General features: G+C 38.9%; 1 protein-coding gene across 1 annotated transcript; it reads right to left on the minus strand.

The window, feature by feature from the left end:
* Positions 1-3,703: 3,703 nt before the first annotated feature.
* LOC140246023 (N-acyl-phosphatidylethanolamine-hydrolyzing phospholipase D-like) lies at positions 3,704-74,409 on the minus strand. The gene is made up of 5 exons (XM_072325471.1): positions 74,264-74,409; positions 35,982-36,777; positions 22,815-23,452; positions 10,631-10,745; positions 3,704-4,448 (listed from the first exon to the last, which is right to left on the minus strand). Exons 2-5 carry the CDS (start codon positions 36,753-36,755, stop codon positions 4,317-4,319), a joined length of 1,659 nt encoding a protein of 552 aa, XP_072181572.1. The 5' UTR covers positions 36,756-36,777; positions 74,264-74,409; the 3' UTR covers positions 3,704-4,316.
* Positions 74,410-123,045: the final 48,636 nt, after the last annotated feature.

Below are 123,045 nucleotides of genomic sequence, written 5' to 3' on the forward strand. Positions count from 1 at the left end.
TTGCACAGTATACTCAGACATAAAAAAACTGACCTTTTTTTGTAAATGAATGAAAGATCTGCTCTTACAATATTCACATATAACATCCATAACCTGAATCAATGTGAAACTCATGAAAGAAGAGGCGTTTAAAATATTTCATCTCTGTATTTTTATAGAAAGAAAGGCAACAAATTTTACCACCTTATTATCCTTCAGGCCACAATCACTGCTGTTACTATTTTTATTCTGATTTCATGTCTTATGATGCCAGTTAAGGGTACTGCAGACAGGGAAGTGCTCTATGTGAAGCATCATCAACATCAGATGTTCAGGTTTTTTCACATCTCAGTTAGATAGGAGCTTTCTTAAAGGACAAGTTCACCTTCATTAACATAAGGATTAAGAGAATGCAGCAATATTAGTAGAATACATCAGTGAAAGTTTGAGGAAAATTGGACAATCGATGCAAAAGTTATGAATTTTTAAAATTTTTGTGTTGGAACCGCTGGATGAGGAGACTACTGAGGCTCGTGATGTCATATGAGTACAACAGTATAAAGAAAATGTAAAGAAAATTCAACATATTTTCACTTTTTTCGCATAATAAAAGAGCGCTTGACCTGTCTCGTTCTAAAGGCAATGGGAATAATATTACCCATAACATATGTCAGTAACGAGTCAAGGGAATGTGTACTTTTTTCAAAAGATGAAATTTTGTGAAATTCTCTTTATATTTTCCTTATATTGTTGTATGCATGTGACATCATACACTGCAGTAGTCTTCTTATCCAGTAGTGACTGCACAAAAACTTCAAAAATTCTTAACTTTTGAACGGATTGTCCAATGTTCCTCAAACTTTCAATGATGTGTCCTACTAATATTGCTTCATTCTCTCAATCCTTATGTTAATGAAGGTGAACTTGTCCTTTAAATCATGGTAGAAATTAATTCATAGTTGTATGAGGACTTGAAATGATGAAAGGAAGAAATTCCAACATGAGTCATTCATTCAAGTACGGCCTACATGTACAATGTATTACAACTGATGTTCATCACGAAGTAGATTGATCTTCTAAACAGAAGAACAACAAACTCAGAAAGACATTCTTTCATATGAGAGATCATTGTATACAATGTATTATCTGGAAACCACTGAAATAAAGAAGAAAAGTTTGAGCCAATACAATTTCCTCTTCAGTTTGCTTGGATCATTAGCCAATACATCTTATATCTCAAACACTTATTGTCATACTGCTACTCAAAGTATCAAGAGTACATAAACAAGATCCCTATATATAAGCCATTCAATTGGCACAATGCCTCAACTTGCAGGTGGTACTTGAATTGAAGACATGGCTACCACACGTACTGCTGGTTCACGCCCACTTCGTTTGACCCTTCCTCCGTGACCTGGGGCCCAGCCATGGCACGTATCTCATCTGCCATAACGACATAATCCTAAATCAACTTGGGGGTGGGGGTGGGGGGGGGGGGGGAGGGGGTGAAAACAACAATAACAACAGCAACGATGCTGAAAACGTGGGTAACAGGGGTAGGTTAAATCAAGAGGTTTAGCTTTATGAAGTGAGTGCCCCTTATAATTTGGCTGATGAAAGGATTTGACCTCAACAATCAATTTTCGATGTATGACTCATTCAATCAGTGGCTGCATCTTGGAAAAAGATCTTAAGTGGACTTCACATATGAAGGACAGGTCAAATGAAGGTCATGCACTGATATGCTTTTCATGTACCAAGTCAACAGTGGGGTGATAAAGTTTTACAGACAGTAAGTAGAGTAGTTTGGTTTAAAAAGACAGAAAAGAAAAAGAATTCAACTTGTGACTGAATACTTAAATTTTAACTAAAAACATTCAAATCCATTCAAATACTTAAATGCTAACATATGTCTGAACAGAATGCAGAATGTATGATATGCAACCAAAACATGAGAAAAAAAGTCAATGAAAAAAAAAATATCTGTCAAAGAAGTCATTTGTGTGTGCATCTCAGACAACCATATGTCGTATCATAACACATCAAATTCTTTTAGCTTAGACAAAATATGAAAATCATTTCCTCTCTTTCAAAGCATCATGATACATTAATTTTGATATATGAACTGGTATATGTTCGAGTCATGCATACTGGAAATTATTACAAAATATGAAAAATGTAACAACTACAAACAAGGATGTTGAACCAAAGCAAAATAAACAAAATAAGTCTTTTGCTTGCTGCTATCAATTTACTGTTACTTCTCAAAGAAAGATGAGTGTACCATTGAAAAGATCACAACTCCAGTACTGGTAGACAAGAAACACCACATTTTCTCTTTAAAACTTCAATTTTTTTTTTATTTTATACAATCTAATCTAGCCACAACTGCACAACTGCCATTCCAAATTCATGCTACGGCGTCTAAGAGCTATGCCAGCTGAGCAGAATTTCATCACAATCCCAAACCCCAAGGTTCACAGATGACACAAAATGATGTGACCCAAACTTGTCTGCCAGCGATTTGCTGGAGGTAAAAAGTTCTTGGTTTCTAACAAGGTGGGATTGCCAAAGAACTCACAGCAGAACTCAAATCTACAGCACTACCTCCATCGATACGCCTAAAGTCATACTTACACTGCAGTTACACCCAAGACTATCACATTTTCTTGCTAAGTTTTAAAGAAAGACATTGACAAATGTTTGTCTAACTATCAAAAGCAGTTTGCTTTAGCAGCTTATCACAAGTGATCATAGAGACACGGAGTGAATTTAACGAGCCAGAAGCTCATCATCTCATTTTCATTTTGTTTTCACATGCACAAAAGATGGTTTGCATTTATTTGCATGCCAAGGCATGAATATTCATGAACAAATGTCATCAGTTTCTTGGCATTGTATGGTCAAAGACACGGATGATGATGAATTTACATAAAAAAACTTTGACCTCATAATATTAAGAGACAGAGTACCACATACCATGTCATGTTTGTTGATACTGACCTAAACAAGGACAGTGGGAGAAATGTCCATCAAAAATTGAAAGAAGAGCCTGAAAAGACAAGCAGGGTTCGAAATTGGCGATGGTCCGCTGGCCATTGGCCACCCAAAATCACGACGGACTAGCTAAAAATCATAAAATTCTGAAGTTATTAGTCCGTCTGGCTAGCCAAAATATTTCTTCAGTGTTAAAATTGATTCTAAGTAGTCCGCCTGGCTAGTTAAAAAAAAAAGTTAAGTGCGACCCCTGACAAGTTTGGTAGTATTCAGACCAGGCGTGTGACAGTGATACAGAAAACTGTACGGAATGAAAAGAAAATGGTGAGGCTGAACGGGTGGTATTGTGTATGTCTCTTCCCATCTAGAGATACCACTGCAATACTTCATTGCAAGCATAAGTATTCTGCAGGTGTCTTGAATATGATGATAGTACCATTCATTAATATCCTTTGTACACATCACTACATGTACTAATGAGCAGAAACCTAATAAAGGTATTTCCACTTTGTAGCAAAAAAAAAAAAAAAAAAGAATCTGTAATTTTCAAAAGCAAACAAAAATGGAAAAAAGTCTACAGACTGTAAAGAATAAAACTGATTGGGATTTCCCCAAAACATTTACTGAGCAGGGTTGTCACAGAAGTCTGATCCTACATGACTAGACAGTGACTCATATAGTCTTCCTGGAGTAAAGAGTCTTTGAACTATTATCTCCCCATATTCTGATATTGTTTGTTTGTCTTTTTCCTTCATGTTCAGGGAAACAATTTCTTTACTACAGCCAATGCATAAAGAAGAAGTTCATTGTGGCTGGGAATGCAGTTAAGAATGCACCTAGGGACATGAATAATACTTGCATTATCCCCTAACAGTGACTGTACTGATGGTCTTTTCTTTTTCCTCATTCAAACAAACTTTTGCCACATTGAGAGCTAAGATATCCACGTCACTATCCCACTGTCCACTGCTTCCAGGCTCTGATTGGCTGCCTGTGGTAGGCCCTCTGTGGCCAAGAAAGTGGAAAGTGTGTCGCCTGCTGTTGCATGAGTTTTCGTTTCATATCTTCTCACCAAAATTTTTCCCCATCCAATCCCACCCCTTTCCCCCTTTTCCTTTAGACATCCTTGCATGAATCACTAATTTCCTGCTAAGTTTTATCTCTCTGTTACCATCTCCTGCTCAGCTGATTCTTGTCGTAGAAAGACATACACAAAGAGAAATCAAGAAGACTGCATGAACCGATGTAGAATCACTGCATCTTCCTCCCATGCTCCACATAATTTTCTTGTCTGCATCACAACGTCACTCTGCCATTTTTTCTCTTTGCCTCGCCCATCTTCAGTCGATATCGATGTTCAGGTCCTCCAGGATGAGACGTGACTCTCCGTGCTTCATGACAAAGAAGTCCTCAAGAGGGAGCCCTTTATTCTCCATGGCTTTGTTCATCTCCTTGGGCGGGTCCAGGTAATACTGTATGAAAAAAAATAACAACAACAACAATCAGACATATAGCAGCAGAAACAATGACTGACAGGAAACCAGCTCAGCAATCACAGAAAAAAAAAATACAGAGAATTAAAATGAACAATGATTTTGTGGCATATCGGCCATGAGAATTTGCCGGAAACGTAATGTAGGTGAGGTCTGCCATCCTGCCTTAACCCTTGCAGTCCCATGTACACAATTTCATGCGGCCCTAATGGGATCAAGAACCTGTGTTGAGTATGCAGCCCTGGGATTTCAGCATTGACGGGACTCGTTGATGCGCAGTGAGTCACTGTACGGGAGGAAAGAGTCAGCAGCCATGGAAGTGTGTACACGTGCTGCATCACACATCGATGACAGCCGAACAAATGTTGACGCACACACTTCTTCTCGTATCAGCACAAACTAATCAAGGGGAAGGGTGGGAGAGCATGGTCTACTGCTAAAGGCCCTCTGGCTTTCTAGAGCTTAGGTTGGCAGAGTATGTACACTTGTCCCATACACAAAGTAACCCATTGAGGACTACTGGCTGATTTTGCTATTACACACATTCCCCATAGACACCTGCCAGAGTATATTTGGGACTTTAGTCTTCAGTGGGTTAAGAGGAGTTCATGAGACATAACTACTGGCATAGAATTTCAGATTGTTAGAGAGTTACAGAAAGAGAATATATCGATATATTTAGACATCAGTTAGTCAAACAAAATATGGACAGATGCAATCTTTCCTTTGAATGTAATTTCATCTCTCCACACATTGGGTTTCGTGTGACCAAATATGATTTGCAACAATATACTCTAAAACGAGGAATGTTTGATGCATTTTAATTTTATGAATTTCGCTAGAGCCAATATTTACAAAGTTCTTGTCCACACTATATGCACTGAATGCCAGTGGCAATTTGTGAAAATTTCAATTGAAGTTGTATACAATTTGTGTATGTCTGCTGTGTTTGTGTACTAGTGGAAACTTCATTTTCATAAGATCATTTTTATGCCTGGAAGGAATAGGCCTAATAGCTATCTTTATCATTCTCCAGAATTCGCAGTTCACATCATGGCAAAACAAATGAATGAGATGAAAATACATTGCAATGTCTGTCAAAGAGTGGGCTCATTAATAATAGATAGATCATAGATAGATAAATAGATAGATAGATAGATAGATAGATAGATAGATAGATGGATAGATAGATAGATAGACAGAGAAATAAACAGATAGACAAATAAATGAATAAATGAATAAATACATTAATTAATTAGTTAACAAATAAATACATAAACATATAAATAAATAGATAAATGAATAGATTAATAATTAAATAGATGAATAAATAGATGAATAGATAGATAAATAAGAAAAAATAAACAAATAACTATTATAAATAAATAAATATAAAAAAATGAGTTAAGAAGCCTCATTCAACTTTCTTGGTAATGATGGCAAGAATTGGTTTAGAGAAAACAGTTGAGAAGCAGAGGGGAGAATGGGTTGCTAGGAAACAAATCACATGGAGAATGAAACAAGATTAAAGTACAGAACGTGTATGAGAGGGATCTAGTACACTTCAAGCAGAAGATGTGATTGACAAGTGGGGCACCAACGTACTGACCAGCCTCATATTCTGAGGGACTCAAGGATTAGTGAGATTTATACTAATCATCAAAGGTTGGCCTTTCAAGGTCTGAGTCATCTGAAATAAAAAACAACAACTTGTGGACTTAAGATCGGCTTGTCAAATTGGGCACCTACTTTGTCCAACATCACATCCATCTTTTCTTCTGATAATATCATATTATGGTGATTTCACCTTTCAAGAAAAAGTGTCAGGTGGGTTACCAAACAAAAAAAGACACTTTTCATACAACAATCAACAAACTTTTTTAATCTAGATGTCAGTTGATATAGAATTAAAAAGAAACAAACAAACAACATTAGTTTCATTCACATGTTAGTCTCTCTCAATTTCTCTTGGTATGAAATATGTAGGAGCCATGGTACAAATTACTGTTCGGCTACTTTCCTATCTTTATAGGACTATTGTGCAACATTTTTTTTTTTTTTTTTTGTCACTGAGAGGAACAGTGGTTTGTTTTACAAGAGTGATTATTTATGACAGAAAACAAGCATCCCAAAAATAATTGGTTGACTGTGAGAAGGAAGGTGATAAGAGAGTCTTAGACTGTGTTTATCAACTTTCCCATGTTTAAAACATATTTCAATATATAACCCACTATCAAAATGTGTTTGCAAATGCCTTTCAAATAATGTTTCTCCAGCTGTTGCATTTATCAACTCTGTCATGAGTCAATTGGGAGGCCTTGCCACTGTGCAGCTCCATTGAGCAGTTTTATTTCAAGGAGCGGAGATGTGTACTGTAAAACACAATATTTTCGTGGCATGAAATTTTCACGAATTGGAGCCGACGGCCTTTTTCGCGGCATGAAATTTTCGCGAGTTGCCTCTAACATTCAATGCGTATAGTGTAGACAAGAAATTTAACGTGCATTTTAATTTCACAAATCTTGGCTCTCGCGAAATTTGCAAAACTAAAATGCATGCAAACATTCCTCATTTTACAGTAGTTGGTAGTGGTTGCCATGGGCATATGGCAGGTCTGAGGTATAAATGCATTTCAAAATGACTTTGTGTTTATCAACTCTACAGAAATGCATTTCTGGCTCAAACCACTTTTGCAATCACACCTTTTCACTATTTAAGAAATGCATTTCTAACTCCATAATTAAAACAACTTTGCATTTATCAAGTGCCCAAACTCCCTGAAAGTTGTTTAAAAACCTTTTATTCTGTGCCAGAAGTGAGTTGATAAACGCACCCATAGAAAACATTGAGGTTTGTACATGATCGAAGGCAAAGCTGTTTAGCCTCAGGGGCAAATGTCTGGGGTTTGGTTGTCTGAAACAACTTCACATCCATGGAGAGTGTAGGGACCTTGGGTTCTCCACCAGGTATCAGTTCAAACACATGTCGGTCTCATCAACAGTTTTGAGCCGATGTAATCCATATTTCCTGAAGAGGAGAGATGCCCGGCCTAACATTTTGAGGATCATGTTTGACATGTTTACCATCGAAAACATAACAACGTAAGGCTGGGCTGTGTAAATGTGTCTCTTCCAATTGGGCCCATGTTGGTGACATACATAGCAAAAAATGAGTCCCGCCCCTTCCACAAAATCTGCCACACCCCTCTCTTGGTTGAACAAGGTTTTCCAGCTCTAAAAAGACATAAGGACATGCATGCATGCTAAAATGACTCTTTGCCATGAGAAATGGGAGAAAAAAAAGTTCTGTAGCAGAGTCTTAATTACTTGACCAGCTCTAAAAAGACATAAGGACAAGCATGCTAAAATGACTTTTTGCTTTGAGAAATGGGAGAAAAAAAAAAAATCTGTAGCAGAGTCTAAGTTATATGACCAGGGGTGGTAAAGTGACTGAGTGAAAGACTTACTATGCTTACGAGACATCAAAGAAAAATCCTATAGAGTCATGCCGTACAGGAGTTTTGTTTTAGAAGAGTCAAATACTTTACAAGAGTTGTCATTGGCACAAAGTAAAGACTTAACTCTAAGATAGGTCCCTTTAATTGCTCCTTACTGCTGCCCACAGAAAGTGACCATATAGAACAATAAACATACAATCAAACCTGCCTTAGTGGTCACCTGCTTATAGTGGCCACTGAAAATCCCCTGCACGAAACTGCTGTATTACATAGACCCTTTATATAGTGGTCACCTGCTTAACATGGCAAATGGCCACTCATTTTGTATCCCGTGGTTAATATCTATAAACTGCATACAGTGGCCAAAAAAAATTAGCTGAACTGTTATATCAGCCATGAATATGTTAGCTTTTAGTTCATTGTGTGAATTCTACCGAGTCCAATCAAAAGAACAGAAGTAGACTGAAAGAAAATTTATAATGAAGTAAACTGTAAAAAAAAAAAAAAAAAGAATCCCCATATTATAACTGCTCATGCAAACTTATTTGCTTAAAAAAAAAAAAAAGAATTACATGGGGTGTTTTATGCTATTCTACAATGCAAATGTTGAAATTGAAAAAGGCCACCGACCTGTCTATAGTGGCCACTTTTGTTGTTTCCCTTGGGTGGTTGCTATAGGCAGATTTAACTGTATTCATACTATTTTCTTGTTTCGGGAGACTCGGGTTCGAATCCTGATGGAATCGCATTTTCTTTCCTTATTTTTCCATTATTTTCTTGTTTCTTAGAAATGATAATTGGATAAGTTTCTATCAGTTTGTAACCTGAAAGAAATCATACTGAAATTGTACATGATTTATTGACAGAAAATATAAATATGGCAGGAGACTTCTACTATCTAATATCCATGTTTTGTTCATTTAATCCAACTTATGAATTGGAAACAAAAGAGTAAAAAGTAATGTGAAAGTTGGATATTCATGTGTCTTGTAATATACAGCCAATGCATTACATGATAATTTTCATATCTGTACACAGGACATGATGCAGGTTTAGGTGAAGCATACATGACTGTCCTTCCTACAGTCCCTGATGCGAACAAGTTTATGATGAGCTATGGACCAAAGTTAAGCACTGCTGTTAGACGGCAATGGAGTTGCACATAAGAATCAGACGTTACATCGCAAGAGGGTGGGGAACAAGTTTGCGTTATGAATGGGCCTCATCTCCAGTGGAGCTAATTGAATGAATTAACCAACGTCTGAATCATACGACAATATCAAACATGAACAAAATCACGCGAACCTGTTGTACTGGATCATAAACCTGCTTTACACGACTGTCAAAAATGATGTGATGCAATACAGAGAAAAAGTTGCGACACGGGTATGACTGGCCGAACATTTTGTGCTGTATCATACCCTCACCACCCAGCCGGGGTGAGCTTGCAATATGCATTTATTGCCTTAATACACTTGGGTCAAATCTTTCAACTTATTAAGGGAATTAGGAAATTAAAGGGGGAGGGTGAGGCAAGGGACAGGAAGGGAAATGTTAAATGGTACCTCAAATTGCATAATTAATGCATGTCGGTCAATTTGTTTGTGTTTGTGTGTTCGTGTGTGTGTGTGTGTGTGTGTGTGTGTGTGTTGGGTGTATAGAATATGGCAATAATGGGAAGTTGCCCTTTCTTGAATCAGTGCCACTTTATTAAGCTAGATTTTGTTCCTGAATTCTTGCCACAAGTCATAATTGATACCAATGCAATGTACTTTGTATGAAATTCACAACGGTTTTACTCATAATTCTCACCTGAATTTCACAAAGGGTGGATAATATAATCAGTATCACTACTGTTATCAAAGTAATTCCACTAGTACTTGGTACCATTGCGATCACCATTATTATTGGTGACATCGTCATTGTTACCATCAGTGTTATTTTATCATCATTATCCTTGCTAAAAATTGCCCTTAACTAGGTAGAAGTTAGTTGGTTTAGTTGCTGCAATCATAAATTCACTCAGTGATATCCTCCCAGCAAACTGTCCACCAATCTGGTGTATCCCTCCAACACATCACATGGGCAAGCTGGGTGTGGTCAGGAAGGTGGCGGTCTTAAAAGCCCCCCACATTCTGTCTGATACCGGCATATACCTCATTTCCGAAGCGGAAGGTCCCCCAGTGGATTCCCAGAGCTCGGCGCGCCTGCACGTCCTCCCGGATCCGCACCGCCTCGTCGGGGTTGCAGTGGACCTGGGCCTTAAACCACCTGGCCACGGAGATATCGTTTCCATGGCGAGGGATGCAGGGGTTGGGGGAGGGGATGTGGAAACCAGGGAGAAATGAGAATTGAAGAGGGAACGGAGGAGGAAGAGAAACAAGGCACAATAGAGGAAGACAAATGTGTAAGATGGAAATAGGTGTGGCCAAAGAGAGGAAGCAAAGTGGACAGCCAAAAATTATTGTAAGGAAAAAAAAAGATGGAAAATACGATTGGATGGTTATCAGAATTAGAAATAAATGGAGAATGTGTTATAGAAACGCAACAGAGAATGCATAATGCAGATGAAAGAAGGAGCAAGAGTAGAGAAGCAATTCAAAGGAAGGAGGCAAGTTGAGGGTAAGAGGGGAGGGGGTGGGGAGGGGCAAAAAATGAAAGAGAGAGAGATATACAAAATGGATTTAATGGCTTGCATAATTACCTCATATGTTAGTGTGTAAGTACCCCAGTGGATTCCCAGGGATTTCCGTGCATTTACGTCTTGGTGGATTTGAACAGCTTCAGTGGGATCTACATGCTGGCCACGCATCACGTCCCTACACAGAGAGAGAGATTCACACAGATAGAGAGAGAGAGAGAGATAGAGTGAGAGAAAGTGCCATGATTTCTAAGGAAGGGAAATCATACGACGCAGACTTTTTGTTGTAAGATAGTTAACTTCTTTTACACAGTGTTTACTTCTTAAGACTGTGTAGATGGGAAATGAGTATGCAATATAATGAGTATCAATTTGTTCCGAGTTTGTAATTAAACAGGAAATGTCTTTTCTGTGTGTAACCTCTCCAGGTATGCTTGAGATAACAAGACAGTAAATCTCTTCTGCAAATGAGATATATCACAACATAGAAATATACAGTAGTGACACAACGAGCTGTTCTCCCATGTACTGTATGAAAATGTGTCCTGTGAAACCAGAAATTTGTGTGTGCAAGAAACTGTCACTAATTTTGCACGGAGCAAAGATTCACAAAAGTCAAATGCATGTAAAAGTTTTGTCTACACATTGCACTGAATGCCAGTCACCAATTCATGAAAATTTCATCCTGGAGAAAAGGCCATCAGCTCAAATTCACAAAGATTTCATGCTGCGAATGTTTCTGGTTTCCAGTATGTGACATCATTTTCTAAACTCTGCATTCATGGCTACACAAGTGAGAATAATGGTAACCGTCTTCTGTAGATGTGCACAAACATTCATACAACATCCCAAGTTCACAAACATCTACGAGTTAGGTAGAAACAGAAACCCCTTCAGAATGTGCATAGAAAGTAGTGACAAAACTACAAGCACAGATATTAACCATTTACATGAGAAGAGAGAGAGAGTGTTAGTTAATTCAATTAAGCATCGACAGAAACTACAGAAGAAAAGAGATCAAAATCAGGCTGAAATCCCCCCAAAATAAGCTCGGGGATCTCAATGTCAAAGGTATCATTCAAAAACTGAGATGACTTATTCATCTGTGATTCATATTCCTGTAGACATCCAGAGCAATTGGTTTTTTGCCAAGTCTACAAAGCCACCAAGTTGCAAGCCTGAATCAAGCATATCATTTAATTGGGAGATTAATGGCCTCTACCCAACAGTGCCAGTGTAGGCTTGATTCATAGACTCTTTTCCCACTCCTAAAAATGCATCTAGCTATCAACTCTGTAAATGAAAAATAAAAAGATCCTGGCTGTAGCATTTGCAAAATTTATACTACCATACTTGTTCCACAATGAAATTTTATACATTTTCAGCATGAGGAATGTGCTAAAGATAGAAATACGGATAAGATTGTGGCTAAACTGGAATGACATTCATTTGAAACCATGTCTAGAAAAAAGGAATGACGGATTAGTGTGTTCTGGAAGGTCAACAGTGTCAGTTACATCTGAGATGTCTCACAATGATCATACTTTTACACTTTCCCGACTCTAAGGTAATACATTGTAATTTAGCAATTAGCAAAAAGTGAAACAAAGACAAAAAGCTGACAGGTCCTTTGTTCTTGCGGTGCTTGTTGTTTGATGTGTGCATGTGTGTTTTTGTTTGGCTGTGTTACTGTTTATTCATTCACTTTATCATTTTGTATCCGTGTCATATCATAAAGAAGATACACACTGCTGTGATGATCATAGCAGAAACTAATCAAATTTGTGCTCGACCCCCTCCCCCGCCCCCCCCCCCCCTCAAAAAAAAAAAAAAAGAGAGTAAGAAGTGAAGACCAGTATGTGACTGGTAACGAGCATGAATGATTGCCACGGAGGATTATGAATAAAGCACGGGTGATTTCCTGCAAAAGGTGACTACCTCATTAATGGCTATGATCACAGGAGATTTACTCATTCATAAAACCAGCGATGGCATGCAAATCAAATCTTTGCACGAACACCCCTTTCACACGATCAGCCAGAGCACTTCAAGGCACCATTTCATAAAAAGTCGATATGATAGTAATTCTTGCTGGAATGGCAATTGTCATGGTAACGACAAGAATCCAGCTTCCTGATTGGCTGTTGCTATATATGGGAAGCTGCCACTCCAGCAAGAGTTGCTATCCCAACGTCTTTTATGAAATGGGGCCCAGGAGTGGCCCACAAACATTCTAAATCCCAGTATGAAATGGACCTAAAAACTACTGTCCTCAAATTTTTTTTGATGTCTACGTAAAAGCAAGCAGAATGTGGAGAACTCTATCCACTACAGGAGACTGGGGGTCATTCCATCATGTATTTTATCAATGATATTCACTGACACATTTGCTCTCAGCCAATCAGATGCAAGGATTTCAGTAGCTTAAAACAGTTGTCAGTGACTGACAAGTTTCATGTAATGCTGCCCAGGGGGGTGTTTCATCAACGTTTGTCGGCGCTGACAACTTGAATCACCATAGTAACAGTCAGTGACCAGAGCATCTCAGCCAATCAAAACCAAGGATTTTGCTGAAATTGGTCAGCGCCGACCGCTGACAAGCATTGATGAAAAACCCCCCTGATCTTGTATTGTAAGTCAATCACTTCCATGAGATAGAGGGGGGTAGGATTTGCTTCTTTGTTATGTTTTGTTTTGTTTTGTCCCTGCACGGGTCTGGGCATGCATGCCTCAGGTTTTTGAAGGGGCTTCAATTTAGACTGCTCCCAATATGTCCACTTTAGACAAGTAGAGCTGCAAAATTTGAACTCATAGGGAGTAATGCGACTAAAGCACCGTAGAACACATCTACTTGCAAATCAAAACTTAACGTAAAAAAAAAAACCCTCAAAATGTCAAGAACATTGAGTTATGCTCTGGTGGGAAGTACATAAGAATGAAGAAGGAAGGAAGGCAGAGGGACTACTGATCTAAACTGATGTGATTCCTCACTACTCTCAAAGGTACCTGTCTTCCTAGCCACTACACAGGTACCTTTTCTTTCCTTACACATTTTATCCACCCTGTTACTCCCCCCCCCCCCCCCACACACACACTTGCCAATAAAAAATGACAACCAACTTAATCAAACAAAATACAAAATCTAGCACTACAAAAGAGAGGGCAGCTCCATCAACATCACATACAATATTTGTCTGTGTCAATTAAAAGTAGGCAGCTCCATCAACATCACATACAATATTTGTCTGTGTCAATTAAAAGTTTGTCAGTCTGTTCACACTTGTGGGGGGGGGGTACAGTGGAGCAAGGGGCTGTGTGCATCAATTAGCAATTTTCTTATGGTTGTCTAACTACATGCGTCTCAGAAGAACGTGAGACCCTTGAGAAAAATGACTCACAAAAGACTGTTTAATGATGCCCCTGTAGCCTGCTTCAACCGGTATCACGATTATCTATTTGGGTGAGAACATTACCCCTATCATGGAACCGGAGCTCTGGTGAATACTTCTATGAAAATGGAAGGAATATGAAGGCCTAGAGACTGATCTAAATGGTATCCAAAATGTGATGGCAGTCTACAGGGGTTAATCAATTTCTTTGGCATGTGTAAAACTTCACTAATACCACCATGCGGGGTTAGTGGCATTTCTGATATAATAGCAGCTGGTAGTACAGTTTTCTTTGAAAATGTCGTTTTCTACAGTTTTGTTTGAAAATGTCATTTTCTTTTCTGAAAAAAAAGAGAGATCAGATACAGGTTTATATGCAGGGATGATAAAAAAGAGAGCAATTCCTTTTTTTCTTTTTCTTTTTTACTGTCATCAGAATTTAAAAAGAAAAGAGATATTTGGTATTTTGTGAGCACTGAAATTTGCATGACGATTTTTTATTTGCATGAATTTGGCAATTGGAGTTTTGATTGTGAAAATTACAGCGTGCCCCCCCCCCCCCCAAAAAAAAAAAAAAAAAATGGAAACAAAAATTTGCCCTACAGGCACTGTCTAAGGCAAGCACACTAGTGAGATTTGATCTAATGTTTTAACAAAACAGTTTGTTTAGAGATGTCACACTTCCTTCTGAATGTTTGTATTTTTGTTGTTGTTGTTGCAATACGATGATAATGAGAGGACCACGAAGTGTGCTATGCAGAACTCCCCAAAATGTCTGATCACCTGCCATTCTCCAAAATGTCTGTATGCGAAAAATATCAGCATTTCCAGTATGCAAATGAGTGAGAGAAATGGACACTAAGCCTCTTGTCAGGTGAATCAGAGATACCTGTCATCCACAAAATCAATTCCAGGCCTTGCACCCTCACAGAGGCCTCAGGTCTAAAACAAAGGCAAGCTGTTTCGATTCAAATGTCATGGAAGTAAATCCACTGGTGGTACGAAATCCCTTCCTCGACTGATGACGAAACCCTGGAAGAGGCTTTATGGGATCATCTCAGTGTTACAGCTGCTATAGCTCGAGGTTAGTGACGTTACTGCGTTTAAACAATGCGACAACAGTTTGCTAGTGTGCTCATTACATTTGAGACAGGCTTTTCCCTTTAATGGCCATTAATTGGTCCATTAATTTTAGCAATCCATGGATTATATAAGCCATGATGTACTTTGAATAAGTGTAAATGTGACACAACTGGCAATTGAAAACATAATCAGCACTGTGATCAGCATTGACGATCAGCCATCTTAAGTTGGATGACATAATTACTTTCTTTACAGCAGTTCCCATTAAAACCAGCATACGGCCATTTATTTTCTATGTACCCATTACGGTTTTGCAGCCAGTGCCAAAGTGCTAAACCTCCATTGTTGCTTGATGTATAATTAGAGACAGAAGACAAATAACCGTAGTCCTTTTGTGAAAATGATTTCAGTTAACAGGCAAACAAATGAAAAATGGGAAGTCGAGGGATTACCCTAAACAATGGAAGCATTCATGCTCACAACACAATCTGTCCATCGCTCACTGGGCATTGACAATGGTGGCATGCCTATTGTGAAGAAATGCGAACATGGCACTCTACTTTGACTTGTCCTCTTAACGGGAAAGTCCCTCCTGATATTACATTGCTTTGTGTAAAAAAAGAATATGCAGAAATCAGGGAAACTTAAAAAAAAATCAGATACATTCAGAAAATATGAAGTGTAATAGTTTAGGAAGTACTGTACAAAGACAAATTAGCAACTGTGTGTGATCCAGGTGGTTAATAGCATAAAAAAGGTGACTGATTGATTTTTCCTCCTGAGAATTCTTTTTTTTTTCAGACTTGTTCTTGGTATATGATAGGAACAGTGATTATGTTTTTGCTGTTCTCCTCAGCAAATAAGTTCTGCCTGTGCTCAAATATTTGAGAATAATCTAAATTATTGAAATTTTGTTTCTGTGTAAAAAAAAAACAAATGAAGAGCTGCTCAGCACCTAGATCACAAAGATTTGCAATTTGCTTTGCTCTCTAAACTTTTACAATTCATAACTTTTTTATGTATCTGATTTCAGTCCCAAATTTTCACTGATCTCTTCCTCTGATTTTTCTGTTTTCAAACAGAGTGACATAATACCATGGACTTTTCCTTTCACTCTTTAAGAACCATTCCCAAGATGTTTGCATATGATCCCAATGGCATTTTGAGATACCAGTCCTGTGAGGGTTAAACACATCATGACACTTTGTCATGAGGCAAGTGTTCACGGATTTGACAATGTAAAGGCTAACTGTAGCTTTCCACAACTTTCCTGGAAAGGAAACTAGTGGATGCATTAAAACCAAAACATGCACAGCAGGACGAGCTCAATGCATCATCCAATCAAATGACAGGTTGTGGAACAAAGGACGATGACAATGGACGGAATATGATCAGCCCCACAACATTTCCATGACTCGTCAGTGTGATCGATCCCCCACCAGGTATTGGGGTAGACCATACTGGAGGGGCCTTGTTGCACCCTGGAGTCGGCCGGCTCAGGGGTTCCTGCACACCCCATTTTCCATCTGTAAGCCTTTAATGCACTTAATAAGATTTCTTCTCTTCTTGAAACATCTGTAATATCCCTCATATTATGATTGGAAATGACACGAGGCCTCAATCTCTTTGCATTGAGGGATTTTGTTTTTGTTCTCCTGTTTAAAAAATGCATCATCTGTAGCTTGGAGCATGTAACCAGGGAGGTGTTCTCATTGATTCAAGACACCTGTCCTTTCATCTTTCTACCTTGACTATATCATCTATTAGTTATGACACAACACCCATACTACTGTAAAACAGGTGGTGGTCATTGTACAATTGTAGTCTTTGAAGAAGCATCCAACTATCTACCTGCTTGTTTGTACGGAATGGGGGGGGGGGAGGGTGGTGGCAAGGTGACTTGACTCTTTATCTGCCTTATAATAGGCCTACAGCATGAACTACACCCATCAAAGTCACTTTACTTATCACCGATATAATCAAATCCAACATCCATGAGATTCAAGTTGAAGACATGGACTTACTTTGAAAGTGATTGTGAATTTTCCTGGACATGTGATTTTGACAGGTGAAATGACATTATCTTGCTCACTGCAACCAGAAAGTCAAGTTTATTGGAGTTTTACTATTCTTCTTCTTATCAACAACAACAAAAAAAACCTTCTCTAATATGGTATACAAATTTTAGACTTTACAAATCAATTCAAAATACATGGCATACATTTTTTCACCGCTCTCTTAAATCCCTATGTACTATCCTTTATCAACTTGTATGCTAGATGGAAATGGTTGTTTTTATATACTTTAAAGAAATGTTTGATAATGGTACAATTCAAGTCTTGGTGCAATGAGACAAACCTACAGATAGAATGACACAATAACAATTTCTTTATCCACACAAGCAATGCCGTTGTAAAAAAGCATAAGAAATTGTCTTATTGGGTGCCTGTATGTGACTTCACGGAAAGTCATTGCTTTAATAATGAGAAAAATCAATCCACCCTTGAATCTTGTCTGCATTACTGATGACACTAGAGCTAACGTATGATTCACCTGTACCCCTCCCATACCAGGTATTTGGGTTAATCCCGGGCCAGTGCCACCAGAGGAGATATCTGGGCGAAGTGACTGTTAGGTGACGATGGCTCAGTTAATCCCTTAGATCCCTGACAAGCTAAGTGGGTGAGAATTAAGTAGACTTGTACAGTTTCATACCTGTCAAAAGTCCTCAAAGTTTTGGGGGTTCAAATCTTTTATTGGGAAGGGGTATGGTATTTAACCCGTTGAGGACGGGCTGATTTTGCTACAACACATATGTGACCCGCTACAACAAAAGGATCCTAAAGTCGCTGACTGGTGAGCCGAGAAAATCAAGTTTGAAGTCAGATCACCAAAATCTGTCAAAATGTTCGGATTTTTGTTTTAACATAATTTTGTAGTCTAAGGTATCTTCTATCATCTGCCGAAATTTCGAAGCTAAATGATCAAAGGAAAGGCCTGAAAGTAGCATTTTTCTGGGCCATGCTTGGCTCGCCCGTCAGCGACTTTAGGACCCTTTTGTTGTGGCGGGTCACATATTTCCCCCATAGACACCTGCCTCAGTAAATTCGAGACTAGTCTTCAACAGGTTAAGTGGAGAGAGCTTTTCAAAGCGACACTACTTAAGACTACTAAGACATTACAGTTGGTGGTATTGGCTCTATCTAGGACTGTAAGTCTAGTGCCCCATTTATACTGGGCATTTAGAGCCCATATCCCATTGAGGACGAGCTGATTTCGCTACAACACACAGTTCCAATTGACACCTGCCCGAGTATATTCTGTACCAGTCTTCAACGGGTTAAGGAGTGCCTCTGAGCCCTTCTGATCTCTGTATGAAAAGGCAATCGGGCCCTGGAGCACTCTAAAAGTTATGCCTCTCTCCGAGCCTAGGCTCAGGAGTGCTCCTGAAGTGCTCTAAACTCTGTATAAATGGTCACCGATGTTTAGAGCGCTCCGAAAGTGGAATGTGGTGTGCACTGTGCATACAGTTTGAATGTTTAGAAGAAGCTATGTTGTAAGTTAGAAGGTCATCATGACAACTATATCTCAGCCACTTTAAATGTGATCTCAGGAAGCGGTGATTCTCTGTATGAACAGACTCAGAGGGGCATTAGTCAGCTCCTGGGCCTGACTTTGTGTATAAATGGGGTATAGGATGCAATATACTAATGTAAGGCTTTGCCTAAGCTCACCATGCAATATGAAACATGAAGACATCGCGTTACTTGACACTGACATGAATCAAACTCATACTTGCCATACACTCACTCTACTGCGTAAGGGAAGCATGATACATACCATTTTGTTGTTAAAGTGAGATTCTTGTTTACATTAAGCCTGTCTCACAAATATTTTGAATCATGTTTTATTTCATGTAATCACTTAAGAACAGTTCAATGCGCAAATAACTGCCTCTGGTGATTTCCCTTAAGTATGCCACAGCTCAAATGTTTAAAAAAAAGGAGTGTTGGGCAAAATGAGTAACAAAAAACAAATTCAACAGGAGAATTTGCACAGATTACTTCTAGAATTGCCATACCACCCCCATAAATCAAGAAGAAAATCATGCCAATGTGAAATTCCTACACTTTGTAATCAGGTCAATCTTTAAAGATCCTTTGCGGGAAGTGAGTAATGGTGATACTGTATGTGGTGTCAATGAGTGAGGGTTTCAACACCACTTCCATTTTTTTTTTCCTGCAGAAAGTGTGATAAAAATCCCTCCTACTGATAACAGGACCAAAAAAGGCATGGGGACGAGATATTTCATCACACTTACATGCTGGCCACCAACCATATACATCAAAATCACTGAATGTTCTAAAATTGATGTGTTCCTTCTGGCCGTCAATCAGAAATTAAGCTTACATTCCCTCTCTTGTTAAAACCATAAAAAAAAAAAACGTAAAAATTAATTGGGATTTCTTTTTCTGTCCACGGGTAACAAGAATCATTCTGTAAAATAGAATTTGCTTTCTGCAGACAGCAATCAAATATCGTGAGAAAGTATTCTAAAGGATTAACACACATAACCTGAATTTATTTTCTGTGAAATAAGGCACTTATTCAAATATCATGAATAATAAAAAATTTACAGGCAGGCTAGCAGCTCTTTTCTCACAAACTATAGGCAGGGTCACATAGCTATAAATGGACCTAGGGGAAGCTTAACCCATTCAGGTCGAGTCCCGAGTACATTCGGGCAGGTGTCTATGGAAAATGCGTGTTGTAGCCAAATCAGTCCGTCTTCAGTGGGTTAATGTGGCACAAAAATATAGAAGACAATCATTAAACTCAGATTCTTACATGTCCATTAATGTGTTTTATGTAACTTTCCTATCATTACGATAGACCTTTTCATTCATGGAAACTTCAAGGGGTGTAACAGTTTTTTTCCAAGGATGAAATGATATTCAGGAGAATATTTGGAGTTCTTACTGCCCAACTCATGCTACTGTTGATGAAAGTAGAGCAGGGCTCCTAAAAAGGTGATGTCTGTTCCTACAGACCACATACATACTATGGTAAATTTGCCTTGGTTCACCCCATACAGGAGGTCTCTCAGAATCAGATAGAGTAGGTACAGGACCTCAGGAGTTCAGACGCGTTGAAGGCTTGGGAAGGAGAGGAAGAGACTAGCCTGTGTCACAGTCATTTGCGTGCCAACATCAATTTCCCTTCCCTCGTCACTCGGGGGATCGGTTTAAGAGGGGACATGGGGGGGGGGGGGTGAGGTAGAACATCTACTACATTATTCAGTGAAGAAGTATGCATCACAGTGAGATACATCAGTATTGAATCAGCTTTCTTTGTAGATTTTTATCGCTACAAACTCTGTCCCCGACACCTTAGGAAGAACAAATTGAATCAGATCTTATTCCCGGAAAGGTGACCTCCAATTCATCTACTCATTTTTCAAAATTTCAGCTGCGTCCTTGCATTGTTTCAAACTAAAATTTGATTCATTTGACTTAGGACTGTTTCGAAGAGCAGTGCAAGACAAAATGTTGAAGAAGACTGGAATCTGAAACTTTCGCTCTAATATATCAAAGGCAAGTTGTAAAAAGAAGAAATAAAATGTATATTAAAATATTGTACTGCCAGAGCAGAAATAGAATCGGATGCACATTTGAAGCCCTGTTGCCTCAACATCAATTCATTCTAAAAGTAAAGACTTATGTCGCCTCTTTCCATGTTCCATTGCCCAGAAAGTTGACAATTGGCAATGTAAGGATTGTATTTTTTTTTTGGGGGGGGGGGCACACGAATGGTAACAGCTCTGATACACAATGCATTGATTTATGCGCTTTATAACACAACTTTTCCTTTTTTTTTAGATCACAGTTAATCTGCCTCTCATGGATATGGGATTCTAGGTATACTTCAAAACCTTGATTCCAAGCACAAATCAGACATCCCCCCCAAAAAAGGTCAAATTTAGATAAAAGTTGCTCAATTCAAACTGGACGACCCATGACAGGGTCCCTAATTCAAACCTGCTTCACTCATTGGCAAATGACTCTCTATTCACACCAAAATATCTGAGCTTGAATGTTTGAATTAAAATCAGGTCACACCTGCTGCTGTCCCATATTTCATAATCCTGATCCCAGCTACGGAATGCATTAGATTCAAGTTCTAGCTAACAGATGATCTTGCCCAACCTTTTCCCGACACTAGCGGTATATGGCATACCCAGTAGATAGGCAAAAACACCTTGCCATGTGGTGGATAAAACGTGGAAGATGAGGATTACAGTGGGGAATAAGGTCAAAAGATCTTATCGAGATCACTCCTTCAGGTGTGTTTTGGCAGGCGTATGTCAAGCACCTCTCTTGGTCGATAAAGATCAGGTATTCCTCTGTGTTTGGTGTGTATACCCTGACCTGACTGTACTGTCAGTTTACTGCTTAAATGCAATATACCTCTGATGCCGTCTGTCACTGATGGATTTCATTTCATTGGTCATTAGACCTAAACACAATCACTGTCTATCAGCATGATATCAAAATCGTCACAGCAAAAAAAAAAAAAAAAAAAACAATAATAATGATGATAAAAATAAAAATAAAATGCTTCATCATCATTCTGACTGGCTCTTCTTGTGGCTTTTTTTTCTTCAACATTTGAAATGCTTGATCGTAATTCTTTTAAACACTCTTGGATTGTGCTCATGCTTTAAAGAAGCCATAAAAATCATGTGCTTTGGTTGACTGTGAATGTGAATGACACTGCAACTGTGCAAATGCTGGAACATTCTGGAAGATGATCCATGAGGTTAGTCAATGAAAATAAGCAAGTTTGATGGTTTGTCTTTTGTTGGCAGTCTCCGCTGCAAAGTTTCGGAAATATATGCACAGCTGAAAGCTTTACCCTTATCAGCTCCAAGCACAGTATGATTGACAGGCACATATTCACTCATGGTTATAAATGACAAATCTAGCATCTTTTCATCTACATACGTGTCAAGTTATACATTCACATTCACTTTTGGTTTCGTTTCCCCTTCATTGTACATTAATCAATCTCAAGTGGCCATTTTCTTGGTCTGTTTCCTTTCTTTGTTTCTTTTGCAAGTATGTGCTCTCATATATGAACATAAAAAGTGACTAGTTCAATGAGAGTGCTTGATGAATGTAACTGTTTATAGTCCTGATTGCCTGTGTGCTTTGTGAATGTCTTAATGTAGCACAGAATTTACACTGCAAGTTTGTTGAGTCATTTTAATGTGAGACACTATATATTTATATATCCTGCATGTCATTAAAATTTCTCATCCATCTGCTATCACTAAAACAAGAACATACAAAAGACTCCATTTAATTCTTTAATCTCTTATCTAGCAATGTATTATTTGCTGCCTACATAATAAGTAAACTACACTCTTTACTACTACTTGTCTGAGGTCAACTCAAAACTTATCAACTTAAGCCATATATTCCCATTGTTTGAAATGCAGAAAATAAATCAAATCAAATACAGATATATACAATTGATATTTTACTGTGATTTATATGTGACATCATCAGAATAATACTTGCTTCATACTTTCTAAGTAAATACCTTTGGACAGACACATATAAAAAGTGGCCTACATGTTAAATTGAAAACAGCAAATGATTCAGATATTGGTCTCACAAGGAAGTGCTTCCAAAAATGCATTTCTCAGGGATGAACAACATCTGTTTTATTCAAAACTTAAGGGGAAAATTTGACTCAGAATTTTAGCATACCTTGGTTCATATGCTCCAATGGGGATGGCAGCCAGATCAAAAGGCCCATACCGCCTCCCAATCTCCTCAAAGCCGCGACAGTACCCGGTGTCCCCGGCAAAAAAGAAGCTATGGTTGGGGCCCATGATGCACCACGATCCCCACAAGGTCTTAAACCTATCTGTGGGTGTGCGCTGCCCCCAGTGTTGGGTTGGGGTAAAGGCAAAGGTGACATCACTGTGTTCCGGGATACAGTTCTCCTGCCACCAGTCCATCTCAATGACGTTCTCGCATCCCATGTCCGTCATCCAGTCCAGGAGGCCCAGGGGCACAAACCATCTCAGCCCGGAACCAAAGCGTTCGTTGAGACTTGCCACTGACGGGGCATCAAGGTGATCAAAGTGGGAGTGGCTTATCACCACGGCGTCGATCTTGGGGAGGTCCTGGACGGTGCAGGGTGGAGGCCGGTAGCGCTTGGGACCGAACCAAGACACAGGGCCGCATCGGTCGCTGAAGACAGGGTCTGTAAGGACCGAGATGCCATCGAACTGAACAAGGGTGGTCGCGTGGCCGATCCACGTAACCCGAATCCCAGCGATGGGTGGGACTTTGATTTCATCTTGGTCTGGTTTCAGCACAGGCAACGTTTTGTCTAGGACCTGTGAGTGAGAGAATGATAAAACAGTCATTAAAAAGTTAATATCTGTATCTAAATCAATCACAGCGAAGATAGAATCAAGCAAAACTCACTACATCCTTTCTTAGGTGAAGCCGTTTAATGATTTATGAGATCTAACACATCAATGATTGAAATGTGAAAAGATTCATAAAGTAGCATGAGTGAGACAGTCAAGAGTTTATTTTATTTATTTTATCAGATGAGGTAATTTTCAATTTGCTAGTTTACAAAAGCAATAACATGATCACTATAATGTTTTGTTTAACAATAACGACAAATTCCAATTTGAATAAGTCTCTTACCTGTCCATTAGCATAAGCATGCCTTTCACCACACTTAAATTGATCTATTACCATCCAAACGATCACAAATTGTTTAAGCATATTAACAATCTGTCACTTGCATAATTATCCGCTTCCTTCACTTCATTATGTCAACCTCTCGTAATGAACACATCTTTCGTTAGAAGGTGACAACGGACGGCAGGAAATTCAATTAGTGGCAGATGACCCGTAGGAATTTTCCCTATGGTTGTTCTTTCCAGTCGCGTTATCTCTGCTACCTCATTGAGAGTTGACTGATACTGGTCCTGCCAATTTCTGCAGGAAAACGTCTGCTACAAAAACGTTCAGGCTCTTCTAACAAACTGCAGCAACGGTCAATTCTGTTCTTACACTCAGAGAAAATATGTATGTAAAGATGCCGCATCTTGCTGCTATGTTACCCTGATGATACCATACCAATTATTAACTGCAATAACCAAAGTAGGTGATTTTGATGGGGAAAAAAAACTTAACATTTTTAAACATCTTAATCAGGGATATAAATCTAATTACTTTGCTGTATTTAAGTAAAGACTTGTAATACTGGCAATTGTCTGAGTAAAATCATCTAACAAAATAAGAGGTTTTAAAGGCTAGCTGGTGTCATAAACATTGAAAGCTATAGACCAAGTAATAATGTAGAGACTGCCATTGAAAGCTAAACCAAGTAGTGTAGAAACTGCTCCTGTGAAAAATTGGAAAGAGCAAAGGAAAACACCTGTTGTTGTTTTATTTTGCCTCTCTACACTCATTTGCAATTAAAAAACATTTGAAATTCTCTTGAATGAAGGGATAATCTTCAACTTAAGCTTGAGGCACTCATGGTATATGGCCGTCACAGATGATTAAATTGATTCGGTCTGCTACGAGGTTAACAAACTCTGGAGACTCCCATCTGCTGGTGTTTCTACATTCACCTCATCCATGTAAAAAAAAAAAAAATGTACTTTTTTGAGGGTGTTCCATTCTCTCGGGGATTTTGAAATGTGGTTTGACTTTTTCAACCTCTCCCTCTCTTGCTCTCCCTCGCTTTTTCACTCGACTCTCTTTCCCTCGATCTTCCTCTTACTCTGAAGTCGGGGAGTACGACTGATCAAATGAATGAATCAGATCGAGAGATGGCAGAGCCCGCCCTACAGTCTCAGACATATGAATCACATCACTGGAGGTCGCAGGATGGCTAGCTCCATCCGGACATACCAACAGTCCTCCTCAGATTGGACGGCTTTGATAGCGATGCACTTTTCACCCACTCTTGAGTAGGGCACACATGAGAACTTCAAATGCTCTACGAAGCTAAATATGAACATGAGTGTCAATCAATAAATCTACTTGCTACCTGTAATGTTTACAGTCTTAAATGCTTAATGGTTAAAGTCCAAACTCAAGTGGTTGATAAGTTACTAGTTGTCATAATGATAAGGAATGTATCAAAGAGACATTGTAATAACTAATGTTAGGACTTGATCAACACTAAAGCACAATTTGTCATTGTGACAGTTACAAATGGCTATGGTTACATTGCTCTGTGTGCTTTTAGTATGACTTTTAGAAAATGGATGAAAATTCTATATCTGAACTCCAATGGATGTCTACTTTTTAAGAAGTCATAAAGACAGGAGACTTTTTATGTCAAATTCATCTCTGAATTTGTGTAAATTTCATATGAAGGTGTGTATGAATCAAGCACAACCTTCAAAAATAACTGTTCATACATGTACGTCGTTGTTACATCAAACTCAAATGCCAGCATGGAAAGTGCTGCCTGCTTCGCTATCCTTGGAGATGAATTTAGATAGCTGAGGCATCATTCACACAGAATTAATGTCAAACGAGATATGTTCCAGATAAATTGCATGCATGAGAATCACTCATCCTCTATTCTGAGCTAATTCATAACCTCTAAGACACATCTAATCAAATTTCCTCCCGTGGAGCAGATTGGTAGCAAAGCCGAACGGTTTGGCACAGGTGAATTTTCTCCATGCACTCTGAATCATTCCCCTGGCTCTTATGGATACGTACAAACATCAACATAACACAAACAAACACAAACACACACAAACAAGCACACATGCAAACACACACACACACACACACACACACACACACACACTTTGTTTCTGTCTGAACATACACATACTGACAGACATATAAGCTGTACACAACATACTCCCTACATTATAAAGGACATGACTAGGCAATTTGAAACAATTAAGTACTTGACAAGCATCGCATTAATCACTTTCAATGCTATAGAGAGAAAGGAACCCCACAGCCACAAGGACAGACGGAGATACGAGGGAAATATAGAGAGACTGCGGGATGGAAACATGACAGATAGTGCACATAATAGACAACATCAAAATATGTCTATATTGATCAGAGAATTTCAATCTATACTGTGCATCTATCTTGATTGAAATAGCATCTACCCTTGAAAATATGTGCTCAATGATATTCATCTTTTTTTTCCCTTTCCACACTTGCCTGTCATGGGGAGTAAATTAATGTCGTTTCTATTTGGTAATTGCAAAGTAGATAACCTTCAAAGGATAATTTTCACTAGCAAAAATAACATACTTTCAAAAATTGTGTTTGTATATTCTATACCTAAGCTTTACAAACTGCATGACTAATATTGATAGAGTAGGTAGTTTGGTTGCATCTATGTTTTCTTTTTCTTTTCTTGTCTAACAAGCACATCAACGTACAACTGGTACAAAACAAAGACCGAACAATAGAAGAACATTTGATGTGACAAACTGCACAACAATCCTTTCATTATGCTGTTTTGATGACATGTACTCACTCTTGTTCTGTAGAAAATAGCCACTGAATCAATTTTAACATTACAGTTCCCTCATGGCATGGAGCCTTGTTTATAACTTATATGATACTTCATACTTCTTCAAGGTCTTTGCTCTCATTTGGACCCAGAAGTTGTACATCTCTTCTAGGAACTGACTTATACCTCACACTCCCTCAAAGGCCTAGATCTTGTATTAACTCCTTCAGACTCATTAGCATTGTGGCTGTATACAAAGTCAACTGGATTACAGACAGGTAATCTTGAGAGAGTTAACAAGTTCATTGAACTTCGATCCATGGAGGCTCAAATTTCCACTTTGACCCTACCTGTTTCACTGTAATCTTAAGTCTCATGTTGAGTTGGGCAATACTGCCCCCTGGAGGTGCAGTCGATACAACTTCAAATCACTCTTTCCTAAATGCTTGTGTCTCACACTTTACTACTGATGCAAATGTCACAATGACCCATAAATCGAATCCCTATAGCCCTTATATCACTCTCACCTGTATCTTATATTTCCTTATGCACACTTGCGCTCAATTCTGACCTTAACCTCATACTTCCTTATATGTCCCACTCCCTTAACGTTGACCTGACACTGCAGCTCCCTATAGGCAATATTTCTTTTTCTGAACCATGCAGCACACTTTCCTACAGGTGGTAGCCTTCATAATTACCTATGCATGGGAGTTCCTTATATACCGTAGGGTTTAACTCTCAACCTCCACCTATAGTTGGAGCATTAGGGCCATAAGGTTTGTTAAATTCATGATCAAAGTGCCACAGTCATTGATCACTCATCTAGCTGATGCCTGGGCCCTGGTGCATAATAGTTCAGATTAAAAGTAAGTCAGAATATCAAACATAAGTTCCGCTGTACTCCATTGTGATTGGCTGATGCCCGACTTATTCTGCCTAATATTTGATTTTCTGACTTATGCCTTGATTGCATCTTTTTATGCAACAGGGCCCTGCTAATTTCTCTAGTGTGTATGTGTGTGTACGCATGTCGCAAAATTAAACACACACACACACACACACAGAAAAAATAAATCAGAAGCTAGGATGGAGTAGCATATGATATTCTTACAAGTAATCGGTGTAACATATATGTATATGCCAATTCTATTTCCATCGGTCTCTGATTGATGCCATCCAAATGAAGGTTTCTTCTCACATGGATGTCCTCACAGTTTCTTTTCAGTCCCTCTCATGTAACAGCTAGCATCACTAATGTCATGGTCAAAAGCATTCTCTGAGGTATCTTCCTTGCATTTCATTCATCCCTCTCTCTATCTTTTCTCTCTCTCTCACCAAGGGGGAAATCCAACCATTACGCAAAGTGACAACATACACGGGACTGCAAGAAGCATTATTCACAGGATACGGACACGACACGGCCCGACCATTCCCCTAACATCTCCAGCTGACACATTTCATTCTCAAATCCTTGACCCTCATCCTAGAGACAACTCTAGAGACAAGGAGTCGAGCGAGAGGCCTGGGGGATAGACCGAGGGAAGTTAGGGTTAGTCACTTGCTGGATGTCAAGACCCCCTGTGATAGATGCTGGTAGTATTGGATTGACGGAAGCCGAGCCAGGTGGTTAGTCAGAAAAGTATAAATATTGAAAAAGGCCTTCCTCATCTGTCCCCTTGACTCGATTTCACTGTCCCATATATATTATTTAGCCTTGATGCATCTATTCCTACACCAAAGGTCCAAGCTGGAAAGGAAGTGTTTGGCAGCTGTGTGACTGAGTGGTGAATACTTTTCCCATTTCCTCTGGACATGAATCATTCCTTTGAGTGCTTGATCCAAGCAATGTCATTGGCAGGAGGGAGGGACAATAAATGAAGAGAACTTGTAAAATTTGTATCTATTAGTTTAACTCATTTTCTGAAGCCAAGGCTATGTGTATAACTATGTTGAATGTGAAAAGTTGTAAGAACTCTTGCAAGCAGAGGTCAAAATATTTCCAGAATGTTGATTTCTCTCAGAGCTAAATGCTAAAAGAGGTAAAAAGATCGGAAATCTGAATCCCCTATCAATTTACATTGGGAACAGGATATCATGGAACTGGATCATTAAATGCTTCTGATCATACATAATGCATATTTAGTTCCAGCAATCAATTGCCTAAACCACCAGTTCCCAAGAGATTTGCTATCTTTGCAAGTGAAGTGACAGATAAATCACATGGCGGAAACTGCAAAATTTAAGAACCAGTATAAACTGCCACCAGTCATGCATACATCTATGTGCTAATTGAAGATATGATTTTCCACTCCCAGAAGGCTGATAAAGATATTTAAACTCTTTCCCTCCAGTATCCAACATCAAATTAAGTCTATCAGTACCTCCGACAATCTGTGTACACACAATGTCAGTGGCATTGTGGAATGATGGTTGTAAGAGAATTAAGATGAATTACTAATATACACTAACACCAGTCTTATGAGCTTGCATCACAGATTTGGTGCTCATATGATACACTGAACACAGGACAGGGTAAATGGGTATAAAAAGAAAGAAAAAAGAAACAGTCCAGTCAATTTCTGCACCTCTCTTGATCATGAATCATGAAGAAAAGGGTAATCATTACATGCTACTGTGTCCTACATAATAAAGCATGAACAAGTGCCAAGTTGTTTTTTTTTTTTGTTTTGTTTTTTTGTTTGGTTTGTTTGGTTTTTTTTTTTTTTAACCAGCAACAACTTTCTTCAGGTATGACCTCGAAATCATAATTGTTCAGTGCATCGGCATTCCAATTTCACATTTTGGTTTTAATGAGAATTTAAAACTGACTGCCATTATATGTGGAGACATATGGGAAATTTCATGCTTCATATGCCTATGGGGTGGCTTTTGTAGGTCTATGCAGCCCTAGACATGAATCAGTGGTCCCTTCCCCTGAATAACCCTTCTCTTCCATGAGGAATGATTACTGTACTGTGATTTCTTTCTTCTTTTTTTTTTTAAATCCCTGAAACCTTTGGATGAAGTCAGCATTGGAAACTTTACTTTTTTACTTGGCGCAACTCCTTAGTAAAAGAATTCATACTGAAAAATTGTAATTTGAATTGGAACAGAAATATTCCTACACCCAACAGACTTCAAATCTCACATAATCTAAAGGGATCCACATACAGCACCTAACTCTAGTTTGGTTAACCATTGCCTCATCAAATATCATTAGACTCCGTCAGAGCACTCACAAAAGTGCTGTATTCAAGCACCGGAAATGAAATCAATGAGTTTTGCTACAACCTTCACGGTGCCTCACGAAACATGAGGTTTGTATTCACTTTAATATGTTGGGGCACAAGAGGGTTTTTTTTTTTTCACTCTAAGCTGCCATAAAAAAGGAATATGCTGATGAATAAAGCACTTTGAACTGCGTAATTTCAGTGGTCAAAATATGAAATCCGACAGCTGGCCACAATTGACTGTGGAGATGGGACTTATCAAATTTGGAATGGATTTGCCGCTTCATTGGAGGGCAAATTCCATTTGCTGTAATTCATTGGTCATCTCCCTAGCATGATAAATTGCAGAGCTCTGAGATCTTTCATCTCATAGGGATTTGTAAATATACTCTGTATGAGATGGAATGAATTGTGATTTGTGGAATGCAATTTGCACAAATGGCATGCAAGCACAGAGTCAGCAGCATCTCGGCATATCCACAGGGTGTACCTTTGGGGCCTCAAATTTTCCCCATTCGCATTGGCCATTTGGGATTTCCTATCACTTCATTTTTATTTGACAATCACAGTAATATAGTCTGTAATGAGATGTGCAGTGATCACTCACTTTCTTCAACAAAAAAACACAAACCTGTGATTGCTGGGGAAAGTTACGAGCAAATCCATCCAGCTTTGGAGATTCATTATTTAGGTATTTTATTTCCAAGCAGTTGCTTTCAAACCTTTCTCTTTTGAACCTCACGTCTCTTGTAATAATGCAACAAGTGCTACTGTAAGGACTCAATACTTTATTGATAGTATTGTATGGGATATCTTCCATTTGCACAAAACCAGACACCAAAGCCATTTGAGCTGAACTCCTAAAATGGCCGTTCACTGCACAGGGAATGATGTCATATCTGCCTAAGATATCAAAGTCATCTAACAAAATACTCACGCAGTTTTGTATCACAACATGACTGCATGTACAGAAAAGGTGTTAGTAAGTTCACCTTTACAGATCATTAATGTGAGTTTGTCGATCAAAACCTGCATTTTAAAACAGTGAAAGACCAGGATAGCCAAAAGCTGTACATCACAAGGAACAACCACAAAAGACAGACCCTTTTCAAAACCCCTTTTGACAAACGATTTCAGAGTGTGGGAAAATCAAGCTGCCTAGTATGGTCTTACAATGCATACATCTGAATTACTGAGTTTCACATCAAGCAATTGAACCCTGCCTGTCACAAGTGAAATTGAAACCCTACACAGTTATAATAAAATTGTACTAATGTGAACAAAGCATTTCATCTCGGGTAAATTCCCCTCTAGTCCTTTAATAACATGGATACAAATATTTGCAAGGCTGGTATCGGCTTTTTGTGTAGTTAGTAAAAAGCAGGATGGATTGATGTTTTACAGAATTAGATTTACAGGGTGCTAATCCTTGCAAATTGCATGATCTTGCCATGGAGAAATATTTGACCAGGCTTTTGATGACATTGTCTCTCTGCAGCCATCATGTGAGAATGAGGACACATGTGACCTGCTACCCTCAAACTGCTCAAAGAAGAAATGAACTTTCCATTCCATTTCAATTTTCCCATTCTCACAGCTTTTTGACAGCACCTTGTTTGTACCCTTTGCTGAAAACTAAAAGGGCCAAATGAGCACAGAACAACAAACTTTGGTAACTTCTTCTAAAATTCAACAAATTTGGATAAATCTTGGTCCTCTTCTTCTAGCCCTTCCAAAAATGATTTATATGCAACTGCTTCCATTAAAGAACTTTGCTTCCCTAATTGTAAACTGCAGCTAAGCATCATCCTTTGCTGAGAACCTCTCATGAAAGTGGTTTCTGTGATGTGTGAGCAGATTGTTGAAAATATCATCCTTTCTAATAAAAGAAAGACAGAAGAATACAAAGCAAATTCAGCAAGGCAATACTGTAAAAGTGGATATTTTCGCGGGACTAATTTTTCGCGCTAGGCCGGGTCAGAAGAGTTTCGCGTGTTTTTAATTCCGCGGAATCAAGACATCACGCACAGGAACGTATGGCAAGCAAAAATATTCGCGTGTTTTTATTTTCGCGCTAGTTTCTGGTTGCGCGAAATGCGCGAAAATTTCAACACCGCGAAAATTTCCACTTTTACAGTAGTCTCATTGAAAGAATGTGATATACATGGTGCTGTTTAGATATTCATATTTCCCAAATAAAATGTTATGCCCTGCTTGCTCTAGATAGAAAAAAAAAAATACATGCCTGTGTAATATATGATTAAAGAGTGCACAATGCCCCTATTTGGTAGGATATGTAATTGCTACAGGAAAATGACCTATTAATGCATTTATCACATTTATCAACCCTACTGTGGATTTCACAGTGAAAGATTCCAAATTATCCCTTAATCCAGGATTGACTCAATCTTAGATATCATCAGACGAGTTCATGTGTGTCCCACCGTCATATCGGGTGATCAAATGTCACAGTCACGTACGACGTATTGAGTATGTCTGATGGCTTGGTATATGACAGCTTTCAAACCATAGTGCAGGACACCCCTCTGACTCAATTCCTAAAATATGAGGGGAAAGTGGCGGGATTATTTTAGTTTCAATTAAAAAACCATCAAATCTTAAGAGTTTCATCCTAAAACTCTAAACTAAAGCTCATCAATGACCCAGAGTATTATGTTAAATATGAAGCATCCAGACACTCCAGCTGGAAAGATTTGAATTCTCCGCTGTTCCAAATCACAGCACATTTCTTGACTGACACCTTAAAGCCCGACATCACAAGATCTGGGTTCATCCCCTAATCCAGTCAAAGACCCAATTCGCAGCTTTGGTCTACAAAAGGGGAAAGGAAAGAATCCTCTGGGGGGCTAAAAATACACGGGGCATTATCTCTGAAACATGGGCCTCCAGCGATCTGTCCAACCACGTGGTGCAATCAGACACCGAGACGAGGAAGGCTGCGAGACGTTCCTGGCCACAATCGTCCCGAGGAGATGGCAAAAGGGATGATAAACCATCAGCACGCCTCATCAGGGCTTTGTCTCCCAAAAGGGGCATACAAATTGTGTTCTTAGGGACTACAATACCCACCTAGGGGAATATAGGGTGAATTACCTCGGTTGTTGAGAAAGCATGTTAAATTCAGGAGCAATCATGTTTATCACTTGACGTCATGCTGAAAAGGGAATCCAGGGTGAAAACTGAAGATAAATATGGTAGACATCCAATATTGAAATGGTGAAATATTATTCCGAGTTGCAATCAAGGTACCTTTAGAAGGACTTGGGCCTCTTGATCAAATTGAAAGACAGAAACAAGACAGGAGGTGACAGCAAACAATGATATGAAAAGGATCAAATCAAACCATTTTTTGTAATTCTGAAAAGACAATGATTCTGCAATAGTCACTACATCAACAACACAAAGAAATGAACATGTTCCAGAAGTGGCAAATTACTTCACAGCTGCAATCATTTCAGAGAAGCTTGAATAGAACAAAATCCTTTCTTATCTTTATGGGTGAACAAACTGGAAAACAAAACAAAGTTGTGGCTCTACCCTAGCATCATGTCAGTAGTCATTAACACAGGCCAAACTTGATGGCTCAGCCAGTAAATATAGGTTTTCGATTCTCCCCATTTAGCAGTGCACACAATACCTTCGCCAACAGTTGGTCTGGACATTTGTTGTGGGTGTTGACAAGAGGCTGTCCGCCACGCCCACGGTGGGATATACAGGGACTACGGGGGAAGGGGGGAGTAGGAAGGGGGAGAGGGAGGTGAGGACAATGGGTGACATGGTACACTCTCTAGACTTGTCCATTGTCAGGGGGACATAGTGACCATCACACCCTTAGAGAAGTTCCGTAACGACACTCTCATATTAGCTTGAAAGCGCAGACAACAGATACTGCAAACCCTACACAATATCAGTCCATTGTACAAACTTGAAAAAACAACTACACCCAACTTTCCTTTAAATTTGCAGTGTAAATTTTCTACAATACCCACTTTATTGTCACCATCAACCTTCATTCTTGCTCTGCCAAGTTAAACAATTTACCAAGGGCTCTATGAATATTTGGTATTTGTTGCAACACAAAGGTTTGTATTCATGCAGTTCTACACATCTGACAGTTTATTCAAATCAAATGCAGGATATCGCTTACTTTATTCTAGACAGTTAATCCTATCATCATAACCACCAATTAAACAGCAATGACAAACTGCTTGCCCCTCTGGGGAAGTGATGATACAGGCTTTGTCTAACATTGGTTACAACATCATTCTGAGCAAATCTTAGCACACCTAAAACCTACCCAAGGGCATGTGACACAAATTTTCCCTTCCCGGTCTCTGTCTAGACATTGAAGGTAAGACCTCCCTCTTCCCCTACCACACATACAACCCCTGTCATGAATCAAATTATACTTGACTACCGGTAGGAACATGTCAATTTTCATATTTTTAAGTAACTTTTAATCCAAGGTTTTTACTTAAAGGTACCAAAAAAGATTGATGGATTTTGTTAATGATATGAGAAAAAGAGATTGTGTCTGATATGGACAGCTATGGATGAATTGATGTGGTTACAGTAAGTTAGCTGTACATTGCTACAGCTCATTATATCAAAACAAGCAATAACACAGAGTACTTCATATTCCTCTATTCTAAAGTTTTGTCTTCATTTAATTTTCATTTTGTGATAGGCAGTTCTTGCTCAAGTACAAATCGCTGTTCCTTTCCCAAATTCTTGCAAAATTTATGTGAGAGGTGTAGAAAGGACCTGCAAAAAGGCAATACAGGTTTGTCTAGACTGTGCACTTTTCTCAACGAGTACAGCGTGGGCGGGACGAGAGAGTGGGTATGGCTGGGGAGGTCAAAGGGTCAATCCAAGGGGCTAGTGAATCAGCAAGTGCAGCCCAGAAAACAGGCTAGCAGGGATGACAGGGGCAATTTCTGTGAGAAATGGCGGTCGATGAAGAGTGACACGCCAACGGTTGGTGAGCAGCGATTAGCACCGTGGAGGTGACATCATCCATTTCATCTTCCTTCTGTCCTCACCTCAAATTGCCTGCCTTCTTGTTTTCTTTTTTCACTTTGTGTGTGTGTGTGTGTAACAAACTAAGCATAGCATCAACTTTGCCTCCAGGATGTGCACCAGCTACTGGTCATGACTTTAAGACACTGTCTCCAGTAACACACTACACATTGCGCCAGAGTGTCGCTAATAGCCTTTGTGTGGCAGTAAAGTTTTCACAGAGTGCAGGAGTGATTCAGAGCGTAAGAAGACTAAAAAACAATGATTACGAGTATGCGTCATGACCAGAAGTGATAGGACTTTTGCACTGAATTTCATACATCTCTTCGGGGACAATTTCACAAAAGCTCAGCAACTCCCTTTTGATAGGCCCAACACATAATTGAACCAGTGGAAAGTCTTCTCATACCATTTTTGAGGTATACTTTTTTTTAAAATCATGAATGGATTCACTTTACACAGGGATTGTGGGAAGTTCACCTCCTCTGTCCATGTCATACTAGATTGATCAGCAAATATATAACTCTGGTGAATGGTTCTCCAGGAAATCATGAGGTGACGTGTCACTTCCTTTAGAAGCACCGCCAAGAAATCCCCACAACACTGGAACCAGGGAGAAGAATTTGTATGCGGTCAATGCCAGAGGATAAGCCTGCACCTCTGCATGGGAGGTCTTAACCCGTTGAGGACGAGTCCCGAGTATACTCAGGCAGGTGTCTATGGGAAATGCATGTTGTAGCAAAATCAGTCCGTCCTCAACGGGTTAAGATTCGTCCAGCTATAGGGACAGAATTTCTTACAAATGTAGCTTGAGATCTGATCTGTTGAATCAGTGAATGCCGTGGGTGTTATCATAATACAATATGGCTCACCCTAGACTAAATGATTATCACAAAGCTGAAGATGAATTAAGCTAAAATCAAAGCTGCTGTTTAACTGCAAGAGAAAAGTGTTATGTGCTTAAAGAAAAGAAGAAGAGAATATGGTGAACTGAGGAAAGAAAACATGGTAATTTTCATATCCTGACAAATCTTCACATCTCTTCAACTGTCCACTTACCATGAGTTACCTGAAAATGTGAGCATTTGTTGCTCAACTTCATTAATGTAAGATGGAAATACTAACCGATTTGGATGGGACATTGCTATTGTTCTTGGTACAGAACCACCATTTAAATATATTGCCTAGAGAGGGCATCCTCCATGTCTCCCAGGGATTCTCGTAGCGTCCATTCCTAAACTTAGAAGGGGTCACATCCTCCAGTTTACGAGGGTCCAATGAACCAAATTTGACACGATCGTTACAAATCACTTTAGTCCTGCTTGTGTTGATATCAAAGTCTGAACCGCTGTTGCTCTTGCTCGAGCGCGGTGAGGATCGCGAGTTTGACCGCGAGGGCGGTCTCCGCCTGACCTCGGGCAGTTCGGGTGGCTGATCCTTCTTGGGAAGGGATGGACTGTGCGGTTCTGAGAAAGTGACCACGTGTTTGACTGCAGCGTAGTCTGGGTTCACGGGGTCATCCTCGATGACCGCCACAGAATGAGTCTGATTGCTTTGGTTTGTGTTGGCCGTTGCCATGGCAGAGCGCTTCGATAGCCACGTCCTGTCGATGCTCTGGTAAGGTGGATCCGACAGATCTTCGTAGAAAGTGTTGTTGTTTTCGTAGATGAACTTTCTGGATGGGGATGACTGGGTCTTTGTGGCTGCGGTGGTGGTTTTTGATGGGGATGCCAGCGGGTCAGCATCAACCAGGTTCTCTTTGCTTCCCTGAGTAGTGACGCTCTCTGAGTCAATGAAGTCTAAACCGTCCATGGACTCTGGGAAGACTGTGGAGGGCCCGAGGTCCTCGAGGCAAGCCAAAGGGTCAGGATCAGGCTCCCGGTCCGAGGACGAGCTCATTGCAGACACTGTGTAAGCTGACCTATGAGGGAAAGCAGAAAGACAAAACATTCATTAGAGAAGTACCACAGTACAATAATTTGTGATGAGAAACTCATATTATGGTGATTATTAGTGCATCTTTGTCATGTTTGCACACCTATGACACAGTATCACACTTCATCTAACTTTGAATTACATCTACTCAAAAAAAAAAAGACATTAATGATCTCTTTACTGTTCAGCTAATTTTGAATTACATCTACTCCAAAAAAAGAAAAAGAAAAAAAGAAGTTCTTGATCTCTTTGCAAATCACAAGCAGTGTTACAGGATTTACCAATGGTCTAGCGGTTCCTGTACATTTCACAAATTCTCACCAAGTTTAAAGATAAACCAAAAACCAATTTAGAAGGAAGGAATAATATATCTCTCATATCAAATGAACCAAAAATATTACTATGACAAATAAATTGTCATTTCACTTGAAGAGATATTTTAATTGTTGAATAATTGTCAAAAATAAATGATTTTCAAATAAATCTCTACGTACAACCAAATGGGAGTATCATAAAGCTATAACATCTCTGGTGCCACCATTGATAGATCTTCCTATCTAACAAAACTGTATATCACTGTGGCGACTACTGATATTTTGCAAGAGCATGTTAAAGGTTAACATTCCAACTTTCTTTTAATCTAATCTCATAATCAAATCACATCTTTCCCATCCATATTTCTGATCTCAGTCTCTTTCTCAAGCCCATTTGAATATGGAGTAGAGTTACGGTTGAAGTCACCCCATGCTACGGCATTCATTGGGGGGAGCCAATGACTTACTGTCTCTTGACTTTCCACGAAAATGGACTCAGTGAACGAGGGAAATATGAGCTGACAAGCTGAAGTCGTCACTCATTGTCTCAATTAAAGCCACACCTTGGTATGACTGTCTTCTTTCTCCATCAGTAAAAAAAAAAAAGAAAAAAAAAAGAAGGAGCAAATTTTCCTAATTGGCTTCACTAACTTTAAATGATTCAACATTGGACTTAAACCTCTTGAGTGAATCAAAGATGACATTTTGGAGAAGATGTAAAATGAGATTTCAATAATTGGAAGACAACACAATGGGATTAGACCATTTTAACAATGAGGGAGGGGGAAATTCGGAGATTGTAGGGCAGGCGCCAAAATGCACCTTCCTTCTGAGCTTACGGTTGAGAGCTTGTGTGGATGCAGTGAATGGTAGGCCAAGTTTGAAAGTGACAGCTAATGAGTAGTCTAGACTCAAAGACTTGAGAAGCAGAGGCGGAAGAGATGGGGTGGAGAGAAAAAATGCATCATTACCATAATTGCTCACTCATGGAGCCTGATTCTAACTCACTCAGTCACTCCCAAGTCTCGCAACAGTTTTCTCTCCTTTTTTTTTCTCTCCCTGCCGTTCTCTATCTCTTTCTCTGTCTTAAGACTCATTAGGTGGTACAATTTACGACGGTATACGTCATCCTATCAGCTCTTCATCAGTCGATCTCATCATGACTCTTAAGAAACATTCTCTGAACTCAAGCAGGGATGGGTGACACCAGTCTTATCTGAAATGAGAATTCTTGCCTTAACAGTTTGGGGCAAACATGGGAGAAAGTCAGAAGTGGCACCCTCAGAATAGAATAAACCAAACAAACCACTGACAACTATAGGCAAGTTGTATAAAAAGAAATAGAAACTCTCATAAGTATGCCACTGTGTACGCAATGAACTGTCCTTTAATTGCAATGAAAAGATCAAAAGGAAACTCTCACAAAGACGTACTGCAATAGGTGGATACAGGGGTCGCACTTAACTTTTTCTTTTTTTTTAACTAGCCAGGCAGACTACTTAGAATCAATTTTGACACTGAAGCAATATTTTGGCTAGCCAGACGGACTAGTAACTTCAGAATTTTTCGATTTTTAGCTAGTACGACGTGATTTCGGGTGGCCAATGGCCACCGGACCATCGCCAATTTTGAACCCTGGGATAGAGTGCAGAATACAGAATAAACAATAGGTATGAGTTTAACACTTGAAAGAAGATAACTGGTGTGTATATTGTGTGGAAAGAAAAGACATGCATACATACATATTACATAGAGACACAGACAGACAGACATCTGTCATGAAACTTACAGCTAATAGTTTAATATATAATCTTTATATCAATATTTTTTTAAAGTCATTATGAAAAATTCAAAATTTTGGCCTCTCTGAAATGAACCTCTTGCTTACACTATAAAAAGTTGTAAGTCATACATCAGAAGAGACATCAATCACCAGTCTGATGACACACGTAAAGCTTGCCATAGGCTTTCATACAGCAGAATAGAGGGTACTGTGTGGTTAAATCTGTAAATACTACATTTTGATATAAAATGCACCATGTATTAGGCGGTCTGAGTGGATAAGAGTGAATATTTATACACTCTCATATGACCCTGTCCCCAAATTTAGACAGGAGATTCACCTCAGCTAATCTATGGCTGTACCCATTGGCTATTTATAGCCAATCCCATCGCTCACTGGCTCATTAATTTAAAAACCTTGTCGATCCAGTGTAACACGCACACACATTTGATGCTATATCCCAGGCATTTTGCCTGAAAAGGTATCGTTGTTGACCATGCCTTTCAAGTTAAAGAGTGCAACCCTACAAAACTTTCAAAATCATATTCCCCTTACACGGCAGAACACTGCTGCAATCAGAACAGAATTGAGAAATAATAGGATACTGAAATCCACAGCAAGGTTTTTTTCTTTCTCTAGATGTATTTTGAAGATGATTATCTAATTCTGATATGAAAGAAGTCATTGATTTCCTCTCTGAGGAATATCTAGAGCTGCCTTCACTGGGTATAAACCATGAAGAGAAGACACAACAGACAATCCAACCTTCTTTCACCAAGATGTGTCCTTCTTTATAAGGCACATCACTCAAGACAAATACATTAGACAGCAAGGGAGGTGGCAATGTTATACTTGAAAGTAGAAAAGTAGAATACAAAGACATGCAGCTTGTTACTGATAGAATATGAAGTTGGGTGTTAAGTTATTGTGTGGTTTGTTTGTTTGTTTGTTTGTTTGTTTGTTTGTTTGTTGTTGTTGTTTTTTTTTTTTGGGGGGGGGGGGGGGTAAAGTGATGCACCTCAAGTTTGGTTATCTACAGTAGCCCAGTTCCTAGGTCAGTTTTCCTGTGCAATGATAATGCACACTATTTGAAGGGGAAAAAAAAAAAAAAATCCAACACTGATTTACCATTTGATAGTCGCCATGACATTCATGCTGCTTACTTTTGGGTGGATCATGATACAGATAGCATCCCCCTGAGAGATGAACCATCCACTAACTTTTATCACTCGATCTGACGAGATGATGATGATGGTTTATAAGCAGATACTGAACGACATGAAAATCTTGTGCATCGAAACTGATACCGGAGATGGATTCCTTTAAAGAAAAAAAGGAAGAGGGGAGGGCACGGAAGGGAGGGGGAGGGAGAATTGTGGTTGCCGAGGAAATGTGGTTTCTTGGCAAAGGGTTCATCAACTCATCATGTTGCCATAAACCCCCCTATTTCCTATTTGATCTCTAGTAAGACTGGGACCTACTCACTAAATGCAAAATGGGCATTAAAGTATGCATTTAAACTTGTAGAAAAATGTTGGAGCAGTGATGCCATTTTAAAAAATGCTGGCCCCTACCTGTTCATTTAATTCTTTTATCTTGAAAAGTATAATGGTAAATTTGATTAGATTCCCAAGATGGCAGTTTATCATGTCATGGACTGGTGGCAATTTATTATCACTTATTGTGTAGTTGTGTCCTTTTCCTGGCAAAGATGAAAGTAAGTCACCAGAACAAATATCATGATGTCACTTTTTAAACAAGACAGACCAGATTATATTGAGGCCTCTGAATTTGGTGATTTCTGTATCTCATAGAAAATTTAGAGAGAGGAGTAAGATGTGTGCATGGGGGGGGGGGGGGGGGATTGGTAAGAGAAAGCTTCATAGTTGGGTTGACTGCATTTGATGAACTCCAAGACTACATTCAGGGTGTGTCCATCTGCAAGGCATATGTATGTGGGCTACATTCTGTGTGGTAAGCTACCCCAGTGACCCAATGCATCATTCTCAGAGGGCATATTAGTATTAGAGGAAGGGGGAAAATGCCGTATCACCTACGTATGTACACTACCGGCTTCCACACAGCCATCTCCTGGACTGGCTTTGATTAGCGGGCTTGGGGCCAGAGAGGAGCTCATTAAAGAAAGACAAATCTTTCATGTGGGAAGGAGGAAAGGGGGCCATGGAGTCCTTTTGATTGACACGCAGACTCTCCATGACTTGGAGGAAAAGGAGGGAAGAGGGAATACACTGCACAGGCAGGGCAACTCAGAGAAAGGGGAAAGTGTGACTCGACATCATCAAGACTGGCTGGCGGTGGAGAAGGCATGCATGGGGTGCTGACAAGCATGAATTGGCCCCGTCAATCAAGGGCACTAATGAGCCTGAAGGGAAAATTGCCCCTTCCTAACCCCCTTAACCCTCGATCCCCCCTCCCCCAAGACCCCATGAGAGGCATAGCATCCTGTATTGCCTAACATATCCGCATGTACATCCTAAAAATACAGTCCAACTAATGAAAATGCATAGATCTATCAACACCTAAAGTCATTAAAACTCCAACAACACAGCTTACCTGATACGGTAGCAGGCACTTTTATCATCTCTACAACATCATTGCCAATACTCAAATTCAGACTGACACTACAATCTAAACATTTGACTGCACATTGATGATAGTCAATTTCACTGCGTAACCCATGCACCCAAACAAGGGCTGGGTGTCAGACAGTAAACACATGATATCCATGGCATTTGTTTGTGGCATGCTGAAAATGTTTATCTTACTGAATTAACAGCGTGGATCTTTGATACCCAGAAAATACCTTGCTCATCTCTGGCCATTTCTACGAAGGCTTCGCATGTTTAAATGAGCTCATCCTTCCCAATCTCCTCTGGCATCCGACACGAATCCCTGATTACATCTCATTCGTCACTTCCCTTGGGGTAGAGAACGCTCCCCCGCAGGAAGCCGAGAAGTACCGAAGTGATCTCCACTCCAGATTGCAGACAATTGCTCTCATGAACATTCAAGCTGGCCAAGAATAACTCCCCAAAACCTCCAAGGTATTACTTTCTTCTATCACAAGACATCTTCTTCTACTCCTGAACGATTTGAACAGACCAGGTTATCAGCTCCTTCTCAGCGATAAACCGCAGCATGATTGGAAATGGGTTGCCACTTCTATATTCTGCTGATACTAAAGATTAACAACGAAAATTAAAAGGGGATACAAAACCAGCAAGACAAAAAATAAGACATTCACAGTTTAGGAAGAAAATGCAGATTGTACTTACATCATTTCATAAGCTACAATGTAATGTCAGTTGCTCTGAGAGTGCAAGAAAAAAACTAGGCAGCCGTATAAAGAAAGCAATAAATGTTTAAGTAAACGTTTGTGGTAATCGAACACTTTCCCTCAGAAACTTTGTCATTTCAAAGTTCTCCCACGCGACTAACATTACACATGATATCAAGTTGAACGGGAAGTTCTTTGACTGTTTACATGCCTAGACGCACATGGCTGTATCTTGTCAAGCTACATATTGTATTTCATTTGCACTTTGTTAAATCCAACCTAAACGTTTGTGACAGTGTATGTGACAAAAGTGCTTTCAGGTGTAACAAGTCACACTCTAAAGTGAAAGTCATGCTACCGGTACTAACTTACGAATGTACAACATAGTGAGATGCTTGTAAGTTGACAACTGGACTTCAGGACATCTGAGCCAAATGGCAAAGAAGGCTTGCCAGTTCATGTGCCAAACAGCAAACAAATCACAGAAAGTGTTAGTCAACCAAACTATCTAATGCTGCCTAACACTTTCTGTCTTAATGTGTACACCAGTCATCCCTGTCTTTGTGCACTAGCAAAAACATTCTCATTCCTTCTCTGTCATCCTTACCATTACATGCTTTCCAATAGTCCTAACTACAAAAAAAAAAAAAAAGACATTAGACTTGACACAAAGTGAATTTGGCCCTAGACAGGGGAAGTGACAGAAATGGCCACTCAATTTTTTTCTTCTATAGTGTCAAATCCATCAAGCTGAATTTCCTGCTCTTTTACTCGAAGACATCAGCAGCTGAGAATGGAGGAGGGACATTACACTTTCACTGCTTGGGGAAAAAGAACATGAACTTTTCATTTCATTGTTGTATTTGTTTTGTTCTTTATTAAAGCATCACCAGTCTAGCCAGATATTGAGTCCCTGCACTTTGACAACTGAAAAAGTCTAGAGCTCAATAGAGGATTTTGCTTCTCTTTAACCCGTTGAGGACGAGTCCCGAGTATACTTGGGCAGGTGTCTATGGGAAATGCGTGTTGTAGCAAAATCAAACCGTCCTCAACGGGTTAATATCAATACCCACTCCCCCCCCCCCCCCCATACACACACACACACACACACACACACACACACACACAAAAGAAAAGTATGAGCAAATTTTCACATTTCAAGAGCACTTATTCTTTCTAATTTGGTTGAAGAATCCTTCAAGAACACTATGAATACAAAACATGATAAAAACAAGCATACAAAAAGACTAAGCATCAGTGGTTTTGGTCCCTTACTTTACAAATGTACTGAAGGTCACATAACTTTGAATAGTACACAGATGGGCAACAAAGTACAATATCAAGAATTGAAATACATTGTAGCTGCCATGCAAAGCTAACTTCCATGAATCAAGAAGGATTCCAGCATAGGAGGTGTGGCAGTAGAACCTTCTTGATGTATAAACCACCACTGGTGACTCTCCGGACAGCAGGGAATAACATCTTAGTGAAGGGATTGGCAAACATCATGTCATAGAAACTGTGAGTAGCCATCCCAGAGTCAGTTAGTCATCAACCAGCTGTATCCTAGCAACGGTCAAGTCATGGCTGGATGCGGTGAGCAGCATCTCCCATTTCCAGCAACCTTTCTCCCAAGATTCAGGGCAGGAACTTTGGCTGAGCCTCCTTTAATGGGGGCAATAAAAAGGCAGCAACATCTTCAGGCACTTCCGAAAGCTTTATTTCTTTAGAGTAACTTCCGATGGACATAATGGCCGAGATTATTAATGGGCAATAGACAGACATAAAATTGAAACTACACCTAAAAGAGAGAGAGAGAGGAAAAAATCCCTCTCCTCTGTTCTGGTACTATTTATGGTCTTAATTTGAACAGAGATATTACAATTTATACAGATATTTACACAGTGCCATGGTAATATCTTCTCTCATGAGCCATTGGATCTCTAATATCACACCAACTATATTGTGATGTGGAATATAGCCAAGAAGCACTAGAACCCAGTCTACACAAATAGTTTGAATCAAATTTAATATTTGAATTTAGTCTATGGACAAAAAAAAAGTATGAAATAGGTGTACCATGCCATTATTGAATATCCCAGGGTGAAATCATTTCTCATACAACATATCTACACAGTTAAAATTTGCATAATCTACTGAGTAAAGTTAGATTGCCTTTGTAAATTTCTGCTAAAGACTCCACCGAGGTACTATTTTTTGTTTTTGTTTTCACTTCTTCAACAAAAAGCACAATCACAATTCTTCCAATGACAATACATCAGACACCTTCAATTGATGTTTGGCTGTGTCTAACTAAGTGAATCTCCCTGCAATGTCTGAATCTGTGTTTATGTACAATGCATTTCACCAGCCCCAAGTACTTCTCTACATTCATTATTGACGTATTTGTATATATCCCAGAAAGAGAATATCTTCCAGTTTCTTTTTTAAACGGTTGCTGAATGTCACAGCCAGAAGCAGTGGTGTACCTACTGTACGTTTTACTTCTGCAAGTTATCATACCTACGATAAACCCCATGGAGTGTGATATAGCAAGAAAATGAATTAAAGTATGCATAAAGTAAAAACAGCACAGCGATGCAAAAGAGATGAAGCAAATCACATCTGCATAGCAGAGAGGTCACCTACCAATCCTTAAGGATTCTGAAACTCCCCGAAATCCAAAACTTCCTGTTTCACTAGAAACCATCTCTTGGCACGGCCCAAGCTGCCCTAAAAGTAGCAACACAGTGGCAGGGTTCTACCACTCTTGTCCTCGCCTAATTCGGCCCCACACCTGACGTGTAATCCAGATTCGTATCGGGGGGAAACAGTTAAATTTGATAGAATCCGGTTATGCTCAGCCCAACTACAAGCAGAATTTGCAAACATGGTATCGATCACGTACTGCACAGAGTGATTTCAGAAAAAAAATGGAAAAAAAAACTTATATCCACAACACTCATTAAAGGTGTTAGTCGGGGTGACGTACTGAACTGTTTGGGCCCCTTTCAAGCGTCAAACCTCAAGCGTGTTGATTTTGTCTTTGCTACAGATGATGAGTGTGCACTTTTCTCTGTGTATTTCATCAAACATATAACTACAGTGTACACACTAGATGTAAACTCAGAAACTTCTAGTTCCTTCATAGACTCTGCACACAAAGAGCAATTAGTAAATCTATTGCTTTAAATAACAAAATCATCCCATTCATGTCCAATTGATTTTAGAACACTACACTGCCATGTCATTTGTTGCATAACATTACACCTCTCGTTCTTGAAGTTCAATATTACTGCTGATTCTGGACTACTTTTGATGACATAGCTTTCCATGATTTCAGACTCAACAAACATTTTCCCAATGATAGACCATTGCTGACCCCATCACAGCTACTCAATAGCTGCCAGCCAGTTGCCTTCACAACCGTAATGGAGGTTATGAGTATACATACTTTTGAAATGAGGCCGACTTTTAGTATGCTAATAATGCCATACTGCATGAGCATGTACAAGACTATTGTGTAATAATGCTGTACTGCATGAATGTGTAATACTGAAAATATAATAAAAAAATTGAAAAAAATTTGTACAAGATCATGCATGGAAAATATGAAAATAGCGTGTACATCGAGCACTGCTTCCTATCCCATGGCAACATCAACCTATATCAGAAAAGAACACTGATGACCTAGATATGATCCCAACCAGCCAGCCAATCAGAGAGATAACGGCTGCTTTCATCCTCCAGTCCTGATCACGTGTCGGCCTCAGAAGATCACAGTCACCCACGACTTCTACAGCCACACCGCATCTGCCTGTGACAAATGATCCTCCTCCACCCCCCCCCCCCCCATGATACAGGCAGACCCGCTGCTTCTTCCAGCGTTGCCCCAGCGACGGAGCAATGTATCCATCCAAGTTGGGCTCAAAAGCCAACAGTTCCGTAAAGTGTTTGAATAAATTAGGTCTGTGGACTACAGTACAGGAAAGTCTTACTGATAGCAGGATTTTGCATATTTGTATCCTTGATGAATCCAACTTAATGTTCCTTCTAACTCTAAATCTGTTACACACTTTTCTGTGCATAAAGTTACTTTAATATGCCACCCTGGCGGTTACCGGACTTAGCAACTGTTGAGATAGTGTTGACATATTTGTCAGAGCTATCTAATATGCAGCATTTCTAGTGATGCATGAACCACAATGGTACATGATGAATCAGTAGTTTGGTACAGCAGAGTAGTGTAACCTTAAACAGGAAAGCTCATGACAAATCTCATTGTATTAGCAGGATGGCATAATAATAATAAAAGAAAAAGATAGCACAAATTTCATAACTTCAACTGGTTCTCGAAAACCAGAGTATATTTGTATATACATGTACAGTGTATGTTATTCTCAGTGGAAATATAAAGGGTGTATAGCAAAGTGAGCTACGTCATAACTGTATTCATGAGAGTCCTGACATTTGAATAATGGTGGCTGAAAGAGTAATTTGACACTATTTGCTGCATATATTTGATAATCATCACTTTCATGCATGTCTACAAGAGAAACCAGAAACCCCTAGATCTCTTTGATTTGCCTACTGACAATTTTTATCAAGATATGGGGTTCCAATTGGTAAGCTCTACGGAAGACAACTCTCACAAATTTTCTGTTGAGAGGCCCCCGGGAGTGCAAGGATCTTAGTTTCTCGAGGGATTGGGTCACGTGATCAAATCTACGTCACGGAGAGTGTCTCCGCAAAGAGGCCAGCTTCACGCTAAACACATCAGCGGCCACACCTTGGCTTAATAGCGCTTGAGTCCCGCCTCACCTTTATTGCGAGTAATTCACAGCTCCTTCGCAGGCGCAAACGTCTCAGAGGCCCTCATAACAAAATCCCCCTGGGTGGATCGGGCGTGACCTTGTTCGCAAGAGCCGTTGTTTGACCACAATTATTGGGAAAACATAGCGACGGCAGGATTCCAAGCTTTCGAAGGAACCAGAAAGGATCATGTGCGTGGACACTATACGTTATAGATCTGACTGGCCTGAGTGGTAGGGATTTACTTTGTTTGGTTCTTTTGCATTTGAATATTTATATTTACATCTGTTTTAAACTGAAAATGTTTGAGAAAGGAATCCAGAATTATGAATGAATTCAAACTGCAAAAAGTCATTGAAATGACATCCGTGATTTCAAGTACAATGTACCTGATTTAATCGACAAAATTATAAATGAAGTCATAGGTCTAGGATTTGCTTTAGGAATATACATCCTCTTTATATTTGTGTATTGACATATTAGTCAGTATTTTCCCCCATATTGAAATATTTTGTATGACAGCAGGGATACAATCCAGTGAGCCTAACATGACTATACATCCAAAGTGGACTTAGTTGTGCGCATATGCAGCTACATCATACAATTGTCTGGATTACAGCCATCGCTGACAAAGAAGGGTAGCAAGGTATTCAAATAATCTTAGACTATGAACAATTAGATTCAGCAAATCCACTACTGTGCCTTCACTATCAATCACTATGTATCCCTCCCTAATTTTCCTATTGATTGGTCATTACATTGGAGTTCTATTCTGTGGTATTAAAAAAAAAAAGAAAAACAAAACAAAACAAAACAAAAACACAAAAAACAAACCGGTATGCATCACACATAGAATGTGTTTGTACAGGGCAATCTAGAACATCCAAAAATACATGTATATATCTTGTGACAACATATAATGCTCCCTTTGAAAGTTTGTGGGAGCTATCCTACAGACTTGGATACATGGGTGTGTCAAGGGTGTGACATACAAATTAAACTCTCTTTGGGCCTAAAATCTAACACGATGTCAATTGTGGATAAGGGGATGAAACTGAGGGTAATTGATTTTGACAGTTTTTAGCCTGGGTGGTCAGAAAAAAAAAAGTCCTGGAGAGGGATGTCTGTAGTATGAAACCTTGACACATGAGGGGCATTTCATGAAACATTTTGTCCAACAAATTTGTCCCACAAATTTGTCTGACAAATTTGCTCTCAGCCAATCGCATGCAAGGATATCAGTAGCTTATAACATCTTGTCAGAAAAAAATATTTGACTAAAATTTTTCATGAAATGCCCCCCCCCCCCTTTCCGGGGGCCCTGCTTTACTAACATGGGAACTACATCAAGCCAAACAATAAACCCAAAGTTGGGACAGATTCAGATCATATCTAATTGGGAAGGATATACCTTGACATTCAAAATGTATTCTAGAATGTGACAAGGTGGGCACAAGTCAATGTTACGAAATGGCTTTACATAGTGAGCTAGTTCCTACCTTCTAAGGACTGATTGATCCACACACTGGCCCTAAGATCAGTTGAATTGAATTTAGGACTAATTTTAGCCCTTTGTGAAACAGCCCCCCCCCCCCCCAGTTACCTCAGTAGTACAAAACGCATGTAGCAGTAAGAAATTTAAAATAAATTCTATCCATAAGTTCCAAACAAAACAGGATATCCAAAATTACACCTGAATTTGTGTATAATAACCTTATTGCAGGCAAAATTAATACACACATGTGTATGACAATGTGCATACTAAGAAGCTATTTTTTAAATAAGCAATTTTTTTTACCAAAATAAATGTAACCTTGTCATTTCATTTCTTTAAATGGGTTTATATTTATCAAGTTTTATGGCAACATGCAAGCTAAAATCTAGAAGGCCCTCTCTGGTGAGATAATCTGCAAAAAGAAGTTAATACCATATGAAAATATAAGATATATGCATTTTTGATTTATCAGAGTAGAGAACTGTCCTACTATATCATAGTAGAGAATTGTCCTACTATAACAAAAGAAGTAATCTTTCATTATTATACATATTCAAGAATTGGTGGGTCCTGTCACCTCAGAGGTATCAAATGCTAGGCGTGAACAAGCACACTACCTTTTGATCAATGAATTTTGTAATCCTGTCATACTTTTCTTGTCATGTAGATGAAGTGATGGAGCTGTAATCCTGAAGAGTCACAGTTACATGGTAGGATACCACTGTTGCTATGAATGGTGACCTGTACAAGACATCTACAGAGATACCACATGGTACTTGGGAGAACAATCTCCAATAGCTTCAGAGGGCAAGGATGACTTACTTGGTGCTGACATAACTCTCCTCCCATCTGCCGGGATGGCATCCAGGACCAAACTCCCCACAGGAGGTGATGATGGCCCCCCTCCCATGACACATACTGAACGCCATCCTCCAGGAATTAAAGCAGGCACATAGAAAGAAGGACCTCCTGGCTCCCTCCAGGTACAATGTAACTCCTCCTCGATCCCTACTGCCTTCTCCAAGCAGAGAACCCAGCCCACCTTTCCAGAGATATCACTCCGAGCTTCCAAATTTTGCACACCTAGGCATTGAGAGTCATACTATCACCAGCCCGAGGGAGAGAGAAGGAAAAAAAAAAAGGCACTTCTATGTACCAAGACGAACATCTGTTGACTCAATGGCTTGTTGCATTATTTATGACGACCAGATTACTCAATTTCTGCATAAAACGCCTCACACCTTCCACCGGTCAAGTGGGAACCAACCGACAGGAATGGCAGAAACAGAGAGAGAGAGGGAGAGATCGGGAGAAAGGTGTGAGTCACAGAGAGATGCTACATGGATCAATGATGCGGTTACTATGGTTACACACTGACAGCATATCATGCTGCTCCACGCGGACATTTTGCTCAGGTTATGAGTGCGGGAATTCTCCCCTCAGGTGATTTATACTGCCTCGACATGCCAGCAGCAGCAAACACAAAGCTACGCCGCAATTAATCATTGCATCTGGCATGGGTCTGCACACCAATAGTGCAGTTATGAAACATTTTCAGGGGACACAATATCACACAATGAATTAAACTGGAAACAACTAGTGCTCCAAAGAAGGAAATTACAGCTGTGCTGCAAATGCAAAAATCTCTATTAAGTGATATAGGGCTCATTAGAATCGATATAGGAAAAATACATCCTAACAGATTAGACATTACATCTCAAACACAAGGTATTGCATACACAACAATGATAACCACAATCCAAGCTATAGATATGAGTTCTATGAATGTTGTGTAGATGTGTATTGCATTTAAGCAGTTTTAAGCTTCAAAGATGCAACCAATCTCTAGTTCCTGAAAACCTAGTTTTCAATGATTGAAGATATCAAGAATTCTTATCATGGAATTCATATGGCGTTTGAGATTCCTTTGCTGACATGGAAAGATGTGAAATGTACCATATAAGGCAACCATCAACTTTCTATGCATCAAAATCCATGTAATTACTCAGTCATACTCTTTTGTGCATGCCGCATGCATGATTCCGAGCCGTGGTAAATTGCACTGCAATATTGTTTTCATCATCATAATGTAAACCCATCCCCCACATGTACTGATATTGGGTGAGTGCATTTTTCCAACATGAAGGTCGAGTTGAAGGCCGAAGGAATCAATGGCGGCTGAGCCAAGGGATTTTGGGCTTGAAGAAGTGGTAAGGATAGGTAACTATTCCCTGCATTTTTTTGATTCAGAGTAAATTGCACGATATCAGATTATCACCATGGAATTATACGGTGATGTCTGCACACAGTGAAACTGAATAGAAAAAAAAAAAGGAACACTGTCGGTCAAAGAATCATTAATGTCAGGGGGTAACCAAATCATAGATCTACCAACAGGAGGGTACATAAAACCGTGACACAGGCCCTGTCAGTACTTTTTCCACCACTTGCTCACCATGATGAGCCATGACAGGGATTAAATGTCTCTAATTCTCTAAAACCCTCTCCCACATTTTCACCCAAGGGCACTTTGTCCCCGGGTGATTGCGCTTTCACCCATACAGCAGGTTTTCTGTTCTGGGCAATCTATAATCTTACATTTCTCATCTTATTTTATATGTTTAAAGAGTTTCCCCTACTCCAGGTCTAACTTTTTAACATTAATATTTTGAATCCCCTGTGTGTGGCACAGAAGCTCCTACACCACTAGGCAACAGGCCGATAATGGACAGAATTAATCATATTTTCAATAATTTATCATTCCTGTCCAGTCTGAGGGTTTCTACAGAGTTGCTTACTTTGCCATGGATGTTAAATGAAAAAAAAAAAAAAACTAAAAAAAAAAAAAAAACTGCACTGATTCAATTTCTCTAATGCATCAGCACTGGCTTCTGACACTTAAAATTTGATGAAATGGGTGAAATTAGAGAATACCAGGAGACAAATAAGGTTTTCTTTGTCAGAAGCAAACACAAAAAGCTCGCCTTGATGCAGTAAAGTGGGGATGGGCACGTTTGGCTGCCCTATTTGTTGAGTATCCGCCGACAGCGAGCTGCAACCAATCAAAGTAGGAACGGCGAATACTCGTCGGGCGTCGGGCGCTCAGGTGAAGGGGAGACAATTCACCTGCTCGGAGACAGGGGGATGGGATGGGTGAGGAGGATGTAATTCAGACGGTGACTCACCTCAAGTTGCGGCATCAAGGAATTGACTCAAATGTTTCTCATCGTCCATTAACTCCATAAGAGCCATGCAAGATTCCAATGTACAATAGCAATGACATGAGGGTTAATGGGATTTCTCCCGCTCCTTCACTTCATCTTCCCCCTTCTGTCTCTCCCCACTGCCCCCCCCCCCTCCCCTCCATCCTTCTCTTTTTACAATTAATGGAAGACTGAAATGTGATGTTACAGGAATTGTGTCTAGATCTCACACTTGGCACAACAAAGGAGCGGAAGCCTGCCTTACTCATGCACTAAGATCAAGGCAGAAAAAAAAAAGAAGAAGCAGTGTTCGTGCGGCTGATACAATCTGTGGGAACTTATCTGATCGCGAAAATGACACATTTTTGTTGCGGTAAGATGGCAGTGGATGATAGTGATGACAGACAAAAGTAAACAGGAGGAAGATGCCTGGTAAAATAGGGGAGAAATGATATGGGGTAGTAGAGATAGTGCATATTACATTCAAATACATAGTGTGCTCACATGGCTTTACTGTGCCGAAAAATATCAGTGCACTCCCTTAATCTAAAGCTGACTTTTTAAGTTTGAAGTATAGGCGTCGAGTGATGACAGGGAGTTTAGAGTGAAAGTCGAAAAAAATTAAGACTGTAATGATGAATAGTACTATTTCAGGTGAATGATAATTGTTGATGGCACATAGGCAGCAAGAATTGAAAAAAATAAAACATAAAAAAAGAGATAATGAGGGAAGTACCACACATGCAGGAAATGAGGTTAAATTCCAAAAAGTAGGATGAAAGACATTACACAATTAGTTGCAGACTTCCATATTTAAATATGTGAACTTAAAAGGGTGGAGAAGTACAAGAAAAAGATTCCAAATATAGCTTCAGTCTCAGAAAAAAAGAAGCAGTATATTCAAATGCTGCAGTAATATTTTTGCAAACTGTGAGTAATATCGGACTGACTTAATACCTATTTAGTTCTAAAAACTATGTACTGTGAAACATGATTTTTTGTGGCATGAAATTCTTGCAAATAGAACTGATGGCCTTTTTCACAGCATGAGATTTTCGTGAAGTGCCTCTGCCATTCAAAGCATATAGAGTAGATAGGAACTTTCACATTTTCACATTCTAATTTCACGAATCTTGGCTCTTGTGGAATTCATAAAATGAAAATGCACACAAAACATTCCTTGTTCTCTTGCAACGTCCAATCGAAACAAGCTACTTAAAAACTGATTTAATCATAATCATCAATCAATATACACAAGATGTGTCTCTACAGAAGTCTATGGAAGAATCTAACATACAATTTAGGGCTCTGCCATTGGTTACAAGAGGACTTCGTATGGGGGGACAGAACATGAAGGATGATCCATCCTGATGGGTTAGAAATTGAGGGTATTATAAGTCTCAGGACAAAGTGGGGGGAGGGATCAGGGTCTCTCTGAAATAGCATTTCATACCTGAGGTCAGGAAATTTGATGTACTCTTGATAGCAGGAGCAATCATCTGTTCTATTAAATACCTTTAGTCAAAGCACTTGGGGAGTGCACATACCTTCAAAATTTAATTTTATGCAGTTACTGTCAAACGAGGAATGTTCGTGTGCATTTTAATTTCATGAATTTTGCGAGCGCCAAGATTCACAAAATTAAAATGCAGGCGAAAGTTCTTGTCTACACTATATGCAATGAATGCCAGTGGCAGTTCGCGAAAATTTCATGCAGCAAAAAAGGCCTTCGGCTCCAATTCACGAAAAATTAATGCCGCGAATATATCATGTTTTACAGTACCTTTTTCTTGCAGCATCATCACCAAGCCCATGGTACGCACTTATGCAGCGTTTGTGTCTCCTGTGCGCACTGTCCACTCAATCTTACAAAATACTGCTTCCCTCATCTACCATTTGTTCACACAAAAATGTTTTCTTTATTGGAAAACATTCCATCAATGTTCTGCTCCTGACATAACGCTACAACTGATCCATGATCACATGACCATAATACATCCAATTGCCGCCTGGCATTTGACTAGAAACCAATCAATTAAGTCCCTCTTCATCTCCCGCGAACTAAACACACGATGAACTTTGAATTGCCCTCACATCTTTTCCAAAACAGCATTTATCTACGTATGTTTGTGTAATGGTAAACCCCCAAGCAAGTCCTTAATATTTAACTACAAAGAAAGAGAAACAAAACTGAAGTCTTCATGAATCCCCTTTGCCTCTCAGGCAATAAGGCAGAGCTGTTTTATGGAAGGAGGCCAACATGATTACTCCTGACCTAGATTAATGTTTTCACGCAACCGTCATAATATCTGGTATGCAGACACTTGAACAAGATAGCAATCAATTCTCACATCTCAGATTTCTAAGCCCAAGAGGAAACTGCTACATACTTCATGCTGTTTGCATTTGAAAAATCATTCAAGCTTAGAGCTAATAAAAGACAACTTGAAGATAGATAGAAAGAAAAACTCTTTAACTACTTCGATGGGAATAACATTGTAAGTTGCTGCGAGAAATCAAGAGAATTACCCCCAGATTATTCACATCCATTCATGGGCGTACCATGAATGTGGGGCTGTGGAGGTAAACAGACCATACTGGCTTACAAGTTATGAAGGGACACTTCGAGAACTCCGAGTATACTTATAGCAGTGTAACATTGATTTAGTGCTTTGAATTGGACACAGAAATGCCTATTTTTCTGCCGTTCTAAGCAAACATACTTCAATCTTTTCAATTCTGAGAGCTTTGGAAACAGGTTATTGCCCTGCAAAGAGGTGACACCTGAGATTCACTGTTGGTAAGCAGGAATTGACACTCTCAAGTGTCTCAAGGCATGAATACACAAGTACTTTGTAAGCTGGGCCCTGCAACTGCAGAAGAAGAGCGAACCAAATGACAGGAGAAGTGACTGATAATTAATCTTTAGATGGTATGTCCTGTCTGGAAAGTGAAAGCAATATCACCTCTTCAAAATACTTTACAACAGGATTCCTCGCATTACAAGCATACATCAACATCAAGACAAAGAATAAAAACATACACAAACTTGACAGCCAATTGGCATGTTTATGTGGACATCAGAGATCCTGGAAACTAATAAACTAAAATACAATTCATCTCGATCACAACATTGTTGTTATTGCCTCCCCACAGCCACCATAGACCACGTATCACATGATCAGTTCCTGTCAGACATGAACATAGTTCTCTCTGCCTGAAGCCAGGGGACCGATGAGCCCCAAACTGTGAGGAAACAGTTTCCCCCACGCGACATTTCTCACCAGAACTGGGGGAACGAGAACCCGACCTTCTACGAAAACTAGCGATTAGCCATGTTATCCAAGGTGGCACAAGCAAGTCAAAGCTGACATTCGGGCATAAGAGGGACAAATTTGACCCGAGGAGATTAAGAGGACATACCTATGCTGAGACTTGCTGAAAAGACAGATTAGCTCTGGGGATGGATCTTACCCTGATTTATGTCATATATGCATTTCGACAGTAATTGCATGACAACGCTCTATGTGACTGCGAAATGGTACCCTGTTGTGTGTTTTGTAGTCATTACATCAATTTTTATGTTTTGTAGTCATTACATCAATTTTTATTCATGAACTGAGTAGGATATACTGAAAGAATTCACTGTTTTGATAAGAAATTTTGTTTGGGGAAAAATGATGGAGGCTTTAATACATTAGATATGTGAGAACACACACAAAAGTAAATTGTACAGATTTTTAAATAAGTCCATGGACGAACGTGACCATCTCTCGATTGTTCATACATTCATCTACCAAATCAGGCCTACAGTTGAACCTCTATTATCCGGCCTCCCTTTATCCGGATCTCTCTATTACTAGTATCCGGACGCAATCTCGCCGTGATTTTTTTTATCTTTTTTTAAGAATTACGGGAGGTAAGGGGGATTCCCAACTCCTTGAGAACTCCTACACAAACACACATGAATTACATATACTTGATACATTTCTTAATAATTATTTAGGTAAATCATCCCAAGAATTTATAAAAGAAAATGATTTCATTCTTGCAAACACGACCCTCTATTTTGGGGTCTGTTACTGAGTGTAACAATGAAAAGGTTGCAGTATACACATTACTACATGTGGTACTACAATGGGCTACATCAGTACATGTGTATGTATATGTACATGTATAAAGCATTGAGTCTCCCGTATCCGGCCAAATCCCTTATCCGGATGAGCCCCGGTCCCGACTTGTCCAGATACGAGAGGTTCAACTGTATGTGAATTTCAAAGTGATTGTACATCTTTCATAGATCTGGATCAGAATTTATAACTATACAAAATCACTTTAGGGAAGTCCACCCAATGGTATATAGTTCATATTAGATGCACTCCATCAAAGTTTCAAAGAAAATATACATAATAGTAGGTAAGCAAAGGTGGTGATATGTCTGGTTTGTTTCTGAAACTGAGGGACATCATCCCTTCTTGAAAGCAGAAATTTTCCCTCCCCTACCCACAGGACTTGGTTCAACAAGATTTTAGGTAAATGCCACTGTACTTCCATTCATGACAAAGCTTTTACAACATAACTGAATGTGTAAAATAAACAAACTTCTTTTGTAAATACTGTATGGTGAATACAATGACAACAAAAACCTTGTCAGCTCCTGGCATTGATTTAGGCTTTCCAAGCTTCGAAACCACAGAAATTGTGGGTTAATTCATACTCACAAACTTCATAGGAAAACAGTGCTGATTTCTTTGAACAGCATAACATGCAGTTGTACAAATATTGCAGCAAGTTACTTTTTTTCAGAGCTCAATATTGAAGTCAAAACCAATGAAATTCCATCTGGTAGAGAAGAAAAAAGTACTTGCATGAAACAACAACAACAACAACAAACAATTTTGAACATCATTCTGATTATTGTGGTCATCACTAAAAAGTGACCATCTACCCCCTAGATCCCCCCTTCAACCAACCAATTAGAGGAAATGGATAGCTAATGAGGTTATGTCACTTCTTTCCTCTGTGCGACCCACTACCAAATATCAGGAACAATTTGGCCCCTTCTAATTTGGCCCTTGTCCCAGTTCCTTCAAGTACGGCTCAAAATAGTTCTTGAATGAGAAAGTGCATGCCACGCACACAACATGCCCCTTCCCCTCCTCTTCCTGAGCCATTCTCACTGATGGAGAGTAAGAGTTTTTAGAAATCTGCCCACACGAAACCAAATCAAATGTACGTATTGTATCTGGAAAACAAAAATCATCCACTGAGTTTCCATGTCAGGCATTATTGGCGCTTCATTGTAAAGTTCGAGGTTATGAATCTCATTGCAAGGTGGTATTCAAGCAATATACTGCCTTATTTAACATACATGTATACCATCCAGTCACAGCAGAGGACCACTTCACCAAATTCTAGTTTGAATGTATAATCTGAAATGCTAAAAGAAAAGGTCTCAATACATTTAGCTCTATCAACTCAAGCAATATTCAGAATGTAAAATTACAAATTATCTCAAAGGATCATACATTTTTTTTTTTGGCATTCTTTTTTTTTTCTAAGAAGCTTTTCTTATATACATAAGTTTTTCCATCCAATGAAGAGATCAGTGAGCAAACAGTTCATCAAACCTTTTGCAGACAGCACAAAAGTGTTAGATAAATCAGAATGAAACTAAAAACAGGTCTATCATAGCATCAATTGATATATTTCAAAAGTATACCCAGAGCTCAATGCTTCTCATATCACAGCAATGTTGACTTCTGAGTGCTGTCATCCACTTTTCAATTACTTTCAATTATTGAGTTTCACCAATGAATCAGCTTTCAAATCTTCAAAATAATACCTAAGAGTCTGAAATTCTGTACTCTGTCACCTTTTATTTTCAGCCTTTGTCTCCCCCTCCTCGTTTTAGGTTGTTATTGTTTTTTGAATGCTGGAAATAGCTTCTTTTTCTTGTCATTCCAATTCAACTGGGTGAACACTTGTAAGGTAGAGCTAGCAAAATTGGGCCTCCCTGAGGTGGGAAAACCTACACAGTCCTGAAATGTCTCTCGATATAAATTGCCTCCTGCTGTAATGTCAGTGCACCGAACCAAAATGACTTTGGACCGTGAATAATTTGTTTAAATATTGACTTGACATTTCATGTTCCGCATTGCCAATCCGCAATGCCAAAGCTAGAGGAAAAGCCCAAATGGGGAAGCTCAAAGCTTGGCATGAAGACCAAAAGGATACACAGAAAATCACTGGGCTTTCAGTTTTCATTAAAAACTTTGTGCGGTTATGCCTAGCATGTAAAAGCAACACAGTATTTAGCTCCTGCAACACATCAAGACAAATGTTTCAGAAAAACAGAAAAAAATGCTTCCCCTTAAGATATCTTCATCAAAAGTGTGAAGTAATTTTGCTCAATAATTCTGTTGCTTTCCCAACCTTTGCACAATTTCCAAGTGCCATTTAAAGGAAGTTCAAAACTGAACAGAAATCACAACATTGCAATGGTGTACACACACTGCTTATTTCAATCTCAGAATTATAAGACTTTACTGAGTAATTTCATGTTCTGGTTATCATACTTTCAGAGGAGAGAGAAATAAGGACTTTCACCTTGTAACTTGTACAGAAATATAAAGCCTCTCAAATCCTTTGCTGTAAAACTGCCAGAAGAATACACAACGGCACATGGCAAATTCATAATTTCAGAAGTAGATGCTCATGAAATCTTAACAGAAAGTGACCTCGTGAAATTCTTCAATGACAAATATTAAACTGTTAAAGAAAAAAAAAAAAGAAATCCATGCAAGGATTTCTTCATGAATGTAGACATTCACTTCACAAAAATCTGTGAATCGAAATGCTCTGCTTTATTGAAATGTCACTTGGAAGCCATGATCATGAGAGAGATTAGAGGTTACAAAAACCAACAAAATTGCTTCAGATAAGATCATTAGAATCTAATCTGGATTGCTCTTCATATGGGATTAATGGTTTTTGCGTCTATCACATTTTGTCACGACCGTCGTGATTAGACCTCAATCATTGGCGAACCACATGAGGCCAGCCTGGCACAGAGTCGCCCTCGCCAAATGACGACGTGCTCACAGCTGCTCTGGGCCGTCTTCAAGATGTTAACAACATGGGCAATGCTTCCTTCAAATATTCCTGCTTAGCAGGGCTGAGACTGTCAAACGAGGCCATTCATATCTCGCGCAACACCCAAGAAATCTTTGACGAAATGCCAAGCACTCACTCAGAGAGGCAAAGCAATGTAAACAAATGTGACAACTAATACAACTTACTGCCAAAATAGACAGAAATCAAGATCACATTCAGGGCAAAGAGGGTAAGAGTGGAAAAAAGGAAGAAAGGACAGACAGAGAAAATGAATGAATGAATGAATGAATGAATAAATGAATGAATGAATGAATGAATGAATGAATGAATGAATGAATGAATGAATGAATGAATGAATGAATGAATAAATGAATGAATGAATGAATGAATGAATGAATGAATGAATTAATGAATGAATGAATAAATGAATGAATGAATGAATGACAGAATAAAATGTTGACTCAACTATGCCGTTGTAATGTACATTAACACGTGATCAAGCTCTCACAGCCAGCGGCCTGTAGGTAGGCCTACAGCATTCCAACCATTTATCTAGAAACTAGTATGGACTATACACTGTGCAAACACTAGTTTTTGTTAAAGGTAATGTAACACAGCTAATCATCAGCATTTTTATAGACTAAAATTTCAACAATCTCCTATGCCATCACTTAATGAGGTTCTAACCTGAACTCTAGGCTATAAACAAATTAAAGGGTTTTATGTTTTCTTGTCCTCAGCAAATGGTGTAATAAACAATTTTAATGACACAAGAGTTACAAAAACACAAATAGATCTGTAGGTATTTACAAAATGGAAGATTGCACATACAATGCAGCTTTTAAACAGAAGGATTTTCTACTGTCAGAGTTTATCTCATAGAGTAGCTTTTCCAGCAAACCACTGATTACCAAAATGCCATTGTTTTCTTTTCCGTTGAAAAGCTCACAAAGTACAGCATTAATGTCGAGCTACTAATGTTTAATCATACTCTATTGATACCAATGGTACAATGTACATCCACATTTCTCACACATTATAATCTATAATCAAAATTTGAAAATTCAACATTTGTTTTTCATGCAAATCACTAAGATCAAGCAAAGAGACAATTTTGCCCGATCGTTTCCTGATTTGTGCTGCTGAGTTTGTAACATTAAAACAAAGGGACAGAAATACTGACAGAAATAACTCCAAAAACAGACCAAGCAACAAAAATTCATGTAATTTGTTGACGGTACTTTCCTAGAAAACATAAGTCTCGTTGCTGCATTTATTCAAAAGAAAAATACAACTACAAATGCTATTTCTCTCTCCTAAAAATAAGCTATGACAAGAAAACAAAACCGAAGAACCCGCATACCTTTTGTAGACTGCAGCATCGCAGTAAAAGAACTGATGTGACATTGGAAGCATCTTGGATCAGTGAGCTTTCCAGTCATCAACAACAGATACAAGAGATGTTTCTCCAGATAGCCCAGATATCTACGAAGCTAACACTGGTTTATCACCAGATAGATCACAAATTCCACTCAGGATCCAAAGAAACAACACACACGAGATGGAGAGGAAGGGCTCCGCCTAGCAACGGTATATCCTCTGGAATTCACTGGATGATGCCTAGGCTGGCAGCCGAACACACATTAGGCTTCGACAAAGATTGCCCAGAGATTGAAGACAATCTATACCGTGTCCACTAGAATGGAGATGGCCCGCAGACTCGACGCGCCGATGTTGGTCCTATGTTAAGAGCACGGTTTAAACTTCTCAGAAAAGGAGAATTCGTTCAAGGAGAAGAGCTGATGAGTTACATCTGCGATGACAAGCCACCTATCCACTCATCTTTCCTGTTGTGAAAGAAATGGCACCAATCTTGTTCCCTAGAATTCTGTGGAAACTTCCAAGATCTCACTGCTTCTCCTCTGCTGTGCCTTCCTCTCTTTCTGGGTTGGACTGAAAGTGTGGACCCACGACAGGGCTTGCCGTCACAGCTTGCAGTGAAGTGCTAAAATCCCCCTGACTCAAACCCCCTTCCCCCTCCCCTCCCCCCCCCCTTCCCCTGCTGTCTGCATTGCTCTTCTCTGATTGGCTGAGCTAATGCACCACTTTGCTACTGTGTATTCATGGCCTCTGCAAAATCCAAGTATGATGATTGGTGCAATGGCTGCTAAGTGTCACACTTTTTAATGAATATTCATCAGCAGGATGCTTGCTGCATAGTCTAAACTTGCAGACCCAACTGAGATATCATAGTGTCATATTGATTTTAATATCTCATAAAGCATGCTCTGACTGCAAATGCACAAATATTTTTTTTTACTCAACAGTGATCTACTGCAAAATTACCTGTTATGCACAGACTTTCCATATTGTGATCAGATATATTAACCGAGCCGTGCAGCCTGCAGGAGAGCATCTACTGGCATGGATTATCACTTCTTTGAATATTTCCATTAAACATAATGAGGAAAGATACTCCTGATTGTCATCACACACTGCATCCACAACTCCAACTTGCACCAGATTGTGACGGGAAGGATGATATCCTATCATCTGAGCTAATCAGATTTTCCCCGCAATGCGTTGGAACCATCAAGCTGCAGCAAGCCAGCTGGGAAACTGGTTGAGGCATCAAGCTTCTGCACTTCGCAGGTGACGTGATGAGAAAACGACTTTCTCCCCTCCGTGCTAAAGTCGTCAAACCGAAGCCGAGGGGACCCTGAACCCCTCTTTTTTTCCCAAGACATCAATGAGAAAAGTGATGAATGAGTAAATAGTGAGATTGATACATTACACTAGTGCCATAGCACAGCGACAACCGCCATTATTTTCAATATTGGGTTAGATTACAGAGTATGCCTATGAATGTCAGCGTGGCTGGTATGAAGACCAACATTATTGCTATTCAATATTCCTCTCAGCCCTCAGGTTCTGTAAGGAAATTTCTCACATAACATTTGTCATGATGTGCTTTCTCTGTTGCACCCTTAATCAAGAGCAGCATTGCAGATTGGTAAGGTACCTTCAATAAAGGTATTGATTAGTAAGGTTCCTACATTAAAGGACAAATTTACCTTAATATATGTGAGGATTGAATTAATGCAGCAGTATTAGTAGAACACAGCAGTGAAAGTTTGAGGGAAATCAAACAGTCTGTTCAGTGCCGCCATCACTGGATGAGAAGACTACAGTTTATGATGTCACATGTGTAGAACAATATTTAAAGATAATATACAGATAATAATTTTTTTTTTTTTTTTTTTTTTTGGGGGGGGGGGGTGAAAGTATACATTCCCTCAACTTGTTACTGATGTATGTTAAGGGTAATGTTATTACCCATACCTTCTGAAAGAGGCAAGTCAAATGCTCTTTTATCATGTAAGAAAAAATGCTGAATTTTCTTGATGTTATTCTACACACCTTACTTTCTCAGAGAACAGAACTAATACACAGAGAATAGAGAGGAAGGGAGGCGAAGAAGAAATGTTATAAAACCCATCAGATGTAAAATCTGCTGACTAGTGATATTACAAGTTGAATATTACAGAACAAATCAACAAAATACCATGATATAAACTCAAAGACAGTTTACAGTTAATTCAGTGAAATAACGTCTGCACACAGATAGTCCTCCCCAGCAAGAATTTGCCATATTTACACACAATTTCTTTTAAGCATACAATATTTGTATCCAAATAAATGCTTCATTTCATAATTAATCAGCAGCAAAGCCCAGACACACTTGAGAAACTGATGCATATCCTCTTGACCTCCTCCCCCCCCCACCCCCCCCCCCCCAAAAAAAAAGGGGGGGGGGGGAAAAGAAAAAAAAAAAGCAAAGCCTGAGTCAGGAAAATGACCCAACTTTTCCAGGGGAATTTCCTCTGGTTATTTCTTCAACCATGGAAACAAAGCTCTACTGCCCTCAATTTATCAGAACAAAATGGGGGTAATCCTCCCATCCCCTTCCCCACCCTCTCCCCACCCCCATCCCCCCCCCCCCAAAAAAAGGAAAAATTAAACAGACAGGGCTTGGGGGAGGGATAGAGGGAGGGGAATCATGCAGTGGGGAAGCTGAGGAAATCTAAACAAATTCAATGAGAGAGAAACAAACATCTTTCAGAAGTGCTTGCGTCAAAAATCCCCTGGCTTAGGCTCTTCCTCTGGGAGAGGAACCCCAGAGATCAGGGACTCTGACAAAGATAGACACCCAGAGTTCACACCCTGAATTACGCACTCCCTCCAAAGAGAGAGCGGGGGTCAATGAGCACCTTAAAGGCGGCAATCCTCCACCGCAAGTCATCCTTACAAAGAAATTATGGGATCTTCATAGATTTAAAGGGGAATTCCAGACTAGTTAAAAGTTAGTCTGATAAGAAAGAGTAAAATATTGCAAGCAAAACAGTGAAAACTCAGTCAAAACAGAATGACAATTAAGGAAATTATGAAATTGTGACATTTCACCAGTTTGCACAACACAGTTTGTGAACGGTCAATATCAATATTCAAATGAGTGAGTTCACGATGTCTTTGCTTCACTACTTGCCATATAATTTGCATACAAAATATTACAATTTTTTTAACACAATTATGCTCCAGTCTCAAATCTTAATAAATCTGACTGATCATTATTTTGAAAGTATTCAGCCAGAAATAACATTATTTTACACTTAAATAGCAAACAAAAAATCACTACTTTTTATCTGATTTTGATCAAAATTTTGCTGTTGAGATCATAAAATTCTACTCTTTTTTTCTTACTTCTTTTAAAATGGTTGGGAATTCCCCTTCCACTCTGTGATTACAATTAGCATCCCTTCCATGAATAATTCCAATGCCATTTTGCAATGGTGGTCCTGACAGAGTTAGGAAACTGATCTCGTTTTACCAAAGTTTTCAATTCAGTATATATCATGATGTAACATTTACATGATAATACATTAGATTCTTTAACCCTGAGGTGACGGGAAGAAAGTATTTTTGAGAGATATTACAACAAATTATCTTTTTGATCTCATATCCTACAACTACATGAGTTGCTTGTGCTGAAAATATCAAACACATCCTGTTCCAACACAAAATTCCACCTTCCGAAATGATATCATGAAGGGGTTCATGAGGGTGCTTTACTGCCTCTAAAGATAGTACACTTTGGTACGTATATTTAAATAACAGCAAAGCAACAAAGAGAAAAGAAAGAGATGTTGCATATATTGCTTGTTGGTAGTGCAGAGAGTAGCCATTTTCTTGCTCCATAAAAAAAAAATATATATATATTGTATATAGATGACTTCATAGGGAATAGACTGCCTAAACTTGGATTCAAAGGGGGAAAATCCTTTGTGTGTGTGTGTGTACATACAGTATATGTTAGTGTATGATTTGCCAATAAAATGCCTTATCATCTTCAGTCCCGTAGGGCGGAATCCACACACAAGCGCAAAGATATTGCCATGGTATACAATACAGATTTCTATCAAAGTTGAAAGCTTCACAAATACACTTTGATGCTCTCAATAACACTCTGACTACTATTTGGATGCAGTCAAACCCATCCACTGCATTACATGTATGTCTCTTACTTTGAATGACAAAAAAAAAGAAAGAAAAAAGAGTTACTGCAACCTCTGCTACATCATAAGAACTCAGGAAAATGAGTTGAAACTTGCAGGGTATTACAAAGAAAAAAGTGACAACAATAACAACAACAACAACTTTCCCATAGTGGGTAAGAGCCCAATACTTCTAGGCGGGCAAGTGCCCTTTCATCGTATTCGCCTGAGAGCGAGTTTCAGTTTTTCATGGCAAGTGGGCCAGTATGTTTGTAGCACCATAAACCACATACGATATGCCCTTACTTGTTGCTATTACAAGATTTATGCTACCGACACTCACACTACACATCGAATTCAGGAATGATTTATAGGTGAAACGGTGATGTCTTCATGATGCAATTTGCAACAAACACACAAGACAGCTTGCCCTGAGCAAGTAAAACTCAGTCTAGCAATCAACACGAATGAGCACTCACATGTTAAAAGGCGGGGACCATTGCCAACATGCTCATCTGAGTAACAAGGAGAAAAATGCAATGATATTCCCTTCACGGTACCATCAATTCATGATGCAGTCAGTTTTGAAATAGCTCTCCAAACCAGTTTAATATGAAAGTCCCACTTCCGATGAGATTCCTTATCAACTTTATTCTTTCCTGAGGGGGGATTAATTACCGTTAGGATCCTGCCATTTTTGCTTCACAGTGGAGGTGTGGTTAGATTATGTTTTGGTTACTTCATAAGTATCTAACCATGGCGACAGTATTCCATGGTGAAACACTCAAAACATAAACCTACCTCAAAAAGTAAAACACCCATAACTAAAGAGCAACAATGAACTAAAAAGATGCAATTCAAACATAAATTCTGCAGACACACACTCAAAAAAACAGAATAAAAGGATTACATTTGCTCCTTAACATGAAGACCTACAGTGCGTCTCATGAAAAACATTGCCTGAGCAGTAAATCATTTGCAAATCCCACAGATCCGTGTGTCCAGCAAGCATGTGGGATGGTTCACAATAGAACATAAAAGATGGAAACTCCTCACCTGTCATCCTGCGAAAACATCATTAATTCATAACCGTTACGTTTGCGAATCGTTAACTTCGACGTCTACGTATTCCAGCAGGATAGAGAGAAGTAGAGTGAGAGAGCGTTAGATGGGGACTTGTATCCTTGGCAGAGCCTGTACAGAAATGGGTGCTGCGTAATGTGGGTTCAACTATACTCAACATGTATTGGTTGAGGATTTCCCAAAGGACAGGGGACAAATGGGAGCTAACCAGCACCTGGCTCGCCGCATCGATGACTAAAACAGTCCAAGTCTGTTTTCAGCCAAGCCACTCCGTAACACGTTAAGCCTCTTGTCAACTCCACAGCAAAAATTAGCCAAGCTGGCAGATGATGGCTGGCAGGTTACCAACACACAGAACCAAACTCTGCTCCATCCCAAACTTTCCACACGTCTTTAGTTCAGGCGCTGATTCCACACACACTGCTGACAAACTTGCAGTATGTCACTCTCAAAATATACTGACAAAAGATAGTACATAGCGTAAGAGTACAAAAAATAAGAGGAAGCAATATCTATGAAAATAGATCATTCACCAGTTTGTGACTTGTTTTTAAGATTAGATTTGGAAACCACATCTGATTCAGAAAGAAGTTAATGGCTCAAATAGATGAAAAAAAAACTAATTTGCACTACTTTCTATCTAGAAATCCCGCAATAAACTTACCCATAATGGGACTTTCGTAAAGCTCTTGTTCAAACTAGCTGATAGAAAAAGGACTTCCGCCTTCAGCCTCCCAACAGTTTACATTCTTGAACAGAGCCGTAATTGTACAACAGGACATACTCTCTGGAATTGCTTTACATTCCAGAAGAATTCTGACAATATACCTGCAACACTCTGCTACACAAATTCAAAGTACACATTGCGAAATGGAATGTGGTCTTAAGTCCAGAAATGCTAGGTCGCAAAGGATGCAAGCATTATTGAAACTTCATTGATCTTGAACTCTAGCACTGGGGCAAAAGCAATGGGGCACATTTGGGATAACAATACATCTGCTTCCAATGGGATATTTAGTCAGAGAACACTATAGGGTATGTGTTTCTCTGAACATGTTTTATCTTCAGGGTCAATACAAGGTCAACCTACAGTGTATTATCATATGCTGAGTCCAACAAAAGTATTCATTGCTCAAATGGGATACAATGTAATTGTCTCAAACAACATCAATAACATGTGCACAAGTTAGAGGCCATCATTTGGTTCCACAGCACCGGAATCATGTGACTGGAAATATACACAAAGTCTAATGGTTTTTGGGGAAAATATTTCTGCAGATACAGACATTTGTTAGACTCTCATTTTAACTAGCCATTTTTACTTTTTGCGTAATATCAAGGCTGACTGAGAAATTAAAAGATTGTTGTAATATTGATAGGAAAATGATATGCATATTGACGCATTTACAGTCAAAATCTGATACCTGGTAGTGAATCCCTCTCTAGAGAATCCCTTTTGTGGATGTAATTATTGTATAAAATAAAATATTGGGCATGACATAACCAAGCTCTTGAAGTATTTAAGCAAATGTGACTGGGAATATCAGTGAAGGGGTTTGACAAGTCTTGTTGCAACGGTGGTGACGTATCTCTGGCTGGTTTAATCTGTGTGAGTAATTACCTCCGCTAGATGCGGCAAAGAGGCGTTAAGACAGCCTACGGCACAAAGCAACATCACTTCCATGATGGACATGGTGTGACGACAGCAGGGGCACAAAAGAAGGGAGTCTATAAAATGGTTTGTCGTTTCCTCAGTCAAATAATCAAGCAGCCTCTATTCTTATACACTCATCTATTTATCTATTTTTTTGTTTATTTATTTACTTACCTATTTGTCATTCTCCTTAAAATTCCTTGTTTCATTTATTTAGACTTTTATTCATTATCACAGTTCAATTTGGAAAAAAGCAAAAAAAAACAACAACAACAACAAGAAGCATTCGGGGCAATTTTACAAGTATGCCAATCATTCAAAAAACAAAGAAGAAACAAAATAAAAGAAAAAATAAAGAATAATTACTAAAGAAGAATAATGAAATTACTTACGGAAGATACGCAACATGGCTTTAATATGGTACCTATACACGTGTATATACTACATTCAGTTTGAATTTGCTGATTGATTTTGTCTTTTCAATGCGTTCTGCTTTCTTTTCTTATCAATAAATGCTACTTCCCACTCGTGGTAGAGTATATCTTATGCAGCTCAAGAGCCAAGGACCATAGATATCACAACATACTACAAAAATGCTAAAGTATTAATAGACAATGAAAAAACAAACAAATGCAAGATATACGAATCAAGGGTTATTTGTTGTATAAGCATGTATCATATTTTATATGGGCACACACTATACATCACTGCTGAAAAATGATGGCAATTTTCTACATTAACAAGAAAAGAGTCAAGTGAGTACCGTAGTTAGAACAATAGAGTGCAATTATGTAGAAAGAGGGAGTATATTAAAGTGTCTTTCTATTTTTCATATGAAGAGTCACCACACATAACAAAATAGAAGAGACAAATAATAAAGGGTACAGCTACCCACACACATCTATCCTAAAGGTCAGAAGGAGGTTAGCCAGTGACATGCGCACATTGCATGACTCATTAACAAAAAGGAAGAGAGAAATTAGGGCCCTAAAATCATTGTGATGGAATTCCTTGCAATCACCAACACATCGCCAGTTTGTGCACACACGGCAGCACAGAGCGGTTGCCTTGGAGTTGTTCACACACAACTTTAATATACAAAGGAAACTTTCAATTTCGAAATAACAACAAAACTCTACCCCACTGTCATGTGTATAGTAACTGGTTATATCTCAGACTATGTTTTATCAATTTGCAACCATACTGAAGATGGATGCTTACAGATCATGCACTGTATGCCACAGTGCCGAAGTGCACAAACAGCAAATGTCAATCTGTCCCTTATCTTCGACAAAGTTCATTAAATTCTAAAAATAATCATGTTTCACACTTGACATGGCATGAATGTCTAAAGGAACAGTATGTACATACATGTGTAGTTCATTCACAAATAAGACTCCAAGAATGACGGTGACCATTGTTAAAGAAGAAAAAGTTAGTCCCATGGCATATTAAACAGAATCTCTGCTGTTCATAATTAGCACCAAAGAACAAATGTCCATATATGAATTTTTATTAGAAACCTTTGCAATACTGTATAAGCATGAATGAGGAGGTCATAGACATTTTTGTGAGATGTTGTTTTCATGAAATGACACCAAGTCTAGTGTAAGTGCACTATTACCCTAGCGCATGTACACATTTTCGCATGTTGTTAAATTATTGGTCTGACAGGAATTAAGAAAATTCAGAAAAATATGCAAAAAATAATTTGATATTTCACCGGATGAAATATTCTGTCTATTGCATGAATGAAAAACATTTTATTATTTAATCTTTATAATAATTAACAATAGATCCTTGTCATTTGAAATTTTATGAATTTAAAAACAGGAGAGAATGTGCGAGATGTGAGATCGAGAGAGTGTTGAGCACCATAATATGCTAGTGCGCTGCCAGTCAATATGTTTGATCGCATGCACACTGCAAACGCAAGCATTTTAGATTGTACGATTAAGAGTACCGGGCTCTTAGCACGCGTGCAAATGGAGCAAATCGCACGCATCTAAGCCTGCACCGTAAATGGAGCCCTAACTGCATGAATGATGACGTAATAGTAAAACGGGACAAATGATCAATATCAAACAACCAATGAATCAAATGACAAGGATCCATTTAGGTGTTATATAAAGTGTGATATGATAGTGTTTTGCATTGCTATGTTCCATCATATTTTCAATGTTCCATTGCTTTGCTTTAGGTGGCAAAAAGGTCACTGGAAGGTCATACAAGGAGAGATAACATCCAGGTAGAAATCTGAGTCAGAGTAGGCAACCCTCACTGAGTGTGAAGCAGGTTACGATATCTTTAAAATAATTCAATGCCATGGAAACTGGCAAAATACAATCCAGAAATCAGGCGCACACTCATCCTGTGTGATACATTAATTTTTCGTCATATTTCGTCGAGTACAAATTGTTGTTTTTTTTTAAATCTGAGGAGGGAAGAGTATAAAATTTTTATCAGGTACGTGGGCTTTTTTCACCTGCAAAAAGGTGTGCCTAGAATGTCACTCTTCCTCTGGAATGATGGGTCTGCATCCCGTGACTGACGTGCCCTGAATTCTGGGGAGGATGGAGAGGAGAAATGCCATCAGACATTAATCTAATTCAGTTCTAACTTTTCTCAAATCACACTACCCTACCTTCATCGCCGTCCACAGAGCTTCCCGCGGAAGCGTTCAACTATGCTATGAGTCATCGTGGACGGGGTCCACTTTAGATGCTGTAATGTGCACTTGGCTTCCACTGGGATTGGACTTTGCAAATCATACAATCTGCCATAATATAAAAACAAGCTTTTAATTATTGCTAATATAATAGCTGTATCATGTGAGGCTTATTGTATATTACTTTAGTTCATTTCATCATTGTTAGAGGGTACAAATCATCCTTGTATTTCTGTAGCAGCATCCTTTGATGCAATTGATGTGCTCTTTGTAAATGAAAACATATGATGTGTGATCCAGAATTGCGTTCCCATAGTGATTAATTGAAAGCCTGCTGTAAATTATCCAATTGCATCACAATGCAGCACACTACCCCTGCTGTCTGAATGGGAAATTTAGTTCCTCCATCATCAAAGCTTGCGGAACAGAATGCAAGCCATTCACTGGATTGGTCTGTAACTAATTTCCATTCTTGTTATCATTTGAGGTTCCCCTGGGAGTACTTTCACACACTTTTGCTTCATGCAAATCTAGTTCCTCATGTGCCAAGCCAGGATATAAATATATTCCATTTCTATTCTGTCCACATCCTATTGAGGAAATCTCTACTCTGTGGCAGATAAGTGCCCAAATACACTCACACATAAGAACTGCATATCGTTTTTTGCTAACAAATTACACTATAAACATTTAAACAAAACCTATAATTGTTTATCCCTTTTTCATTTTCTGCAACATTACCAGGACTTGCAGAATCCCTACACCTTGTGGGCAGACCTAAAAAGGATGGCTAGTGACTGATCATTGGGAATCAGTGGGAATGCTGGGGATGATTGTTCCAATCCTTGAGGGATTCATTTAAGAGTACATTATATATCTATTGTTGTGTGAAAATTATTTGCTTCAGAATGGTCTCACATTCAAGTAATGTGCAGTTTAATGTTTCCAGGTTAGCATGCCTGTACAGTGACGGGCGATTAAACTGCACATTACTTGAATATGAGACCATTCTGAAGCAAATAATTTTCACACAACAATATATATATAAGGTACTCTTAACCCTAACTAGGCCGGGCTATTCAGGTAGATGATAGAGCCGGGGGGGGGGGCCTCCCAGGCCCCCCCTCCGGATCTCGGCCGTCGACTGCGCGATCGCGACGAAAATTGGCACGCGCATTGCCTATGATGTAATCTAAAGTACCGTGAAGTTAATTTTTTCAAAAATTATCATTTACACTAAATTATGCTAATTTATGCATAATGATGCGTGAAATCAGACAATTTGGTATAAATCACTAAATAAAGCTCAAAACAGGCACATTTTTTGTGTAAATATTCTTTTCAGTGTCCTTAGCAAATGTAAGAGAAAAAAATTGCGCAATCAGAAAAAATTTCCTAAGTATTTTATTGTTTTCTGAATTTCTTATGTATTTCTTTGTTTTTTCGACTTTATGTTTTTCATTGTTTTTTCGATAAAATTTGTCCATGACACTGTTCCGAACAAGAAAATGCGTTATTAATTGATTTTAATCAATATAACCCCAAAATAATCATGCTTTTATGAAATTTGTCTGTAAACACAGTTTGCATTGAAATTGTACACAAATTCACGTTTTTGAGCAATTTTTGGTCTGACATGCACGTGCATATTTATGCGCAGCGTCGGAACCGCGCACCCAGGCATCGCAAATTTGGTGTCAAAAGATGCGGGAGACTCGAAAGAAAAAAGTCATGAAACGTCGCGGCGATAGCTTCTCGCGATAGCGATACATCGCGCGAAACGTCGAGGGGGGGGCCTCGGAGGCCCCCCCCCCGGCCTAGTTAGGGTTAAATGAATCCCACAGGGATTGGAACAATCATCCCCCAGCATTCCCACTGATTCCACTGATCAGTTACTAGCCATCCCCTTTAAGTCCTGCATGTGCTTTTCAGTTTCTACAATCTGTTTCGAAAACATTGTATGTAAAATGTATCTTGAACACATATTGCTTACATTGTAAAATGGATAAAAGACATGGATGTAAAAAATTATGGCAAGCAGGTGAAATGTTTTGCAGCATGGCACGTTTCACATCAGACTCCTATTTCAAAGCGTCATATTTTCTACACGACAGAACCAGATAGTGAAGACTTCAATTTTAATAAAACACTACAAATTGTCACTATCACATGAGGCTGGCTAAGCCTGTAAATATGTCGGGTGTTATCAGTCTGCACCCTCTAGAAAAAGGCAATACACTCTGTCTCTACTGTGAAGGAGAGAATGTGAGGGTTCCCTTGTGTCACAAACTATGCAAGCAAAAGATCCACTACTTGGCTTCTCACTACAGGCTGGGTAAAAACCAAGTGAAGTCGTCTGCTCCACAAGAGTGGGCAAAAATAGGGGAATGACATCAACCCCTATGCAGGGGGATGGGGCATTTCATGAAGCGTTTGTCTGACCAATTTGTCGGACAAATTTGCTCTCAACCAATCAGATGCAAGGATTTCAGTAGCATATGACAATTTGTCAGAAAAAATATCTAACAAAATGCTTTCATGAAATGTTCCCCAAGTTGGCCCCGAGAAGCCTAGTGCCAGAGAGGGAAGAGGAGGAGATGGAGGAAGAGAACAAAAGAGGAGGAGGAGGACGAGGACGAAGAGGAGGAGGAGGAGGAGGAGGAGGAGAAAGAGGAAAGAAAGTTTTCTGCTCCACACAAATGGGCAAAAGTGGGTGAATGACATCAAACCCTATGAAGGCTGCCTTACACATTTTGGACTGAGCAGCTAATACTTGTTTATGAGAGTTGAATCCAAGGACTGTTTCTTTGAGCATGAGTATTGAGACGGTTACAAAGGTATCAATCGCAACCTCAAAGGCTGTTATATGGGGGGGGGGGGGAGGAGAGGATTGTGCGAATGAAGTAAATCAAACCTGCCAGCAATCTGCTTCACAAATGGATTCTGATATTCCCCACAGCCATTCATTGATAAAGGGAAGCTCATTTAGTTGCATCTATAATCACGACAGAAAAAAAAAATGCACCGTCACGAACTCCGGGAGTAAATTTTCATATACAGTCGATTGCCAAATTGTAACAGACGACATTGACATCTCCCTGTACAAACAAAAAGGCCCAAAGCACCAGTAAAATTGTGATATTTCTTGAAACAATCACAGCTTCCACATATTGGAATTTATGGTGCGCAAATCTTACGAGCTGGAATAAAACAAAATTGAACATAAATCCACATGCAGCCTTTTTGATGCCGAAATGGAGATAACTCCCAATAGAAACGAACCTCGGAGAAAGAATATATTTCACAATGACGGAATTGTCAACGTGGGAGATGTCGGGAGTCATTCATTAAATCTACAATCTAGACGAGCAAATCTGATTTGGAACAGAGAAGGCTTCCATACAAAGCAGTCCAATATCGTGCAATCTTCTCTACAGAGCAAGAACAACGAATACCTCTTGCAGTAATATCTCCCCAGTTTACGTTGTATTCAAAGTCAACATGGAAAGTCAGCGTGGAAGGACAAAATCTAAATGGTATGCATACGCTATTGCCCTTTTTTTTTTTCTTACTCCAAGTACTTCTATACCACATGAAGGTGAGTGTCTACACAAAATTACCCCCAGCAGATTACATTTTATCATTAAAGCTACAGTCATACTACTTTATAGGTGCAGAGGTATTATCATCAAAGGTTCTCTGAAATACAAATGCATGTTGATTTGTGTTGATTGATCATACCCTCAACATCACTTTTGTGGTGACATGAATATCTAGAAACATTCCATATATTTTTAACCAATTTTTAAAACATTTTTCTTCAGATTACTTGGATACGCCCACAAAAAATCCTTCCAAACCAATATTCCTGCTGTGACCTCATCTGTCAATCATTGCTAGAGTACCGATATGTTCAACAAAATACATTGGAATGCACCTTCCCCTCCACTCAGCATAACTTGCATGTTTCTGTGATATTACTGTAACTAACAAAAGACATGGTAGCCACCTCAGCCATCTATGCACTGTCCTTCCAGTGGGCTCTGTTTACGTTAGAAACAAATACGAAATAATACAAAACTAAACAACACCAGAATAGAACTTACTAAACCACGTCAAAGAAGCAGTAAATCTGCAGGCATTCCCCCTGGACTCCATGGTAATTAACAAGAAAATGATCCCTTATTCCTATACAACTAGGGTTCACCTCGATAATTCCAGGTACCGAGGACTGTACGTGTCTCTGTCACTCGACAGAAAAGTATTGGAATGTAGCCATCCTAATACACACGACATGCTCACATTTCTTTCAGAACTGAAACTAGTCGTACCCAATGGTCCAACAGCCATAAAAATGCACCTCAATATCAAGCCCAAAGTATCAGTCTAGAGCTCAAAGGATGGAGGCAGTCCATAAATGCATGCACCTTACCTGCATAAATTTGTTTACATACAAAGTATAATACAGACAACATCCTGTCGTCTCACACCTACCCAAGACAGAGAGAGGATGACCAAAGCGGATTTCTTCCCTGGTCACACGGCCGGTCTGAGATGACCAAGGCACAGGTGGTGGGCCTTTGACCAAGGGCACTCCTAGGACACAACCCGGGGACTGTTGATTTTCTTCATTTCGATTCTTGGGACCAAACTTCTGTGATGTGAATGACAAACCAGAGGGAAAAACACAAGAAAAAGAAGCTGGTTACGGCTTGTGCTTGAATAATCTTTGACAGTGCATGAGCTGCCTATCATACCTCTGTGCATGTATATGTATACATTATACTGTGTAAGCTGTTATTTTCGTGAGGGTTTAATTTTCATGAATTTTGAGAATCACAATTGGATCACAAATTTAGTAACACACGAAAATGTCGCCTTGTGCTTGGGTAATAGTGCACCTATGATAGCGTCGGTGTCAGTTCGCGAAAACAACATCTCGTGAAAATGTCTGTGACCTCCTCATTCGCAAAAATATCTGTACACGAAAACAACAGCTTATACAGTATCTTAATTCAATGTGCACTATACAGTATGTCCCAAAAAAAATTACAACGCGGCCCTCCGCAATGATATCTTTGAAAATAGTGAATCAATCTAAATATAAATTCAGGGTATGAAACTATAACTCATTGCCCACATCTTACAGAAAACCCCATTCGATTTGCTCCAGTGGTCAAAGAGAAATACGGAATTTTGTAGAGGATGTCGGGAATCTCTTCTGTCCAAATTCTGTCTATTATTCACACACAACAGCATTGAATTGCTAAAATTGGAAGAATCAGACTCATGACATGCTTTACAGCAATCCACATTTCTCTGTGACCGCTTAACCAAATTGAATGGGGTTTTCTGCAAAATAGAGCTAAGATGTTATATCTTAAGACCCTGAAGTAGCACTTAGACAAGTTGATCATATTAGGTGTTATCAATTCGAAAATCTGATTGTAATTTTTTGGGCGACTTACTGCAGTATGTCCCCCCAAAAATGACAATCAGATTTTCGCATTGATAATGCCCAATATGATTAATTTTTTTAAATTGTACTTCAGAGTCTTAAAATATAACATTTTAGCTCTATTTTGCAGAAATTCCCAATCGATTTGGTTAAGCGGTCACAGAGAAATGTGGATTGTTGTAAAGCATGTCATGAATCGGATTCTTCCGAGTTTAGCATTTCGATGATCTTGTGTGTGAATAATAGACAGAACTTGGACAGAAGAGATTCCTGACATCCTCTACAAAATTCCGTATTTCTCTTTGACCACTGAAGCAAATCGAGTGGGGTTTTCTGTAAGATATGGGCAATGAGTTATAGTTTCATACCCTGAATTTGTATTTAGATTGATTCACTATTTTTAAAGATATCATTGCGGAGGGACCCGTTGTAATTTTTGTGTTGGGGACATACTGTACATCTACATTTGACACTTTCAGACAGCCATAAAAGCATTGCCTAGACTAAAGGGGGGGGGGGGGGGGCTGTGATACAATTTTTTGGGAACAAAATTCTTTCCTTACAGCAAAGGTGTTCTCTGTACCAGTACATTAACTCTCACTCCAGTGTCAATTTTTGAAAAAAAAAAATCATAACCCTCTAGCAAAAGCTTTCCCAAAGTAGTATATGATGTCTATAATAGCACCTATTTCACGGGATACAAAGTTCTTAACTGTGCAAGTGCGAGACTTGCGCATATTAACCCAATGACATCTAGTCCTAAGTATCCTCAGGCAGGCGTCTATGGGAGAAATGTGTGTTATAATAGCAAAATCAACTCATCCTCAGTGGGTTAATGAGCTTTGGCTGCTGTGGACTCGTTACAAACCAAGGTCTTGTCTGACTGCTCTCATATATAATTGTCTTGTGTCAGGGCAGTGTGTTTGAATGCATCTCAAACTTGACAGGTCATGTGCTCATATGTGACCCTGTATCACCAAAGCCGCAAAACGTCGCATGAGTTGATTTTCTGGTCTATGTTAGGCCTGACAATATCACTTGGGGCCAACTCGGTTGATCTGGGACATGGTTGTTTCTATCAGTTGCCCTCTCTCTATTTCGTTTAAAATTTAGGAGCATGAAATTAGGTATTAAATGCATTGTTTTTAATGCTTTCAGACCCGTTTTTTTTTCTATCTCATGATGGTGTTTTGTGTGTATGTGTCTCATGACACATACAAACAGAATCTTACACACAAAACTGCTCACTCAGCAGAATGACGTCTGAAGCACTTTTGTTTTCTGAATATATGTCCTTTGCACCCTCACATTGCACGTATGTACAACAGAGATCTCTTTTTCATATTTAAACCAATCCCTTCATGCCCATGTACTATGTACAACATAGATATTTCTTCACAACCCCTTAATACCCATACAGACGGAATGCTTTAATCAAACACAAGACAGAGACAAGTATAAATATGGAAACAGACATGAAATCAATGCCACATATTGAGAGATGCAGAAATAAATCATCATAAAATGTTGCTGGTCATTAAACATAAAACATATGAAAGTTCACATATCTGTCTGCAGTACAATAAAAAAAAAAGAGAAACAAAATCTATGACTGCACAATGTTTCATGGTGATTTCTGACACAAGCTGACCTTAAAACTCACACAGTGGTTTAAACATTTCATTTTTAATGACTGAAAGAAGTCACCACATGTATATAACTTCAAGCTTGGTAAAATTACATACGTTGATATACTTGTCACTGTACATTGATTTCTGTATTTAGAATACACCCCAAACACACTGGAACAGCTCTGATGATGTCACTGATCTGGTAGAGGAAGTTGTTCGTGATTATACTCTTGCAGAAGGAAACTGCTTTTTACATTTCATTGGAACTCCCTTGAAATGGTAACCGATATGGGCACTTATTTCCTTAACAAAATACCCCAAAACAACCACAATCCAACCTCTCTTGATGCCTTTCCCTTCACATTTCAAGCTATGCACACAACTGTACCTTGCTAGACATCTGTGGTCAATTCCGATTTGCAATGTCATCTTTGTGATTTGACCAAAGCAAAGCTAATGAGGCTTGAAACTAACAGAAAATTGATATGCTCAAAGTTCAATATAAAATTCTGCATCATTCTATTTTAAATTCTCTAAACACACAAGATTTAATTAATGTGCTCTTACTGCATTTCTGTATAAGGCATATGTATGAAAAAAATATGCAGGTCTATGAAAAAAAAAAAATAATACCACCCCTCAGAAACTTAAAGGTAGGGAATCCCATTTGCAAATACAGTGGTATGTTGAAGAGAGTATCATTTTAGAAACTCCCATAAAGTATTGAAAGTGGAAGGTAACATTTAGTACATTTTTATTGACCGTTAGATTTTGAATTGAATTTTTTTTCTGGGCTCACCGTAAATTCCAGTACATTACTAGGCTACCTTTGCAGACCCATGCACTGCATGTGTGTCCATCATGTATATTTTGTGAAGAAAGTTCATCAAAACTTACAAACATTTCTATATACATTCTTGCCACACACGCTATATGTTATTACATCAGCTCTTATATTTGTAGATTTGTGTTTATAGATAAAAAATACAGAAGACTGCAACAAAAATTCTGAAGTGTGGCTGACACACAGAACTACTGAGTAGTTGAGTTTTGTGCATTATTCAAATTGTGGATAACTGTTGACATCCAAATTTCTCAGCAGTGGCCTAAACAAGTCCCCTGAGGTTCATATTTAATGTTTTGCTGCATTTTGGGAGGTCTGTAAAAGGTATCCCCTACCTTTAACACACACATAAACATATTCTTACACATTATGTGTAAAAATAAATTATTTTAATTACTTTTAAGATTTCTTAAATTATTTTAAGAAATCAAATAAGTTAAGTTTAGATTAATCATGCACCATTTCTCACTTGCTCATATCTAGGTATAGATGATACCAGGTCATATAGGTCGTTGGCCAATATGTGAGGACTCTTATTGGTAGAGTCCAACTTTCAAAAGGGCAGACCACTATGAATAGTGCAGGTATATTGTTAAATCACTTCTTCAGAAAAACCAAGTTTAAACTTCTGTCACATCTTCTCTCATTCTCTGAAGTAAAATGATATACAAAAGCAGATTCATAAATGGAATAATAAACAATTCTGATTAGATGCAGCTACCTAAGACTAGACTTTTAAACAATATGATGTTTAATAAAATGTAAATCATCCCACTATCCAGCATTAAAGCTATTTGAGTTTAAATAGCTTTAATACATTGCCATGCAAGCACCATATCTCTCAGACTAGTTTGTTTCTAATACCTGATTTGTCCGAGAATGCTATTGACTTGTTGAAGCCTAAATGTCACTGGTAATACCACCTGCGATTAGTCTTCCTGAAATCCAAGACTCTGTTTAAATTCAATGTGTGAGAATGTCTGTGTTGGTGTGTATCCGGTGGATGAAGAACATCATCCATCATCCACCTTTCTCACATTCCAAAGTTCAACGATGCCTTCTTTCCCCCACACCTCCAGCAATCTCCCCATCTCTCCTGGGTCACGGCTCCTTGTCAGACTTTCCTCTGACGTGTAGGAGGAGGAAGCTGGGCTAGGAGGAGGAGGAGGAGGAGGAGGAGGAGGAGGGAGAGGTAGATTCCTCCATCACCATAGAGACGGAATTAGCCTCGTCCTTGATGAAGCGATGAATATTTGTTGCTCGTCAATCATCGCGGGCTGTTTCAACCCCGGCTTGCCTTTTGATGATATGGTCTGTCAGGGGTAGCCAGAGGGAGACACTCACGAGAAAAAAGGGGGGAGGTCCCATGTGTCGTGAGGGGAAGGGGATGGGATGTATCATGGTCCTCCCTCCCTACCCCATCCCTCGGGCCTTGCTGTTGTAAGGTGAGTCACTGCCAGGTGAAGCAGGAGATATGTCGGTGCCTGTTGTATGATTAGCACCATCACGGACCTTGGCCTTCCCATCTGCTGGCTATCCAGCCTGTCAGTCCAGGCTTGTCGGAGGCCTGGCATGTCTTTTCAGCCTGCTCGTCTGTCTGTCTGTTAAGTATCTGTCAATCTTTCAAAATCTATGTTTCCATTATCTCCTCCAACAGTAACATCTTCACATCATCTTCTCTATTCTTTAAAAGTCTCAACCATCTTCCCAGTGTTCCTCGATGCTATTGATGTCAGTCCATATCTTCATCAGATGAATGACGTTGATCAAAACACTAAAATCCCTTATGAACTTTGCCCACTTTGGTATCCATCACATATGTCCCTTTCCCTTCCTTTGGTCATCTTTCTGTCTCTTTTTCTGCCTCTGTTGCTCTTTCCCTATCTTTCCATTTATATATACCTTCTGTCTATCTGTCAATCTGTCTATTTCTACTCATCAACCAAAAAGCAGCTATTTCTCTACCTACATGGATCATCTGTCTATCAATCTATCAATCATATTATGTCTATCAATCTTTACCCATCTTGACTTTTGATTTGACTTACAGAGCTGCATAGGACAATGTGTCCCTTTGCTCTCCAATGAGTGATCCTTTTCCAGTTTGGTCTTCCCTGGGCTTTATGTTGAGCCTCTTTCGGGGGAATGCCCAAGTCACTTTCAATTCGGTCTCTCCAGCAGGTTGGAGAACGTCCTGGTGGTCTTTTTTGTTGTTGTTGTTGAAAAAGTCATTCTTGAAGGCTTGGAATGGGATCCTATATGAGGGCACACAAACTACAGTACATGCCCAAACCATTTCAGTCTCCTTTTGGTTACTTCATCACAGATGTGCTAGTAAGATGAAGCCTCTACCTAACTTCCTTATTCTTTATTCCTACCCATCAAGTAACAGACAACTCTTTTATTCTCATGCACTTAAGCAGATAGAAGAGACAGACATTACTTCCTGAAAATCAGTTTCTCTTCCCACCTACATCTAGATGCTAACTACTGCACTCTACTCTAGAGATTCTGTCCATATTTAACAGTACACTCTTAATCCTAGTTAATGTTCATCACAACATTCTTACTGTTGCATGTTTCTTTGTTACTGATCCATTCCAAATGCTTGCAAGCTACATGTTTGTGAACAAGATCCATGAATAAGGAAATCAATTTTCACATGAATATTTGATTACAAGTATACAGTAGAATTCGACTTATTTATAGTAAAGGTAATCCTGCAACAGAATAAAGTATGCTACAGACTACTTCATAGTCTGGTTAGGATGTGCTGTAACTCTGAGAATTCAGAATAACTGCAGCCACTATGGCAAACCCAAACAAACAAAAACCCCACCCTATCATCATAGCTGATTGGTAGCTGTCTGGCTGCTGCCATAGAAACTACAATCATCATAAACTGCAGTTGCTGCATTGTACTCTATGAAAATGGGGCCAGAGCATTACCAACTGTCAGCAAAAGACCTTGGCTGCCTCCATCATACCTTTGAACTCTTCCCCCCCCCCCTCCCTTCATGATCCCTTATTTCAAACATGCAATGTTTTTTATGTCACTACAATTCATGAAACATCTACTTTCAATGTAAGGTACTTGTATCGAGGGCATCATTGCATTACATCCAGGGTATGTACTGTAGCAAACAGACCTGGGCAGCAAGTACTCCTGTACCATGTATCTGTACCTTCATTTTCCATCGTGCTTGAAATTCTTTTCTTTCTTTTTGGAAGTACTTTCATGCTGAAGGCTTTGTCATACAATGCAGCCCTGGTCAACTTTTCAAGAATAGAAAGTGCAAGCTCCTTGAAAATGCACAGAAACCAAGAATCGAAATAAGTAAGGCATTGTGACACTGTCTAACAGGATTAAGTGGGGCAAAGTTGTCTGAGAAAAGACCTAAGACCCACATCTAGTAATCAGCTAGAAATCACAGGTAATCATCACTATTGTCTTGATTGATAATTACCCTGCATAACAATGCTTATATGTGCAAAGTGCAGTAACTAACAGAGATGGAAATGTTAATTGATACCATTGCAGAATATTTAGGAAGAGCAATGCCTCGTGAAAAAGAAAAAACCCTGCATGACTCGATTCTTAAGCCTTGTCAGTGTTTGAATGGGTGCAATGGTACATTGTCTATATTATATACTTTTACAGCATTGATTTTACATTTCCAATTATTACATTATATTCTCTTCATTGACCAAGAATGTATTGCATACAAATTTCTACAATTAAATGTCAAATTCTGCACATTTCACTCGCAATCTTGTAAACCTACAACATAAGATTTGATACAAAGAATTTCTAGACATTCATTGTTCTAGGTAAGCAGAATACATCTCAAACTCAGATTGACATGTGGGCAACAAGTGTGTATCACATGCACACAAGAACCCTCATTTCCCAGCGAACATCTGAAGAGGGGGAAAACCGACGCTCTCTTATGATGGATTGCTCTTGCAAATGCATCACCGCTGCAACGCTTCCCATCCCACATCGTCGCTCTGGCATCGAGTGGTATCCTTTCTCCTCCTCCAGTCTGTAACCAAGCACTTGAGAGTCCTCCACCTACCACATCACAAGAAGACGGAGACCCCCTCTTTTCGACAGAACTTCAGAATGGCTCACTCCAATCAACTACAGACCAGGCTTCACTGCGCACTTCAAACGAATGGCTTGATAAACCTGTGTATCTTTCCTCCATTCTTGCCACTAACTTTCGCTTGTTTTGGCTGACAAGGTCAACATTCTTTTTCTGACATTTTTATAAAGAAAAAAAACAACAACTACTGTCTTGACTATTTAGGCATGCCATACAATAAGGCTTCAATATGTTATTCAAAAAGCTCAAAACCAAGGAGCAGAATTTACCATATTATTATGTATATTGATCAAAGTTATTGTTGTATGACACCTTTGAGAAATGAAGGCACCTTTAAAACATCAAAAAACTTTATCAGCAAAAAAAGAACAAAAATCAGACAAAATACAGATGTTAAGATAATGGTATTATTAGCATGTCAATGCTCTTGTGTGGTCAGAGGGTGAATCTTCAGACATTGGAGACAAATATCTCACTCATGTAGCTGCAAGATTGTCTGAATCATTCGTTGCTTCAAAGGAAAAAATAAAGGAATCACAAGCTGTATCCTTTCACAAAGGATAGCCCACCTAAAAAAAAAAAAAAAAAAAAAGATACTCCATATCAACTTACGCTCTTATACAGGCTCATAGAACTTATGGGTTATGGGCAGGTTTAGGGTTAGAGTTTAGCTTAGAGTTAAGATGAGGTTCAGGATTAAGGGTTAGGGTTAGGGTTAGGATCAAGGTAATGGGGTAATTGTACTAGAACCATTTTATCTCATATAATGTGGAATGCAAACATTTGACACATCACAGTCACATGACCAAGAGAAGTCCACCACAGCTGTCGACACTTGAAACAAGGAAGCAGGTTGATCGTCTCATGAAGAAAGTAGAGCACCTGAGCTATACAGGTGGTAGAGAGGTTGGCTCTTGGACCTTTGCCAGGGTCTATGGGAAAGCCATTGCAGGTGTTGGTTGTGCAACACTTCTCTGATATTATGGGGGAGGGGTGTTTCACTAAGAATTTGATCAGTTAAAAGTTGATATCAACTTAAAATTATGGTATACCATTTGGTTTCCCTGTTCAGTTTTATCAGCCACTTACAATTGTTATTAAAATTGTTATCGGAATCATTTACATAGAAAATTCCTTTGTCACTTATTTCATCAGTTGCATGAAAAAGTCTCAAAATATTCATTTTCATTAGGAATTCAGAATACACACACAGCATATCTTTCCCTCTAAAAGTCACCACTGCTAGGTTATTGTGATGAAACAAAAACTTTGATATGGCAAACAAAAGATTGTCTTACCACTTTCCATGTCAAAAAGAAGAAATTAAAGAAACTTTGTGTGTAGGTCAATGATTGAGTAGTGATGCTATGACATCACAATTTGATCTAATTTGCATATTGCAGTATACATTATATATTTCGCAAGGTTTATATTTTCGCAAATTTCGCCAGTCAGGTGCTATTTGCAAATCTAACAACATGCAAATATATTTACTCTGAGCTTGACATGACGTCGAAGTGCACGTATGAATTCTCTTTTCATTTCATAACTGTACTCTACGCTCGTGAATTTAACTACTCTTGAAATTGTTGAGGAAGTCCCTACTCTCAAAAAATTAGACTTGCTATTACATGTATAGGCCTATAGTGTATACAGTAATGTACAGTATGAGGGTATATCATTTTATCACGAAAAGATGTGAAATGTGAAAATCAGTAAACATTCTTATTTCAAGTTTATGAACCTCATTCACGTAGTCATCTCATTTCAGTTTACGCTATTTATTATTTAAAGCAATCCTAAACATTCTGAAGAAACTTTTGCAATCCTTTGCAAATATTTGAACAATATTATTTCATGACATGTATATTTTGTACTATGTTTTGATTTTCGTTGATTGGAAATAAACTATGATTGAATTGAAATTGAATTGAATTGAAAAGAAACATCTTACAGAGATTGTATCCTCGGAAGACTACCTATCAGGAGAATTGGCCCAACTTGAAATATATTCAGAAACATCAGTAACGCTTTGGAAAATGCTCACACAATGGACTTTTTCGAGTGGCCCAATTCATAGAAGACTTAAAGCCTGAAGAGATCCTTGTCATTTGATTGGTTGTTTAACCCGGTGAAGTGGTCCCACCTCACATCCAACTGGACCCCATGGAAGACCAGCTTAACGTAGCTGAATATGGGTTATCCAGCCATCTTCTCAGATGGAAAATGAACAAACAAACAAAACAAACAAACATTGATCATTTGGCCAATTTCACTATGACGTCATCATCCGTGCCATTGTGGCCCCACTTACCGTGTAATATTGGATTCATGCAATTTGCTCCATTGCACGCTCATCGAGAGCCCGGCACACTACGGGTGTAAAATGCTTGCGTTTGCAGTGTGTGTATGTGACAGCGCACTAGCGTAAAACGCTCATTGAGCACTCTCTTGATGTCAGATTCTCTCGTTTCTGAATTAATAAAACATCAAATGACAAGGATCTATTTTAGGCGTTATATAAAACAAATATTAAACTTTTTTCATTCGTGCAATGGACAGAATATTTCATTCGGTGAATGATGAAATGTTTGATCCATTCAACTCAGCTGCGCCTTGTTGAATGGATCATTTCATCTTTCACCACATGAAATATTCTGTCCATTGCACTAATTCACAACATTCATTATTTGTATAATCAAGCATTTATGAACTTCTTTCGGGCAACTTCATGGTCTACACAAAGGATTCATACCATAATTTGTTTTGGTGTTTTGTGATTTTTTTTTTTTTTTAGTGTCCCAAGATGGGCAGCAAATGACAATCAATTCAATTCAATTCCATTCAAATTCAATTAAAGAACCATAATATCTGCCAATCAGTTCCCTTTAAGTAAGAATTTGAACACAGAAGCACAATCACCCGATGAATAATTTCACAGGAAAGGGGAAAAAAAAAGAAGAATCTATCGTCACACAACCCACCAATGGTTTGACAGGCACTGGTTCTAATCCACCTGTTGACACATTCCCAGACTAAGGGATTCACATGACACATGGTGTAACAAGAGGCTTACATATTACAAGTCCCCTCCTAAACATGAGTGTGAGGTAGAACAACTGCTGGGCTGGTCTGAGGGGTGGATGGGGGAGGGGGAGGGGAGGAGGGTGGTAGAAGGAGGTAGGGGGTGAGCAGCAAAGACCAGGGAGAAATGTAATGATGACAAACCTCTGCGGAGTAACTGTAGGTGAACCGCAACCACGGAACCGAGAAAAACATGATAGAAATAGATGACTGTGTTAGAGACGAGACATATTTTTATGTTTGGCACGTACATGAAAACAAAAACATTGAACAGGGAGAGATTGTCTTATCAAACATTTCTCAAGATTTGCCTTGGGATCAAAGACAGATAAAGACATACCAATGATAAATGGAATCATTCAGTCCTACGGACTTTCTCACGATCACAGATACATGAAATGTAAATCCATCCAGTCCTGTGAGGTGAACACGAGGCCAAGCACAATTAGTCATCCCTTACACATGTACATCGGAGTTTTGGGAGCGTCCAGTTGTGACTACCTCCAGGGCACATTTCAACATTCTTCTGAGCTGTGAAAAGCTGCCGAGGACGGGAGGGCAAGTGCTTTCACACTGCCAATCAAAGTGTCAGACTGTAAGCCAACAACAGCAGTGACATTAGTGACTTCTGACCTAACTTGTATGACAGTTTGAACCCCCCTGTCAACACCTCTCTCATTAGAACCAGTGTAAAGCTGTAGAAAAACCTTCTCAAAGCAAAGTGCAAAGCTTGGTCATTCTTTTGTGATCACAACTTAAGCTTAAAATAACACATCCACCTTAAGACAACAAAATTACTTTAAAGACCATCCACAGGTTGAAGATAAACTAAGACCCATGTTAAAATGAGTCATCCTTGTCCCACACCTGCACTTTCATGCGAGCTCTTTACATGAGTGTGGTCACTAGCACCTTTCCTGTCAAATTCTTTGACTTCATACCCTTGTGGGCTGCACAATAAGTGCAAGTGTTTGCTGGAGTGTGTGCAAACAACCAACTTAGCCCAGACTCAAACTCTCCTGTCGAAAATGGGAGATATCTTGCTCTGAGGACACTTTCTCAAAATCTCCCACTTTCGTGTTTGAGTTTGATTTTCTCCTGCATTGACTCTATGACTTTCCCCCTTATAGCTTTCTCCCACAGAATTTAAAGTTTTGTCATACGCTCAAGAATAATGCTAAGAAGGCATCGGAGAACATTTAACCCAGAATTTCCAGGGTCCTTAGGTGGGTCCTGGAGACCGACCACAAGGGACATCGCGCTTCAGGCTCACAATGTGCGCTACAGTGCATGAAATATTGTGTGCATGATCCAACAATTAGAGTCTCTGGTTTGTATAGGGAGTCCAGGCGGGAGAATGTCCTTGGGAATGGAGTCACTGTGTTGTCAGTTAGGAAGCTCATTCAGGATTATATATCTTACGGACATCCTCTGTTGATATATATTTACAAATACAGTATCCTTGTGAAGAAAAAAAAGTCTTACTACAAAGGTAAAACACTGCGCTGCCATGAAGTACAATCAAAATATCGTGGCTAGCTGCAGCCCATATGGTAATTTCAGACCAAACAATCAAGCCTGTGGCGTGCCTCACTGCATACATGTTTAATCATATTCTCTTTCATTACACAATTTAAGTCAAAATAACTTGTTTTTTAACCAACCAAAATCCAGCATTTACAATCTGTATCTCATTCTTATATTTGAGTACAATGTAAGAGTTATAACTATTGCAGAAGCCCTGCTATGAGAGTACTCTAGGCACTGCGTAACAGACATCATCTGATAACAAAATGTCTTCTCATCAATGTACACTGAGCAACTGATGTATCTGGGCCCTGCAAATCACCTCACACAGAATCGATTTGAAGTACGATAAACCTGGTGAAAGATGCATTCATCAATGTTGCGTACATTTCAGCTGAAAGACAGTGGGTTTAATAGCAGCAGCAGCTCTGTAATGTTAGTCATCACCAGCAGCTGACGAGTAATCTATACACAGGTGCCGTCAAGCTTCAACATGTTCTGTCGTCGTTCAAAGCAATCCGAGTCGCAAAAGCATGCAGGCACCTCCTTCCTCGAGAACCGTTAAATTCTGCATACTGGCATGAAAGGTGCATCTGTAGAACTAGTTTTGTATAATGAGAACTTGCTCCAGCAACAACGAATTAACACATTGAGGATGAGTCCCGAGTATACTCGGGTAAGTGTCTATGGGAAATTATGCGTGTTGTATCAAAATCAGCCCAACAGAATTTGAAGTGAATTCTTGAGGGATGGCATGGTGGACACAAGATTTCAAACGAAGACCAGTCATCACTCATTTAATCTTGAAGGATAATTTTTTTCCCCTGAAAGATTAAACAAAACCAACAAAATAAAACATGCAATTGGTGCTTCCTTACAATTTGGATTAATCCATTTATGATGGTAATATCATGGCAACAAAAACCATTGGATATTCATTCTGACATTCTACAGGTATGCCATAATTATTTACTAACAAGTGTACTAAGCACCTGTGCACATTATATATAAAATCAATAAACAAAAAGTCAACAGAGCAGTGTTTTCTAATACATGATCACTAGCTACTTTCTGATATAGCATTATTGATGAAGATACGGAAAGCTGTGATCTGTTTGATTCTGTCTTATAAGTCTCTCAAGTAAAACACTGTTAAGTGCATAAACGCCGAAACAATGAAGGCCACACAAACAATGAAGCCTAATTGATTCAACATGAAAGATTTTCTGTTTGCAAGAGGGTAGTAGGGTAGTGGATGCTGCAAAGCAAAGTTTTCACCCTTTCCTGGACATGTCTGGGTGCACACTGTGGTCCGGATGGGGGGCAAGAAACACGTCAGGATTACGGAAGCAAAACGACCCGATTAACAAGCCTGTAGAAATCACCTGACGGCACAGGTGCAATGTCCAGAAAATAAAAAAGAGAGAGAAGAAAATCAGGTAAGAATAGAGACGGCCTGCTCCCTGTCCGTGGGGGGAAATGAGCTCTGACAAAGGTTAGCAGCCATTGTACACCCTCTAGCAGTGCCTGCCCCCTCACTCACACCATGGAGCTACCGTTTGTAGCTCCATGCTCACACTAATTTTACTTCTTGATAGTAGGCCTACAGCTTGCTTGAAGAATACAACACACTGTATGTATGTCCACATAACAAGTCACAACTTCTGTAGCTTGAGTCAGTACATAGGGTAAATACATCAAATAGCTGAGTTGTACATATATGTCAATCTTCTCTTGCATAGTCCTTTGAAGGGAACTCGCTGTGAAATACCACTCCATATTCGCATTGACTTAAGTCTTAAAGTACTCAAATGCAAAGAAATTTATTAGAATCATGAAGAAAATGAAGAAGTTATGGAAAATGTTTTCACAAATCAGTGATATTTGCTGTAACTACACATGCACATTAAGATTGCCTCACAACTATCATGACTCCTGGGGTGTTGTAGACGCTATATGACTAAAGGCATACCTGTTCTTCAAAACATGATTAAAATTAGGGAGAAAGATTTGCGGTGATACCACCATGTGTATGCAGTCCTTAACCGCATCGTTGTTGGCAGAAGAGCCTAGAAAGAGGAGAATTGAAGAGGGAAGCGACATATGGGGGTTGTAAGGACAGCAAAAAGTGAAGAGTGGGAGACAGTAATGGGCTAGAAGTTGAAGTTGCACTAGTGGAGACGGTAGAGAAAGGAACAGAGAGAGTGGTAAGGAAGAATAGAGTGAGAATCAAGTAAGATGTTCGGACATCGTTAGAAGGGGAAAGATGAAATAGAAGGGAAGAGGAAGAGGGAGGAGTTGAATGTTGGAAAATCATGGAGATAGGAGAGAGAAGTGAAGCTTCATGAAACCAAGAGAAGAATGAAGTCGGCGAACAATGTGGACTATGGAAAGCGGAATCAATGGAGAAAGGACGAATAATCCCGCGAAGGAAAGGTAAGTCGAGGAGAGATGAGACTATGTTGAGAGAAGGGAGGGGGAGAGATGGGGGAGAGAAAACAAAGAAAAGAAGAAAAAAAATGAAATTCAAGAAGTAAAGGAGAGAGGGCTTGGGTGGATCCTAGAAATAAATGCTGCAGAGGAGAGAAAAAAAAAATGGAGAGGAAAATTGATGACAGTTAAATCCTGAAAGGTTCCTGTGGGAGAAATGCAAAATGAGAGATTAAAATAAGGTTAAAGTGTAGTCCGTTAGATTAAAATGAAATACAAATCAATGAGAAAATTGTGAGATGATGACTTCATTTCAGCTGCTTACACTTCAAACAGATAAATTATTACAATTTCAGGAAAACACATGGAATTCAGAAATCCCATAACTTTCTGTGTTGATATGTGTCTGCATGATTTTTTATTTAAAAAGTCTGTGATTCTATTTATTTTCAAGAGAGACATTGAGCTATCATGTAAATGCTTTTTTTATGGCATGACATAATTGGTAAGCTGGTCAATACATGCAGACTGCTGATTAAACGTACTGGGTCTGAGAGAGCAGTTGTTATGTGCAATGTTACTGCCTTCCGTTCATAAATTTAGTGGCACCGTGCATCACCTACATGTACATCAGCCAAAACTTAAAGATAATAAAAAGTTTTGGTACCTCAAAAGTGTCCTTGAATTTCCTTGTCTTAGTTTGTGTTTCAGGTTAAAGTACCTTTCATATAACTAACACTGTGAGACTTACTCGCCCCAAAGTGCTCTCATGTCTTAGTAATCATGCAATTAACTGCGATCAGCAGCCCCATACGCATAGCGACCAGCAGTCCCATACGCATAGCGTAATCGGGCTTCGCATTGTAGCATTCAGGATCATGACAGATTTAGTATCGCAGGGTAAATGTCAACTTAAAATCCCATAAATTCTTCAATTTGAAGACTTACCAATTAACTTGAAGTATTGAAAACAGGCTTCGGGCAACGTTTGGTTCTGCCTATAGTCCCTTTCTGTTCAAATTGATGACTGAATGTGACTCGGTCGACAGGACCTTACGAGAGCTACATACAGTACACTGAATACTACAGCCAGTGCATGCGAACACATCACATGCACACAAATTTCAAATCCATGAACGGATAAGATGTTTGTGTGCGCATGCGCTGGCCATGGTATCCAGTGTATGTAGCTCTCCCAAGGTCCTCTCGACCGAGTCACATTCAGTCATCAATTCGAACAGAAAGGGACTATTGGCAGAACCAAACGTTGTTCGAAGCCTGTTTTCAATACTTCAACTTAATTGGCAAGTCTTCAAATCGAAGAAATTTTTGGATTTTAAGTTGACATTTACCCGCGATACTAATTCTGTCATGATCCTGTATGCTACAATGCGAAGCCCCACTACGCTATGCGTATGGGGCTGCTGGTCGCAGTTAGCTATGCGTACAATGGGCTGCACGCTGCTGGTCGCAGTCAGTGGTTTCGTACAATATTTATCGACGCTGTACAGCGTCAGCTCTGGTACGAAACCATTATTGCATGATTACTAAGACATGAGAGCACTTTGGGGCGAGTAATTCTCACAGACAACGTACTTTAACCTGAAACACAAACCAAGACAAGGAAATTCAGGGAAGCTTTTGAGGTACCAAAACTTTTTATTATCTTTAACATTATGTACCCTATCCAAAATGCTGGCACAGTGGCACCAACATCTTTTCAACATAGAATTATGGCATACAGTGTGTGATTGATCGATTCAAAATCTATCATTTTAGAGACAGTATCTCTCTCCACAGGATATCAACCTAACAAAAAAAAGTGAAATGGACGAATAAAGGTGAGAATGATTGGTTTTGTCAGTAGCACGAAAAGTCATACAATTGAAACTCTACACAGCGGAAGAGCTAGATAATCAGAAAAAAAGGGTTAATCTTGTAAGCTACACTGAAAAGAAATAAACAAAGAAATAAACATATGTCTGGAAAGGAAATGGTGAACCCAGAATAGCAAATGCACTCTGAAATTAATGTTTGTTATAGAGCACGATAAAAGACACAATAAGGGTCTGTTTCAAACAGCCAAGACATGAGCTTGTTGGCCTAGATGACACATTATTTACCTGGATACCAGTTCATGATGAACACTGAGTTGTGGTTTGCTTGCAAAGTGGGCAGTACCAAAATGAACAGGTGGCTTACAGTGATCTGTGCAGGTATTTTAGAATCCTCCCAAAATGGAATACCACAGCCTCGTATTGCACCTGTCATCAAGTTATTTTTTTTTTCTGGCCTGATGTCTTAGAGATGTTGGACTCCACATCCTTGGAAAGAAAGAAAAAAAATCAAGATTGCTAATACTGTAAAAGCAGAAATTTCGGTGGAGTGGAAATTTTCACACATTTTGCGCAATATGAAACGAAGGCAAAATAAGAGTGCAAAACTGTTGCTTGCTATATTTAATATCATTCTACAATTCTGATCTCAAGGATCTCAAGGGGCATAACTTTTATGTTACTTGTAGTTTTCCTCACATTTGCTAGTCCTGTATAGTGTGAGTAGTGGTGCAGATCAGTTTACCTTTTACCGTAGTATGTGCTGCTAAAGACGTTATTAACCACATTGGCATCTGTGAGTTGCTTGAAGTGCTCGCTTAATCATCGTGGCCGTCCTCGAAATTCATCTCATTGCACCGAGCAGGAAGAATCACTAGAGCAAAAATGTCTGCTTTTACAGAAGTGGACACCTAGCCAGAAGCATGCAAACATGCAACTATAGACTGTGCTCCGAGTCCAGAAGAAGGCTGAATTCATGTGTAGCACAAAACACCACTTGCAGTGCTCAGAGATACTGTACATGAATAACATTCACTCGAAGACCTGACCTTGTCTGTCCTTTGTTGTTTGAGTGTTATAGAACGTGATCACTCATAAAAAGCGAAACAGGAAATGGTGTTATGAATTCAGAAACATCTTGGAAGAGACAATACAGAGCTTACTTCCAACATGCTACATCTGACAAGAGGATTGATCACGTGTAAAACCCAACTCAGAGGCTTCATAACATAAGATATCTGTTTGCCGCATGATTGATTAAAGATGTGTCCGAGTATCTGAATTTCATCCATCTTATGATACAGCGAAAATAAGGATTGTCGAAAACGATTTACATGTGGATTGACATTCTTTATTGGGGATTATTTATACAGTATGTGCTTTAACACCATCCCTTGACTTATATCACCAGGAAAACTTCATAAAGTATGGTCAATCACACTATCCTTATTTGCTATTAAAAATTAAGTTTAAAAACAAAATATTTGTTTGTTTTGGGAACTGCTCTGTGTACATGCACAGAGATAGGATGTTGGACCAAAGTATGCTACGTTTATCTCCACATTGAAAAACCATGACTGACTGTTCATTGACAATCATCTTGCTGACCTATTTTAGCATTAAATCTTATCTCACAGAAGTAGTGGAAATCAGAGGAACTTGTTTCATTATGATTTTCCTATTTACATTAGAGTACACTTTGTACTAAAAATTGACACAGTTCTGGTACTATGCATCTTCTGATCGACGTTATGGAAGACCTTTTAATAATGAGCTTGCCATGATGAAGCTTGCACACAGGCATTTTTAACCCTTAGTCCCATCAATAGTACCCTGTCCTGACTCACACAGCATCTTGTGGAAACATTGACGTTGTCACCATCATCCTGGGCCTAAATCAATGTCAACATCTCGCGAGAAGACCCCTAATCTAATTTTGAACCATCTTCAACATCGATCGACCGCTAGAAAGCGGCTTCTTCCTAGGCAAGGGGTAAAAATAACGTCCGACTTCCTCCCTCGCTTGGAATAAAAGATTAGCCCCATAGAGTGGAGCTAAGATCATTTTTTCTTTTCAGTCAAAGGGGTGTCAGCGATGACCTAGCTCTGATACCAGAGCTATTAAAAGTTCAGCTGGATGCCCTTTGAGGGCAAAAATCCCTCCAAGGCATGGTAGCAAGGAGGACTAAGGCACACAAGTTAGGAGAGGAGAGGTGGGATTTCAGAGTTTATTCTGTCAAACTTGATGATGATACTTCATGAAGTCTAAGATGCATACTAAAGTGTATGTCAACCTCAGGAGGAACTGGATCTCTGTTTGAATTACTTTAGGTCACATGAAATATCCAAGGCAGACATTCATGGATGCATGAACAGGGTTTAACACTAACTTTTTCTCTCGTGGCCCCATTTGGGCTACTAAAATATTTGAATCTGAAATTCTGGTGGCCCAACAAGGATATATAGTGGCCGGAAATACAAGCAAACGTAACAAACCATTCTGAATCTTAGTTGACCGATTAGGCAAATTTGGTGTCCCAACATCAAATTTTAGTGGCCCTTGGCACTGCTAATGTCGAGTCCCGATGAAGAATAAAAATTGTTTCTCCGTGCCATCGCTAACCACTAACAGTAAAAATCGCATCCCCTGCATTTGTTTGATTTGATAATACTTTATAAGCAAATAAGTACACCCTACATAAGAATGAGATGATAGTATCAACACAAACATATCAACAGTCTTGATTGACAAGAGGTGCATAAAAGAAATATTGACAAAGGTATGTTCCATATGATATGAGTAAGAGCATGTATTGACGTCGTTGAGTGTGTTGTGCAACTAGATTCTTTTTTTCCCCCTTTTTTTTTTTTGATTTGCTGTTCCTTGGTTGCAAAATAGGTTCCATGATCAACAAATCGGAAGCAAACTGTAACATACTTTAACTGTCTCCACTTTTAAATGATGAAACTTGATTGAGTATGGATATGTAATCGAAGAGGTAAATATAATCTAAAATGCACTATATATCACTATGGCTGCAACTTCACATGGACCACACTGCATCACACACACGAAAAAAAAATAATGACAAATTTAAGATGAATGAAAAAATCTGGCCTTCAAGTCAAGGTTCTCTTAACTTAACAAGTCCAATTTTATAGGATTTCACAAAATATGTTTGTCTGTGTGAATGTGTGTGCATGTCTAAGAAGGTTTCATTGCTAGATGATTTGCTACAGTTGTTGACCATACATGTATGTGCATAATATTATGTGAGTGTGTGGGTGTGTGCATGTGTATATGGCTTACCAAACTATTTTGAGAAAGCCTCATTGCTTCCATCTAGTGAGAAAACAAAGCAATGCCAGTGGGGTCTATTAGTGGACCTATGGGAAACAATTGATTTCCACTTGGTCTGGTAATTGGCCTAAACACCCTGAAATCTGGCTTTACCAGGAAATAAGCAGCGTCTACAGGGGGGGGGGGGGGGGGACTAAAAATGGGCGTATGTAGTGCACCTGGTTCTCAAATTAGTGCATTGGAAGATGGCATTGTCCCCACCGCCAGCCTTTCAAATTAGCTAACTCCCATTCAATGCCACAACTATTAGCCCCACTGTAATAACAATGATTGTCTCTTGTCAAACTGTGCAGCGGTTATCAGAACAGACACAAATTTCGAGGACCACTAATGACAAACAAGACAAGCGTGCTTTTAAAATATATATGTCATCTGATTTCAATGCATGTGAATGCATCACAACTTTGAATTCTCTTGATATTGTGTGTCATATATTCACCATCTTTGAGAATCTTTCTGAGTGACCATCCTTTCTGAAGATCCTGTGAAGGAGTTCATATACTTCAGAAAGTTTTTTCTCTCTCTCTCTCTCTTTTTAAGAACAACACATTCAGAGAAAAGCCTGATCCCTCTTAAGATAGTTTAAGAAAACACTAAAGGTTAAAAATGCAGTTTACTAAAGATTGCAATAATGATGATACCAGTACACTGTACATCAATTACATGCTACAAGAAGTAATGCAATTTCTCATGACATCATTGCGAAAAAAAAAAATGAAATTTAGTTCTTCTTATAACACTCTGCAGTTTACACTATAAACTTCATGAACTCATCCATTCCATGGTAGTTCTTTGTTATTTAGAGTTTTATTCTACTTCAGAGTTTTATTCTATTTTCCCAGTCAATTACTTCTAATCTAAAAGCTTTGAAAAAAAAAGAGTGATGTAAACTACTGTGTATCATCAGTGATGCAAACTAGGTACTGTGTATCATCACTACCTCTTATTCACACATTACAAGATTCAATTGTGTTTTGGATATGTTCCCAGAAAAATGATAGGGGTTTATCATCCATTTCCCAGGGCACCTGCTACTGGAAATTCATGGGGTAACCCCAAAAATAATTGGAATTTCCCTTGAAAAAAAAAAAAAGAAAAAGAAAAAAGAAGACATATGCCAGATATGATGCAGACCATATTACTACTAGCATCAGGAACAAACAAGGAAAATACATTATACTTTCAAATCATCATGCAAGTTTTGTTAATGCTGTACCCCTTTGACATTTATGAATACCGCAACAAACTGCATTTCTAGAGTACCAGTAGATGAATTACTCTTTCTACCAATGATAATTAAGATGGTCGTGCTGTGTCTGTCACATAGTGACAATCCTGGCACAGAAGTGGGAGACCTCTTTTTAATATTACATCAACTGAAATGAGCCAAAAGCACTCATGTGCATTACTGAACAAGGTTTGAACAGGTTTTAAGTTTATTCTTAAGGAAGAAATTATTGCACTGCCCAACACTGGGAAGATTTTGAAAATTATACACTGGTCATATATGCCTGTCAGCTTGGAATAAAATTTGACAGCATATCATCACTTTAATAATTTTTTACAAGGACAGAAATTGTCTCAGAGAGAACTTGAACAAGAATCATCTCATTCCTTGACCCCCCCCCCTTTCCTGTACTGTAAAAGTGGAAATTTTCGTGGTGTTGAAATTTTCGCGCATTTCGCACAACCAGAAACTTGCGCGAAAATAAAAGCACGCGAATATTTTTGCTTGCCATATGTTCCTGTGCGTGATGTCTCGATTCCGCGGATTTAAAAACATGCGAAACTCTTCTTACGCGGCCAAGCGCAAAAAATTAGTCGGGTGAAAATATCCACTTTTACAGTAGTTTGTGGGTCCATCAATCCAATCCAAGACCCGACACCTAGTTCAGCATTTTAGTAACGTTAGTAGGGTTCGCGTAGCTGTGACTATGATGGATCTCAAGACAGATGTCCAAAAATAGACCATCTACAAACAACCTGATCACTTTTTAGATAGCGTCAAGGCAGGACATTCAACCCCCTTCACCCCCCCCCCCAAAAAAAAAAAAAAAAATCTTTTCAGATTTCATCTTCTCTCTAGGTCTTTGCCCTTGCAGAGTCTGATTAATCCATCCAGTACTGAACCTTGAAATATGAAAAGAATAGCACGTACACTGTAGTCTCCGCTGTAATGGTCTGGCAAATGACCAAACAACTAACAATGTAACTCCCACAAGGTCCAGCTTCTAAAAATGACCTGACCGCATTAATTTAAAGTGCTTAAAAACAGGACTGTTCTCATTATGTTCCTTGGCAATGGTAGACAATGAGTGATGCTAACCTGCATTCTGTTAACTGTTCATTGGGGGGAAAAGTAATTATTAAAGCATTATACAGTCAAACCTGTCTATAGCGGCCACCCAAGGGAAACGAAAAAAGTGGCCGTTATAGACAGGTGGCCGCTATAGACAGGTTATCCAACTATATGTGTGCATTGCCTATGCATGTACATGTATCATCGCTGTATACATCGTATAGGTATAATATGTACTTAGTGTACATGTACATGCGTCCGTATGCACACGTGTGTTTCATGCATTGAACAATGCCGGTGTTCATGAATTGTTGCATTGTACATTATAGTAGCATGTTGTACAGTCGTGAAGAAAGCTTAACACTAGTGCATTATTATGACTGAATAAGTGACGATTGCAGCGGTGGCGATCACTGAAAGTTGCCCATGAATGTCTGGCACGGCCACAAGTCAGAAAAACACGCTGAATTACCGGCTCTGTGGCCGCTATAGACAGGTTAAAATCTATCGCGGGAAACAAAATTTGTGGCCGCTGGCCGCGTTAGACAGGTGGCCGCTATACACAGGGTCTTTAACAGGGCTTTTCTCTCGGGGGGATTTTTCAGTGGCCGCTATAGACAGGTGGCCGCTAAGGCAGGTTTGACTGTACTGTAAAACTAGAAATGTTCATGAATTTCTCGCAAGGCAAGATTTGCAAAATTAAGAAGCATGCAAAAGTTCTTGTCTGGATGCATTTCATGCCGGTGGCAATTCACAAAACAACGTCTTGCTTACAGTATTCATTTTAATCTCTTACTAGTAAGGCTTCTATCAGGGTTAAGCCACTGAAGATGGGCTGATTTTGCTACAACACGCATTTCCCATAAACACTTGCCCAAGTATACTCAGGACTCATCCTCAACAAGTTAAAGGGTGTGTACAGTTCTGGTCGAGGTGAGGATTTAGCTTTTAACGTTTTGCGAGATATTCAGAAACCACGATGTCAAAGAGCATGCAGTTCTAAGGGGCATCAAAAGTTTATTCGATGAAAATCGGTTTTGAAATGGCTGAGATATCCAAAAACAAGGTGAAACAAAGAGATCCTAATAAAGTTGTGGCATGTCGCCTTTTATTATTAGCACTTTTGGGGATATCTCAGCCATTTGAAAACCAATTTTCAGCAAATAAAATGTTGAATCCTTCTTAAAATTACATGTTCTTTCATATTTCATAAGAGGCTTTTCATTATCTCACTTAGGAATGTTCAAAACATAAATCCCCACCTCAACCAGTACTGTACAGTCCCTTTAATAACAAGCCTGGATGTTGTTCATCACACACAATTTCTTGCACAAAGCTCTACAAAATTGCCAGGTCATGCTATGCTGTGGCATTGCCTACTTCTATAGAAGAAAGATAATAGGACTTACTTTAGTAGGTCTACAATTTCTGACATTCATATTCCATTAGCATTTGCCTCACACATCCCCAGTTTTTACACAGAAAAAACATTTCCAGCATGGAAAGAACTTACTTTGCAATGGTGATATATTATCTTTCACTCCTTCCTGTGAATCCACTATCATGTCACAGGATGTTCTGTCCCTGTCTACTATCAGCGATCCTTCTAATTTAAACTTTTCTCTCACTGGCTTCCCCACTCCTTTGTGCACTCAAGCTATTTATAGTGATATGCAATGATGCAGGGTTCTCTAAATGGTTACTGTTGCCAAGGAGACCACTTTATATACTGAGGCCTGTATTCTACATTGTGAGGATCTAGCTTACGGGTTAATAAGACCTCAATTTAGTTCCAGGTTAATAAGTCTGCATGGTGGCAAACCGCCAAATCTCACATGCCACACTTTTTTCTTACTCTGATTAGTATTACCATATGAAGTGAAAGAACAGTGCAATCACTTCCTTATGATATTTGATGACAACTAATACAGTTCTGCAAATTGAATATTGATTTATTAGATTTTGTTGCGCAGGTATGGCCTTGGAGAAAAAGTTGACAAGTATAGTTACAATGTGGTACCCCATAAAGATGGGGGAAAAAAACATGTTGGACAAGAAGACAGCAAGAATTGATATGAAGGATTTCATCCCACAATGCATAATTTGGTCTAAACACACTCATTTATTTTGCTTGAATACAACAAAACCAATGAATTAGCATGCTTGATGTGGGCCTACGTCTAGGGAAATGGAATACGACCAGCCCTAACATGATGCATTCCTTGACAATGGAGCATCCCAGCCAGGGTTAGGGAAATCAAGCTCTATTTCTAAATACTAACTTTACACAAGACCATTTAATAAGGACAGAAATAACAGTCTATTTGGAGGAGTTTCATAGCACTTTTTTTTTTTAAACTTTGACGGTTCTCCTCCAAGAGATCACTCTCCATAAAAGAAAAGAAAGAATAATTCTAGGCTAGAATCACCTCTTGAACCTGAAGAGCAATGGTAGTAATGAAATGTAAAACATAGTTCATAAATACACAGGCCTATAATTAGGAGCTAATACATTGTAAGTAAATTACCGGTAATTTTAAAGTCTTTTACTACTACTACTAGGTTCTAACTTGTTAGAATAGAGTCTAGATCCTCGATCCTCTATGCTCATTGAACATTTTTTTCCCTTTTTCAGTCCTAGTGGAAGAAACTCCTTCCCAAGTTGCTTCTTCACAAGAAAGGCTGCAAGACATGGTAGTAAGACTAGCAAAAACAAGTCCAGTAAATTTACAGTAGACTGAAGGGGCAATCACCACACTGCTTGCAAAAAGGAGAGCATTACACAAGAAAATAAAAACATAAGAATAGGTAGGTGGGACTACAGCGGAAATGTTATATGTGGCGATCGCGAGCTAAATTTTACACGACACTTTGATATTCTGCTCATCTCACTGTCGGGTAAAAGCTGATCTCTTGAAAACCGACAGTTTCATTACAGAAAATTGTGACTGCAGCTGAGGCTCGGGGAAAAGATATAACATTTACTCTAAAGTATATGCGATTTCTCACCTCGCTTGATGGCCGTAGATTCCTCCACTTTAACGAAGCGTCGCGAGTGCTGGAGAGATGAAGGCGGCAACCCTTTGCCTTGTCAACAAAATAAATGTTACGCAATAAGTTTGGTATTCAACGTAGTCGCTGGGTGTACTGGTCGGAAGGTTCGAAAACCGCTTGATTTCCGACTTCAGCTCAGAATCTTCAACAAAAGGTACTACATAGTACTCCCATTAGGGTGCTTAAAAGGCCTTTCATTTTCGACTGGACATAACAGAAGAGCACGCTGAATCAATTATTGTGTTCGCATTTCCCTAAACTACTTGCAGTGCAGTTATCTCTTCTTCTTCTTCTTCTTCTTCTTCTTCTTCTTCTTCTTCTTCTTCTTCTTCTTCTTCTTCTGGATACTCCCCAATGTTCCGTCTGGAACCAAACGAGGAGGAAAGAGATTGAGATGGTTTCCAACCTTTTTCATGATTTTTTTTTTTTTTTTTTTTGATAATGAGAAGCATCTTATTAGATATGAAAGAGCATATAATTCTAAGATGAATTCAAAGTTTATTTGAAAAAAAAAAATGGTTGTGAAATGGCTGAGATATCCAATAAGCAAAGCAATCCTATAATAAAAGGTACCGGTACATGGGACCAAACTTTTATTAGGATCGCTTTGTTTTAGTTTGTTTTCCGATATCTCAGCCATTTCAAAATCACATTTTCATCAAATAAACTTTGAATTCCTCTTAGAATTGTGTGCTCTTTCACATTTCATAAAGTGGTTTCTAAGTATCTAAGTTAAAAGCTGAATCATTACCAAGCATATAGGCATATCATCCTTTTAACATCCTTTTCTGGGAGCGAGCATGATATCGCTATCTACGTCACACAATATTGTTATAATCAACGGGTAAAGATCATCACAAAAGGAGATACATTCTGTTTCATTTAGTCAGTGCACCTTTTAGAGTGAAAAAGTACATATAGGCCTACACACGCATAGAGATCAAGTTCTTCAGCTCTGATTGGGTTGAAAAAAAAAACAAGAAGAAGGAGGAGGAGGAGGAGGAGGAGGACAGGAAGAAGAAGAGAGGTTGGAAATATAAAGAAATTTACTCATTCATGAAAATCACCTTACACGGAGAGAATCTTACTATCTGATGAGAGTAGTAAAATAGGCCTAGATATTGATCGTGCAGGCAAATCACACACACAAACGTACTCACAAAGCAAAGACTGGAATCAACCAGGAGACAGCTAAAGAAAGAAATATACATTGTGTACACAGGACCAGCGTTAAGATAGATAGATAGATAGATAGATAGATAGATAGATAGATAGACAGACAGATAGATGGATAGATAGATAGATAGATAGACAGATAGATGGATAGATAGATAGATAGATAGACAGATAGATGGATAGAGAGTAGATAGACTCTCATAATTAGGCCTATATTCGTAGAGCTTCATGTATTCTGTTATAGACAGTTAATGAAACAACAGCAAGAAGAGCAGTGATTTTGAAGGAGCGCGCATGATAATCGCATGTTTTATTTGTTTTATTGTTTTTTCATTCAAGTTGTTTTCCTTGAATTATGACTACTGCATCTCAAAACGACAATGTTACATAGTCCTTGATGTAGGTTATCTATGACTGCTGAGAGCCGTTTGATTGTTCTTTTCCCAAGCTCTACACTGCCTATTGAATGTTCAAAAAATGGTTAGAAAACTTTGAATCGAGGTTGAAAATGACAAGAATCGATTTTCCTGTATCTTTCTTTTGCTCGTATCATACATAAAGAGGGTTATGCCTTGGCGTCGCACGTGCATATTTTATCAAAAAGTGATGCCTGCAATATTAAGCACTTGTCGCAAGAGGACGCCCTGCTAGCTTTGAGTGTGTGTTACAAGAGTTGTCTCCCAGGCCGTTGGACTCAAGGAGCAGAAGGTCCTTGCTCGAATTGACTCTCTTCCATGTATTCCTTGCCCTCCTTAGGATAGCTGGACAATATTTTATCATATTTACACCCTCTCGAAATATACCGCATACATCGTGCGCCAAGCATTTACCGTATTGGTCAAAAGTTTCGTCCAAGAGTATCATAGCCTACTCATTGAGTTTCGCACAGTATTAGACACAAAATGATTTTTTTTTAAGGATATGAAGCACAATTACACCAAAGTTTTGTCTTCTTTCACAAACTTTATTTTCAGTGACCCAATGTGATCGTCTGACAAGGCAGCGAGTACGTTACATAAAGCGTACGACACAAGTACAGAGAAAGATCGTGTTCAATGGCTAGGCAAGTGTTAGGGCATTTAATTCAAACGACTTGAGTAAAATTAAATGGAAAAGTAAGTTTTCAAAAATTTCATGAGAATACCCGCAAGCTGTCGCAAACTTAACAGTGACCTTGTAAAAGAAACCTCATTAAAACACAATTTAATTTCTCATACTTGTTTGATGACTGGTTTTCATCGGATTAGACGATCACTGCAAAGAGTGCAACGTGTGTAACATGCTTGTGTGTGGACATAAAGCTGGCCGCATGATTGATAGTGATAGTAATAATGCTAATGATGATGATAATGATAATGATGATTACAACAGTAATTACGATGACAATATTGCACTACTACTAATGACAGTCAAATAAACTAGATTTACATGTTATCATCCAAATCTTTCATCGTTCTCTTCTTGCTACATGTATCCTCAATGACCGCTTTGCCGCAAGAGGGCGTGATTACAAAACTGACAAAGCGCAAGAATGATCTATATACTATCTACATGATCTAGTTAGAAGTAATGTTACTCTGACTTGCACCCTGTCATCACCATGGCACACTGTCTCGCAACTGCGAAGCGAGTTGTCGAACGCCTTGTGATACTTAGTAATGCGCCCGCTCTTGATTTGTGGATGTCATTGGCAACAGCAAATCTATGCATGCTGTTACGACAATAGGTTAATCATCATGTTACTTGTACGTTCCTTTGTCTGCATGTGATCTCACAAAATATTCACAAAATGTTTCAGCTGGAAATAAGATACATGTAGCCTACATGTATCAGTCCTCGCCTACAAATAGCAGAAGGTCGCCCTGTCACTAACCTCCTCCACATTTTCTTTCTTTATTTTGGTTTCGGCTAGGAGATTTGACGAAATTATCAATAAGTACTGTAGTTATTATGTAATGATGCCCAGTTTCTTAACAGGTTGTCATAATGAGACTGCCAATCCATAAGTATTGATTCATTCATCAAGTTACGGTATTCAAGAAAATACAATTTAAAAGTTACTGTTCTGTACAAAAGGCAAGAGAATGTATTCGCTAGAGATATATTTGTGACGACGCAGCAAGGGTTTCCTCTCTCACACAATCCAAGATGCTGATATCAGTTGACATCGTGAGTCCCACTGAGAGATGAAAATTAGAAGAAAATCTGATGACAGTGGTTCTTGTTGTCCGAAAGTATGTCATGCAGAACGTAATACCATACAAAATCAAAGGGGCCCATCATTTCCATAGACCCATGATGTGAAACATCATCTTTGGTTACTTCAACGCACTACTACAACAGTCAACAGTGTTTATCTTTTATTTTCAGAGCGATTGACAGTAGAAAGGCATTTTCATTTCCAGCACTCTTACTTTCGTAAAAGTTTGTTTGGTGATGTCGATGATTTGGATGATAACTGCAAGGTCGTTGCGACGTCGTGGTGGTAGTGCGTTGTCGACGGTGATGACAAGGTAGTGGCCAGGTTGGGAATAACAGGCATCAAGGGGAAGTCGTAGTGGAGTCCAGAAAACATCCGACTGTGGCGATATGCCCACCCGTCGTAGTTTGCGTTGAATGCAAGCTTTCCCGTGGATGTGGAAGAGATGGTATCGTACGGTGCATACCTGAACGAGGGGAGACACCTGCTCCGATATGCCCCTGGATGATATCCGAGATAGGGGTACACATGGGATGGTAGGAACCCCGCCTCGAGATAGAGGAGTGGGTGCGGCGTAGAGCAGGTGGACGCAAGGGATGGATAAGGGTAACGGGGTAACGCACACCTTTCCCCTGGCGGTGGCGGAGGATGAGAAGCACCGTGTGCCAAGGAGTTAAACGGTTTCCCCCTTCGCTGTGGCCCAACTTTGGCCGTCGGAGGTGAAGCTGTTCGGGTCGCGGCTTCGATGCCCGAGCGTGGCGTTCGGCCATGATTTGCTGGCAGGGGTGGTGGTGATGGGTGAGGGGAATCAACGGTCGGCGATGAAACTTTTGTGGTCGACGGTGGTGCAGAGCTGATGGTCAGGCACAGGGCTTGCAGCAATGCGAGTGGACTCTCTTTGGCTGCGACATCATCATCATCAGGCATCTTTAACAAGAGCGAGAGAGAATCCAAGTGAACTTTTCGCATGATTTTGAAGACATAATTATTTGAATTGCATGTAGTGCTAGAATATCAAGATCATGTATATTAACAGGAGAACTAGCAGCAAAATGAAAATCTTTACAATAATTACATATGGTATACTACAGTAAGGATCCCAAAACTCTCATCCGCAAGAGAAAACAAAACAAAACAAAACGAAACAAAATCACAGGAAGTGTGAGGGATATCAAAGTTTTGATTTAAAAGAAAGCCACACTGTATTCCCAACGTACAGACAGTGTACAAACGTGTACCTGAATACTTTCATAACTATGTTTTAGTAACATATCAAACTACTCAAAACTGATAATGCATCATCTGGAAAGGAATTAGGTCGGATAACTTGATTGCTGGGACTTTAGTAGCACATAGAGCTCAATACATGTAGTTATCAAAAGAGAGTTGAATCGGACATGATTGATTACAATGAGTACATTATGTGTAGGCCTATACATCGTATGACATAAAATATATACAACTGGTCATGTAAGCATACAACCTCGAAGATGTGCACTTGAAATTAAAGTTACGATTTGCACTTACCTTCACATACTTGAGTGATAAATCTGTAGCCATCTTTGTCTTATTTCCCCAGATTTAAATCTCCAGTCGATGAGTTTGAAAACAATAAACAAGCACAGATCAGATACAAACTTGGGACAGGAGTTAGAACTCATGAGTTACACTCTCTTGGAAAGCAGCGACAGTAATGGATATGTCCACGATTTGTTTCTCAGACTAACATCTGCTACATATAGCTACATTGCTGTACACTTCAACTGTTGCAAACAAAGATACAACGCTCTAGCACTTTGCCCGGCCGGCAAAGTGAAAAGATGAAAGTTGTGTTTGATTTCTGCCGATGGAACTTTTGTTCTTACCGCGCTCTTTCAAACTTCTTGACCAATCATGCGTCCTGACCGCCCACTCGACAAAAGACGCTTTCGCACAAAAAGAGCGGCTCGCAGCTTCGTGATTGGTTGATGACGAGACAAAAGAACCAGTTAGTGCAACCGATTACAAGGAAATGAGAGGGTTTATTATAGTTTGTTTTCCCCGTTGTTCGAGAATGCGCAGAGACGTGCCATTTGTAAAGACGGGCAGGAAAAGGGGCAGACGAGGACAATAAAGTTTTACAGTTCATCTGCACGTCCGGGCTAGATCCCATGAACAATAACTAACAATACCATGCAGTCGAAGTATGGACTAAAAGCTAAGGAAGAATGAAGAAAAGGAGGTCCTTCCTAAGCAAGGTACATTATCTGACCCTTGAAAGTTAATGTGATGACATGACGCCGTCTCACTGGTTACTTCATGCTAACCATTCTGTTCAGGCCCTTTTAGCGTCATGATACTTCTACTACTATACCTCTGCTTCATCTCCTATACTATTTAAACTAACTTTCACTACTTCTTGTCCACTGTTTCTACTACATCTACTTCTAAGACCACTGTCACAACTTATACAACGACCATTACAGTCTTAATCTGCTGTTACTTTTAGACATTACTTTTATATATACATATATATATATATATATATTATATATATATATATATACACGTATATATATGTATGTATATATGTATATATATATATATATATGTGTGTGTGTGTGTGTGTGTGTGTGTGTGTGTGTGGGTGAGTGTGTGCGTTACTATAGGACATGTTGGGCAAACATGACAAATAGTACAGCATTGATCCAATACTCATAATAATCATATTATTCATCTTCAGTGCTTACCATATCATTACTGAGAAACATATAAATTTCAAAATGTACCCAGATACGTAGGCCCTAATTATTATATCTGACTGAAGAACACAATTGTACTACCATATCACCCTATACGAAATTCAGAGAATGCTCACTACTGCACAAATACTCTTAACATGTTTTTTTTTTTTTTGTGTGTGTGTGTGTTCTATGTCTCTCAACACTCTTTACCCTCTAACCAGACTGCTAACGGTCGATAATAAGTAAACTGATAAAGCTATTTGATTTGCGTAATGTTATATGCTTTTGCATTTTGTTTCACATGGGTGGAAACAAAATGATATTTGAATTGCGATAGAAATTTTCAGATATTTAATAGGGGGAACATTGCCATGTCTAGACTTGATAATATTGATATCTCTAAGCGGGGCGCCTGGTGGCTAGAATCTCTGATGAGACTAATAGATTCAGATAGGCACTTTCATTTTTATTCTTTTCACTCAGGTGGGCCCCACAATCGGTAGAAATCAAACTGTCGGAAAATATTAGCCGAAAGAATGGCTGTATTACCTTGTCATAATAATCATTATTATACAGTGACTGTAGAGCAATACGAGTCGGCCGACCGTACGTTATTTCATAAATCATGAGTAATAATGCATCTATCTTTCGCAGTGTTCACTTTCATCTATGTAGAGAAAATTGCCTGAATCCATCCCAACGATATTTTCTGAGCTTGGGGCCATGTTAGATTTCAATGTTCATTCAAAAATTTAATTTAATTCTCGCAAATACAGTTCATAAAAAAATAAGTAAAGCCCTGACTTACATTTATAAGTCAGGCTTTTGAACTGAGAGTTGTAATTATGAGGAGAAGTATTAATTACTTCGTTTTTTAATCTTTATTCATGCATCTGAATAGAAAATAAACAAACAAACAATAACAACAAGAACAAAATAAATATCCGGACCATAACAGCGGTATAGTTGCAGCATCCAAAATCCATTATCACAATTCATTTCCTTTATAATAGTCGATTGCGTATGACATTTCACAAATGTGTAGACTTTTCTCGTAAATTTTGCGAAACATTCATGACTTATTTTACATTACCATCATGAGGAAGGGAATAAATTCTGATGGGTTTAACTTAAAAATAAACAATCAGTGGTTGAACGGAGAGATTATTGATAATGACTGAGGGCGAAAGTTCGCTCCTACACAGTGCTCAGTGACTATGGGACATGTTGAGCTTTTCATATGCAACGAATGCCTCATTCAAGACAGTAGGATATACACCAAACGTGGTTGGGTGTAAAAAGTACAAAGAAAATGACTTGATTTTATAGTGATACCCTTATAATCCTGCATGCCTCGGTCAAATGTGTTATCTATGTTCAAATAGATGTTGCTTCCATCCAACCTCGCTTTAATTGCGTTCATTCATTGTAGCAGCATTTTTTTTTTCATTCTACGAAATGGCTCAGATGATTGCCTGATAATAACTTCATATGTGTATAGAAGCAATGACATTGGTTAACGGTTTTAGCGTCAGTGATGTAAACTACTATACGCCGAATATTTCGCGAGGTTGTTATTTTCGCGAATTTCGCGAGTCAGCTGCTATTCGAGAAATTAAAAACACGCGAAAATATTGACTCTAATGCCGATGTGAATGTGACATAATATATACGCGTATACATTTCTCCGTTCAGTACAGGACTCCACGATCGCGAATTTAATCACTCGCGAAATTGTCGGGAAGTCCCGATTCTCGAAAATTTAGAGTCGCGAAATATATGGCGTATACAGTACCACAACTGCTGCTGCTGCTACTCCAATAATACGACTCTCAATATATTCTTCAATTGTGATGAAGATGATTTTGATGATAATGATGATGTTAAAGGTAATAGTTAGACCAAAGGCTAATTATACTAAAGCTCTAATGGTATAATTTTCATGATATTGGCTATACGTGATAAGATATATTTATGATGGCGAAATAGAAACTTATGACTGATAAAAGAAATTTTTAAAAAAAGGAAAAACGAGAAACATCCGCGTCAGACGGGGATGGCGCCAATAGCACATGACCCAAGACTCCCCCGCGGGGGATTCACGCGTGATGCCTTCTCATCGATTCAGTACACCAGTCTGTGCATTGTGAACAAGTGGGATCGATGCGGGACATTAATTGCGGCATCAGACTATATCGGATGCAAAATGTTCCATATCGACGGCTGGTTACTTTGCTGGCAACAAAACGATCCTATCGCCCGCCGTCAGTCGGCAGCGAAACTCTATAGGTGGCCATTGACTAATATAGGTCCTGGATTAGGCGACAACGCCCCGGACACAAGTGAAGCGCAGTTTGTGTCTGTAGTTGTGATGGAGTGTGAAGGTTATATTTCATCGCTCCTCGCCTCGTCCTTGGCAAGGGAGAAAGATGAATTCATTTGGTCATCATAGAACTTTGCATCATAACACTTTAATGACTCGTTGGGATCGAGGTGTCCCCAAGATATGGCGTTTCCCACTTTGTGAAAGGCACGCTACCGGCTGAGATGGTTAGTAGGCCATTAGTGTTCTGATTGATTGCTAATGGTTTCCTCGGTAACTATTTAATAATGATAATAATAGCAGTAATAGTAGTAGTAGTAGTAGTAGTAGTAGTAGTAGTAGTAGTAGTAGTAGTAGTAGTAGTAGTATTAGTATTAGTAATAATAATGATAATAATAATAATAATAATAATAACAATGATGATGATGATGATGATGATGATAATAATAATACAAGTGTTGTAATAATAATAATAATAATAATAATAATAATAATAATAATAATAATAATAATAATAATAATAATAATAATAATAATTAAAATAATAGCGCATAACACATAATGTACCTTTATGCGCTCAAAAAATGGAAAGAGTATACAAAGACATACAATTCCAATTACCAATGATGGTACCGAGCTTCATGTTTGCTTACACTGCTAAAAAAAATTAAAACATGCGTTTTCAAAGCAGACTATCTATAATTGATATATATGAATGTGTGCGTCTGTGAGTATGTTCGTAAAGAAAAAAACAAACAAGAATAATAAATATGTAGAGAGAAAGCGCACGAGAGAGGGATTTAAATCTAATGCAAGGATGAATTTATAGCAAGCGCAAGTACTTTCGATACCACAGTTCCATCCATCACGCTATGCACCCCGTAAACTTTGCCTACCCCCCCCCCCCCAAAAAAAAAGGCAAGGCAAAACAAAACAAAACAAAACAAAACATCAGACATGTATGAAAAGTCACCTTGAAAACTGTATTGAATAGTAACATGTGCTTGCGAACTGATTATGGAATTATCGAATAATTGCAGCTACAGCATGCAAATGCAGTGCATCAATAAGCCAAGTTGAGGGTACCTTATGAACTCAATTATTTAGCAAATAAGCATGGGATAAAGTTCTTGATAAGAGCAATATCATCACTAGCAAAGTACAGTGACCCTCCAGTGGCTTTATGGGGAAACCTCACCACCAGATGTCCATAACGTGGATGGTATGATTGTTCAGTTTTAAATGTTACCTGACAGACATACTTATCCACAGATGGAAAGGGGGAGGGAGGGGAGAGAATCTCTAAGCCTTGTAGCTCCCTAGAGCAATATGAATAAACGAGCGGTATTTCAAACAGAAAACTCAGATTTTATTTTCTGAATTGTGTATCAAGCATATTGAATCCCACTCTAACCTCCAAACACACACACACACACACACACACAAATCACACACACAATGACGTACAAGCTTGTAAGAATGAAAGTATAGGTGATTATCTTCCATAATGAGATAATTATAGTGTCAAGGTGGGAACCCTGTTTAACCATCCCTATCTCTTTATAATTATTGTGAATATCCTCCAGGATATCGAAGACATAAAAACCTTAAGGTGTAAACGTCTCTCGCCCCCCCCCCCCCCTTGATGAATTTCCATAACCACAATAATGATTCTCCATTGAAGTTATATCAAACGGATGTATCAAGATTGCCTGGTCATACCTATCCCCTATAAGATATGTATCACGCTCCCCTGTACAGCACGTTGTCATAGTAGTCGTAGGTTGATAAAGTTGACTTCTCCCTCGCTTCCGCTCTCTGTGAATAAAAAAAAAAAGGATAAAATCGTCGGTTCGTTCAAGTGTGGGCAATATTTCATGGTTCGCGTCTTGCAGTCGCGTGCTCGTATACAAAGCTTCTTAGTCGAATGTATGCTTTCACCCTATCTTCACTATACTACTATTTTTTTTTCTTCCTCCTCAATGACTGCAACTAGCGCGGAAGATCTAACAATAAAAAGGAATAATGCTCTACCAGTTGCCATGGTTACGGAACCAATTTGTGCTAAAGCGCAGCACGATACCCAGTCATGCAGAGGATGTAGCAATATGAATCTCACTTGGCTAGACCATTCTGAGACACAGATAAAACAAAAGTAAAAGCAAAGGAATATCAGAGTCTTAATGAATACGACAATGGATTTCAATTGGATGTGCAGCTCGTCGTGTAACAGCAGTTGAGCTGAGATATTTTCATCTGAGATCTTACAAACATTTTTTTTACATGACTGCATGACTCACGAATGTGATATGTCTAGCTGAAAATTCTTCTTGGATGTCTTCTTCTCCTAAAGTGACACAAGTCCTCACCGTATAATTATTGCACTGTAAATAAGGTGGTACTGAGTTGCAGTGTTTAATTGCCGACAGATATTTAAGAGCCACGAACAGGTTTTGTGCACATACACTGAAGTGATTCAAACTTGTTTTTTGTGATGTCAGCTGTTTTTCTGTTTAACGTCAATGTCACACAATTAATTCCTTTAACTGAATTTTGATGCATTCCGTGTTGATGTGTGTAGAGTTATTACCTGTGTCATTTTTTTTTTCTCATGAGGTATCATCACCGATGTCCTTGTTCGGTGTTTGTCGCCATGGTGACAGCGAGAGTAGTTCTTACTTGCAGCTATCCCGCGTTAATTCTCATTATCAATATAATTATTTGCAACCGGGGCTACCCCATATAGTCCTGAATATAGTCACTATATATAGGCTGACATAGTTATAGCATCATCGTCATCATCATTGCTGTCATTATAACCATTGTTTGAATGATCCTCAAGATCAATGGCATCTTCAGTATGACTATCAGTATGAGGACTTTTTTGTCTGTTTTTCATCGTCCTCGTTATCATTCTCGTCATCATCATTGCCATCGTCATTATCATTGCTGTCGTCTTCACTCAGCTTCATTTTCATAATCATCATTATCAGTTTCATCACATTCCTCATCTTTCCATAACCACTGTCTCCATCCATTTCACCATCATGGTCACCATCATCATAATCGCCACACAAAGCGCTCAACAACAGCCATGGTTTGCTGTTACATATACATTCATGACATTTGTCAAACATTCCGCTTCCCTCACATGAACATGACTATCGTTGCTAAGGTATAGTGTGTGTGTGCGTGTGTGTGTGTGTGTGTGTGTGTGTGTGTGTGTGTGTGTGTGTGTGTGTGTGTGTGTGTGTGTGCGTGTGTGTGTGTGCGTGTGTGCGTGTGTGTGTGTGTGTGTGTGTGTGTGTGTGTGTGTGTGTGTGTGTGTGTGTTTTCGTGGTTTTAGTGCTTCGTTCCGACAACATTTACAACACCACTGTCATATTTTCGCCTGGTAAACCTCACATAAACTCGTGCCTCTTTGCTACCGCTCACCAAGGCAAGTGCTATGGCATTGTGATATCGATTTGATTCATGTAGTCTCTACGCTTCCGCTTCGATATTATCGTCTGTTCTCACTTCTCCTTCATAATTGATCTATACAGTGTTTCAGGGTCAGCATTTTGCGGTGCAAATTATGAAATTATTACCAGTTATTCCGCTTATTTTTTTATTTATATGATTTGAGTTAAAGTATGGACGTTCGTACGAGAGAGGGGAGAGATAAGAAGCAGTAGATGCTTATCTTTAGGGGCCGCGGAACGTTTGTATGTGAGGGAGGGGTGCATGGGGTGGGAGGGGCTCCGGATGGGGTAGTGCTCTGGGACGGTGGGAGGAATCTCGCAGCAGAACCCTCGAAAGTCATGGATTTTCGTATTTTTTTTCTTCCGATTTGTTTTTGTGTAGAGTTAAAAGTAATATGTGCGTGTGTGTGTATGGGGGATGCAGCCCCCTCCCCTAATCCCTCCCCAGTCTACATTATGTGCGAATATGAAGAATGAACGCATTTAAGTGTTAAAAGGGACTGGGATAAGTAAGACTTGTTTATAAACACAGACACACACAGAGACACACACACACACACATACACACTGCACGCACGTAGGGCATTACAAGGCCAAGACAAGCTAATGTGATGATGTTAGAATAAGGTCGTCTTTGGAACACAATAACAGTTTTATTTGAAGATAGGCGTCTATTGTCTCCAGCCATTTTGTCGGGTGAGATAGAAATCCGAATGGTACCGCGACATTCCATCAAATCATTGCATATATCAATATTGCATATCAACACGTAGGCACGCCTACAATGTGCAAATAAATAAAAACGCTTACCTTGCTCTCTTCAACAATGTTTATAGCAAATAATATTCGGAAAAGCTGGGCGACGCACAAAACAAGCATAAAGAGTCTTTGTCGTTTTTATACAGAAATTTGGGTTAATCTAGAGCAGCGAGCGATTCAACAGCGCCATCCCGTGAAAACACACAGTCAGGGTGCGACGCTTTACGCTATAAAAACACCGTGTATAATAGTTCGCTAATTCCTGCGCATTAGAGCGTGACTAGATCATGTTGTAAACAATATTGCACGCTTTACTAGAACACCACTGAATCAGCCAAATCACACATTAGAAATATGATCTAAGAGAAGTACATTAGTATAGTCAAGGCTCGGCTCAGTGCAGCTTCACAAAAGCAGCTTCGTTTATTGCACGTATAAATCATTTTCGTGACGCATACGCACATAAAACTTGCTCTTGCTGAAACGCTAGCTTAAAGTGTCGATGAACATATCAAACCTCATGTATTATCAACATTTGGAAGTGACATAGCGATGACATGATCTGAAAAAAAAAATGTAGGCTATATTTCTGAAAGCTTCCTTGTCCTTTCATTTGCTATTAAATTCCGCTGACGTGTATCATAACATAGAAATTTGAACTCTCTGCGATAGAAAATACAAGTGTATTTCATCCATTTGTGAATACCTTTTCTGTTTTTTTTTCTTAATTTCCTTGAAACATCCTACGTAATATTTGCCACTTATGCAAAAAAAAAAAAAAAAAAGAAGTGTCTGATCGCACCAACATAAATATAATGTGATAAGATTGGAAAAATCCTTCCCACCTTTAAAATGTCTAATTCCAACATTTTTTTGTTTGTTTCTGTGTAGTCATAACAGTCACAGAAAAATATTTCGTTCGCAGAATGTTTATTTTATATCAGTATACTGTTGCATAGTTCCTTCATGAATATGTCAACTTAACTGTTTTGCTGTAATTGCATTTTTGTCGGAAGCGAAAATAGAGTAAATTAAGTGAAATGAATAAAAGAATGTAAATGGCGCTGTGTATAATTAATCTGAAGAGTCACAAAAGGGGGAAAAAGAATCGGTGAGGAATGAAATGCACTTCTGTTGATTGTCAGTGTAGTTTCCACCAGATGACATTACTGTTGGCATTATGATTATTCCATTCTTTTTAGAGCATGTCTCTAAATTCGACGTTTTGAGACAAGCAAAGTTGCAAAATATAAGATATTGATTTGGCTTAAATAGATTAAAAGGCGCGTCGAAACACGTTGGACTCCTATACGTGCCAGTAAATGAGTAAAAGAGCTACAAAAGCTTCATTATTTGCGCCATGATAACCAAAAAAAAAAGAAAAAAAGAAAAAAAAGAAACACACTTGCCATGAATGACTCCCTTTACAAGATAGTAACACTTTGGTGAAGTGACAAACTTTGATATAATTTGTGCACAATCTATATTTTAGGGATGCAGAAAAGCATAGGTATTCATACCTTTTTCTGATCCTCTTAATGAAAATGTTGTTTTATTTTGTCTGCATAAAATACAATGCAATACAATACAAAAATAAAACTGCTATAGATGTGGATTTTTTTTTTGAGCGATGCTAATAATATTGCCAGATACGACAAAGGATTACATTAAGGTCACTAGGATAACAAAGTCATTACAAAAAGAGCTTTTATGTGTACGTAAACTCTGCATAGATCCGCCTTAAAGGGAAACAGTGTGTCATGTGTGTGGGGAATGTGTACTGAGCAATGTCAGCAGTAAAGCATGCGATTAGTTGGAATTGGGATAAAGGTTGGAAACGTTAAGAAGATACAAATTTAATTGTCTCCCTATAAGGTCGAGTGCCTCCTTATTCATCGCAATTATGACCATAGAACGTCTCCCTAAAGCTCTGGATCCATAGTTATATATATGTATATATATATATATATATATATATATATATATATATATATGAAATGAACTACTAGTATTGCTTTGCGGAAACAGCTGGACTACAGTTTGAAAGAGCCAATGTAATTTCTTTCTGAACCCACCAGATAATCGATACAATTCTTCTGGCATATTACGTAACGCTGGCACCCTGCTCGCTAGGGGGGTCGATATCATCATGGACCTACCATGATATCATGCAACACGAGGAGGGTGTATTTTGTAGCGAGCGCTTGCAGACGAAGATTTAAAAAAAATGCACAAAAGGACACGGACTGAGTAGAATTGAGAGTGAGGAAGTTACATAGAGGACCATCTGGGTATAGGTCAATTTGCTATCAAGCACATTTTTTCATGTTGGTTATTGAAATAATAAAGAAACAAAACATACATTGGTATACAGACATTTCATGGCCACACGTCATGAAATAACCCACAGTATATGCATCTAAGCACAGTGAACAATGGGTGTCGGTGCATATAATGAATGAATGTACTTTGTCGGTACTATGTATGTATGTGTGTATGTATGTATTAATGTATGTATATGTGTGGGTGTATTATTGCGTTTGCATGAAAATGTATGTATATGTATGTGCATATCATCAGCATGAAACATTCATAATGTTGATGAACAATTTCTGTATCATACACGCATACGGACAATGGGTTTAGGCCCATCATGTTCCTTAGTGAATTATGAGTGCGTGAAGCGAGACATACATTGTTATGCCTCTCTTTTCATTTTTGATAGTCTGAACAGGGATCCATAATTTGGAACGACACATAATCCCTGAATGTTAGGCAGTCATTACTTAGCAAAAATACATCAGTCATTGCAAAGAGACAATCGCTGAATTATGCTGACTACTGTCCTTGTCTTAAGTGAGTTCTTTCGCTCTCTCCCTGAACGTTTAGCTACCATTACGGAGAGTGCGCAGTCAGTGGAAAATATTACCACCGAATGGAGGCGAGTTCTTCTCAAGCACAAATGAAAATCAATATTTCGGGCTAGTTCTGTTACCGCACCACGACACTGCAAAGCACTCTTGCTTTAGCTGTCTGACACAAGACCTTTGCCGGGCCTTACTCATGTCAAACTCTCGTCATTTTATGGACAGCACTTCGCAACGAAAGCGTAACTTGTTCCTTGAGTTGGCGTGGTTAAGTTGGAACGCAACATCATCACGTTGCACACTATTTCGCCCGCTCCGAAGGACGCGCGAAGCCCCCCATACGAAGATTATCATATGCTCGAGCTCCGTCACACGGTGTGTGCACATAACTCGCTCGCTCGCTTCGCTGCTGTAGCTCGATCGAGAGACCTCCGAGACGGCCCTGCGATCCACGCATTCCTTAGCGGTGATCATCGACGGCTGAACATGACTTACTGGCCTCCTGGACAAAGGCAACCCTAGCTAGCTACTCATCACACAGCACTCGCTGACTGCGAACGATGTCGGTGTGTTCTTAGCTCTCTCTACGCTCTCAACGAGATTCAAGACGATATCGAAACAAGGAAGATTGTTTCAGAGATGGAGAGAAAAGGCATCATTCCCTGTACTGCATGCAGTGGTACCTGCATCTCTCTCTCCGGCAAGCTATCTCCGGTAGCCTGTTGGTCCTCTCTACGTGTATCCATGGTGCTACGCATTGGAGTTATACTCGGAATTTTACTCATGTCTATACCAACGAGCACTAACGGGGAACTAGTACTCAGACAAAGCACGTAAGTACACTAAGTATCACAGTATATTACAAAACTGTAGAGACAGTGCAGTGGCCCAATGTGACTTAACAACACTACATCTAAGGAAGATAACAAACACGTTGCTAAACTTTTTATTGCCTACATACGGCGGTGACACGACATTTAGCTCCTGAGACAGTTACCGCGGTTTTATTTTCTCCAAGGACTTAGGGTTAGGATTGTAATAGGGTTTTAGGTTTAGTTTCATGTGCGGACTAAGAAAAGAGTCAGGGTTATGTTTATCTTAGCGTGCAGATATTTCATGGAAGCAATACTGACATTGTCACAGGAGCAAATGTCATGAAAGCACATACGGCACGTGGACTGCAGCAAACACATCTGGCAGATGGATAACCCTATATCTGAATCTCTTCAATGATATAACAGAGATGATTATACCTCTGGGATGTACCAGAGTGCGATATCAAAGCGGTGTGTGTATAAGCCTACACTCTGGGAACGTGGGAACACATTAGCTGACAAAATATATATACTGCAGTGGAGTCCATCAGCTGATGTAAAATTTCTATGTGTGGAATAATTGGCATGAAGAATTGGTTTACGAGATCGACAAGACAGTATCATATATCATAATTATATTGCAGTATATGATTGCTTGCACCATCTTTCATGGGTAAATTCATAATTGCTTCAAAACTCGACAGTCATCAGAGAGCGAGATAGCAATAAGGTTGATTATCTAAAAACATTGTTGCGTCAAAAGGTATATGAGGTATATAATGTGTGCACATCACCTAGCGAGTAAAATGAGAGAACATGCAATTACAGTTATGTCAGAAGGGCATAATTTGTGAAACGAGAGTTATTACTTGAAGTCAAATTGATGTATTACGTAAACTCAGATCATTATCTTACGTGTCCGATAAGTGTACAAACGAGTAGTAAACATAACTCTTAGAAATCATCGTGACAGATGATTATCCAAGGTAGCCTCTTCAGTGTACATACAGGAACTTGTAGAGTTAAAAACGTCACTTCAAACATTTTATCATCTTCGGAGTTCACGGGATCAAACATTATTGAAATATCCATCGGGGAAATCAAAAGTTACTCTTGGTGACAGGGCATTTTTGTACGCTGCACCAAAATTATGGAATAATCTCCCTTTGTTTGTAAGACAAGCAGTCACAATTAATGAGTTTAAGGCCAGGTTAAAAAGTCATCTCTTGAAGTAGTGTATTTTCTGTTTGAATTTCTTGTATGCATGTCATTTTGTAATGCGCAGTAGAGTATATTATTATAGTAGCTGCGCAATATAAATGTCCTTTCATTATCATTACCGCTATTTGAACGAACTGCTTCACTAAATGAGTTGAGACATAATATTGTGATGCTCAGTTGTTACCATATAAGTTAAGTCATTTGTTTTGTTAGATGTTCGAAGACAGAAATCTTTTAATCGAAACAGAAAGATGGAGTAAATAAAATTGATAACAGGACAGTTACAGTTTGTTTGTAAGCGCAAGGACGTATCACACACATAAACCTCCTTAATTAGCTTTTGTCTTTTCGTCAATAGATCTTGATTATTACTTTTATCTCTTCCTCCTCTATAATAATAATAAGGTCTTATTTATCCAAGGTAGCCTCTTCAGTGTTGCCACTGCTCTACCAGAGGGCCCTGCTATTATTATTACCCTAGCATTGCCAGGTACCCATTTATACACCCGAGTCGAGAGGGACATAGTGGGTAAAAACATCTTGTCCAAGGACGTACGCACTTGGCGGGATTCGAACTCGGGTCTTCCGATCGGGAGTCGGGAGTCTTATCCACTCTGCCACAGCGCCCCAACATACTATTTATAAGAATACATGATAAATTCGTAATTATATATATATATATATATATATATATATATATATATATACATATCATATATATATATATATATATATATATATATATATGTATATATATACATATTATATATATATATATATATATATATATATATATATATATATTATATATATATGGACATTTGAAAGTGAACTAAATTGAATATTCAACATTTTCAACATTACACAGTAAAAAGCATGTATCTACTTCACACTCAATCTATTGTTTTATAATCATATTTCGATGTATGTTAATATATAGTATTTTTTTCTTTCTGCATTCTGTGTTCTGTATATACACTTACACTCTTTATTGAAATGAAAATAAATGAACTGAAATGAAATGAATAGAAGAAGGTTTAACAGATACTAGGAAAAGGTATATGCGTCAACAAAAACAAAAATTACTAGTCCTGTTTTTGAATACGTACTTCATTCCTATGATTATTTTGTTGTTTACAGCCAACGTTGAAATGATAACCCCTTTTCTCGTAGTTTATATTGCAGACCATGGGTATTTTCCTCTGTCAGATTATCACGAACATGACACAAGATAAAGTTTAGTATCAGGAGACACTTTTTTCAGACTAAATATCACACTATACATGAATTATTGTGTGTTCGATTACAAAATTAAAAGAGTGCACTTGTCACATATTCTATATAATGAAAGAAGTGGATTTTGTTCTCTGGTAAGATTCTCTCGAAAGAGAAGTATGTCAACGAAACTTTTTGCTCCTTATCAACATCTAAGACTGCCACTGTCACGACAGTTGTCATGGTTGCCAAAGATTTCGCCTCATGGTGCCTGCCAGGAAGTATACAGTCGAGGACAACAATAATATATTCCCAACTTCTTTGAATGATATAAATTTGTGATGTCACCCAATTTACTCCAGTTTCAGATCATTCAAGGCAAACGCAGTCTCATTTTACATCAATGAAGAGTTTACAAGATGTGGAAATAGTGTGTTTAATATGTATTTTTGTTTGTTGTTGTTGTTTTTTGAGGGGGAGGGGGAGTGTGGGTTTACTCTGTATTACTCTCATAAATTGTATGGAATTTTGTTGTTCATCCTGAGTCGGAACTCGAACAAAATGGTTCCTGTTGAAACCATCGAAGAACTAAAAAGTCATTGTGTGTGTGTGTGTGTGTGTGTGTGTGTGTGTGTGTGTGTGTGTGTCTCGAACAAAGGTATCCACGCTGCTCTCAGCGAATACTGGTTTGCCATTCATGGCATTGAGTCCAGAATATAGCACTCAATGATAAAAATGGTATACTCTTATGATTATGATATCACAGTAATTTACTTGTTGTTCATCACTTCATCACTTTCACTTTTCCGAGGGGTATCCACGGCTGGCTATCAATTTCACAGGCACGTGGACTATTCAAAAGCTACCAAGTATTCGGAGTGAATGCGTCTTTGTAACAAGACATGGTGAAGGATAAAGCAAATAAGTTCCTGTGATAATCTCTTTGTCCAAAGACCTACACGGAATTAAACGCTCAGTTGTCCCCCTCAGTCTGTCTCAGCATTATACTCTTTCCACATCCTCCTTTTCCCAGTAGTTGAGGATTACACGCTACATTAACTTAGAACTACACACGCAGAGAGAAAGTGAACGATGAAACCCTGTAACATCGATGTCGGACGGAAAAAGGTCGGCCGATACATAATCACATGAACACGGTAATCTTACCGACTCGTCAGGTGCTAACCTTTCAACAAAGCGCTTTAGGTTTTGTGGTCAGAATACTATTATCATGATTGCATCCAAGTCTATATCCGGTCCCTGCTGTGTACTCAGATTCCTGATGATCTGTCCACAAATGTGTGTACGCAACATTTACATAAATGAAATCAGTTTTCATGAATACTGAATCGTTCTACGTTTAGCAGAAGCATCCTCTGTGTACTGCTGCATGAATTAGAAGTAGAAGAGTGACTCGTTAGTTAACAAAGTATGCCTAACAAAGTTATCGTCTAAAAGCCCCATTTGTTTAATTACATAGATTCACGCCACCACGTTGTGGCTACTAGTGTGCGGGGCCGTATCAATTCTACGTAAGTCAGAGGTATGTGTGGAATGTGCACCCCCCCCCCCTTCCATTTGCCAAATCAATGGAACACTAGTTTGTCAACACAGGCTGTATAGGCGATATGCACACGCTCCGAGCGCGATCGAAAAGGTGTACTGAATGACTTGGAGTTCTCGCCAAGAAAATGAAACAAAACAAGACAAAATTGTCCTGAGGAAATTTGCCATTCCCGAGATATCCAGTGTAACCCAATCACGGATTTAAAAAGTTTAAAACACTATTGTGCATGAAAGTTTATTAAGTAATCGTCAGTTTCATTTGGGCAGACCTTTTCTCTCCTGTAAGAAGTTATTCAATCAAACTTTGCACTACCGTATAAGGATCATTACTTGCTATAACGTGATTAATGTGGCTACCATGGTGTTTTGATGATCAATATTTACCGTGTTATCATTCAGTCAAAAAAAAAAATGACTTGCATTGTGCATTCAACCACGTCATTAATTCTATCCATTCCCGACCGTCTACTCTAATTTGATCAGATTCCCCTGGTCCAGAATAACCGTATTACTAGAGGTATATGCCATCGGATATTGACACGAGAAAACCGAAGACATTAGCGCACCATCAATGATTTTTTTTTTTTTTTTTTTTTGGGGGGGGGGGTCCACGTTTAATTCTTGAATTCTTGATATCAGTTATTTCGATACTTAACAGAAACTGACATCACACGACCTTCAAAATATAAATTTCATCAGCCATTTCTTCTCATAGAATTATCACATCAACATTATTGTTTCTTCAGCATCCAATAATAAAAATCAATACATTTATGAGAATTAGGGAGGAACTATAAAGTATCTCTCCTGATTTTGTGGGCTAGCTGAAAAACGAACTCGAATGAAATTGATAAGAAGGCATTTTCAGACCCTTGGTGTTTGTGTCCTCAAATCTATGCCTCTTACGACGGTAAAACTTGAAACTTTCACAACATATACTTAAAAAAAAAACAATTTGAGTATAGCATCCTTCATGATTATTATCTTATTTTTTTCAGAAAATGAAGTCAAACAAACCAATGATTTTCCACGCAGAATAAAACCCAGTCGTGTGTGTAAAATGAACCCAAGTATTCTGCGTTGTGACCGGTGATGACAAGAATGGCCTTCATACAAAATACAGGAACAAAAGGCGGCGGTGTCGAGTAAATAAATAATGTTTGTTCAATCTTCGAAGAATAATTCACTGTCTTCTTCCTATTTGTTAAAATGGAGTAGTGCCTAGTGTCAGTAGTCTTCTAAATACACGACTTGTTGTTTTTTCTTTGTCTCTCTCTCTCTCTCTCTCTCTCTCTCTCCCTCTTTCACTCTGCCTTAGGACGCGTTTACACAGAGAAAGGTAACGGCAACGGTCACGTTTTTGCCATGGTGCGCCAAAATGAATCATGTCTGGTTCTGTTTAAAAAACAAACAAACAAAAAATCAGTGATTCGGTACAAAATCACCCTAAATGTTATTCTTATGTCAAAATCAAGAGCAACAAAAACACTATAAGTTATAAATTAATTTTGAAGCAAAATTATAAGTGGGGAAGTGATATTGTAACAGAACCAGTCATGGTTCCTCTTGGCGCACATAGAAAAAAACCAGACCGTTGTCGTTACCGTGCTCCGTGTAAACGGGCCTTTACTCAATACTGAGTACCACTAGATTAGCTTCTTGTCTGTTAGGGCACAAATCTCGCCCTTAGTCCCATTGGTAGTCGCCCATGTCAGTGAACGTCTCATCCGTATTCTGATTAGTGTTCGCATGTGCTTAATTGTCAGATGTACATATGCTGAGAAAAAGAAGAGCGGAATCAAATCCACCTCCCAAAAAAGACACAGCAACAATCAACCAACCAACAACCAACCAACCAACCAAAACAAACAAACAAACAAACAAACAAACAAACAAACAAACAAACAAACTCATACTGGACAAATTTCTATCGAAAACTGAAACAGAAAAGCACAACTGCCAAGGCTACTCAATCGAATACCTACAGTACAGTATTTAATAGATTAGCAGTATAATTATAGGCGTGAAAGTAGGCCTGTATCTACTAAAATCCAATCACAAAGTTTGACACACATGCACATGCACATGCACACATCATTTTTAATACACATACATGTGTATGTGTATTATAATGTATACGGGCATGCTACAAAACATTACTTCATGTCTATATGTCTATATACACATACTAGTATTATGTCTATATACACATATGTGCGTACGTATTTATATTTTGTATATCTTTTTCTGTGTATATCAGTAGGGAGCCACATACACTAAACCAGGTATATCTTGTGGCGCAGCAGAAAAGAAGAAAACGAAATTTATGATTCAGTGATGTCCTGTGTCGCAAGCCACATCAGGACTGGTTATATGCAGGCTCAGTCATGCTAATAGACGAACGTGATGTGGTAATAGATAAGTACCTCATAACGCCTCCACCCCAAAAAACAAACGAAGTGTGGCGGGAGGCATTATTTTCTGCTTGTCCGTCTGTATCAATATCGTAATATCTTTTTTTGTAGTCATGGAAGAAAAAAATAATGACGACCACCCGATTCTCGATGTGTAGGCCTACCAATTTTGACAACAATGCAGTCTAGCGGCACGTCCTTGCGACCCTGCAAGTTTTCCTGGTGTAGTTAGTGGCACGTTGTGCATGGTCTTGTAATCATTATGTTTTAGGTGACTATTATACATAACAGTATAGTGTATACGTCTGTTGCTTTAAACAAGTAGATAGGTTGAATGATATATGAAGAAAAGAAGTATTTGCTACGTCGTATAGAGCTTTGTTTATTGTGTAATGTTCAATGTATAAACAACCCATTGATTATGTGCACAGCGGGTATATGGAAAAAAGAATTAGAATCAAACTATCCTGACTGCAGGTTGAGCCAGTTACTGAAGAGTGAATAGAATAAAACATAGGTTAAAATGCGTAACAAAGAGCGACTTAGATAAAGGGACCACCTTATTACACCCATCTTGAAAGGCTTGCACATATTGGCTACCAATCGGAGAGCGTACATTTGAACATGAAATTTGCTCATTACTTGGAAAGCAATTTGTTCCCTCGTATATTATTGAAGATCTTATTTTTGGATATGTGCAAAGTCGTAGCCATCATTCTGCTGATAAGAACTTATTTGTAACTCGGACAGCAAAATCATCATTTTGGGACCGAGCCTTCTCAACTGTTGTACCATGTTTGTGGAATCAGTTACCTGTTCACTTCCGTTCTTTGCAAACTCTAGATTCTTTCAAAACTAATCTGACAACTATCCTCTTCACAAAGGCATATTATGCATTAAT

Source organism: Diadema setosum, chromosome 2 (genome assembly GCF_964275005.1).
Source record: "Diadema setosum chromosome 2, eeDiaSeto1, whole genome shotgun sequence".
NCBI classification, from domain to species: Eukaryota; Metazoa; Echinodermata; class Echinoidea; order Diadematoida; family Diadematidae; genus Diadema; species Diadema setosum.

Excerpts from the sequence above, each read along its gene's own strand:
- LOC140246023 (XM_072325471.1), bottom strand. The coding sequence starts at position 36,755 with ATGAGCTCGTCCTCGGACCGGGAGCCTGATCCTGACCCTTTGGCTTGC. Across the intron at positions 23,453-35,981 it reads GCAATGTCCCATCCAAATCG|GTCCTAGACAAAACGTTGCC; the intron begins GTTAGTATTTCC and ends TCTCACTCACAG. Across the intron at positions 4,449-10,630 it reads CTTACACACTAACATATGAG|TATTACCTGGACCCGCCCAA; the intron begins GTAATTATGCAA and ends TTTTTCATACAG.